The 144,179-nt window shown below is 39.3% G+C and overlaps 2 long non-coding RNA genes across 2 annotated transcripts; one reads left to right on the forward strand and one right to left on the reverse strand.

Moving 5' to 3' along the window:
* Nucleotides 1-4,716: 4,716 nt before the first annotated feature.
* LOC139046444 (uncharacterized) lies at nt 4,717-98,568 on the reverse strand. The gene is made up of 3 exons (XR_011506534.1): nt 98,473-98,568; nt 60,717-60,881; nt 4,717-4,933 (listed from the first exon to the last, which is right to left on the reverse strand). It is a non-coding gene; the product is annotated as an uncharacterized lncRNA (long non-coding RNA).
* Nucleotides 87,781-119,614, forward strand: LOC139046443 (uncharacterized). The gene is made up of 3 exons (XR_011506533.1): nt 87,781-88,057; nt 114,014-114,121; nt 114,519-119,614. It is a non-coding gene; the product is annotated as an uncharacterized lncRNA (long non-coding RNA).
* The last annotated feature ends 24,565 nt before the right edge of the window (nt 119,615-144,179 follow it).

Below are 144,179 nucleotides of genomic sequence, written 5' to 3' on the forward strand. Positions count from 1 at the left end.
AGAAATGAAAATTATGAATAAGAACCAAATGGAAATTCTAGAACAGAAAAAGTAAAATAAATAAAAATTAAAGATTTACTTGAAGGACTCAATAGCAGATGGAGACAGCAGAAGAGTCAATGAACTTGAAGATATAAATAAAAATTATAAATCTGAAGGACATAAAAGATTGAAGGAAAGGAACAGCACCTTGGGACCTGAGGGATAATATCTGTGATAGACACCAAGATGCATTGCCCAGATACCCTTCTGCAGAAGGTGTTTGAATTCAACTGTAGGTGACACAGCTGACATATAGTCTCCAGCTATCAGCGCCTTCAGGACCTGCCTTATCTACAGAAAGCTGTCTTGTCCAATATCGTTTTGGGTAGCTTATATCCGGTGACTGAGTAAAGCAGAGGCATGAAGGCCCAGTCATTTCAGCCTGGCATGACCAATATTAACTCCAGTGTTTCCTACTGTTTGGGCCAAGTTTTGTCAGCCTGCATCTTGGTTCAATTTCTTCCTCTGCCCAATGGACCTTTTTCTCCCTTCCTTCCACAAGGATCAATGCCTAATAAACATTTTGTGTCTCAAGCTCTCAGCATCTGCTTTCAGAGAACTCAACCTGGGAGAATTCATACTGACAGTGTCCTGAGAAAGCAATTGAAAAGATGAAATATTGGAGGTGAATTACTCATTGATCAGATGGCAATAAGGATCCTAAACTGGTGTTCAATGGAAGACAGACAGTCCTGGACAAAAGGGTTGAACCTTCTTCACCCGTAGTAAATTGGCATAGTCTGCTGTTGGAAGGAAATGTTTGAGAGGATGCAATGCATTCATCAGGCTTGTCAGGCTTTCCAGACTCATGGAGAAAATAGATATAAAAATATTTAGATCTGATGGCTTTTGCTAAGTGGCATTGATGCTCCTCAGAAACACAACCAACAACTGAGGGATTACAGCAGGAAATGAAGGCCTATTACAAAGAAGCTTTCATCTCCCACAGCAGCAGAGCAGAGAACATAGAGAATCCAGGCCAGGAATTAAGAGTTCAAATGGCTGAATTCCAAAAAGTTTTAAACTCCCAACTAAGTTACCTCTCATAAGCCAAGGTTGGAGCTCTGGTTGTGAAAACTTGGGATCCTGACATGTGGGATGGACACATCTGGTGGATGCTCCCAAAGATTTTGATTCTCTCAACTCCTCTGAAACTTCTGAATGTGCATAAATTATCCAGTGTTCCCTATTAAGAATTAACATCCTGTCCCATGCTGAAAGATGACGCAGAGACCTCTCCCCTTCAACAGATTTTCCACTCAGAATTTTGGCTATTAAGCCGATAGGATTAAATCACAGGAAAGCTTAGCTGTGGATGGACTGAGACTGATAAAGGAAGAAATGGACTATATTCAAAGGAACTGAAAGATTTAGCCAGTGTGTACTAGCAAGAGCTAGAGGGAGTATGTGTGGGACTGGACTCTGAAGGGCTGAATATGACTATGAGGACTAGGATATGAAACTGGATAGAAAAGAGTAGATTGACCTGGGAGTACTCTCCTAAGATGCTGTATTTTACAACCTGGCAAGGACCACAGGAGATGACGCAAACCTGCAGGAAGGATGGTTCTTAGAAACATAAAAGAAGCAAAGTTCCTCAATGAGCAAAGTTTAAATGCCAAAATTACCATGGAAGATAGTGGAAAGGGGATTAAGAGCCTCAGGAAAGTGTGTACGCTGAAATGGATAGGTATAGTGGGAAAACTTTCCAGATAACTAGACTCCACAGGAAAACCAGAGGACTCACCATTCACCAAGACCATAGGAATGTGCTGGTAAGAGTAGCATCAAGCATTGCAGCAAGTTAAGTGTCACTGTCCTTTGTTGACGATGACACAGTTACAGAAGAACTCTGCTCACTATTGTAAAGGGAATGATAAGACCTGGAAAGAACAGAGGCCAAGTGGTGGCCCTGAATGATCAGAAGTCCTGGGTCACAATTATTACAATGACAGGTAAGATCAGAGTAGCAGCCATACAGAATTATAAAGATAGATAATAGGACATGCCATACTGAGTGACAAAATCGATGGACATTTGTCCACAGCACCACTCAACTTGTGCCAGCAGAAAAATAAAGGATGGATTATTAGGACACTGAGGGTAGGGTAGTCACCCCAATAAAATATCATGAGCTCTTCCCCAGGTTTCAGGTTTAAGAAGGTTTTTAGACACAGGACCTACTGACTAAAGAGATGTCCAGGTGTCCAGAAGGAAGGACCCTGCAACACCATGGCAAATATACATGGCGACTGATTCCCCAGTCCTTCCCCAAAGGGACCTACAACCATTTTTAGGTAACTTGCCGTGGGGAAACAATTGTAAATTGACAAATACAGGAGCCTTAACCTAAGAAGATCACAGTGACCGGGGCTCAGTCACCTTGAGGATAAGGAATTGCCACAAGGCAAGAGACTGAGGCCAGCAGAGGTGGTAGCAGATTCTAATGGCATTCTAGAATGGAAAGTGGAGGAGGGAAAAGATGACTCTCAGTGGCATCCTTAAGAATAACTGCAGTAGTAGGGAACTATAGTTCTTTACACTAACTTCCTTTTAAATTCCCCCTCAGGAAGAGAGGCCCGCCAGAATACTTGAGTGGCTGTTCCCCAAATGTATATGGAGCATTGGACCCAAAGTGCACAAGGAGTGGACTGTGGTAGACATGGAGATGTGCTCCCAGATCCCTCTTCAAAAAAGAACTTACTGCCCAGCCGTGGGGAGTGTGGTCAACAGATGGACTCCAGTGGTCAGCTCCTTCAGGCTCTGTCTCAGGTGAGAGAGCTGACTTACCTAGAACCATGTCCTTCCTGGGAATGCCTGCATCAGATGGCTTGAAACTCCTAAGCCATTAAAAACCAACCAAACAGAAAAGCCTCTATAATTAATAAGTTAATTTAGCAAGTTCACAAAATACAAGGTCAAAGATCAAATATATCTCTAAGATATTAGCCAAAAACCATTTTAAAATGAAATTAAAAAGTGATACATTCCCATCTACCTCCTTGGGATCTGATGAAGAAGCACCAAGTTCTCCAGGTTTGCTTACACCTGGGAGCTTTGTTTTGTTGAAGCTCTTTGCTAGCTGCCCCACAACAGACCTTCAAAAAGAGACAGGAGAAATAAATTAAGGGAGACGTGGAGTAGGCCCAGCAACAAACAAGATTCATAAACAAGATTTTTTATAAAGTTCTGTTGAGTAAAGTACAAAATAACTTTCTTCTTGATTATTATAAGAAACCTTCAATAGAATCCACAGGAACAATAAAAAGCCTTCAAAGTAAATTAGATTAGAGCCATTTATGGCTTCCACTGCCACTAAACAATCACAGCTCATGCCCATATGTTCAGTTCCTCTGTCTCTCTGGCCATCCTTTCTGGCTCAGGATGCTCTCTCTCACTCCGACCACCTCATTCAGTGCCCTCTAGCAGAAGCATCGGAACCATCTGAGTAAGAACCTTCCATACCTAAGAACATGGGGATCCCTCTACCACTTCTTGCCATTGTTTCATCTTCCTAGTTTTATGAAGACTGTGGTAGACAGAGGTTTTTTACCTGACCAGCCATCCTTTTGAAAAATCAGTACATGATATGGACTGAACTATGTTCCATGACAACATGTTATTCAAATATTTGTAGCAATGACATGACTTTAAGTAAGAAAATTTCCTTAAAAATTCATATGTTGAAGCCTTAACCCCAAATGGAACAATATTTGGAGATGGAGTCTTTAAAGATGTAATTAAGATTAAAAAGGTCGTAAGGTTGGGAGCCTAATCCTATAGGACTGGTGTCCTTATAAGAAGAAGAAGAGACACCAGGGATGAGCACACAGAAAAAAGGCCAAGCGAGGATGCAGCAAGAAGACAGCCATCTGCAAGCATAGGAGAGACGCCGCAGGAGAAACTAAACCTGCCAACACTTTGATCTTGGACTTCCAGCCTTGAGAACTGTGCAAAAATTAATGTCTGTTTTTCAAGACTCTCAGTCTGTGGTATTTGGTTACAGCTGCCCTTGAAGACCACTACAGTACCCAACTTTGCTCCCATGGGTCAGGTAGGAATGATCCTAACCTGCGTCCTTGCAATTCCAATTGTGGGCAGGAGAAGCATAGCCACCCAATCGTAAACTCCCACCCCCAGCCTCAGAGGTTGGTTCAGGGTCAAGTATTTAACCCAAGCCAGGTCAATCAGAGTGAGTCTCAGGTTGCTGCTGAAACTCTGGGCCAAGGGACCCTCTTTTCTCCTCTGTGGTTGCTTAGCTGATGGAATATAAGCCTGCAGCTGCTGGGATTCATCCTGTTCACCACGAAGGAAAGAGCTGTCTGAGAAGGAAGCCAAGACAGAAAAAGCAGAGCTAGGAGATGCAGAGAGACAGGTTGCAGACGCCACCATGGGAGCACCTGGCTTTGCCCTTGCCTGATATTATCCGCCCTAGACTTGGTGTTGTGTGAGCCAAGAAATCCCTTCCCAGGATTAAGACACTTTGAGTTAAGTTTCTCTCACTCATAACTTAAAAAAAAACCCTGACAAAAGCAGGACCCTGAGTCTTCTCTTACTATGTAAATGTTTGAATATGATTTGATACTCTCTAGATAAGCAGGAAGATGTTATTTAAATATTTGTAGTGATTGCATGCCTCCAAGTAAAAAGATTTCTTTAAAATTTATTGTACACTTTTATTTTTAAAATCTGTCATAAAATACCAAGAGTTTTGCCTAAACCCACAGGATACAACTATCCTCTTCGCGAAAACACGTCGCATTCCAAAGGTGAGGTGGTCGATTTCCCAGAAATCTTCTGATCACATCTCAGAGTTCGTCAGGTGCCAGCACCCCCTTCTTGCAGATGCTTCCTCTGAGAGGTGTGCAAAAGGGTGCGGCCACTCGATTTTCTGAAAGGAAATGTCAAAGTTGAGCTAAGACTGCAAAATAAAACCATCATCATTTCTCTCTTACTAGTGACTTAACCAGCCAGGTGTTACTTCTTAGTAAAATGATGATGCCCTTTTTCTTATTTTTAGAAAAAGATCTCACTTTGGACTGACTTGAAACAAAGAAGGGCCCATTTTCGGTAAAATGCTTTAGGACGGCAACTAGGTTTGTCTCTCCTGCTCCTCCCCATGATGGTATGGACACATTTCTTGAACGAGGTAAATCTTGGTGGACACTTTTTACCCTCAACTCTATAGCGTTCTATGAGTATATTTGGAGTCTTCTCTGAATAGAGAGCAAACACCCCTTTGGCACATACTCACTGATTGCTCAGTCTTCTCCTAAAGGGACCTTTGACACAGGACTGCTTCATCTGCAGGAAAGTCGATAGAAGTATATAGACTTTTTCAAACAAGGAGGAGTTTGCATTATTAAAAATTTTATTTGTGCCCAAATATGTCAATCTTAAATACATAAGAATGCTGACAAGACCAGGAAATGTATTACCAATTGAAGATTGAACCCCATACAGCTTAGATCTATCCTGTCATATTTAAATTCTACTACATAATTCAAAACCAAACTCTAAACTCAACCAAGTCTTAAGCCATGCCATTAAGCAAAAGAAAGACTGGAATAAAAGAATGGGGTATATCTAATTCATCTATATCCACAAACCTATTCAAAAATGCCACATCTATGTCTAATATCCATCTCAATCTTAACATGTCAAAAATTCAACTCTGATTTTCTCTGGAAAAAAAGAGAACCTTACGTTCTTTCTCATCTCAGTAAGTGAGAAATAACATCCTTTCCTTCTTCCTTCCTTCCTTCTTTCCTTTCCTACTTCCTTCCTTCTTCCATGTTCTTTTCCTTTCCTTATAACTAATCAGTAGATATTTACTACAGAAAATATAAACAGGTATATATTTCAGACATTGACTTCTTGGGCTTGTATGCTTTTAAAATCTTGAAACTATTGTCAGATAAATTTCCGATCTAATGTGCCACTTCACTTTCTCACCAGCAATGCTTGAGAGGGTCTATTTTTCTTGAGCACCAGACACTCATTTGCTTTACCTTTATTATCTTAATGAGGAAAAATTGAAGTAACATTGCATTTAGATTTTTGTTTCCTTGATTACTAGCAAGATACAATCCTCTTGATAAAAAGGACATTACACAACCTGCTCTCTCCTCTTCGAATTCTATTTTATGGTTCACAGAATGTTAGAACTGGAAAGAGGTCAATCCTCTCATTTTACAGATGAGAAGATTGAGGCCAGCAAGGCAAAGTGTCTTTCCGTAAATCATTCTCTTAATCTGTAGCAGGACTGAGACAGAATGAGGAGTGACCTGACTCCAAGACCTGCTCTCTGTCCGTTACACTAGTTTAACAGGGGTTACTATTTTAAAGTTCTTATAATGGGAGTTTAAAAAATATTTGCAGTGCTAGTCAGGGCCCTTCCAAAGAGTGGCTCTTTGAGAAGGTGAATAAATTTGCATGGGTCCTTTGAGTAGCAGCACTGGAAACTCAAGGATGGAGAGTTTCAAGATCATGCTCAGAGTTCAGGGGTGTGGCATTTTCAGATACACCTGACAATACAAGGTTTTCCTCTCCTGAAAACATAAAGAAGAAAGTTTGCCCAGCTTTGCCACTTGGCCACACGCCCCGGGACTGTGTGACTAGCAGCACGTAAGCCACTCCAGCAATGTTACTGCCATTTTCAAGACCAGCTCCTGGGCTTTAGTAATTTCCCCTCCATTACCATTCTTTAATTCTCCCAGACTGAGGAAGGAATTCTCCACCCAGAGATATCTTCCTGGCTGACTTGGCCTCTGTGTTTTTAACACATTCTCTCACTGATTCTTCTTGGTCTTGAGCAAAGAATGATTTATCACGGCTGCCTCTACAACAGACAAAACAGACACAGCCTCTGTCTGAAAGAGATTAAGATCTAAGTAAACGTGACTGAAGAGGCCCATGTTTCCTGAGGGAGAGGATCTCTAGAATCTAGAGAGATTGTGCAACTGCACCCTGGAGTGTGGGCCTGAGCATATGGCTCCACGTAGAGGGATCCAGAGAGAGTGAAGGTTCATCTTTCCAGAGGTTTAGATTTTTCAATAACTTTTATCATTTGGTGCTCTGGAAACACACAGAGGGAGAAAAGGAGAGTAGAGGCCATTTCAAAGCCACTTAGCCCTGGTAAGACTCAATCCATGATCTGTGACACTTTTCTACAGGAGGGAGGTGAGAGATCCCACAGTCTCAGGTTCTTTGCTGCCTAAGAGATCAACCTTCTGCAGAGTCTTACCTCAATCTCCCAGGCTGCCCCTACACACAACAGGAGGCTGCGGTCATTACAGCCGAGGCCAAGATCTTCCAGGATGAATGGAGTACCTGCCTTCCTCCAGGGTCCCTGGACCAACCCTACCTGCATCTCATCAGTCAGAGAAGCCTGAGCTCTCCAGGCCCTCCTTTTTCCCTTGGGCTGTGTACTTCCCTGAACCTAACTCATCTTTCTAGCCTCTCCTACTTTTGACCCTTAAGTTGTGCCCTTTGGGTCCTTTGTCTTCCACAAATTCCTATGTATCTTCAACTTCTTTCTGAAAATTTCCTTCACCTTCTTGCCTGTCTTCTGATACTGCTTCCTTTGTCACCATCTTCAGCAGATGCCATTCCATGGCTGTTTGTGTGTTTCCGTGTGAACTGTTCAATGTGGCTGTTCATGTCTCTCAAGGCCTGGAAATGAGGTAAGTTTCCTCCATGCTGCTTCCAAATCATCTCACTTCTCCTTATTTCAAACCCTGCACTTCCTGGGAGTTCATGCCATATGATTTTACTACTCAGTACACCTTCTTCTGTCATCATCCATCAAAATCCCAATCACATCTTTCATTCTCTGACGGTCACTATAGCACCTGCATCACTGCCTTTATTTTCACTCCTACTCCTTCATCATTTTATTTGGCTAAAGCATCTGTATAAATGATCCCCCAACAATTTGCCTCTCTGCCTTTTGAGGTCCTCACCTCCAGGGATCTTATTCTCCACCTTGCACTAGCAATCTCACAGTCGTCTACTTGATCTCATCCTCTCTCATAATTGCATTATCTTGAAATCCTCAGTTTCAAGCTTGTCTCTCAGCAATAACCACATTCTATTACTCCAGCTCAGTACTTAATTCCATCATTTAATTCTTCTAAACAAAATTCAAAGCCCTTTGACCATACAACCTTTTCCCTATCCATATTCATCTGCGTGTCTTCACCTCTCCTTTTACCCAATTTAAACTCCATGGGCCATCATTATAATCTTTTTCTTGCAAACATTCTTAACTCCCTGGTCCCCTCTGCTCCATTCATACTCAACTGGAAAAACCCCAAACTCTGCTGATTCCTTCCTGAACTTAAGTAGCCAAATGGTAACTAAAGAAAACTTCAAAACCATGCCGTCTGATCTCCCTTTAAATTTATTATCACAAATCTCAAGAAGCAGTTTATGATGACTCATCATTCCTACTATATTTGCCTAATATGCTTGCTTTCTCACTTTCCAAAATGGCTATTTCTCATTTTCTTCCTCCTCTTCAAACACCTTTTGCCACTTATCCCCACCCATACCTCTCAGCTAGTGACCATATCTCATATTGTAGAGAGAAACTACAAAAAACCAGGTTGAAACTTCCTCATCTCTCCTTCCAAATGTACTAATCTTCCATGATATGTCCTTGACTTGTTGCCTTCTCTCTTGTTACAGTGGGAAGAATGTCTCCATTTCTATCCCAGGCCAACCCCTCCACCTACGCTATGGATCCTATCATCTCTCACCTTCCCAAAGATTTCAATTCTGCCCCATCAATCTTTGCCTTGCTACTGAATAACTCTCATCTCATACAATCAAGCCATAGTATATCCAATCTAAAAATCAGATTCATTCTTTGTCTTTACATGCTTTACCATTCCCTCCATTTCTATCTACCATTTATCTGCTGTCTTTTAAACAAAACTTCTCAAAAGATTTGTCTATTGTCGCTGTTTCTAATCCCTCATTTCTCATGCTCTCCTCAATCCACTGCAATATAGCTACTATCTTCCCTACTTCAGGGACCTTGCTCTTGTCACGATCATCAGTAACCTCACTGCTCCAAATCCAATGGTTGGTTCTCCACCCTCGTTTTACTTAACACCTCAGCAACATTCATCACAGTTGACCCACTCCATTCGTCATGAAATGTTTTCTTCTTTTAACTTCATGATATCATACTCCCTTAATTTTCTGATTTTCTTTCTATAAAAAACGTCTTCTTTGATGGGTTCTCCTCTGAAAGATCTAGAGATGCTGGAATGGCCCAGGACCTGGTTCTGGAAACTTTTTTATTGTCAATCTACCTTGTCCATATAGGTAACGTATTTTCCTTTCATGGCTCAAAATGCCTTCTATATGTTAGGGAGCCCTAAATTGAGCATTATATACATTTAAATTAGTCTATACACAATGGTGAATTAATGGAGAAGTAACAAATTTGTATAGGACATAAAGAAATCATCTGAGAATGTCTCTTACTCATTTCTCAAGAATACCAAATAGAATAATAGGAATAATTAACAATCAAGTGCACATATTTTCTATCAACTCTGGATTATTAATCAAGGACATCTCTAATGCTCTCTGATAATGTATATGAAGTTGTTCACTTGCGTGTGTTTGTGTGTGTGTGTGTGTGTATTTATTTCGTCAGAAAATGTTCATAGCTTTTATCGCATTCTCTTTGGCAGTTGAGATCAGCTTGTTTTCTGAAACAAATACCTTAAGAACTATTTTACTTATTAGAGCTGATGCCATTGTAAGTTTACTGATTAGAGCTGATGCCATTTTTATGGTCACTGTCTATGCCAAGTGAAATTTTCCTGAGTCAAATTTATCAATGTTAAATTTAATATGTGTAGTTTAGTATCTATATTTCATTTTGTGTGCCTATATCTACTAATTATTATTAATTACATAAATTGGATGAAAGACAAATGATTTCATTACTGCTTAGCTAATATTATTCCAATGATCGAAAACCATTGATTGCATATTAATCTTATATCCAGACATCTTAAAAATTTATTTTACTTGTTCTAATACATTTTCAATAATAGGCAATTATTCTGTTCGTAAAAAATATTTCTTGCTGATATTTTTGCCCAAACTGATTTTAAAACTTTGGATAAATGTGTTAAAGCGCTTGCAAAAGTATTTCTTAAGTAAAATCAGAAAAATAGAAATTAAAACAATGAGATCATTCTTGCTCATAAGTGGGATTTATTTTTAAACTCAATAATAGCTCATGTTGGCAATGGTGTAAAGAGCTGGTCTTATATACTTTTAGTGTGAATGTAAATTGGTCTAACCTTTTGTGAAGGTGTTATGGCAGAGAAAATCAATATTGAAATGGACAACCCCTTTGATCCAATAATCATACTTAGGGGTATCTATTATATAGAATTTCCAGCATATGTACATGAAATGATATGCATGTTTTCACGGAGGACATGACACCTGAGCAGAGACTTGAAGGACAATGAATAAAATTTTGCAGACTGAGAAGACCTAAATTAATTAATTATTTGATTAATTAATAGGTTTTTTTCTGCTTTGTTTCTCATTTGGATGAATTTAGCATGTGTGAAAGTTTGAAAAATGTAGACAGAACTAAAAAACTAAAGGAACATGACAATTTTGGCTAAAAACATCAAAAAGCAAATGTATAACTTATTACTGGTCATAAATTATATGTGTGTATATATATACACTTAAATTACTTATGTTACCCAGAGACACACACAGACACATGCACACTGCATTCTATTGTTTGAAACAGTCACAAACTGACCCAGATTCAAGGGAGTAAGAAAAAGCTACATCTCTTGACTGGATGGAATGTCAAAGAATTTGACGCCATATTTTAAAATCATCACAGTACCTGTCCTCATTCTTCTAGTGGAAGAGACTGACAATAAACAAATACAAAATATAGCTGTGATAGCTCATTTAATCCTCCCAACAATCCTAAGGGTCCCATTTTACAGATGTGGAAACAGTTCTGAGAGATTGGGTAACTTGTAAAAGGTCATAAGGTCAGTAAATAAAAGCTAGCATCATTTTATTTTTGAAAGGGAGGATGTATATCAGAACATAGTTCAAACCAACTTAGGCAAAAAGGGGAATTGGTCGGCTCACATCACGGAGAAAGACCAGGTAGAGTTGAAGATAACAGGAATCAGGGACTCAAGGCTGTGAATCACTCCTGTAGCTGGTTTCTGCTTCATACTGACTGTTAGCTTCATTATCTCCTGTAGCACACAGGCTTTCCCCCAAAGGCTGTTAGCACCTGGACATACACCTTGGTTTTGCCATCTAAAAGTAAGGGCTACTCTTCTCTAGGCCACGACTGGAAAGTCCTAAAGAAAAGACGGACTGGCCAGGTTTATGTTTGTGCCCTCCTTTTTGTCCTCACGGGGTGGGGAGGGGGGTTGGGTAGTTTGACAGACAAGGTATTATCACTGGCTAAAGAGAGAGCAGTTCCTCAAAAATAGCTGAGTTGTCCTCAAAAAGGAAGCAACACTGGCAATTCAACAATAAGTGCCCACTTCTAAAAAGCTGGGAGACGTGCTTTTGTCATATGGCACTTCCTCCATCCCACCTACAGCAAGAGTACCATAAGCTGCTTCCAGAAAATTTCCTTCTAAGTGCTTTGGGACTTTGTATTTGAAGGTTTCTCCTTTACTGCTTCTCCTAGAGTCATGCCAGAGGACTGTCAAAGGAGTATTTTTCCTACATATGGATCTTTTTACTGAAAACAAAATATTTGCATAGAGCATAGAATGTAATAATAGTGAAGCAGTGTTGGGACTTCTTTTACAGGCGGCAGAGTTTGGCAGTAGTTAGCAGTTGCTATGGCATTAATTACATATTTTCTTTTAGCTCTGGTGTTTATTGGTATGTGGAAAGTGTTTAAAACCTTATACAATCACCACTAATTTCTGCTATAATACACTCTTAATATATGAAAATTGAATCTGGTCTCTTTTGATCAGTTGTACCAGACCACGCAAATTTCATTCTAAGGTACCATGAGACTTGAAGGGTCTAGTGACCTGGAAGACCACTCTCTCCACTGCAAGGGTATCCTTTTGCTTTCCAAAATTAAAACAAGTTTTATTGATCTGATCATAAATAAGATCTTTGTGCTACAAAGTTCCATGAACATACAGCTTCCAGGAAATATATATCCTTTACAGTAAAGCCACTAGAAAAATTATCTCTCTTTCAAAGACGTCTCTTGACTCTCTGGAAATTAATTCAGAATTAGGTGCTGAAACTTCTAGTTACCCAAAATTTGAATAGCTGTTAAATCAAATTACAAATGACTGGATTCTGTCTGTGGTGCCATACAATGATTATTATCGCAAAACAAGGAACTTAAGGAATGACATGATCTTGTGGACTATCAGAAATTGAATGAATCATGTTATTTTTGTTCAATATATGAATTTTCAACACATAATCCTCAAATAACAAAAATAATTGCTTTTCCAGAAGATCCTAATTGTCATATTGTGGATGAGTGGAAGTTTTCTATATTTTTATTTAAATACAATTAATACTGTCCTTTTTGTCATGAGTATTACAATTTCAGTTAAAGAAATGTTACTACATAACAACAAGAAAATGTCTTATCAAGGACCAAAATGATGGAAACATTTTATAGAGCATAGAGCGTAATGTCTACTCAACAGTCTTTTTATTGGCCAACCTTGAGTGAGGTGTACATTTGATCCTACAGAGCAGAAAAGGTAGATTTCATAGGCACCATTGAAGCACTTGAGAACACCCAGTTAGTGGGAAGCAAGGCAGGATTGTATGTCACATGACATCATTAATTCAATTCCATGCATTTGCTATTTCTTGAGTGTCTAATGTGTGTACTTAATTCATTTCTTTTTTATTCTATCGGATCATCCACCTCTGTTGTCCTAACTTGCTCATGCCAATTCTTTTTCCGAAAAGTGCCTCTTTTTCTTAGCCAAGGGGCTGTGTCAGTGTCGACTCACAGCCAGAGCTCTGCTCTCAGTCGCCACTCTCCTATTCAGGAGCTCATATCTAAAACCAAGGAAAAGATTTCATTAAGTATCTAGAATCTATCAGATAAGAACCCCAGTGTGCTTGTTCTGAGGTATTTATAACCTTGTAGGATCACCACAAAAACATTTCCTTGGAAAAATAAAGAAAAACCGTCAGGCAAAATTGTTCTAATTGTCCCTTTTACGTTAGCTGTGGAGGTTTGGTCTTGGTGGTTATGACGCCTTCTTCTTTTGTGTCATGGGATTTGATCCCTGTCCCAACCTAACAGCCAACTTTCCATTTTTTTATTTTGGACATCTGTTTTATTTCCTGGCCAAGGTCAGTAATCCCCACTGGACTTCCTTCTCCAGCATCCTCCCCTGGGCACATGACTCCACTTCAGGCGGTATTGAGAAATCTGTGTCTTCCAACATTCAGTGTCCCCAGCACTACCTCTGATTATGTTCTCTGCCAATGTGCCTATTTGTTCCCACTCAGAATCCAAGTGGTGACACAATCCTAATTATTTTCAGATGATCTTTAATGATGTCATTTTATTTGATTACATGGCAAAGAATAAAAGTGAACCATCATATACTCACTCTTGAAATAAATACCCAATGTGAATAAACTCCCAAATCCCTTTAACAACAAATTATATGTTGTATTTACTGCTGCTTTCAATAGTACAAAGTTCCCAGTGTGCCCTTCACCCAAAGGAGACATTTTCAAAAGTAGTAGAGCTGTGTTCAGTGAGCCAAAAATTCTCTGGAAGTGAACCATTCAACTGTGTCACATATTAGATATTTCAGGTCCGAGATCTCGCCTAGTGAAGAAATTAGTGTCTTGCGGAATCCAGTCATTTCTCATTCACGATGAGTTTCCTTTCAAAAAAATGGATTTACCTTGGAATTATGGTTTGTTGAATTAACACAACTATAGCCCTTTATTCAACGAATCTAATCCAAAACAATAATTTGAAGTATTAAATCATTAACACTTTCATCAGGTACCACTTGATATAAAAGCTTGAAAATCTTTTAACTATCATTATTGTTCAATATTGTCTGTATTTCCTGCCAACACACTAAGGCAAAGGGGGAAAGAGTATTATTCTTAGAAAGTAATTATTATTTGCAAATAATACGATTTATCCATCTAGAAAACCCACAAAAATATGAAAAATGTTGGAACTCCTACATCTATTAAGAATAATGTCTAATATAAGATAACTATAACAAATTAATATTAGCAATAATCAGATACTATCATGAAAACAAATCTACTTATATTAGCAACAGTTAACATAAAAAGTATAGACATTAACTTTATGAGAAATGTGCAAGCTTGATATAAAGAAAAATTTTAAACTTTACTAAAGGCCATAAAAGAAAAATTGGAAAGAGAAAAATATATCATATTCCAACCTGGATAATCTTAATAATATAAATCTGCCAACTCATCTAAAATGTATTCTATAAATTTAATGTAATATCAATCAAAGTTCCAAAGGGTTTGTTCCATTTGCAAATTGACCTTAAATTTCATCAGACAGATTTCATGCTCAGATTCAATGGTAACTATAAGTAAATTGGTCTGGGAACATGATGACAGGTTTAGGTTTTAACTGCTCCCTGTAGTCATTTATGTGATAATTACATAAGGAAAACCAAATATTTTAATGAGGCATTCAGGAGCATATAGGGGGAACAGATGTTTGAACCTAACTATATCTTTGTCTTGTCTCAACTTCCCTCTTTTCTATTCCTCTAAGTAATCCATGAATCATCTCAGCAATGTCTTCTAGTTTTGTTACTCATGCTGTGGATTCCTAAACCAGCCTCTTCAAAAGTCTCCATGTCTCCATTTCCTCAATGCTCCAAAATATTCAAAAGGTTGCTTTCTTAACCTTGCATAAGAGTTTCAGAATTTGCAAAGACCTGCAGTCCACTTTCAAATCAAATTTAAATAACCACATACATAGCTTTTAGGTGCTATAACCGTGAAGTTGGACAGACTTCCCACTAACAATGTACTCTCAGGTGTATTTCTAAAACCTCATTAAGCCTCAATTTTCTCCTCCTTAATGGACACTACAATATTATCTCATAGTGTTGTTGTAACAGTTAAATGTGCCCAGGTAATCAATTGAGTTATCAATTTTGTGCTCTTGGATGTAGAACACTAAAATGAATAAAAATTTTCTCTCATCCCAAAAAGCTAGACTGACATTGTGTTTTGAGTTCTGAGTTTCTTGCCTCGGGATTTTGAATCATAGAGATGAAAACAGAACTTTCTAAGCACCCCTAACATCCCAGGCCCCTGGATGTTCTCATCATCTCAGTGGGCAGAGGAAGTGAGAGATTTTGAGAGCATGTCCACAAACTTGGAAGGTGGCTAACTGGGATGTTTCAGGTTCATGAATAGTAGGACCAGTGCCTGAATTCCCCAAGTGGCTTGAAGAAGCCTATGAATCTTAAATAAGAAAAGCTGCTAGGTGCTTCTAAGTCGACAAAGAGTTGCACGCCCACACTTGACACAGAGCCATTTGCCTTCAAGGAACCCATGAACTTAGAAACTAAGCATATCGAGGTGAATTAAAGGCCAGTGGCCTCATCTCTAAATGTTCTGGCCTGGGACTCAGGCATGGTCAGAGGGAGAGGAATAGTCCCCATAAACACAGTGGAGAGAGAATTTCCCATCAGCTGCGTGAGGAGGAATGGGGAACTAAATTGGGTGTTTTGGTACCAATTCCAATATGTGTGTGGCGGGGGTCCCCCACAGCACCAAGTAATTCTCTGACACCAGCTGGGTGTCCTATAATGAGCCCAGGTTATGACCACTATAGATTGAAGATTCCAACGACCCCCTCCTTGAACTTCAGACGCCAGTCACAAGTCCAGTTGTTACCTATACTTCTGATCAACTGGCTATAAATCAGATTCCCAATTCTCAAGACTGCCTCCTGGGGTTCAATTAATTTTCTAGGCTGGCTCACAGACCTCAAAGAAACATTTTACTTACTGGATTATTTGTTTATTACAAGAGAATTTAACTCAGGAGCAGCCAAATGGAACAGATGCAAGAGGGCAAGGTATAGGGAAAGAGTACAGAGCTTCCATGCCCACTCTAGGCGTACCTCTCTCCCCAGATCTCCACGTGTTCACCAAGCCAAAACTGTCTGAACCCAGTCCTTTTGGGTTTTTATGGAGGCTTAATTACATAGACTTGAATGATTAAATCAGTGGCTGTTGGCAATTGATCCACCCTCCAGCTCCACTCCCCTCCCCAGAAGTGGAGGGAGGGGTGGACTGGAAGTTCCAACCCTCTAATCTCATGGTTGGTTCTCCTGGTAAACAGCCTCCATCCTTTAGGTGCAGTCCAAAAGTCACCTCATTAACATAACAAAAGATACCTTTATCGCTCTCTGTGCCAGAAACAGTGAAGATCAAATATATGTTTCTTATTATAAATCACAATGTCACAGGAACAAATTTAAATTGATTCGGAGAAATTTTTTAAGATGGGCAATTTCCTACATCAGAATGTTATAGAATAAAGTTTCATGTACGTGACATAAAAAAGATAATGAAAATAAAGTGCTCTGTACAGCAATAGGCATATATAAATGCCTACTACAAGTCAGTAATTATTATCATATTTTATTATGTTTCATTCATGACACATCTTCAGTCAGTACCAAACAAGCCCCACTCTGTTCCCCGATATGGCACCTCTATTCCAGGCAAGCTGCTCCTTTGTAACTGTCACACATGTTTACCCACTACAATGTCTTTGTCCTTGTTGATTTCGCTACCTCCACCTAGAGTGCTGGACCCCCTTCTCTCTGACTTTCTATTTGTACCCGTCCTTTATAGCCCCAAAATAAACTTCCTCCAAGAAAACTTCCTTGAATAATGCTTAATATTCTCCCATCTCTAGGGTTTATTTATATTTATGTTTAATTATTATCTAGGGTTATTTATGTATTTTTACAGTATCAACAGACACTGGCCGTATTCCATCCATATCCTTTCATTCCTCACCATTTCCTTCCACACTTTTGGCTTTATATTACAAGAACCTGTGACTCTGCCTAAAGGCTTTCTCTGATCAGCAGAACATGTTCACCAGCACGTTAGGGGAGCAGGAGAAAGTGCCAGAATGCCCCAGAAACAAAGCAACCTTCAGTCAGTAACACACAGAAGTTGGAGGATATGTAGTCCAGGTTTCTCACCAAGTTGTGTAGGGGTCCAGCAGGATTCATCTCAGTCTCCCACAGCCATAAGCTGCTCATGAAGGCATTCAGTATTGGTATCTTTCCTTTCTCTACCTCACATCCCCACCTTCCCTAGAAGTACTTCCTGAGATCATTCCCCCATGATCTTCCTCTGCCTAAATTCTTGTCTACAGGTCTGTTCATTTGGGACACAACAGAAACAACAGCACTCACACTTTGTTCTTTGCTGTCTTAGAAATAGTGGACTCCCTTCCTTAATTATTATTTTCCCAACAAGATGATCAGTCCCCCTTGTGCAGAGCTCATCTTTTCTTTCTTTGCTGCTGATCCATGAACTATTTGTCACTGCAATGAGATACATACAGAAATCAAGGGTAAGTACTTAGAAATTTTTGTAGCAATTTTCCATTGCCAGATCACCCAAATGTGTAATCAGTGGGTTTACCTTGTGAACAGGTATGGAGCATTTCTGGGTGGTCAAATTCGTGTGATGAGTCCCATGTGGCATAAGCTGCCTACCAGTCATGCGCAATATGAGTTTGTATCAGATGTGGACAGGTTGGATATTTTATAAAAAGGACCTCTACTCCAGATAACTTCAAAATCACTGTTCTAGAGCATCTCAAACAATTTTGGATACCCAATTGATGTGCATAGTAATTTCATTTAACATTTTGTTTTCTTAGACACCGTAGGATAAATATATAGCTCAGTAGACATATACCCATTTTTATTTGGCATTGATTCTTACACAGATTAATCCCAGGATGGATCATATTCACATTTATTTTGGTTCAATCATGCACCAGGCTTTAATAGTGTAAGCTTTACATGATGGAGGCTAAAACAGAAAGGGATAGAATTCTGAGGTGCTAAAAGAACCCGGAGACACCGACGATTTCCCCCCACCCCTTCCTTTCTGATTTAAACTATCTATACCGCACAAGACTTATTCAGATTTGATTTCTGGACAGATTTTAAAACGGTACCCCTGCTTGCTTCCCTTTCCTTTACTACAAATCTCAGAAGGAAATAAATTATTCTGAAAGCCCAATCAGCTATCATACTCATGTCCGCAGGGCAGAGTTACAGGCAAATGGGAACAAAGCTAATCAGGGAATCATTAAACTCATATTTTAAGTCATCTATGTTGTCTCAGACCTAGTTATGACACAGTAGTTCCATGAAATAGAATAAGATTTATTCATCAATAGACTGAAACTTAAGCTGTCCTAAAATCCCAGAGGGTGCATAACAATAATGGGGCAAAAAATTGCTAGCTGTTACCTAATACTCAATTTTCCTTTTCTCCTCCATGATAGAACACCTATTTTGGGGAGTAAACTGCAATCACACAACTATAAAAACTATACTTCTCAATCTTCCTTGCAGATAAGTGTAGCTAACGACACATATAAGAGAACCATTGGGCGGTGCTCTTGAGAAACCTCTTTTAATAGAAGCCCACTCATGTGGAAGGCTCCTTTTGCCTTTCTCCTCTTCCTCCTGTCTTGAATGTAGATGTAACGGTTAGCACTCCAGCAGCCTTCTTGTAAATATAAGCCTATAGTTCATACCTTAGGAATTGTAGAGCAGTGAGCTGAAACAGCCTTGGCCCATGATGAACTAAAATAATGTAATCATCCCCAAAACTTAGTGGCTTAAAACAAACTCACTTATTTAGCTCCACTTCTGCACTCTGACAATTTGGGCTGGGCCAAACCAGATGATTCTTTTAGTCTGGCTAGTCTTGATTGATCTTGGTTGCATGCACTTATGTGTCTTTAGGCAGTTGGTAAGTCCACTGGGGTTAGCTGGTTTATGACAGCCTCAGCTTGGATAACTAGGATGATTGGAACCTTTCTGCTTGTGGCCTCTCCTTCGGCAAGCAGCAGAGTCCCGAGAGAGGAAGTGTACAAAGCCTCTTGAGGCTCAAGCTTGAGACTTGCAAAATTGGCCACAATTTTTTGCAGCTCCTCCCATCAAGAGGTAAAGTCTATTTCTTTACCCCACTATTCCAGGTTGGTCTTGTGACCAGGTGACTCTTTTGTTTAACTCAAGAGCCTCAAATTTTGTCTCTTTTTCCTTTGGATAAAGGAAAATATGATAAATGGAAGATGATGATAGATCTCTTATCTTAAAAGAATGGGTATAAAAGATTTTGTATCTTCCCTTGCTGATGTATGACATGGATAAAAAGCACCCTAAGGTGGAGAGAAGTATAAGAACACACCCAGTGTGGAGAGCAGCATAGGTGAACTGGAACGGTGCCCTGGGGTCATCAGAGGTGAAACCCACCATTCTGGCCCTCTTCTCTCTCCACAGAGGTGCCCCTGAAGCCCAGGAGGGTATTGCAGGTAAAGGATTTCTTTCTCTGTAGTGTCTTTTTCTCTCCTGGGAGCTCAGGTTTTTCTGAGGCATCTGCAAGTCATCTCTCTTGCTCCCCGGGCACAAGCAGAAATATGCAGATCCTTGCCAGCTTACCTGGGTCTGTCCTAATTCCAATCTTGACTCACCCAACCTAGGTTGGTTCCCAACAGGCTGCCATAAAATTTCTTATTTCTTCTGCTATTCAAAATCCTTGACTTTTGCTTTTCTTCCTAAGCAAGAGATTCCTGAGTTGAGAGCCTTAAAGACATCCATTATGAAATTATAAATTTGTCAAAACTCTTGAACAAAATATAAAGACAGCATTTCTAAAGCTTTAAATTTAATTTCCCCTTAAAGGGTCTCTCAGTCATGGAAAAAGTGATCTCGTGACATTAAACATGAAAATTCTAGGGTCAATATAGAGTCTAGAATCAGCAGAAAACTCAAATCTCAATAAAATCACTAATATTAAATATGGATACACATGATTATATTACACATACAGACACATGTATATGTTCATATATCATATATAAATATATATATGAACTGTTAAGAAAGAGCTGGAAATCATTGACCCATGTCATAACTAAATACAAGAAAATCTTTAATAAAATAAAACGTGCCAATATAAACTCTCCGAACTTCCACAAAAGTTAGATTTTTATTAACCCCATCTCCTCTTATAGTGAAAGTGTACTTATATTCATGGATCTTACAGGTAAACATTTCACTCCATAGAAAGTTGTTATTTAAACTTAGTAATTGGTATAAATATATTAAACGCATTAGCAATCAGAAGACCTGGTATTAACATGATTTTCTACTTGGAAACTGTGCCTTCCAAATGAAAAATTAAAGAACTCAATTGAAGGATAAAATATTTATTTAGAAAGTAAATATTGAAAATGCGGGAAGTCACCAGGTGCACTACCCATAGCTTGAGATCTTCAGCAAATAAAAGTTTGGAATTCTCCCCACATAAAATATTAATGGGTTGGTTGTTGAGATTTTCTATTATTACCTAGGGCCCTCCAGTGGCAGGACATTTATGTGTTGCATAATATTGGGTTACAATTATTTTAAATTATTGTCAGAATATATCAAAGACAAAATTCACTTCTCTCATTAATTCATTTATTTAAGAAATATTTATTGCATACCTACTATATAAAAGGCACTGTCCTTGGATTTCAGCACTTGAGAAAACAATGATCCTTCCCCATTTGGAGCATATAATTGAGACAAACAATTTAAAAATAAACAAAATCAATAATTAAAGGATATAGTACATTAGAAGGTAATAAGTACTATGAAGAATAGAAGGAATAGTGCAGCATAAGGAGGTAGCGGGAGTATAGATGGGGTGGAGAGAATCAGGTTGCAATTTTTGCACAGGGTAACCCTTAAAAAGGTGACACTTAAGCAGAATCTTGAAGGAGATAAGACAGTCATATAGTTGTCTGTGAGATGAGCATTTATGGAGTTTGTCAAAGAAAGTGTCACTTGAACTCGACTTCTAGGGACATTATCAAAACTCACTGATCACTAGTGCTGCCCTCAATGGCCTAGGCTTCCAGAGTGGGTCCAAGCTCTCTACTATAAGGCCACATCACCCACAGCCATTTAACAACTTCTTAGCTCTTCAATTCAGGAGCTGATAAACCACTGCTGTGCCAGTCCACGAGAATGCCTTGTTGATCAAGCCACAGAAGCCTAGCTGATGTCTTGAACTTCACCTATAATTTGTAGACAGTAAAATCTAACCCCTAGTTCAAGAGTTATCAATCAATGTCCTTGACTATCCAATGGGACTCTCACCCCCTCAAGATACAGAAAATAATCTCCAAAGAATCTCTACCTGACCTGCATCCACAAGAAAAGTTTTTATAAGTTTAGCTGCTTGTTTTCATCTAAGTTTGAATTTGCCCTATATGTTTTAGGATGATCTTTGTTAAATTATAGTAATTTTAGCATTGGCTGCCTTTAAATAAGATCAAGGGACAGCAAATTTGGAGACAGAACAAATGCATTGACACTCCGATCTCTGCAGGAACTGCTTTAATCACTTTTCTCAATGGCTGATCCATCCCTACTCTGGGCCTGTCACATCACCCATTGATAGCCATTGTCACCATGCCATTGTTAGATGTCTCTCATCCATTAAAGAAAGTCCATCACCAAGGACAATGTGTGCAGCAGTGAGCAAACATCCCACAGTCACTCATCATTCCTCTGCTCCAAATCTCTCTGATGTGGTCAAAAGTCTCAACTGTAGAGTGAAGAGGATTCATTCTCACTGGCTAATTAAAAATGGCCCCTGATGAAAATTATGGGCCTGTACTTTTCCTGCTACTACATTTTGTCTATTGGAGCACAAGGACCTGGAGACAATACAGTCGTTCATCCCTTATTTTAAGACACAAATGACATGTTGAACTTCAGTCATGTGCCACACAGTGCTGAAGGGATATCATTTCACCTGAATTGAAAAGTATAACAATTAAACATCAAGAGGTGAAACTCTCCCTGAAGGTTCTGCATGTGGCAATAACCTGACTTTAAAAACTTGGTATTTCCCCACATCCTCACAGTAGAAAAAACATAGAGACATACCTCCTTCAATTAACAACTCTAGTCCCTAGATTATTATGCTCTGCCAATAATACTGGCATCTTGAAAACTAATTGTATCTTGGACAGTGTTCAAAAAGTAACATTCCCAAGGTATAAGATAACTCTGTTTGGGGGGAAAAATGTAGCTTTACGAAAGAAGGTATGGTATGTGTGGTACCTATTCTGAAACCAAGAGATATAAGTCACTTAAGGTATTGTGATAATACTGAGAATTAAAATCTTCTTAGATGCAAGAGTAATAATAAATAATATTAAAATTGCACCCTTTAAAAATGGCAGATATCTTTCATAAGATATTAAACAAAATGTATGTATACAAATTTAGGGGGAAAACAGATTTAAAAATCTAAAAGTGGATCTTATACAGATCCAACTTTGAAATAATAGGATGCCAAAAGAGGCATCAAGAAGGATAACAACAGAAAAATATTAAACCCCCTTTTCTTTCTTAAAGACTGATTTCTAAAGTCTTTTGTTAAGTGTCAGTTTCCTTTATACCCTGTATTTCTGATTGCATTCTTACCAAATGAAATCCTGTCTATAGCCATGAATATACTGGCCTTTCTAATAAGTTATGTTTGCATAAGGAATTCTGAAAATACGGGATGGAGTGTTTAAGTAGTTACAAGAAAAAGATAGAATTACAAACAGTAAAACCACTAAGAATAAATTTATTCGATAAAGTTGAAGGCTGGGAATATTCACTATAATTAAACTCCTTTCAGGGTTTAATAACCAAGCAAGCATTCTTTTAAGCTTGTCTATAAAAATCCCCCTTGAATCCAGAGGGATTTCAAAGGTTCAATGTTATCTCCCATTGAACAAAAAAATATTACATGCTAATTGACTGTCATGGTATCTATATTGAAATTGGCACCTGTAACTCCAAAAAGCTTTGATTGGCAGAAGAGCCAAGACACATTCCATCTCTTCTCCATTTGGCCAAAGGAAAACTTAATAAATCAATGACTGAGCAAGGTAATGTGTAGAGAATTTGTATCACCACTTCCAAAGCAGAATTACCCTTCACAAAGTAACAAGAGAAGGCTAAGCTAATATTCCAGATCTATGCCACGGGTAAGGCAACAGATAGAGTTTTGTGATCTTATCTTTAAAATGGGCATCATCACTCATTACATTCCTGAAGGCAGGGGATGGGGTTGGGACTTCCCCTAACATCCTGTACAGCACTAGAACCTTTGCTTCTATACTTTAAAAACTTAAAAACTCTCCCATTGACTCCAGAAAAGTCAAAATACTGCTGATTCTGGTGACAAAGATTCTTCAATAATCTGGTTCCTTCACTGCACCTCCCTGCGATCCATTCTCTCAATACATCCTAATATGAGACTCTAAACCAGCCAGAAAGCTTCCTCATTGCCCTGAAACATACTACACTTATTCTTTTATGATTTAGAAAATGATTCTTCTCTAGCTATCCCAATTCTATCCAGTTGTGATAAGCAGAATTATGGCCCCAATTCCTGGAACCCGTGGCTATGTTACCTGACATGGCTAAAGGGCTTTTGCAGGTATGGTTAAGTTAACGATCTTGAGAGAGGACAATTATCCTGCATCATGAGGGTAGGTTCCATGTAACCACAAGGGTCCTTATTAGTGAAAGAGGGGTGTAGCAGAAGCAGAGTCAGTGAAGGAAATGTACAGACAGAAGCAGAGGTCAGAGCAACGTGATTGTTGGCTGTGAAGATGGAAGGAGGCCATGAGCCAAGAAATGTGGGCAGCCTCTAAAAGCTGGAAAAGGCAAGGAAATGGATTCTCCCCTAGAGCCTCCAGAAGTATAGCTGTTGTAATACCTTGATGTTAGCTCATTTGAGACTTCTAACCTCCAAAACTATAAGAATAAATTTGTGTTTTAAGCCACTAAGTTTGTGGTAATTTGTTACAGCAGCAATGGGAAACTGATACATAAAGCTTCAAGGTTCAACTCAAGTCCTACTTCCTTGGAAGTTCTACCCAATGCTCTAACCTATCATGCATGGTTTTCTTTAAAGTTACCTTGTGTATCTACTTGTTTTACCATTATGCCTTCAGTATAAGATGTCTGGTAGCAATAAAATTGCGTTTCCATATAGATGTGAGAAGCTTGGACTGAAGAGTCATATAATGCTCATAGAAGACAAGCCATAGAAAATGAATAAAATCTGTTAGAGTTTTTAGCATGAGATTAGAAGAAAGACATGTCCTTCACTTACTGAAATGTACTTGAATTATTTATTATATGTATTACCTTCCCCATCTGTGTTCTGTTCTCCCTTTCTAGAACTACTTTTATTCAAACGATAAACCTCATTGACTGATTCTCTAATTGTCTTACAATTTCTCTCCAATTGTCCATGCCTGTCCTTCAACCTCAATTTCTAACTCTTCCAAATCTCTTTTATTTCTGGTGTCAAGTGTCCAACTCCCAAGAGCCATTTTTGTTCTCTGATTTTTTTTCTTACTCTTTTTGTTTTTGCTTTTCAGCATCCCATTCTTGTTTTGTGGGTGCAATGTATTCTCTCATCTCTCTAAGTATATTAATGTTAAAATTGATTTGGAAGTTTTCCTTTCTATTTTCAGTTTCTCTAGGTTGCTTTTATTTTCTGTTTTCTCATTTGGATATGTATCTTCACTGGTTTTCCTTAGATGTCTGCTTACAGTTGGTTGTTTGCTTATGATTCACAGTAGGAAAATAAAAATGTACTTGGAAGTCCTGAACTTGCATATGGAGCCTGTTGACTTGGAGCATTACTGTAAATCAATCTTCGTGCGCCTTTTGTTGGGAAACTGCTGATGTCAGAAAATTTACATATTTGCTCTTCCCATTCTTTCACAACTATGTATAATGCATATGTATATGATCGTGTATTATGCATATGTATTGTGTATAACGTTATCTACAGGCATTACATGAGAGTGGTTTATTGGATTAAGATAGCTCCCTTCCATTTCTGCCTTGTCGAGTGTTTTTTTTTTTTTGTAAACATGAATGTGTGTTGAATTTCCTCATGCTTTCACTGTATATATAGATATTATTATATGTTTTCCTTTCTCAATGTTTATTAATGTGGTAAATTACATTTAATGATTTTTCCCATGTTAAACCAACCTTGCATTCCTGGGATAAACCCCATTTGGTCATGATGAATTATTTATTTGTTAAAATTGCTAGATGTGACTTGTAACTTTTTGAGAATTTTTGAGTCTAAGTTCAAGAAAGATATTGGTCTAAAATTTTGTTTCTCTGTAATATATTTGTCAGCTTTTAGTATCACGGATACACATCCTCATAAAAGGAGTTGAAGAATGTTCTTTCTCCTCTATTTTCTGAAATAATTTGTGTAAGACAAGTATTATTTCTTCCTTAAATGTTTGATAGGATTAATCAGTGCAGCTGTTTTTTCTGAGATTTTTTTAATTAAAAATTCAATTTTTTTAGTTGAGGTAACATTAGTTTATAATATTATATTTAGATGTATGTCATTATATTTTGATTTCTGTGTAGACTACATCATGTTCACTACCCAAAGACTAATTGCCACGTTTTTAATAAATATAGAGCTATAAAATGTTCTATTTCTCATTGTATTTTTTTGGAAATTTTTCCATTTCATCTAAGTTATTGAATTTATTTGCACAAAGTTATTTATAATACTCTTGTATTATCTTTGTATTTCTTGTAGGATTAGTAGTGAGGTATACTCTTTCATTCCTGATATTGGTAATTTGTGTTTTGTCTCTCTTTGTTTTGTTTGTGGGTTTTTTTTTTTTGGTGTGGAGGGGTTAATGTAGCTAGGTGATTATAATGTTTATTATTCTTTTCATGTGAAATTTATTGATATGTTTCATTGTTTTTTATTTATTTCTACACATGTCTATTATTTCTTTTCTTCTATAACTTTGGGTTTAATTTCTTATTTTTAAGAAATTTTTTCTTCTTTTTTATAGCTTCTTTTTATAGTTTCTTAAATGTAAGTATTTATAGTCATGAATTTGCCTTTCAGCAATGTTTTGGCTGCATCCCATAAGTTTTGATATGTTGTACTTAAAAATAATTTAATTCAAAATATTTTCTAGTTCATTCTGTAATTTCTTAAGCCCATCCCCCCCCCCCATTAGTTATTTGGTGATGTGTTGCTTATTTCCCAATATTTGGTGATTTTCTAGATATATTTTATTTATTTATTTATTTATTTTTAAGATTTTTTTATTTTTTCCTTTTTCTCCCCAAAGCCCCCAAGTACATAGTTGTATATTCTTCATTGTGGGTCCTTCTAGTTGTAGCATGTGGGATGCTGCCTCAGCGTGGTTTGATGAGCAGTGCCATGTGCGTGCCCAGGATTCGAACCAACGAAACACTGGGCCGCCTGCAGCGGAGCGCACAGACTTAACCACTCGGCCACAGGGCCAGCCCTGATATATTTTATTTTTAATTCCTAACTTAATTCTCTTATCTTAAGAATAGCATGCTGTGTATTTCAGTCCTTAGATATTTATTAAGATGTGCTTTCTGGACTGTCACATGATCTATCTCGATAAATGTTCCATTCATATTTGGAAAGAATGTGTACTCTACAGTTGTTGGGTATAATGTTCTAGATAATTGTGTTTCAGATGTTAGAATTTTTCAATCAATCTGAATGCTTTTTTTGTGTGTATATGTTTTATTTATTATTGAGAATGTAGTGTTAATATCTCCAATTATTATTGTGGACTTTTCTATTTCTCTCTTAGTTCTGTAATTTTTCCTTCCTATATTTTAAAGTTCTGTTATAATGTGTACACATTTAGTATTGTTCTATGTTCTTGATGAACTGACCCTTTTATCACTATGAAATCACCCTCTTTCCCTCCAGTAATACACCTTGCCATGAAGTCTACTTTGTACAATGATATATGGCACATGAACTTTCACGCTTAGAATTTGCGTAGTATATCATTTTCCATTCAATCTGTTTATATTTATTGGGACTCTCTTATAAACAGCATGTGGTTGGATATTGCTTTTTTAATCTAGTCTGACAATCTGCCTGCTACATAGAACTTTTAGCATATTTAGATTTAACACAATTATTGATAGAGTTGTATTTAATTCCATCATCTTGCTATATGTTTAGTGGTCATTCCTTCTGTTTATGTTGTTGTTTTATTATTTTGATCCTCATCTCTACTTTCTCTTGGATTTATCAAGTGCTTTTTAGTATTCTATTCTATTTCCCCTACTGGCTTTTTACTGAAACCTTCATATATATGAAGTGCTTTGACTGGTGATTGCTCCCAGGATCATATTATGCATCTTTAGCTTATCACAGTCAACTTTGAATTAATATTATATGACTTCCCACATAATTTAAGAATCTTATAACAGTATAGTCTACTTACACCCTCTTCCATCTTTTTGCTATTATTTTTATACATTTTATTTCTACATATATCACAAACCCCTCAGTACAGTGTTAATATTTTTTGCTGTATAAAGTCAATTGATTTTAAAAAAATTTAAGAGTTATTTGGTATTTAAAGTAACTGTAGTGAATATCTTAGAAGAAAACAATGTTCTTTTGATAACTTGGAATTTTAAGTCAAAAATGTTTTTTCTCTTTTAATAAGTGATGCGGGTTCAGTGAGCCCAGGAGTCGAAAGAAAGATTTCTTGGACTCTCAAGGTCTTGTAGTAGTGCTCCTTTATGCAGAGAATAGCATGCAGACAGGACCCCACAGGCAGTGAAGAGCTGCAATGGGTTGAGGGTAGGGCTAAATTTATAAGGCATAGGTATGTGAGTTATTTCTTTACTAGACAAAGGAAAGATCATGTAAAAAAGTCATTAAAATGGTATCAGTGCAAGTGGGGTCTGGTTATGGGGTGGTCGTATAACTTTGGATACAATCAGGTCGAATCAGGTCAGGATGTCCTATACTTCCCGGAGGATGATACAGATCCGTATGTAGGGCAGGACGCCTTGGCCTTCTCTCCCTGAGGCAGCCTTGATCCTCATCAGTAAGTACAGTCTTAATCAAGAATGTGATAGAAGTAAAGCAGGGAGTTATCCTGAGAATCACCTGGGTGTAGATTCACATGGCATTTTTTTCACCATTTGGTCTGTTGCACAAGTTGATGCTTAGGATCATTTTTACTGCAGAGTGTAAAGTTTACACCAATTTTAGAGAGATGTTCTATTCCTAAATATGATTTTAACGCAGTTTGTGATACGTTCCTGCCTTGTTTCCTATGAACCTTATTGGCCCCATTTCAATGCATCCTCTACACACAAGGGGGCAGAGTTAAACTAGTGGTGAGAACACAGATCCTGAGCTTTCTGGTTTGCAAATAGTTCAGATTTCATGTCTGATTTACAACAATCATTTCCTATGTAGGACATTTTTCCTTTCCACTGAAATATACTTGTCTATCAGAAATATTCTAGTTAATGAGATAACGGCTTTGCCCTAGAAATAGTCTATATTTATAGGGTCATGTTTGCTCTTGAAGGTTTCTCATTTAAATATTATCTAAATCTCAACATTCTTGATCTCTAGGAAGAATAAGCACATAAGTGAAACATAATGGCTTTTTAAATAAAATAAGCAACTAACGAGAATGCAGATCTTGGCTTTTTTTCTGTCGAAAGAAGGATGAAATTCAAAAGAGAACAAAACCTCCCATAATCTTGAAAATTGCAATCAGAACTAAATATGCTGATTTCTCAAAGATTTTCAAAAACTTCTCAAATATGCCTCTGTTTCTCAAAGGCAAAATTCTTCCCATAATTCCTCTCTTTATTCCACAGGCATTTTTGAATAAGAGTGTTTGTTCCCATCCTGGTCATCATGACCCATCTTAAACATTAAAAATGTATGATCATTGAAGGACGAAAGGAGATTTGCTTTTCTGCTTTAAAATATGCTTCTTCTGCCTGTTAAGGATATAAATGTGGGTCACCAGGAAGAAAGCGTTTTCTTCGATATTTATTGCTAAGTCTTAAAATGCAAATAACCATGGGAGAAATAATTCACAGACTTCAATTCATATAGAGAAAAATTGAATGAAATAACATCCTTTCCTTAGTCCATGTTTTGATAAAGCTGAGAAGGAGCCGAGGCAGACAGGAAAGTTCTGCCTGCCAAAGGACCCTTAAGGAAGAAACCAAGAAAATGGGAAACAACCCAGAAATAGAAATGAGCAGATGCCAAGACAACTTCCTTATATCACAATTTAACCCGGGGAAAGCCTACTAAGCAGCCTGCTTTATCTGTCATTTATTTCAGGCCTCCTTTTAGAAGATATTTCATTGAAAACTGATACAGTAATGTGATGTGTCTGATGTTTGACATGACAGAAAAAAACTAATATTTACTCCACTTAATTCAAAGTTTTAAGTGAAATTTTTTGTTAGGTACCAGTAAGCTGAGTTACAAAGCAATTAATTTTTTAAATTGTGAAGATCACATATAAAAATATAATGAACATGCCACTGAAAATAATACTGTAAATTTATAAAAGTATGTCATATTATAGCCTGCATTTGGTAATTTTAAACACGTTTTCTTTGTTCAATTAAAATAGTATTTTCACAAGGGTAATAATCTCAAAACAGTTAATATTCTGTTACTAACTCAGGGGAACTGTTAGAGAGCAAGCCTCATAATTCTTTTTTGTGGGTAGAAGAGCTGAAAATCAACAGTACCATAAAGGACAGAATAAATGGAGCCTGAATGAAGAAAGCATCTGGAGAAAATTCGAATGGAACTAAAAAGCAAGCATCACGGCATCTGATTCCCAATTATCAACTAGTTAACAAAGATCATTTCCTGTCCCATTTTTGTATTCTAAAATGTAACCATAAGGAAAAGTTTCACGATTACCAGACTCTTTCAGAATCTTTAATTTTCACAGTTTTTAAAATCCTTCCAACTATGTAAAAAAAGCAAGCTGATTAAACTTGTCAGTGTGCCAGGAAAACTACATTAATGGATACTTTTTGCTAATTGTTTTAGGAAGATCCCATTTGATATAAAATCATTTATTAGGTCACATTCTTTAGACTTCTAATATTTGCTCTTTAAGAGCATCCTTTTTCCTTTTCTTACATATCAAAATAAGCTGCTCTTTCTTAATTCTTTCCAGTAATATGGTAATAACCAGAATCTCACACTGAGATTAAACATATATTCAGATAAGGCATTTGAGGAAAGAATACAGACAGGACATGACAATAATTTGTACGAAGCGATTCTCACTCTCAGGACTCCTGCACTAACAGTTCTCATTTAGTCCTCACGCATATCATCACCGTATGGTCAGCAGACAAAATATGATGACCCCATTTTATAGTGAAGAAACTGAGGCACACAGAAGTTCAATGACTTATCTGAGTCTACAAGGCTAGTGGAAGAGCTGGGGCATGAGCCTGGATTCTCCTACTTAATTATTTAAAAAAATACTAATAATAATCATTAACATTAATTAAGCTCTAACTGTGTGCCAAGCACTATTTTAAACACTTTATATGTATTATTATGCTCAACCCTCCATCAGCCCCATTATTTTTCTCCCCATCTTACAGAAGAGGAAACAGAGGCATGGGGGGTTGAAGTAATGGGTTGAATGGTGAAGATAGCATTTGCTTCTCATGCTTTGGCTCATTGAAACATTGACTAACACATACTGCAAAAATTGGTTTTCTTCCATTTTTTCCTGATTTTCTGTTCTCCTCTAAATCTAGACTATCATGAAATGTTTGAGGTTATCAGTCATGGGCATTGACCCATCTTCCTTTTCTCTTTCCTCAGTTCTCTCACATGGGGAACAGGACCCCAGCATCAGGAAGTAGAAGGCAGGAATTCCAGTTCCAGCCCACCACAGCTGGCTGTTGCCTTGGGTAGGTCATCCAAACTCCTCTAGGATTTTGTTCTCTAGAATCTTCTAGTTAGCTCTAAAGGGAAGGAGTTAAAATCAGTGATCTATAAAGTTTCTTTCCAGTCTCACATTCTAGGAGTTATGCTTTTGGAATCCACTCTTTCTGTTGATAGAAAGGTTGTTTTATTTTGTTTTTAATTGTACTGTAGTACTGTGCAACTTTAAAAGCTGCACAATTACTGTACCAAGCAGGAGTATGAAATGTATTTGATTCAACAGATCTTCACTGAGCACCTAATTGAAAATATTTTAGAATAACAACCACATAAGACAATATACAATAAGCCAACCATAAGTTATCCATTCCCAAAATGGAAATAAGAAGAACATCAATAAGATGCCATTAGATAAGACTTTCAAAGTATAACTTCATTTTAATGAAGTCCAGAATTAGGTCTGTAACTAATGAAGTTTACTTCAATTATCTCAAGTGCAAACTTATTTCTGATGTTCAGTGTGTGGTTGAGGTGACAATGCAGGAAGGTCAAAGGAAAAAGTCATGTACCTACAAAATAATTGAAAATTAAATTTATTTTTAGTTGTTACATCTTTCAAAGGGGCATATACATACTTTCAAAGTAAGAAAGAGAACAAGTTAAAACCAATTTTTATTGATCAGACTCTTCCTATTACAGAAAATTTTACATTGAAGATACTACATATATTAGAAACAAAAAAGAACTTGGAAGTAGAAAAACTAATTTGAAATTCCGGTATTCTCATTACTTCTCCTTAGGCAAGTTCCTTAATTTTTCTGAATCTCAATTTTCTTGTTTGTAATATTTGATATCTGTCTTATTGACATCGTGAGGCTCAAGTCTGGGCTCACTTTTGTTTTCTTTATATATTTGGCATGTGAGAGATCTTGATGAGTTTCCTGCTTTTAAATGTCACCTATATGCTAACAACTCAAAACTTTATTCTCCCCTCTGGAGTTCTCTCTGTCCTCCAAACACGTACATCTGATTCTGTGTTTGGCATCTCCATTTGATGTCTACTAGACATCTCAGACTTAAAAAGCAAATCTCTGAATCAAGCCCCTCCCCACTTCCTGGAATATTCTTTATTTTAGTTAATAGTAACTCCAGTTACTCAGACCGAAAACCCAGAGTCATGCCCGAATCAGGTCTTCTCACACTCCACATTCCATTCATCAGTAAATCCTATTGGTTCTACCTTCAAAATACATACAGAATCCGACCACTTCTCACCAACTCCATTTCTAGCACTCTGATTGGAGCCACCAACCTCTCTCATGTGGTTTATTGCAGGAGTCTACAGATTGTCTGCCCTCTTTCACCCTTGTCTACTGTGTTCATTTCCTATGGCTGCCGTAACAAAGTACCACCGAGTGGCTTGAAACAATGGGAATTTATTGGTTCACAGTTCTGGAGGCCAGAAGTCCAAAATCAAGGTGCCGGCAGGGACATGCTCCCTCTGAGACTGAATAGAATCCTTCTTTGAATCTTCCTAGCTTCTGGTGGTTGTCTATAATCCTTGGCTTTCCTTGGCTTGCAGTTGCATCACTCCTGTCTCTGCTTCTGTCCTCACATGGAGTTTTCCCTGTGTGTCTGTGTCCATGTTTCCCTCTTCTTATAAAACCTCAGTCATGTTGGATCTAATCCAAGAGGGCTGATTCTACTGACATCACCTTAACTTGATTACATCTGCAAAGACACTATTTTGAAATAAGGTCACATTCACAGGTACTTGGAGTTAGGTCTTCAATGTATTTTAGGGGGGACACAATTCAACCCATAACACTCACTTTCAGAATATCCTCAATCAATCAGTCAGAGTGATCCTTACATATCTAAGTCAGACCCACCTTTCCTCTGCTCCAAATCTTTGTATGGTGTTATCACCTCACTGAGAGCAAAAATCAAGAACCTCACAATGACCCGCAAGGACAGCCCAGGCCCCATATGATCTTCCCCTCCCACACCTTTTTAAGGCCACCCCTACTCCTGTCCCCCTTGCTTATTGCATCCAGCAGTACTGGACGTTTGCTGTTTCTCAGAAATGTCAGATAGTCGTCCACCCCAGGTGGGGGCTCTTGCACTTGCAGATTTATGTCCTGGAATGCTCCTCCCCCAAGTACCTGCAGGGCTCACACTCTCACTGCCTTCAGGTCTTTGCTCAAATGTCCTGGATCAGTGAGGTCTTCTCTCCCCATTTATAAAAAATAGCAACCCCATCCTCCATCCTGGTGTGTGACCTCCCAGGTCACCTCCCTGATTAGTCTTCTTAGCTCTTATCATCACAATAGTCTCTATTTGTTTCCTGTAGCCGCCCCTGACGCAGGAAGGGTTAATAATCACTGGAAAAAGCTTGTCAACAAACTGCGACCCGGAGGTGAGAAGGCCAGTTAGCCAATAACGGGTAAGACCTCCAGGGGGAGGCAACCTAAGACAGGCATCGGTCGCCCGGGGGCACAGCTGGAGACACATATCAGGAGCAGGAGGGGCCCTTGCCTAGGAGGCCTTGCAAGGGGATAAAATATACAAGCCCAGCAATAACATGATAATATCAAAACAGAGGCCAAGGGAGGGCTCCTTGAGAAATCACTAAGAATTCTTGGCATTCGCTAATTACTTCATCCAGAACACCTGTGTATGTTTAACAGATGTAAGCTATGTATATATTGAAACGCTGGTTATAATAAACTCAGAGTGGCCACCAGCCCTCTCTGCATCTATCCTGATGTGTACATTGGATTGCGACACCGACATTTCCCTCACTTGAATATTTAGGATCAGAGACACTGTTTTATCAACTTTTATTTGCTTAAAACATAATAAATACTCAATAGATATTTGTTGGACATATAAATAAATGAATTAGAACACATATCAAGCGAGAATTTTTTAAAGGTCCCTAGCTTAGGGAAAGACTAACTTTTCTGTCATCATGATAATCAGTAGCCATCAGAATTGTTTTTAAGCTGCTCAATTGATAATGACAACTTACCTCCATAAACACACTGTTGCAAGTCAACCAATCACCATCAGCCCTTGGATTCTAAAAAAGTTTAGCCAATTAGAGATGGACTCGTTCCAATAACCACACCCCTAAGTGCCCACCAATCAACAACAGTGTCACCTGAGTGACCATGGTTCTGGGATGACATGAGCCCACTTATGCCTCTGAAAGTCATCCGTCTCTCAAAGAAAGACTGTCCCCAACCAGCATGGCTCTCTTTTCCTGCAGTCATCAATAAGTAATATGTCTTTTTATTTCAGATACATGGCAGTCTCACCGTCCTTTGACAAACATACATAAGAGAAAAATATATGAGATATATTTGGAGAAACATAAGGTGCTTTATAAAAGTCATTTCACATTTAATGTTATGTTAACATTGTGCCTTAAGAATCATTAATTATTAGAAAAACAGACACCTTGTCTGCCTATTAAATTATTCAGAAACTACACTTTCATCAATATCTTATTTTATGTTCAGTTATTATTATTAACTTGATCAAGTTAGTTATTCATTCATTTAGTCCTCCATTTCTTCAACAACTCATACATTCCAAGTCTATAGTTACTGCAGCAACAAGTTTCATAGTGTGCTGTTTCATTTTTCACAAAATGAACATCACTGAGGTGCATACATTTGAGGAGCATTTATTCTTTTTAATACTTCAGTTATTGGATGACTACTGTGTACCAGGTGCTGTGCTGGGTCCTGGGTAAACGCAGTCTCTACCTCAGGGAACTCTGAGTCTAGTGGGGAGACAGACATTAGACTGATGACATGATGCATCTATATGTTCACACTGGGTGCTAAGTGCGTGCATGTGCCTGAGAGAGGGTGTCGGGAGCCTGGACTGAATGAGAGGCAGGAAAGCCTACCTGAGGATGTGACACTAGGTGGAGAAGGACGAAGGGTGTCCCAAATGAAGGTGTTTCTTTGCGTTACCAAAGCACTTTCACGTAGAGTATCTGTTTTGATACTTATAACATCCTGGGTTTCAAGAGCAAATTGTCTCCTTTTAAAGACAGTTGACGCTAAGGAAAGGTAAGCAGGCAAAGGCAAGCAGCTAGTCAGTGACAGACTCTGAAGTAGATGCCAAGTCTTCTGATGTCACTTTCAGTGTGTTCTCCATGTGCCCAACTACCTCAGCTGGAGGTCTTTATAATTGAAAACCAGCACACATTCTTCACTACCTGGCACTGTCTCAAATTTCTGATTGTACACATGCATTCTCTGAAAACAAAAATGTTGCTCACACTTCATTTATTATGTGAATAAAACATCCAAATAAAATGTATGTGTATGGTAGCCCCCCAAAAAACATACATCCATGTCCTAATCCTTAGAACCTGTGAATGTTATTTTATTTGGAAAAAGTATCTTTGCAGACATAGCGAGGTTAATCACTTTGAGACGAGGGGTCATCCTGGATTATCTGGGTTAGCCCCAAATCCAAAGACAAGGACACACGGAGGAAAAGACAGAGATGAGAAGGAGGGATGTGACCATGGAGGCAGAGATTAGAATGGTGAGGCCACAAGCTAAGGACCACCTGAAGTCACCTGAAGCCAGCAGAGGCAAACAACGGAATCTCCCCTAGAGCCTTTAAAGGGAGTATGGCCCTGTCAACAGCTTAATTTCTGACTTCTGGACTCCAGAACTCCAGAGTAAACTTCCGTTGTCTTAGCCATCCAGTTTGTGGTAATTTGTTACAGCAGCCCTAGGAAGTGAATATGTATTTGTCTCTCCCAGTAATCCCAACAGATTTCAAATTGGCAGTAGATATCTAACCCCAATTGATGTAACTGCACTCACTTTTCCTTCTGTGTTTCTTTTCCTAAAGTCAAAATTTTACTACCACCATTAATAACTATAATAATGTTATACAACATATAACAATATTATATAATGTATTTATTAAGCAACAGCTCTTCTAAGTACTCTACATGTTTTAAATCATCTAATCTTTGAGACAAAGCTATGGATTAGATGCTGTTATCAAGCCAGTGTTTTTCAGATAATTAGACTTAGTTTTTTCAGATAATCAACTCAGTTTAATCGCCCATGATTGCACAGTTAGTACATGATGGAAATGGAATTTGGATTCAGGTTTTACTCCCAGCTACTCCTACTACACCACAGAGCTTCTGTGGAAAAGGATCACCTGTTTAGTTCCTTCAACTACTTTTCATTAATGATGCGGAGGAGGCCTCTCTTGATGTTCAGCCACCTTGTTTCTGTCTGTCCCTGTGTCTCTCTGTCCAGGTCTCCATTTCCTCTTCTTCCCTCCCTCCCTCCCTTCCTCCTTCTCTCTTTCTCTGTCTCCCTTCCTTCCTCCCTCCTTTGAATATCTTGCCAGCTGAAGGAAGCCATGTCTCCTGACACTTTGTCCAGTTAAACTATTTGGAGCTCAAATCACAAGCAACTGGTAGGTTTGATACAATCCGAAACTGCTGAGTCTTCTAAGGGTTCAAGATTGGGCGTTGTGGAGGAGAGTTCCTGGAAGAAATGTCACATCCATTATTTTCAGTTTTAGCTTTGGAAAGGTTGCCTGGAGAATGTCACTGAACACTAAATTTAACCTTTCAGTGACATTTGATATAAGGACAAATGAAACAGTCTATAAAGTTTGGACCTCCCTAAAATTAAGATGTTAAATACATCCAGCAAATGTGCTTGAGCTATTTGGGAGTTTTCATAACTAACTTAATGGGTTGGAAATGTACTGTTTAACTGTTCCAACTACACAATTCACTGCTATGATACAGTTGTTAAATTTGTGGATGGAATAAATCTGGCTAAAGAGTGGTTAGAAAGAATTTTAGGTAACTTAAAAATGACCCTTGACCTCAAGTGAGTTGAGATAAAATAGCCTGGGAAACTCTTCCTTGGGGAATCAGCTCAAGTGTGACCCCTCTTCCAGAAGACCTTACCAACCTCTCCTCATTCCCTCCCAGGGATGAGTTATTGGGTCTCTCCTTGGGGCTGCCTACCATGCTCATCTCATTGTATTGAATGTTCTGTTCTTTGGTCTGTCTTCCCTAAACGACTGCAAATTTCTCAAGGAAGGAGTGATTCCATGTCTTTGCATCCCTGATGCTTAACCCAGTACCACTGTGAATCCTTCATAAAAGTGTTTACTTTACATACCTCCAAAACCTACGCTATTGACAGGTAAGCAGGAACATGTGTTCCCTGGAATAAATACAAGCCCTGGAAGTGCTCACCTTGTGTTGTCTCAATCCTTCTCCATCTGGAGAGGGAAAAAAAGGTGAAGGTAGAGGTTGGAGAAAAAGAAAAATGAAAACAAATCTCACAGTAAATAGTCTGAGGAGCACTGACTTTTGTTAATCCTGACTGATTATCCCTTTTTGACTTGAAGATTCCACAAGCTCTTCCCCTTCCAAGACCAGAGTCTTCTGGAATATTCTACTGCTCACCACCAACAAGAGTACTAGAGTGGCTGCTTCGAAGACAGACTGAAATCTAAGAGAAAATCCCAGCAAGTGAGCTGACCCTGAGAATACCTTTATGAGGAATCTGATTTTTCCAGACAGAAAATGCTAACATATCAGGTACTAGAGATTTGGGACATCAGAGCAGAGTAGAAATTAGGATTCAATGTATGGCACAGGCTCACTGGAAATCAAGGACCACCCTATTTCCAAAGCATTTCTCTAAAGAAGTGGTCTCCACCACACAGTATTTTGGAAACTACAGAAGGAGCCTTTGGTTGTGCAGTCTTTCAGGGAGGAGATGCTACTGGCATTTAGTGGGTGGGGCAAGGATGCTAGATGGCCACAGGTCATGGACAGCCGTGCACAACAAGAATTGTTCCAAATTGCACACGTTTTTCAAAAGTCCTGCCAGACTTTTTATGAGGTGAAATTCTTCTTTATTCTGGTGACGTTTCCATTTTAACATATCATTGATTCTCGTTATTTGCAGTAGTTATATTCTATAAATTCACTGTGAACACGGAATTATTGAAACTGAACCATTGTTTCTAGGGGAAATTTTGGGTTAAGTTCTTGTGAGCCTGTGATTACAACATTTTTATCAACCCATCAGTACATAATCTTGTCTTATGTGTGTTTCTGTTTAAAGACATCTTACTTAATGTTTCTGATTCGTTAACATTAAACTCATGCCCAACGGCACTGTAACTCAAGCCAGAATGAAGCATATCGAACACACTTCTTTTCTCTGTAAGGCACATCACAGCCTTCTTGCACTTAGGGACTAGAAAGCACTTTAGCACTATGCTTGGGGGGCATTTTAAACAGCAAAGTCACCCCCAAAAGCACAAAAATGTGAAAAATGTGGCCATAAATAGACCGCAAAAAGGATGCTTGTTTACAGTATAAGAGCTGAAACAAAAAGGCAGAGTGTCGCCTTATTTGACCTCAGCTGGGAATGTGCACGTTGGCGACTCAAATTTTTCTCTGCTTTGCACATGCCAACGAACGTCTGCAAGGACACCGCAAATATCAATTTTGGGGTTACAAACAAATTTTAGCAAGTAGGAAAATTTGCAAATATGAAATCCGTGAATAATGGGATTCACTGTATATACAAAGTATTTTTGCAGAGTTTTAATTTACATTGACTTTTTCAAAAATGTAAAGAAAACCATGAAAACCAAGGGACAGTTGTGCTTTGACTTGGAATTTGACCAAAAATTAGTCAGTGTTTTGGAACTCACGTTACTGAAGGCTGAACTGCTAACGATATTTGAGTCCCCAGAACAACACACCAATCTCACTCTGCATTGGTAACTATAATTTTACCTAATTTCTGTGCAGATACAAGCAACTCTTTCTTTCCTTGTGTTGTCTAGCACAGCTATAAATGAGCCTTTATATATTGAGATACACTAAATCTAAGTATGTCAGTGTCTTCGCAAATTAATCAGTATCTCTGTTCTACTCCCCTGAAATCAAGCCAATAAAACACAATTCACTTAGTATATACATACATACCTGCCATCCTATTTTTTAATTTTGTATAGAACTTTTTTCTATCCCTTTTTGAACATAAAAATTATTAGCTGTTTCCACAGTTGAAATTTAATTTGATTTACCTAAAATTTGGGGTTCACAGGTTTTTGTTTTGTTTCCCATCACACTTCTTTTCTCTGAGTTCCTGTATGCCCTGAATTAGTTCTTTTAGTGGAGAGCTATGGCAGACACCCTCCAGAAGCTTGGGAATGTCTTAATTTAACCCTCGTACATAAACTGTGTTTTAATGGAGTGTAGTATTCCAGGTCAAAACATATTTTCCCTCAACATTCTGAGCATATTGTTCCATTATCTTTTATCACATATTTTTATAGCTGAGAAACTTCTGTAAGTCTAATTGTTGTTCATTTATAGGTAATCTGTATTTCCTGTCCGCTAAGTTTTACGATTTTAAGATTGCTTCTTTTCCTTTGGTTGTTTTTAAGATTTTCTCCTAATTTCTACAGTATGTGTCTGGTATGGACTGATTTTTATTTATCCTGCTCAGCACTCACTTTACACATTAAATCTGAGGGCTTATATAGCTTCTTAATTTCTGGAAGTTTCTTTGACCTTTTATCTTCAAATAGTGGTTCTTCACTATGTCACCTATTCTCTCTGTCTCTTTCTCTCTCTCTCTCCTTTTCCCTCTCTCATTTTGTTGTGGGTTTTTTTGGAACTCCAATTGGACCCACGTTACAGCCGTCTATCATCCATATCCATTTGTGTTAGTCAGTGTTCTCCAGAGAAACTAAACCAATAGGAGAGATGATAGATGATAGATAGAGAGATAGAGAGAGAGAGAGAAAGAGATAGGTGATTGATAGATATAGATTTATTTTAAGGAATTGTCTCACAGGATTATGGGGGCTGGCGGGTTTGCCATCTGGGCAGGCCAGTAGGCAGGAAGCTCAGGTAAGAGTTGATGCATTCTTGAGTCAGACTTGCTTTTTCTGTTCTGTTTGAGAAGGAGTTTGTGTGCTTCGTTGTTCTTCTCTCTGGCTCTGAGCTTACCCTTTCCCATCGAGCAGTTTTGCCTCCATCTAGCTACTCAAGGTTCTATCTCAAGGTTATATGAAGGACATTATTGTCCCTATCCCCAAGCCACTAGTGACTTGGCCCCATGACCTGCTAATGAGGCGGAGTGTGCCTCTCCCTTGTTCTCTAAGATGTGGGCCACAGGCAGAAACTGGTCACAGGTTTTTCCTCTTCTTTTCACTTGCTTTAAAGAGGTACACTGATGGGTCACCCACCTTGCACAGCACGCTTTTATTTTCCATTAACACACAGGAATAGAACACCCAGGCATCCCTGCCCATTTCCTCAGCTGGAGCCAACAGATCTGTCCTGTTTTAGTTCTATGAGTGCTGTGGTGTCACTGAAGTTCAGCTCAGCTTCAGTTCTTGAGACGTACAACTTGTCTTTAGACCACGGCTATGATTTTGATTTTTTTATTTTTAAATGTTCGACTCCCACTGATTCCTTGATAGATCAATTACATATATAAATATGTATGTATGTAAAATCTATCATTGCTCTTGTTTGAAGAAGAGGAAAGCATCGCAAATGACACATGACTACTGTGCCTAATTTGCTCATGACAAATTTATTAAAATGCCAATTTGGTTCTTGTCTATTTTCCATCAGAGCTGGTTTAATATCTTTCAGTTATTAAGAAACAGAAACACATTTTCTAAAGTAGTGAGAGCTTATTGAAACAATACATGAGTAATTTAAGATAACAGATGCAATAAGAAATAGCCTTCAAGGAGAGCCAGATGCTGTTCATGAGACTAGGGCAAGACCAGCATCCCACCATAACACTGTTATCCAATGACTCTCTCCTCGGCTTCCCCCTTCTCTGTGTTCTGCGGCCACTCTAAATGCCTCTCTCTACTTGCTGCTCTACCTCACGGTTTCTGCCAACTTATACCTTCTACTGTCTTATTGCTTTCCACTTATAGCCTACTCTCTCTACTTCTCTTGAGGTCTGTTTTATTATCTATGTTGGTCCTTCTTATCTTACTTTAAAGCTTTTCAAAAGAGAAGACCATATTGGATTGCTAAAGTTATCACCAAGAGCAGAATGTCCTACTGAGTAGAGCTCTCATGTGGAGCCACATTTTAAGCCACTCACTTTCTCACTTTCTCAGGCCCAGACATCATCCCTGCTCCCATCGGTAGCAGCCAAGCCAAATCTACAGGTTTTGTGATCCAAAGCATGGAAATGTAGATACAAAACAGCCTATTACTTCTTTGCTCAGAAGGGGAAAGTGGATGTGGCAGGCATTTGAAAAAGAATAAACTATGCAGCGCAGCGCTGGTCTAAGTCCTTTCTTTCCTTAGCCCAAAGCATCTACAATTATGTTCATGGTAATTGAGGGTTCTTTGCAAATGTCATTACAGGGTTCCTTTTATCTATTAGTAAATCTTAATTTTGTGGGTAGTATTTTTTCTTGTGAAATTATAGCCTTGGGAAATGTACATTTCTTAAGACTGCAAAACACAAATAAACATTCCTCAAAATCATGAATACTGACTCCAGAGTGAGATGCACAACTATGAGAAAGATGAAAAAATTAAGATAAAATTATGCCTGGATGTATCTTCAAATATTCTTTGAACACTTAGATTCTAAAGCAAATCTCATTTCCTCTACACTATTTTAAATTCTCATCTCATTTTCTTATCTGCTGGCAATTCCTTATGGGTTTAAATGTAACAGATAAAGTCCATCTAACAAGCCATCTGTACTTTTAATGGGCCCTCCTACCACAAGCGAACAGTTGCCCTAAATAGCATTTAGAAACTCTGTGCCAGCAAACAAACGGCCACAGTTGGGGACCTATTTTTTTCAATCCCTAATCCAAAACCGAAGACTATTGAAAGCCATTCACACGGCATTTAAATTCTACTTTCTGATTAAACATACCATGTGTGTAAAAGAGGGCAACATAATGTTGGTTACTCTGCTGGAAACTCCTTGCATTTCTAAAATTATTTTTGCTAATTCCATTCCATCCATGGTGGGTGGTGATAGAAGCAGATTCCATCTGTTCTCTCCAAGGGGACTGGAGAATCTTTCGTCCATATTCTATATCTTGCCTTTGGCTTAAATTCATGTTTGTAAAATCCACATGGAACAAGGCCCAAAGGACCTAAAGATGCCTGAAAGCACTTAGAAAGCCTGACTGTGCCACACAGAGAGAGAGACGTTTATGGTAACATGGTGGGCTAGGTATTAGACTACGTTTTTTCATGAAAAATAACTAAAAATCATAGTGAAAACAAAACAAAACAAATACATCTTCCCAAAAGCGTTGTTGAGCTGCAAAACAGTAAGAATGTCTGAGGTCAGTGAAAGCTGAAAGCTATAACAGGAAGCCAGTGCCTCAGCCCCTTTGGCCTAAGGGCATTTGCCAAAGCGGGAACTTGAGAGGTGATTTTCTAGTTCTCATTAGGGTACGCAGAACAGAGACAAAGTGGGTGGTCTAATAACAAACCCTCCCCTCATAAAGCCAGGACCCCAGAGGGTTTAAGGATTAACCAGAAGAAAATTGATCACCCCACACACATACACACACACTCACTGAAGACTGCAAGGAAAGTTGCTTTGTTGCTTTGGCTATAAGCAAAGCAGAGGAAAAGAAAAAGAAGGAAAGAGAACTGGTAATGACAAGCTGACTTTTGCAGAATTTTTGCCCAAATTCACGGAAGCAAACTCAAGCAGCGCATTTAGCTTAAAGAGTATCCAGATGGGGATAGCCCCCAAGCACTTGCCAGGAATTTACCTGTCTTCTAGACTTCAGAAAAGTTCCCACAACTGTTCTTCAGTGAATAGGGAACCATGAATAATAACTAACGGTTCAGAGTAAAAATTAAAAACCAGGCTTGAAAATACCTGTAACATAAAGGAAACTACAAAGAATGATAATGTATGCTTGTGCAGGAAGCAAATAAAGTTTTACAGAGAAATACAAAATATAATTGAAAATAAAAAGTCAATGGACAGGCTGAATAGCATATGAGACACAGCTAAGAAGACATGAAGATTAGAGTGAGTATATCTGGAAGAATTTCAGCCATTATCACCTGAAATATTGCCTGTGCTTCATTCTCTCCGCTTCCCTGGAACTCTAAATATTTGATTTTTATGACTAACAAATATTCACTAACATCCAAATATTCAAAGTTCCAGATGGAGAGGCCAAAGGATGGAACACAGGCAATACTTGAAGTTTTTCCAGATATGGTGAAAGATCAAAGCCAAGTTTCAAGAAGCTAAATGAATCCCAAGCTAGATAGAAATAATTGTCAATAGTATGCTACTGGAAAACACAAAAGACAAAATGTACTCTTAATAGAAGCACAAAGACAAAGTAAAAGCTTAGGAACATCATTTAGATTGGCAGATGACTTCTGAACAGCAACAGTGGAAGCTGGAATAGAGTAGTATGACATTTTGATATAATAGCATTGTCAGTTATTTAGTGCTGGAAAACAAACCACCTCCAAACTTAGTGGATTAGAACAACAATGATCATTTATTTTAACCAAGAATTTGTGATTGGGGCAGAACGTCGCAGGAATATCTCATCTCTGTCACGTGAAGCATCAGACAGGGAGCCTCAACTGGGAGCTGAAAGATGTGCTTATAGCATGACTCACTCATGTGGCAGGAAAATTCTTCTAATATAGGCCTCTCCGCAGGCTGCTTGAGCTCCCTTACAGTATGGTGGTTGTGTTCTAAGAGCTCGCATTGCACGAGAACAAAGTAGAAGTTCATGGCATTTTTATGACCTAACCTGAAAAGCCATAGAACATCACTTCCACCATACTCTATTGATCAGGAAAATCACAAACACTGTACAGATTCAAGGGAAAAGGACAGGCTTCTCCAATGCAAGAGTGGCACGTTTCCACAGGAGTATGTAGGATGAGAGGTACTTTTTCAGTCATCTTTGGAGCATGCAATTTGCCCCAGCTTTCATTTAACAGTAATTCACATCCTTCCCACATTCAAAATATATTCACTTCCTCCCCCAAGACCTCAAATCTCATCCCACAACATAAGGCTCAGGCTTGAGGTTCAGAATATTGTCTCCTAAACCATATCCAGGTATGGATGAGGTTTCTCAAGCACTGTTCCTCAGGTACAACTCTTTAGGAATCACTGTTCTCATTTTGAAAATATATGAACTAAAGAGAAAAGATACCTCAGCGCACACACAAACACCCCCAGCATACAACAGTAGGGCAAGCGTAAGATTACCACTTTAGACATTCCTGTTCAAAAAAGGTAAAATAGCTATCACTGATCCATAGCAATTCTGAAATCCAGCTAGGCTCATGTTGCCAGTGTTGCCACATGCTTGATTAGTGCTAAATCCTATCCCTTGGAGTTATCCTCCAAAATTCTTAGCTCCTCTTTCTGAGTCATCTTTCTTTTGCATTAAAAGTGGCCCATGTTTGAAGCTAGGTGGTTTTCTAACCCTAATTAATAGAAGATTGGTGGTTAAAAGCCTCCGTTTATTATATAGTATGTCTGGGGTTTTTTAGTCCACTCTGGAAGTATTTATTTTATAAAATTCTCTTATAAACATTGTGGGCTTTCTATCAGTCTTGTTGAGGTTTTCTGTATTAGACAAAAGCCACACCCACAAAATTCTTCAAGATAAGCCTTTTCTTCCTCCCTTTGAGGCTGATGCTGGACAATGCCCTTAAGATTCTTATAAACCTTACTGTTTAATAGAGCGAATTGGAGAGAGTCGCTAAGAAGCATAGAAAGATTCTAAAAGTATCACATTAGAATGTGAAGTCCACTCTGGATTTTATCTTTAGCCCAAGGCTCTTTCTTACTTTCAGAATTGTTTGAGATCTGGAAAAGCTGAGGAAGTCCTGGCTCCTTTACATTTAACAGTTCATTCTTTAGCTCATCTTTCCTCTTTTGTATTTTGTCATAGACGACAAAAGGAAAAAGTTTCAATATTCTACCTAGAAATCTCCTTATCTAAATCTTTGTGTTCATTAGGTACGTTTACTATTTTCTATACTACCACAGATGACGGTATTGCAAAACTTTTCATCACTACTTATTAAGGATTCCCTTTCCTCCAACTTCCAATAACATTTTTCTCATATTCCTTTAAGCCCTCACGGATAGCCTCACTTCAGACCTTCACTAACGTTCCCCTTGAGGTATTTTAGGCTCTCACTAACAGTCTCCTTCAAGTCCTTCCAGTTCTACTGTTGCTCAGTCCCAAAGCCAATGTCAAATGCTTTCAGTGTTTTTATGAAAGTACTCTGCTCTTAGGTACTAACTCTGTTACACTTTTCTTTTGTTATATAACCATTCCAAAACTTAGTGGCTTAAAACAAAAATCATCATTTATTTTACTCATGAATCTATTTGGTTAAGGCTTAACAGGGATGGCTTGTCTCTGTTCCACACAGAAGCAGCTAGAAAGGCTCTACTGGGGGATGTAGTATTCACTTTCAAGACGGCTTATTCAGTGACTGGCAAGTCGATGCTGGCTGTTAGTTGGCAGCTCAGGCAGGATTGTGGGCCAGAGTTTTCAGTTTTTCTCCACATGGGGCTCTCCACAGGCTGCTTGGGCTTCCTTACAGCATGATGGTTGGATTCCAAGATCTAACATTTCAAGAAAGTCCGGTAAAAGTGTGTGGCTTTTTATGATACATAGTGTCATATTTACCATACACTACTGAAAAGCAGTCATAAAGACCCACTTGCATGTCAGAGGGAGGAAACATAGACTCTACCTCTTGAGAGGGGCCACTTTGGAAAAGAAAATCAACTTCAGTGCTCAAAGAATGTATATGTATATATATAATCTTAAAAGCAGTCCAAAGGAAAATAATACATTATTTTTAAGGGACCAATAGTTAAACTGACAGATGACTTCAGAAGAGCATCAATAGAAGCTACAACAGAGTGTAGTAACACTTTCACACAATGGTCAATTATTACAATATCCCCTTCTTTTCCACCATCCACTCCCTTATCACTCTTGCACTTTTTGTAACCATTTAGCTAAACTCTAATTCTCATTGAATCTAAATCTCTGCCTGTTCCAGGTCTGCAACCATAACTGCATTCACACAACTGGAGAAAAACACAACTGTGCTGACCAGTCTCCCTTTCAACTCACGATCCATGTATCATGCTTCAAGCTAAGCTGCAATAACCAAGAAATTCAATAATTCTTGGATTAAGTGTCATAGAAATTTATTCTCTCACACATAATAGTCCAGTTTGGCAGAGTGGCACTGCCTCATATTGTCATTCAGACACTCAGCTACCTTCCATCTTGTTCTGACACCCCCTAAGGTATTCTTGTTGTCTGTGTGGACAAAGCTTGGAAGTTTTCATGTCAATAGTCCAGTCAGAAAACAAGGGAAAAGAGCATAGAAGAGTCCATGTCCATTGTTTCAAGCCCAGATTTGGCTGTGGCACACATCCACTTAGTAAAATGGACAAATAAGACTACCAAGGAAGCCATGAATGTAAAACTGGCTGGGTAGCCTAGTACCCAGTTAAAACTCTGTGACTAGGAAGTGAGAAAGGGTTTTGATTAACAATTACCAGCCATTGCCACAATCATTAACCCCAATGGGTCCTCAATACTGCCCATCAGTCCTGCTATGATACTTAGTCCATTTTCTCTCCCTCTCTTTTGGATCATTATGTCACATATTCATCCTCTCATCACAAACGGACAGCTCCTCCCTCAAACACACACTCATCTCTTGGGTTTGCTTCCTACTCTACTGTGAAGTCGGAAGTAATCAAAAGAGATCTTCCTCAGGCTCCCACCATTGCATCTGCACACCTATTTTCATGTCTGCCCTCAGTCACTAGATTCTCTCCTGAATGAATGGTCTATATTCCCAACTAATGAAGCCTCTCCATTTGTCCACCAGACCCCATGCCCTATAACCTGCTCAAGGACATCAGTCCAACAGTGGTCCCTTCTCTCCCCTACATCACCAACTTACCCCTCTTCTAGATCATTATCAAGCATACGCTATTTCTCCCGTAATATCAACCTTCTCTTGACATTCACTTTTTTCCTTCAACAACCATCAAATTTCTGTCCTTCATTTCATAGCAAAAAAAGTTAACTATGCTTATTACCATCAATTTCTCTCTTCCCATTCTCAGTTGAATCAAGTCCAATATGGCTCTCACCTACACTCCACAAAAACTTCTCTTCTCAGGATCACTGTGCAATTCTGTGCTACTAAATTCTGTAGTTCTCAATCCTCATCTTACCTGACCATTAAAATTCTGTGGTCTGCCTGTTAACTCTTTACTCTCCAAAACAGTCTTCACTAGATTTCCAGGTCTCTACACTCATCTGATTTCCCTGCTAGCTCTTGGACCACCCCTCAGTCTCCTTCACTGGTTCTTCCCTTCCACCTGACATCCAAATATCTCAATGTCCCAGAGTTGAGTCCTTCACCTTTTCTCATTTCTATCTATTCTCAATCTCTCATAATCTTGTCCAATCTTGTGGAATTAAGTATCATCTATATGCAAAATCTTTGACGTTTATATCTGTAGCCTAGACCACTCCTTTGAATCCCACATTCATCTATCTACCTGCTTACCTAGACTCCACTTAAACATCAATAAGCACCTCAGTCATTGCCTGTTCAAACCAGGCCTCTAGTATTTCCCCTAAAACTGCTCTTTCCCTACTCTCTACTGTGAAATGATTACTCAGAAATCTCAGAAAATGATTACTGTATTCTTCCATTCGTTCAGGCCAAAATACCTCAAGTTATTGCTGATTACTCAATTTCTAAGAATCCTGCAGAATCTACCTTCAAAATAAACAATGAGTCTGTTCACTTTTCATTACCTATGTTGCTACTACTCTAGTTCAGGCCACCATGATCTCTTGACTTGATTATTGTAGTATCATTGGACCCCATATTTTTACTCTTGACCCACTACAGTCTCTTTCCAACACAGCAGCCAGAGTGTTCCTATTGAAACGAAAGCCAAATCGTGTCATGTCTTTGCTCAAAGCCTGCCTATGGCTCCCTATCTCCAAATATATTTGCATGGCTGCTCCATTCCTTCCTTTAGATTTCCCTTTATCCTTATTTTCTCAGCGAGGACTTATCCTAGACTTAGTGAAGACGTTCCCTAGATACCATATCTAAAATTGGATTTTAAAAAACCATAAACTACTTGGATGTCACATCCTCTTTCCCTGATTTGGTCTTCACCTTAGCACCTAACAAGTGCACACTGTCAATCAATAACTCTCAAACACTAATATACCTGCAATTACCTGGGGATCTTGTTCAATTAAAGGCTCTGATTCAGCAGGTCTGGGTGGGACCAGAGATTCTTCATTCCTAACAAGCTTCCAGCTGATGCTAATGCTGCTAGAATGTAGGCCACACATTGAATAGCCAGGCTCCACAGAAATAAAATATGAGCTACACAGGTAAGCTTAAATTTTCTAGTAGTCACATTTAAAAAATAAAAAGGTAAAATTTATTTTAGTAACATATTTTAGTTAATCCCATATATCTTAACTATTCTCATTTCGCCATGTTATCAATAAAAAAGCATTAATGAGATCATTTTACACTATTTGTTCATAGTATATCTGCCAAGCCCAGTGTACTTAGAGCACATCTCAATTTGGATTGGCCACACTTCAAGCTCTCAATAGCCACATGTGTTTAGAACCTGCCATATTGGACAGCACAGGTCTAGACTTTACTTATTTACTCTGCTTTTGTCTTCCTCTCCTTCCAGAATGAAAGCTACATAAGGACACAGGTTTTTGTTTTGTTCACTGTTGTACCCCACCCACCCACCATGGGAAAGTGTCTGGCCTTAGCTACTCTCCAAAATATTTGTTGAATAAATGAATTGATAAGCGTGTTAGTGTGAAAACACTCGATTAGTTCTATTTTATGCCATTTCCCAGAATGTCCCAGAGAAAACAAACTCCAGTCACCCACAGTGATAGCTTGCCTTTATTGGCCACCTTCCCTTCCCTACCCACGTCTTTACTCTTGTCCCAAGTAAATTACTTGCACCAGAATCCTTATCTCAGAGTCTGCTTTGGGGAAAACCCAAACCAATACATTGGCCTCAACCTATCAGTTCATTTCTCCTGGATTTAGCTGGATGTGGGTCCCTCTTTGTCAGATTCCCTCACATTGCTGGACGAGGGCTATGATTCATTTGCAATAGAGACATGAGACCAAGTTTCATGCTCAGCATAGTTCTTCATCCAATTGACATTTCCCAATTTTCCTTTTCTACCCACCACCAGATTCAAAGAAAGCAATTTGTTAGATAGAAATTACCAAAATATTAACCAAGTCCTGTTAACATGCCTGGAAAAGTTAAATGTGAGCTACATCTCAAAAATTCCTGAGGAGTGACAAGGCTTTCTTTATATTTTGCTTTAGTGTTGACAACTGAGAGAAAATGCACACAAAACACTCCTTGTGATAATTCAGCCTAAGGACAGCTAAGGCTGGACAGTGCCATTTCATCTAAGTGACAGAAACAAAAAGGCTTTTATTTAGGATTACGTCTCCAAAATCAACGTTTTTGAAATGGTGCCCATTCTCATAGCCTCCTTCTCTGAAGCAGAAACATTTTAACCACCTCTTTGAATCTCAAGAGTTAGGCCACAGAGTCTGGGTACAAATACTTTGTTCCAGTATTAAATGCTAGATCAGATATCAGCTGTAATTCTTGGGGTCTTTTAGTACAGTATAGCCGTCTGAAGGGGAAACATTTTTTTCCAACATAGCAAATTCTGCAGCTCTGAAATTCTGAATTCTGGATCGAGTTTGTTTTGATAATGCATACCTCAGCTTCTCCAGAGAAAGTTCCTCTCAGTAATGAAATGATGGCTTCAATTAGACTTGGCTGCACCAGTCAAAGCCTGCGATTGTGATTCAATGGCCTGTCGATGTTTTATTCCGCCACCTTTGACATAAATTGTTTTCTCTCTGTGGCTCAGCTCCAACGCTGTTCCATGGAAGCCATCCATAAGAGTAAAATGTGCCTCTAGCACAATAGAACCATTGATGCTTCTGAAGGGAATGGCGCCTGCATCTTTCTTTCTACCTGCAGATTCCTCTCTTAAAGGAAAGCCCTTCATCCTACTTTTTCTCTACCAAGTTAAGTCTCCACATTGTTGCAGAGTGCTAAGATAAGCCAGGTGACACAGAAACCCTAGGAAAATCAGATGCAAGCTGACTTCTTATGAAGATGCCTAAAATATTAGGAAAGCTCAGAAACAGAGAACAAACTGAACTTTAAAAATGTAAGCCGCAGGGGGCCAGCCCCGTGGCTGAGTGCTTAAGTTCGCACGCTCCACTTGGGCGGTCCAGGGTTTCACTGGTTCAGATCCTGGACGCAGATATGGCACCGCTCGTCCAGCCATGTTGATGCAGCATCCCACATAGCAGAACCAGAGGGACCTACAACTAGAATATACGACTATGTACTGAGGGGGCTTTGGGGAGAAGAAGGAGAAGAAAGAGAAAAAAAAGATTGGCAACAGACATTAGCTCAGGTGCCAATCTTAAAAAAAAAAATGTAAGCCACAGGTATCACTTCCCTGCTACTCTTCCAGCGGCAGAAAAGCCATTATCTTCAGAAAATATCTAGATAAAAATATGTTTCGATTCACAAGAATGATTCCTCTACTCATTTTCTCATTTCAAAAATCATCTCCCTTACTTGTTTAAGTCTTTGCTCAAATATTCAAATTATCTTCCAAATGAGGTCTATGCTGACCATTTTATTTAAAATTGCAAAACCAGTTCTCCTTCCCCATGCTCTCTCTTTTGCTTTACTATTTTTCACCTTCTAATATTCTATATAATTTACTTATTATGCTTATTATCTGTTACATTCAAAGCAAGCTCTGTGAGGGAAGGCATCTCTGTCAGTTATGTTCAAGCATCTAGACTATTGTCTGCCCAAGTTGGCACTTACTAGATATCCTTGAATGAATGTATAAATGAATTCATGAATTGAGGGGTTACAGCATGGCAGCTACTAATGGAGGCCCTATAGACACAAGGATGACATCATATTAGATCATTCTGGATCAGGGATTGCAAACTCAAATCCCTTCAGGTGCCAGGGAGATGCAACCCATGAGTGAAGTGCACCAGGTAAAAAACAATAGAGGAGGTGAGGTTGGGGAGAGGTGGAGAATACGTATCCCTCCAAAGGCATCCAATTCAAACTTAGAAAAAATTCTCTGCCAAACAAAACACATCTGCAGAGTGTGTGAGCTTCTACATTATGATCTCGACAATTCTACATATTTTCCAACATCTCCATATTTTCTCCCTCTTGCTTTTAATTCCTTCTGAGCTTCCTATGTCAGAAAGTCAAAATACTATAAAATCAGACTCAACTCTAACAAAACTGATATTCCATTTTAAAGTTATCCCATTTCTGGTTCTAATTAAAAAGAGTATGATCAAGTGTTATTCAAGAGGTTTAAAATCCATTTCACGTGTAAGAAACAATAGTCACCTCCCAGGGAGATCCAGACTAGCCTAACTTATTTTTCCACTCCCCTTTAAATTGCTATGTGAACTGGGACTTTTCATTTAACCTCTCTAGATCCCCTTCACTTATCTGTAAAAGAAATACTGTGTTCTTCTAATTATATGATTCTATCTAGATGTTACTTCCCTTTCTTGCCCTAAGAATATAAAACCTAACATCTTTCAGTTTACGATGCTGAAGAATGCTATATAAGGCATTTTGTGTTAGGCCATTGTATCAGTCAGCTATTGCTGTGTGAGAAACAACCACAAAACCTCAGACATGTACACTCATGACTCTGCAGGTCGGCAGGGGTGGATCTGCTCCACACTTCTCATGCTAACTACCAAGGAGGATTGCAACAGGAGCAACATGAGACGGCAGGTCCACCAAGCAAACATTTTGCAATCCTCTGTCCACATCACATCTAATAACACGTCTCTGCCCAGGGGAAGCATGAGAATGCACCACTCAGATACCCTGTGGCGGGGAAATTAACCAACTGAAGATGCCAGTTGCTGCTGTTGTGCATCCACCTCCATATTCATGGTGGGGTCACATTTCCCTTGGGCTGCTCCCAGCCAATGACTGAGTTGAGGATAAAGGGTACCAATGCAGGCCCATTCCTGCAAGATTCAGGACTCCTTAACTGAGTGACTTTGGCTTGAAGACTTCCCATTAGTCTGGCCCAAACTTTTCTTGAACTGCCTGTAGTCCATCTCCTCTCCAGCCCTCTGCCTTCTCCCTCTCCTGCACCTGTCAGGTCTGCACCTGGTTCTGAAAACTCTTCCCACCTTCTCAGTCCCATCCCTTTTATCCTTATAAGCAACTCACCCAGTCAATCCCAAAATCAAGGGGTGGAAAATTATCCTCTCCTGACGATCATGCCATGGCAAGTATGCAGATGTGTAATGCTCCTACATGGGAGTGCATAACAAGAACCAATTATTCAATTTACCACAGTAACAAAATGTAAAATAATTTATGAAAGTGCTAGGTTAAAAAGAAAAAACAATTATAAGGAAGTGCAGTAGGCAGAATCCTAAAATAACCTGAAGATTCCCATCCCCTGATATACATGCCCTGAATCAACCTATCCCATTAAGTGTTGTCAGGACTTTTGAGTATGATGGCATCTCACTTCCATGATTAGGTTGCCAGTCAATTGACTTTGAGTCGCCAAGAGAGATTATTCTGGATGGGCCTGAACTAATCAAGTGAGGAAGTCAGAGAGATCATCCTGCTGGCCTGGAAGAAGTAAGCTGCCACTTGGGAGACCGCCATGTGGCAACGACTTGGGAGTGGTCCCCATCCAACAGCCAGCTAGAAAACCAGGACCTCAGCCCTACGACTGCAAGGAACTGAATTCTGCCAACAAATCATGAGTTTAGAAGAAGAACCTGTGCCTCACATGAGATTGTAGCCCCAGCCAGCACCTTGATTTCAGCCTGTTCAGACACTGAGCTGAAGACCCAGGCAACCAGTACACAGAGTCCTGATGCATGGAAATTGTGATATAACTAATGGGTGTTGTTTTAAATTGCTAAACTTGTAATAATTCATTATGCAGCAATAGAACATTAATACAAAAAACATTAGGAGCTCAATGTGGATGGCATGGCAATATTTTAGGTATACCAAAATTAAAGAAGCCCTTCAAAGATTAGTAAATGACTAGCGTGTTCTTAAAGTAGCTTGACACAAGAGGATGCAGTAGTTGGTAAGTCATGGCCCTGATCTTCTGCTTCCACTGGACTCTCTTATTAGCCATGGTGCTCTTTTCCCTAGTTGGCTCTCCTTCCCATCATCTTTAGCAGCCCCCTCCCTGCTCCTCCTCTTGAACATACAGTCTCCCTAAGTCCCCTTCAGTTTCAGATGACATCACCACCTAATTTCAGCCACATGGAACAAGAAATTCCATTTGTGTTTATGCCACTTTGATTTAGGTTTTCTGTTTCTTGGAATAAAAGGTTCCCAGTGAACAAGTCTCTTCCAGCAATCATCCTTTCTCTCTCTATGTCCCTTCCCAGCCCATGTCTTGAAAACTTTGCTCCATTTTGATACCCTTTCATAAGTTCTTAGCTCTCTGGGATCTGAGGCCCTCCTCACCACACCAAAGGAACTGCTGCTACCCAATCCCCTAGAGACCTTTGCTGTTAGTGCAATTGTCACTGCTCAAAGCTTATTTTGCTTGATGTTTCAGTTACCGCCAGCATTATTGATAGCTCTCTTCTTTGGAAATATGCTCCCTAGGCTTCTATTTTTTCTTATTTTTCTCCTCTGATAATTCCCTTTTAGTAAATTTTTTGGACTTCTCACTCTCTGCTCTTCCCAGAAATGATGACATTCTGCGGTAATGGCTCGGTAAAACCTGAAAGTTATGCTTGATTCCATTCTCTTCTTCATTCCTTAAAACCAATCATTTATCAAGTTCTATGAAGTTTACTTCCAAAATATCTCCTGAATCTGTCCATTTCTCTCCCTCCCAAACACCACCACAGCCATGCAGGCCATCACCTTCTTGGTGCATATTTACATAACAGTCCCCTCTCAGGCCTCACTGTCTCTGAAATCCATTATCCTCTCTGTCAATTGATCCATCTTTCTAAAAAGCAAATCTGGCTCCATCACTCCACTGCTTGAAACACTTTGCTGCCTCCCCACTGCTCGCAAAAGAAACTTAACACAGCTGTCAGGGTCCCTGATGATCTGATTTCCACCCTCAATTCTTACCTTTCCAGCTTCATCTCTTGCCTTGTCCTCCTTCTTGCATTCTAAGCACCAGCCATGCTCCAGTTTCCAGAATATTCCATTCTGTCTCCTGCTTTTGTTTCCTCTAGGGGGAATCATTTTCAATCCTTGCTCCCCATCACCTCCATCCTCCAGGAACTTCTTCCTGATCCCTACACTCTGGGTGGGTGCCCCTCTTGTGTGCCCTAACACCTGGAGGACACTGTCCTCACACTTCTCACTCTCTTTTAACTGATAATTAGTTGTCTCTGTCCTCTGCCAGACCACCACGTCTATGAAAACAGGCACCACGAATGCCTTCCCCTCATTGTACCCCCAGCATCCAACACAGTGCCCGGCACATAATCAAGGCTGAGAAATCATCGTGAACTAAACATCACATGAATGAGTGTGTGTTGTGTGAGCTGGACGCATTCAGTGGTACTGGTTTTGCTCCTTCTGAGTCCCTGAATCTCCATCTCAGAAACTGTGTGCTGCTTGTTGTGTGGTGAGGGACCATCTGTAGGCACTGGCTGGACACCCCACAGCTCCTGAGGACACCAAGACTACGCTCCGTCAGCCAAGGCAGGGCAGGTCCACATGCCGGAACCCTGAATATCAGCCTCTGTTATCTCACTCCCCCAGCACTGACTCTCCTCTCTCAGTGCAGAGGGTTCCAGCTCTTCACCAGCCTCTATTGTATATAAATTAACTTTATGTCCTGCTCCCTCAAAACTTTGCCTTTAAATCAAGGGATTCTTAACCTGGGGCCTGCAGACCTATAGAATTCAGGAATACTGTGAACTTCAATGGGAAAAAATAGATCTTTATTTTCATTAACCTCTAACTGGAATCTAACATTTCCTGCAGTATCAATGCAGGCAACAAACCACAGTAGTATTTAGAGAATTTATGACATTGTTACCAAAAATATCACACACTGTTTCATATCACGTTACAGATGTTGCAGGCATCTCAAAATATCATCTGTGCTCATCACTACTTTGAAATAACAATGTTCCTAGACCCATCCCTAGATCTTGTCATCTAATGCACTATAAAGAAGCATATACATTTTTCTATGGGACGTGTCATTCCTTATTCTTTTGGTAACTGTATTTCAAGAAAGCTGTAATTTTGTAACCAATGCATTATATTTTATGCTTTTAAAAGTATTCTTAGAAGTGGTCCGTGGGTTTCTCCAGACTGTTAAGGGGGTCCATGGCGCAAAAACAGTTAAATACTCCTACTTTGCTTTTTAAAGACTAACCAAAAAAATAAAAACAAACAAAACACTCAATATCCCTCTCAAATAGCTCTTGCAAACACAAGCGTTGCCTTTCTCTTTCACAACTGTTGTCTCTGAAATTGACTTTAAGAGCCTATTTTGGAATTTTAAGACTATTCACTCTTTCTCTTTGCATTTTTGCTTTAACAGTCATAATCTCCCCTGTGGAAGGGAGATCTCTGGCTGAATTTGGGAAGGGTCAGATCTAAGTAAATATGAAAAAGGAAAATGTGTCAGTTAGCATCACAAAATAATATTTGCTTATAAATGTTTGGTAAAGAAGGATAAGAAGTGTCCCTGGCACTTGAGATATGTCCCAAAAGACTATGGTTCTTCCTGAGACCTACCTCCCCTCCTAATCTGGGATGAAGAGCAACTGTGCGGCTGAGCAATGATGTGTAGCAGGAACAGGAAAGACTCCATGGCTTCAGCAACATTACAGTCATCAGTGACCTCGAGTGGACACCACGGGTACACGTCCTGCCACCTTCACAGCAGAACTCAATCTACAAATGATAGCACTTCTGCCATGAGCACCCTGGAAACTCTACTTCAGATGAGAGAGGTCCCCTTCCCACCCTGGCTGTCCAGCCAGCCACTTCCCAAAGCTCAATTGTCTCATTGATAGCCATGACCACAGTAGCTAAGTGGGTGACACTCCAGTATTACACTCACTATGCCATATCATCCCCTTCCGCCCCGGTCTGATTAGAGAGAAAATCAGTACTCAGTTCAGGTTTTTATAGGAAACACCTGGGGAACCAGGGCACAATGTCCTTCAAATCCATTTTCTTCTTCAATTTTCTCTTTGTGTGATTTCCCATTCAGACATCTGCAGTCATCCTAGAAACTCATGAATTTATGATGCCATTAGTGTTTTGAAAAGCAAGTACATCTCTTCCCAGATGTCATTTTGTATAAAGATTTTTCATCTTCTGTTCCAGTTTAAATAAACCAAGTCATGGATCTAATTTGAATGAAGGCACAGACCTCACTTTCTGTCACGTGCCAGCTGTTGTGAATAAATATTATGACAGCCTGGACACACAATGTGTCTTGATGCTGGTAGGGACAAGGCGAACTTCCATCCAAGAAGGCAGTGTTAAACCATAGTGTTGGCACACCGTCTTGCTCTTCTCCCCAGACCTCTGTCAAACCATTTGGAGGAGACAGCACAGTTTAATTTGCAATCTATCACAGGACCTTAGAATCAAAGAGGCAGCTGTAAATAACCGTGATTATGCATAATCACCTAATTCAAAACCCTGAGATGTACAAAAATATACACAGCACACCCTGGGAATTATCATTCTACCTAGGAAGCCCTAGTATGTTATTCTGGCCCTGAAATCACAGATAGTGTAGCTTGGCCATCAGGATTTATCTTAGAAGTAGGGAAACTTTAACATAAAGAAATGAATTGTTGGGGTAGAATTGAAAGATCACAGGGAAGGTATTTTCCCTCAGAATTTCCCTGCTATTCCTTATATTACATAATGTAATCCTAAGGTTATTCCTAATTCTTCAAAGGAGCTATTCCATCCTGTGACATAAACGTGACCCAGTTCGTGCCAATTGCTCAGCACCCATGAAGACAATTCTACCCTGCCCAGACTTGACCTCAGCGCCCTTCTCAACACCATGTTCCTGGAAACACTACTTTGATTTGGAGCTGGCATGGTACATAAAACTTACCTTACCTTCTCTGCATTAGGATTTTGTAAGTGAGAGGAAACTGAAAGTGGGAAAACGTCAAAGAAATAAGTCTTTCCCCCTTCACCAATTATCAAAACCTTGATGGTCCAAAGACCATCTCAATATTTGTTCCTTCTTTAAAGTTTTTCTTGTGGTTCTCAACTTAAGAATTCAGTCCCGGAATCTGTGTTGTTCTGCAGTGTTTGTCTCATACCTTTCAATGGCACAAACACAACCTACCAATTTATAGAATAATTATATGAGCATTTCTATTATCACTTTTACTGGTTTTATTCATTCAGCCATTGTTTTGGAGCATTTATTATGTACCAGGCTCTGGGAGTACATAGAACTTTTGAAGTATGGAATGAGCAGGATCACTTTTTATTTCCAAGACTATTTTGGTGGCATATTCTAAATTCTGACTTACTCATGTCCCATCTACCTGCCACATAGATTTGCACTTAGTAGGTGATCAATAAACACACAATAGTCACCTGAATGTTAAATGGATCCAAAGACTGAGTGGACGTGAATGAAAAGTAAGAATGTGGGTTCCAGTTGAAAAACATTAGGAGTTTTAAGGTCATAGGTATGCGAACGTTAGAATTTCATGTAAAGAAGGCTCTGTTGGATATTTTGCTTGTTCTTTCATATTGACTCTCCACCCTTCTCCGTCCTGGGGGGTAGATCCGTCAGCTTCTATGGAAGGCAGCAATATGGCCCTCTTGCCCTCTGGTTTCTGGATGGTTTGGCCAATGTGAAGCGTTAGCAGAAGATCAGAGAGCAGGGAATCAGAGATATTGGTTCATTTATTTCTCTGGCTCCCTCCCTCCTAAGCAGTGGCTTGTCCAGAGTGTGTGCTTCTACCTAAGGCCTGTCAGCTGGAGCCCTCCTACAGCCAAAGCTCTCGCCAGTCTAATAACCTACTCTTCCCCTTTCCTCTTCCTACCTGGGGAGGTAAAGCTTCCCTCTGTTGCTAAACTTAGGGTACTTCAACATTCCTTCTTCATTTACCATCTCTCTTTCCACATTTTGCAAATACCTCCTTCATTAACCTCTCCTCAGTCACCCCTTTTAAGTGGTCCATCTGTTTCCTGCCAAGACACTGACACAACTTATATCTGCAAAAGCTTCTTCCAAACTCAAGCACATTCATGGACTTTCATGGAGTTGAAGCTCAACTCAACATGAAAGCACACAATTACCTTGTGAACAGAAGTTGAGCCTGGAGCACCGCGCATGCTCTACTTCCTCCCTACTTGGACCTTAATGGTTCAGTTATATAATCACAGAAATGATTTGTTTTAATTATAGTAAACGAAAGCATGTTCTATTTCAGTGTTTGAATTTTACAGAAATTGAGGATACGCTATAATCTATCTGCTTCTGATCCAAATTTAATTGAATTCCAGAACAGATGTGCAAGTAGTGCCACAATTCAAGAATATGTTAACTGTTCCCTGATGCAGGAATTTGCCAGAATTGTATAGAGAATTGTATTGCCTATACTGCACCTTATGCCTTTCTTCTTATACTTTCCTTCTAGTTTATAATCAGATGTTTGAAAATATCATGACAAAAACCTTTTCTTTACTGCCCTATCTTCTCACCTCAAGATTGAATTGACTATTCAAATTATAATTTGAATCTTCTCATGAACAAGATAAAGTTTTAGTCCATCTTTTCAGACTTTTTGATAGTGGCTCACATCACAATCCAGGCACATAAATATATATACAGAGAAAGATATATATATGATCAACTGTAACAGAAGTTTCATTAAACAATGACTTTACTACATCCTAGTATTTTATATTCTATTCTATTTAGAAAAATACGCCAGTTACAACCTATGAAAATGACTGTATGTCTCACTAGCAACTGTTACATTTACTTTGAAATACATATCTTTAAGTCGGTTGATAGCTGAACAGAAAGATGAAACAAACATCAAATGAAGGCAAATGAAGAGATCACAAAACTCTGGAGTTAGCCAAGTTAAAATTAAAGCTAAAGTTTAATCAAACTTGCTAAAATTTGTTTAAAGCTAATTCTTAATAATTTAACATTAATATTTTAAATAAATAACTAACATTATTTGTTTAATAATTTACTTATTATTTAAATAATAATTAATATTATTAAATACATTAATAATAATTTAAATAAATTTTAAAAGAAATTTACTTAAACCAATATTTTCCATGGTAATGTCCAACCATCAATAATTTCATGGGCACTAGAGCAATACTATGTTCCTTCACTACAGTAATTGTCACCATTATTGCTTTCATTTCAACCTAATAACAAAGTACATTTCAATATGGAGGCTCTAAACTTGCCCATAGACTGTTTTTCTTCTTTGAGGAAAATGTTGGTGCATTCAGCCAAGCTCCCAGATATATGAATGAAGCAAAAGTTTTTCCAGGTATGAAAATGGCTTTCTCTGGTCAATTACTCTATTATTTGTGAAAAGCCATGATTCTCTACCTGTGATAAGAAGGAACAAGGCATGCTCTCCAAGGGTCCCGAATCTCTCCCTTCTCCTAATAACATATTCTCAAGAGACACACAAATGAATAACAACTTGAGTGAAAATTAAATAGATTTTTATGGATGACAAGCATATAAAATAGTGTGATAGCCATTGGGGCTTCTCACCATTATCCTAGCTCTCTCTTTACAGGCACATGTAGAACTACACAAGCTCCACTTGAAGTTGACCTTGTGACTTGAAATCTGAGCAGAAGATTCTGTATGTGCCAGTCCAGCTAGGTTGCAGAGCAAGGACAATGACAATGTGGGGACAGAACCCCCAAACATCCTTCAATGGGGCAGGAAATAAACCTTTGTTGTTTTAAGCCACTGAGACTCAGGGTTGCCTTTCATCTCAGCATAACCTCATTCACATAGCTATCTATGGATGGATCTAGAAACATTTGGTGTGAAAACATCTCCTGATTCTGTCCAGATCCCTAAAATAAATTTTCTCTTTTCAGAAGCGTTTGAAGCCATAAGAATTTAATAAAGGAGTGATTTCACTTAGCCCATCAAAAAATATACAAAAATCCTCTTGAAGAGAACACATCTCATCTTACAGTTTATTTTCCAATGAAAAAGAAAGTGGGTATCAGAACACCTCATTTAGGTTTCATACAGCAGGACTTTCTAACACTAAGTCATGAAGTCACTCACCTTTTAGCTGTTTACATTGAAGAGAAAAGATTGGACCATCTTGGTTCATTTGGAAAGAGTGAATGTTTCTGGGTCTGATCCACCAACTGGACAGGAGTAACCAGGCAGGGCTCACAAGTTGCTCTTCTGCTTAGAAAAGCCAGACTCCTTCATTTCCATGGTGTCCTACCAGATTAAATATGTACTATGCCATATCACATTCAAAGATTTTTTTTTAAATGCATTCTCTAAATGATCCCACCCCAAACCAAATATCAACTTGCAAGCAAAGTTTACAGAGCTAAAACAATTGCAAAGTACTACCACATTAAAAGTTTTATTTAAATAAATGATCTCATCTTAAAGCTGGGAAATGTAATTAGTATTTTTCCTTTCCTAGCAGTGAAGAAACCACCCTCCAGATCCCAAAGAATGTAAAACCTCCAATAGCTATATACATAAAAAAATTATTGACTGTCTGTGCTGGGAAATTCTTTCCATCAATTTGAAAGTATACTGAGAAGGGCTAAAAAATGTGATCAACTGTTTAAGCCACTTAGTAAAATTTGTCTCAATGTCTTATAAGTGTACTATTGAGGAGAAATCTGTCATATACACTCATAATCAAAGACTTAGATGGTGCCTGTGCTCTGGGAAAGCAGAAGACATTATACACGCTCCCTCTTCAAAAGAGGAAAGTATGGATGGCGTGACAACTCACAGAATTGTCTAAACTAGTGATACATATCACCTACATTAAATTTACTTACTAGGGGTCATAATTTTGTTGTGCTTATAACATCCAAGACTAAGCTCTTTCATCTTGGAGATAAAAGGCAATGAGTGATGTATATTGATGTCTTTACAAAAAGGAAGCAAATTGTCTTGATTACATAATGTACCATATGCCCTTGGTTTCATAAACTCTTGTACAACCTCCATGGGAACATTTCAAGCTACATACATGCCTCATCTGTAATTACAAGGAGCTCCCTCAAAATTGGAAAACCTGGTTGAATGTGAGGATATATAAAAAAGCATCTCGAGTGCCTTTCCAAAGGTCTTGGCTCCCACAAAACCTCAAGTGCAATTGGCCAACTACTTTCACCCTTAACTTTCAAGCTCATGTGTATTTTAAGGGAAATTCAATCCGTATGTTTCTGAATCATGGACACTGAACCCATTAAGATTTTTGTTTGGTAAGAGCTTTCTAAACCCCAAGATGACTTATGAGACTTTTTAAAGCCTGTTTACTTTGAAGCAAAGAAGTCACGTTTTGCTGAAAGTAAACAAGATTTGAAAGTAAGAAACTTTGAGGTTTAGAAAAAACAAGAGTTCAAGAAAGTTTATGCACAACCAACCTGTGCAAAACTCATTAGTTGATTCCTCCAATTTACTCTATCCAAAGCAGAAATAATGGCACCTTGGGCCAATAAATAGTTATTTTTATAAGCATAGTCTACAGTATTTTAGAACGGCGTAACTCTTTTACTTGAGGAAGTACTTAGTGACTCAAGAGAATCACATATTTATGCCTTTTTTAGTGGAAACATTTTCAAAAGTGAGTGTCGATAATTTGGGGTTATGATGTGTGAACCGATTTCCATTTGTGTGTGTGTGTGTAAAATCTGAAGTGCTATTGGAAAAATCTTCATTAATTCACATTCCATTAATTTGGAGTTTATAATTTGGGGTAAAGTTTACTCATAATTCAACTATGGAAAGTGTTTGGAAACAAATTTACACATGAGCAAGACTTGGGTAGAGGCTTATTGCTTGCTTATTGCTTCAATTTATGCTAACAATCTTCTGTAAAGTATTTAATCAGCACCTTTTCAAACTTTCACCTTCTACCCTACACAAACAATAGATGCTCATTACAAATAACCATCTTTGTTGAAGAAAGTTTCTAAGATATTTTAGCTGTCAAAATTTAATATAGCTAGATCTAGTAGTTGTGTGTACTTGATAGTAACAAAATGTAATTTATTTAATTAATCTATCATTTGGTTTGGCCATTCCTCTCACATTTGCCTGAATTAGTGATGTGTGTTTCTTGGTGTCAGAAATTTCTTAATTCAAACAGATTACTAGAATCAAGGCTGCACCACTTTGTGATTTGGCCATATTAATTCCAACATACGCTGGTTCAGAATCCCTTTAACAGACACCTAGAAGACTCCTCAATCATGATATTTTCTTAAATGGTTACAGATTTAAGAATACTAATAGTACAAAGTTTACTAATTTAAATGTTTTGAAATAAATCAATAAATATGTGTTTGGGCACCTGCTATGTGCAAGGCACCATGCTAGATACTAAAGAATTATCAACATCAATAAGAGAATGCAACTTTATTGTGGGAGAAACTGACTAAAAAAATATACAATTAATCCAAACACAGGCTGAATGGTAAATGCTCTAAGAATGCACTAAAGTTTGCTAGGACAGAACTGGAGAGAAGACAATGGAGAAAGCTTCTGAGAATGTGAATTGGACCCTGAGGAAAGAATCTACGTGTTGCAAGTGGAAGGGAAGGAGGTTGCCCAGAGCCATCCCCAGGAAAGGAAGGAAGTATCATGAACAAAGGCAGGGGAGATGGAGAAACCGAGCAAGTTTGGGGCACCCCAAGCAATTTGACATGACTAAAGCACAAGTGGTGAGAAAAGATTATCCTAAAGCTAAACTGGGACTGGATTAAACAGACAGTGGAATATTGCAGGAAATTCCAATGATGAATATAGAGTAGGAGAATACAAAATTTACTCAACTCTCTATCGTGAAAGGATAAGAGCAAAGGAAAGAATATGTGTTCTAACAATTGTTGAAACAGAAGTAGTGGGCCTAAGATGGAGTCATTTGTGCTAAGCTCCACATCAGCAAACCAACACTTAATATCTAACCTAATTGCAGCTTCAACTCCCCCGGGACTGTAATCTTAACCAGTATGTCTGGAAACTCCTGGTCAGCCTGGTAGATCCTTTTCATGGCGGAAGGAGAGATAAGATAATCTGTTCTTTTCCCTGCCCACTTCTCCAATTTTGTACAGCTCTTTGGAGCTCCTTTCTATTTGATAGGTGCGATGCTGCCCAATTTATGAATTATTGAACAAAGTCAATTTGATTTTTGAATTTACTCAGTTGAATTTTTTTTTAACATGAGACAAAACTTACTGGATAGGAGGCAATAAGGAGATTATTTTTCTCCCTCCAGTCAAGTGAGTTTAAGAAAGAAAAGAAGACAGAGAGAGAAACCAAAAAAGAGAGGAGGAGAGGGAGGGAGGAAGGAAAAAAAGGGGATTTCCTTATAAAGAATTCTAACTATATATACAATGTACTATTTATTTTTATTGAAATATCTTTGAAGTGGACATTAAGAGAGTAAAATACCAAATTAATGTGTCATTGATCTCAACAAAAGGGATAAATTAGATTCTTTTGCCAACATTAAACCTCTGGCAGAAACAAACTTTTGAATAATTTCAGAGTTCAATTCTCCATGGATTTAAAGAAAGCACATTCCTCCATTTAACATTTCAGACAAAAACCTAACTGAAATATACATGGAGGGTGTGAACTCCAACGATGGATGCTGTCCTATTCCATTTCTTAAAACAAAACAAAACAAAAAAGCTTAGCATCATCTAACTTATTACCCCTGACAAAAGATGATATCTCACAAATAACTGAAATAGTCTATGAAACTTTCAACATCTCACACAAAAAGCCAACACTTTGCATTTTCATTCTTTGTTCATTTCAGCTATTTTGATAGGTGTGCTGTAGTATCTCATTGTTATTTTTATTTTGCATTTCCTCAATAACTGATAAGGTTGAACACCTTCTCACATGCTTGTTGGCCATTCAGATATCCTCTTTTGTGATGTCTCCTACCCATTTTTCTACTGGTTATCTCTGTTTTTCTTTATTATTTATTGCACTTTTTATATATTCTTAATATATGTTCTGCAAATATCCTTTCACACTCTGTGGGCTGAATATTTATCCTTTCAATGATGACCTTTGTAAGCAGAAGTTTCTGATTTTAATATGGTCTAATTTATCAGTTTTTATTTGGTGGTAGATACCTTTTGGATTTTCTTCAAAGAAATGTTTACCAATGCTAAGATCATGAAAGTTTTTGTTTTTCCTAAAACCTTTATTGTTTTGCCTTTCACACTTAGATCTACAAACCACCTGGAATTTACTTTTTGTTTGGTGTGAGGTAGGGGTCGAGTTACATTGCTCTTCCATGTCAATATCCAATTGACTCATCCTTTTCTTGCTTCACTGCTGTTTTGAATTTGTCATAAATCAGATGAAAGCATACACTGCGGTCTGTTCCTGGACTCTTTTCTTGTGCAGGTCAGTTTGTCTTCTTGAATCCAACACCACAGCTTTAATTTCCATAGCTTAACCTTAAGTGCTCCAGTTTTACTCTTCTTTTTCAAGATTGCCTTGGGTGCTTTTGGCTCTTTGCATTTTCAAGTAAATTCTGTAATCAGCTAGTCAAGTTACACACACACGCACGCAAATCCCTACTTGGATTTGGAATAGTATTGCATTAACGTAAGAATCAATTTGGGGATAATTAGTGTCTTCCTAATATTGAGTCTTCCAGTCCATGCCTTTCCACTTATAAAGTTTTCTTTAGTTTCTCTTTGTTTGTTGCTGATGTACAGACATATAATTGTAATATAATCCAATTCTAAGATTAGAATAAATAAGGAATAAAGGCAACAGAAAAAATTATATAAGATAACAGACAGCAGGAAATAGAAAACATATTCAAAAGCAACATATAATTATTTTCATTTTAATGTTAGCATCCCACAGTGACAAACAGCATATTGCTTCCTGAAGGCAAAGTGTTTTCCTTGGCTGGTTATCACATGTATTAAATTCAGGAGTGTCTCTCCCATTGTCAAAGCTTCCTACGTGGTCACAGGAGTGCCATAGTAGACTTTGTCTTAGAAATTCTTGCTCTTAGAAAATCTGCTGTGAATTAATAGAAATAATCAATAGACAGAGAAGTGAGCAGAGGCTGAGCAGGACAGTGAGACTACAGGAGCACCAAGACGTGGGAGGAGAGGCACCAGGTGTGTTTGATGTCCATGGTCTCCACACCTGCGTCTTTGTCTGTGCTCCTCTTCCTTGGGGGACATCCTTCTCTACAGCAAACATCAATCCTAAGCAAGTAGGGAGCTGAGAAATGGGTAGTTTGAAGTAGGTAATATGTCTTTCTTAACAGTCTGTTGAAAAATATCTTTCTTGGAATATGCAATAGTCATTTCTATTTCATTTTGTGTTTTTATTTCCCTATAAGAGATGAATCGGATCTACAGCAAAAACCCAAGGTCATAGATTATTTTATTTCTATGCATTTTTGTGGTAATAAAACAAGAGTCGGAAGGAATAAAGAAAATTATTTCGTTTGTATTTCCTCTGTTGTACACACAAGAGTCTCCGAAGGTGGCCTTTGAGAATGTAAGCAAACATTTAAGGCTTGTTTCCATTCATCACAGCACCTTATTTATGTGTGTGCTGTGCATAGGGAAGGTGCCACATGACACCCTAGCACAATTAAGCCCACAGGATTGCAGGAACACAGGCGCAGAAGTGTATGAAGAAGGTCAGAGACATTAGCAGACAGACAGAGTGGGACTTGAACAAGCTGAGTGCAAATGCTTCGTAGGTTGGGATCCCCTCAAAGCAGTCCACAAGAAAAGGATATTTAAGCTGGTAGTTTTGGGGGAAGATGTACCAGTCAGGGTTCTTCAGAGAAACAAAACCAATAGGATATATTGAGATAGACAGAAAGAAATTTATTATATTATGGGGGATTAGCTCATCTGACTGTGGAGACTGAAAAGTCTAATGATCTGCCATCTGCAAGCTGTAGGTCCAGGAAAGCCAGCAGTGTAGTTCCAGTCCAAACCAAGGGCCTGAGAACCAGGGGCAGCTACTGGTGTAAGTTGCAAGCGGAGGCTGAAGGGCCAAAGAGGGAGCGCCGGTGCCTGAAGACAGAAGAAGATGGATGTCCAAGCTCAAGCAGCAAACAAATCCTCCTTTCCTCCACATTTTGTTCTATCCAGGCCCTCAGCAAATTGGATGATGCCCACCTGCATTTGTGAGAGCGATCTTCTTTACTCAGGCTACCAATTCAAATGCTAATGTCTTCCAGAAACATCCTCACTGACCCACCCAGAAATAATGTTTCACCAGCTCTCTGGGCATCCCTTAGCCCAGTCAAGGTGACAGACAAAACCAGCCATCACAGGAGGCAATCCCAGGAAGTATGGCTGAGTGGGGACATGAGATAGGAAAGGAGGAAAATCAGGAAGGGGCTTATCAATAAGTCAATGACCACAATGGGCAACGGATGCTCAATCCTGCCCAGGACCCCCTTAAAGACTGTGTGCCAGTACCTAACATCATAGCTAATAGCCACATGTGGCTATTTAAATTTGAAATTAAACTAATTAAAATTTAAAATTCAGTTTCTTATTCTCATTAGCCACAATTCAAGATCTCAATAGCCACATGTGGCTACTGGCTGTGAAGTTGGACAGGGCAGATGACAGAACATTTCCACCATCACAGAAACTTCTACTGGACAGTGCTGGTGTAGAACCTCGCACAGAATGGTCCCACCCAAAGGGCAAAGAAGCTGGGGTAATTATCCACCAACTCTCATCCTTTATTGGATAATGGTCATTCATGGAGCCTTATCTACCTCACCTTCTGGCTTACTCCATCCCCCCGAGACCACGTCAGGCAGAGAGATGCACAGAGACATCTAAGTGTACAGGTATTACTGGCAGGTGACCTCTGGACTGGCTAGAGGGATCTGTGTGAGGTGCCAGGTATCTGCTACCAACGTACGCACAAGAGGTGGGAGGCAGAAATTATGAGAGACACAAAGAAGAATAGAAAAGAAAGACTGTTAAACAAAACAAAAGAGAGAGAGAAGAAGAAGAAACACAGAAAGGCAGAAGGAAGGAAGGAAGGGAGGGAGGGTGGAAGAGACAGAAAGAGAAAGAAAGAGAAAGAAGGAAAGAAAGGAAGGAAGGAAGAAGGGAAGGAAGCAAGCAAGCTAGCAAGAAAGAAAGAAAGAAAGAAAACAAGCAGCTATCTCAGATAAACAGCCACATGCAAAGTAATGTCTGCATTACACAGTTGTCCTGCTGGGAAACCCAAACTAGTACCCACACACCTCAGCCTGTTCCTCTCTCACGTGGAAAGTTGACCTCACTTAGACCTAGCCATAGGCTATGGTTTACTACTTTTTTTAAAAGAGTATCACAAAGGAGGCAGGACTTACTGCCTAGAAGAGAAGGCAGAAGATTAATTAGAACTGTGTCAAAGGTTCTAGAAAGAGAACACAATCCTTCCCACTGCTCCCTCCTCCCCTGGGCCTGCTTCATGGCCCAAGAAAATGTTAAACCCTTGCCAAACTGCCTGTCACAGTTCTTAATGGCCAAAATAACTTTAACAGGAAACAAAGCTTTCTCTCTCTCATGATTCCATAATTAAAGATAAACCTGGAGATCTAAGCATCCCTGGAGAAAAACAACATTTAAATGCTTTCTTGGTTGTATATCATTCCCACAAATATTTTTCTGAGAGAACTATATTAAGTTGAGACATGGAACTGTTCTCTGCCCTGAGTAAGAAGAGGTCATGGTGTAGACAGTGGGCTATAGAGAATGAAGATTAAACACGGGAGATTGCCTGGCAGACAGGACCTGACGCAAGTGGTCAAGGTTGACTTCCCCCATGATGACGAAGCCAATATCAGGCAGCCCAATAAGATGCAATGAGAAGAACACTTCACTTTTGTAGTATTCTTCTCAAGAATTCAGTACCCGAGTCTAACCATGAGAAAAACATTAGACACACCCAAGTTGAAGGACATTCTACAAAATCCCTGAACTGACAAGTTCGTGAAAAATAAGGAAAGATCAAGAAACTGCCACAGACTAAGGAGGAAAGACAACTAAATGCAACAGGATATCCCAAATGGACCCCTGAGAGAGAGAAGAGACATTGCTGGAAAAACCAGTGAAATCCAAATAAAGTACAGACTTTAGTTAATAGCTATGTACGAATGTCAGTTTACTAGTTGCAATAAATAGACCACAGTGAGATGAAATGTTAACAATAGGAGAAACGAGGTGGAGCATATATGAGAACTTGCTGCCATTTTTCTATAAATCTAAAATTGTTCCAAAATGAAAAGAGCTTAGTTTTTTAAAAAGACTGCATTACCAAAGACCGATTGCATAATTCTGTTTCAGGTTGCCCAGAGGTGGGAGAAGTTACAGTGAGAGTAATAAGGTGAAAATGATGGTGCTTAAATGTTAGAGACATTGGCGGGGCAAGGAAGTGGGTGTATCACAGGGAAAAATAAAGAACGGAAGAAAAATATTCTTGTTTACTTATTTTAAACTTCTCCAACTATTAAAAATTCTAAGGAAAGGTAAAGGTTTTATTTGCCAAAAGAAGAAGTTAATATATCAAAGTAAGTTTAACTTGACAAAACGTAATATAAATAGTTGCGTTGAGAAGAGTGAAGGGGAAATTAACTGTGCTCCATGTGCCTGAGCCAAACAGAATGGTCTAAAATCCAGTGGTAACAGCTGGCAGACAGAAATTAAGTCCAGCCCAGAGCTTTTCAGATAAGTCAGTTAAAATTAAAGGAAACAAAAACGTTGAAATGTGTATGTTTTTAATGTGTAAGTAGTGCAGCCTGGCCTACTGACAGAACGACAAATTGCAGTTTTATTTAGCCTCAACAACAAAAATTCTAATTCAGGGAATTTCTTTGTAATTATTTTAACTGACTCTCATTAAACACACACACTCATACACCCATATTTTTATGACAAAGAACTGAATAGCTAACAGTTCCAAGATGCAATAACTTCAACAAGGGTTCTATAAATGGAAAAAATCCTCCAAACCTACTAACAATATAACTGGAAATATGGAAAAGTTTACCAAGTTTACAGAAAGAAATCCCTGAATCCTATGAACTAAACAAATAAAGAGCCCAAACTGCTGACTTAGCATTGGGGGTTTAGGAGGGTGAAGATTAAGACATGGGAGGAAAAGCGATTAAGAAAAGATGGAAAAAAACAACATGTAACCAAGACACAGCTGAAAATAAGCCTTCTACACATGCCAATGCGATGGCATCAGACACAACTCATGCCAACTCTTTTTATTCCATGTGACCCAATTCATGTTAAAAATGTGCCACCTTGTCTTTTCTTTTCATTCATTTTTCATCCATTTCCTGTCTCAAAATTTCATGATTTAGAACCTTATGGTGCATGTACGTGTACCAGAGTGCTCAATGTTACTTTTCCTGGTCTCAGCAGAGGCTCCTAAGCACATTTGTAGGCTCCATCCATTCTAAGTTCTTGGTCATTGCCTCTCAAATTTTAATATGCAGAAAAATCACCTGGGTATCTTGTTGCAATGCAGGATCTCTAAGGTTGGGAGTATGGCTCAATGTTTGCATGTCTAATAAGTTCCCAGGTGAAGCCAATGCCTGTGGTCCAAGGATTACACTTTGAACAGCACCCAGGAGCTCCCAGGATGGACAGGCCAAGAGATGATGAAGCAGCTGTGCATGCTTGGCCCCTTCACTGCTCTCCATGCTGCACAGCAGAAAACAGAACATTCCCTGGGTTTTTGAAGAATCCAGTCATGAGGACCTTCTTTACAGACAGTGCTCTGATTTGCTCCACGTGTTTTCCCTGTCATGTAAGCCAGTTGAGGAGGGTTTTAAGAGAACTATGTGGATAGCCTAACTATATCCTCTAGAGTCTGGGAAACAAGGAGATGGCTACCTGATTCCTACCTATCTAAAGGTGAGAAGGTGGGGCTATAAGGCAATGCACTGAACTTGCAGAGTTTGCAGGGACAAGGATGCGTGCAAAAAGAAAAAGAGTCAGCACTTGGAAGCTACCACACTGGATGGAACCAACACCAGATTACAATTCTACCAGGAAAGTAAAACTTTCCTTACCTTTCTTCCTAACCCCTCTTCCTTCAAGGTTCCAAACAGCAGCTAGTGAATGGGGAAGCGGGTAGAGACTGGAAAGAGAGAAACGGCCAATGGCAATGTCAGCATTCCCTTCACTACAGCCACTACAGGTATCTGAGTCGGAAGCTGCCCTGAGCCAGAAGAGAAGAGACGCTCTAAAGTGGAATTGGAAAGATGGCATCATGTGATTTTTCAACTGGAGTGGACTTTTGATTATTCTAGGAGAGACAAGATCTGCTGAGATGCCCAAGGCTTTATCCAAAGTTAAGAAAGAGCTGTTCCATAGCTGAAGTTTAATAGGAAGTGGTGAGAAAGGATAAAGTTTCTTTGCTTTTGCTCTTTAGGAGGCCGGTTGGTTCCATATTTGAGATTCTCAATTATGCTCGTTAGAGGAAAGAATTTCATTGATCTCACATAGATGTGTGTGCAGATGGTTGTGCATGTGCCATGTTAAACAAGTGGAGAGATTTCACAAGGATAGAGCATTTACATTAAATAAAAAAGAAACAGTCCTTCAGCACATATCTGAATGCTGATCTGCTTTCTAAAGACTTGGACTTTGAGAACTGAAAGAAACTATAAGGCTCATCTTGCCAAACCTTCAGGTTTTATGGTTGCGAAACTAAGACACAATCACTTATTGGTAGTGGACTCAAGCCTGAACACTCAGTCCCCTGACTCCTAATGCAGTATTGTTTCCAATAAGCCATGAGGACAAGCAAATAATTTCAAAGAAGCAACGTACCTAAAATAGCCAACAGATTTATAGTTATTTACCTCCAGAAAAGTCATTTCAATGGGAAATTGTATTTGTTGAACAGGGCAGAAAAATCACCAGATATACACATTATAAATTTGCTTTTAAAATAGTATTAAGCTGGGGGCCAGTCCCATGGTGTAGTGGTTAAGCTTGATGCACTCCACTTCAGTGGCCCGGCTTCACAGCTTCAGATCCCCAGTGTGGACCTACACCATCCGTCAGCCATGCCATGGCAGTGATCCACATATAAAGTGGAGTTGTATTGGCACAGATGTTAGCTCACGGCTAATCTTCCTCAAGTAAAAAAAGGAGATTGGCAACAGATGTTAGCTCAGGGCTAATCTTCCTCAGCAAAAAAAAAAAAAAAAAGTGTTACACCAAAACAAGCTTGAAAAAGAAAAGAATGTTGGAGGGCTCACAATTCCTGATTTCAAAACTTATCGCAAAACTAAAGCAAACAAAACAGTGTGGTACTAGCATAAAGACAGATACGTAGGGCAATGGACTAGAATAGAAAGCTCAGAAATAAACCCTTGCATATGCAGTAAATTGACTTTTCACAAGGGACCCAAGACTATTCAACGGGGAAAGGAGAGTCTTTTCAACAAATGGTGTTGGGAAAACTGGATACCCACATGCAAAAGAATGAAGTTGGATCCTTACTTTAAACCATATACAAAAATTAACTTAAAATGCATCAAAGACCTAAACATAACAGCTAATGCTATAAAACTCTTAGAGGAAAACATAGAGAGAAAGCGTCCTGAAAATGGGTTTGGCAATGGTTTCTTCCATATGACACCAAAATCACAGGCAATACAAGCAAAAACAGAACTTAAAAACTTTTGTTCATCAAAGGAAACAATCAACAGAGTGAAAAGGCAACCCACTGAATGGGAGAAAATGTTTGCAAATCATATATCTGATAAGGGGTTAATATCCAGAATATATAGAGAACTCCTACAACTCAACAACAACAGAAAACAAACAAACAAATTCAAAAATGGCAAAGGACTCAAATAGACATTTCTCCAAAGAAGATATCCAAATGGCCAATAAGCACATGAAAAAATGCTTAACAGCACTAATCATTAGGGAAGTGGAAATCAAAACCACAATGAGACACCACCTCACACTCATTAGCATGGAAACTATCAAAAAGAAAAAATAGAAAAGAACAAGTGTTGGCAAAGATATGGAGAAATTGGGACCCTTTCGCACTACTGGTGGGAATGCAAAACGGCACAGCTGCTGTGGAAAACAATATGGCAGTTCCTCAAATAATTAAAAGTAGAATGACCATATGATCTAGTGATTTCACTTCTGAGTATATACCAAAAAAAACTAAAAGGAGGATCTCTGAAAGATATTTGCACATTCATGTTCATAGCAGCATTATCCCCAATACCAAAAGTGTTCATCGGTGAAAGAATGGATAAACAAAATTTAAAAATTTAAAAATAACATTGAAAGTAATTTGAAAAACTTCAGTGAGGGTTTCTTCAACCATGTCTTCTTTCCCAAACCAGGATACTCATAGTTTAAGGGAAGCATGGCAAACAGAATTCAGTTCCTGAGCTTGTTCTGATGTCTGTTGATAATTTCCTTTTGTCATACTCTTTAATATTTTGCATGTTGCAACAAGCAGCTCTAACTTATGTAGTCAGAAAAATAGAGGCAGAGAGATACAACTCCTTTAAGTATTATCAAAAGACAGATAGTAAAATTTTCCACTAGAATAGTTCCACTCAAAGAGAGATGCTCATAGCAATAACTAAATCTCTTGCTCAGTTCAACTCAAGCTACTAAACAGTGGAGACTAAACCATGTCCAGGAAGCTACAAAGAAGAATGAGACATTGTCTCCACCCCCTGGCAAAAAATCCCTGGGTTGGTTACAATCTAGCATATCAATGACAAATTTTAAAGGCATCTTAGTTTTATCACACTCCCCCAACCATAAAAATCTAAAAAGCAAATAGGTTACAAACCAACAATTTGACTAAGGGGAAAAACCTGTTTTGCTGCAGTTTTGTGGGGTAGAGATGGGAGTTCTAATAAAAATCAGGCGCCATAACTTCCCTGACTAGATTAAGAATTGTGGAGTCTAAACATGGTGTCTAGGAAATTGATATCAAATTGTCAGTTTCAATACTGATAAAAAAAAAATGAGCATGCCCAGTGACTTACCTAAAATTCACAAGATGCCTTTATAGAAAGAGCCAAAGTATTACGCCAAGAATGCTGCTCTGATGGAGCTCCCCTCACACAGAAACAAAGGGAAAAAGAGTTTCCCCAACATGCCCACATGAGAGCACCATTTCCTAGTGCAATTTAAATTCTAAAATTGGAAGCTGTGATCGGGGGGGCATAAAATATCAGATAAAAACGAGAAAACAGGAAAAGAACAAGACTTGAAGCTGAGAGTTTTTTCCAAACTCTGCTTCAGCTCTGCAACTACTAAGTGAATGAAAGTCCAGCCTCCTAACCTTCAGGAGCCTCGTTGGCACATCTATATAAAGAAATAATAGTCTCCGCTCTACTTTGTCTCACAGAGCTGTTTTGTGGGTCCAAACATCATGTGCATGAAAGTGCTTGAGAAACAGCAATGGTGCAATGCAAATTGCATTTTTCCAGTTTTCAAACTTAGAAACTGCCAAGGTTTCCCAAATCTGCTAAGTGCATCATATGAAAAAATATGGTGACAGTTTAGTTCCCTTATTCAGACAAAGTGAGTAAGCCACTAATTTGCTCTTAAATCTTTGTGCTGGAAACTGCTTATATTACAAAATCTTCCTTTACAAGGACATTTCCTTCTGGAATGGCAGCCAGGAAACTTCCAAGCAAATTGGATGGTCCCCATCCAGGTGACCTGAAAACCAGGATACAAAGAAACATGGGCAAGTCTGAGTCACCATCCACAGGCTGCATGTGTCTTATGGGGAGTGCTACTGTAGCTTAAGTGATAAATCATCAACTAGAGAAATATAAACACTGGTTACACAAACAAATTCCAGTTAAGAGTCTCTTAATGAACCTTTAATGAGTTACATGTGGGCTGCGAATGCCCCATGGGCTGCCTCAATGTGTTTGCTTTTGAAAAAAAAATTAAAAACACATCAGTTCCCCTCATCCTATGACTCATCTCATTAACAAAACGCAATTGAAACAACTGACTTTTGAATTAAAATGCTATTTCCAAAGAAAGAGGGAAAAATGCATCTGCCTTTGATAAAGAAAGAAGCAAGCTGAGAAAGTATAATTCCCTAGATTAGGGCAGAAAGGAACAAAAGAACAGTAATGTTTCTTATGATGAGTGATGATTTATGAAAAATTCAGACCTTTCCATTTGCCACACATGATGTCATAATCAAAGTGACCTTTTTCCTTTTCTCACAGTTGGGACTTTAAAATTATAGGGTTTTCCTCCTCAAACTTTGTCTTTATTGGCTGAGGCTTAAAACAAATATACACGCATAAGTGGAGCGTTTTACTTGGGAGGAAAAAAGATAAGAGTTTAGATTTTTATAATAAAGACTAGATAACAGAAGGCAGTGACAGCTATGATTTTTTCCCATGATGACCCAAATCTACCCACAGCATTTCCATTTACTGATAATGAGAAGCACAGAGTCAAAATACATAGGTCGTGGGAGCAATATAGAATGAGCTTTATTAAAAGACAACGCTTATTTCTATAACGTCAAGGTTCTTCACAGTTCACACTGTCAGTACATGACATAGGTATTCATTTACTCTGTGAGGGTCCTTACACAGAACTCTTTCGCTCTTCACAAAACGAAGATTCTGACCTCGCAGAGGTGTAGCTAAAGGCCAGGTCCACCTGGATGAGACCAAGCAGCCAGCAAACAGCCTATCGCCACAATATGACTAAAGGAGCTGCCAGGATGGAGACAACTGGTCAATAGAAGTATGTTGACCTGGGAAAAACTTAACAGCCTCCATGTCAGGACATGCCAAGCGCTGCAAATAGTTCTTCTGTTATTTGCTGACTTGACTTCAATTTGTGGAAAGCCTTAAATATTTGTGTGAGGAAGAAAATAAAAAACCCCTCAGTAGATGGTCTAGACCTTGCAGGACCTTTGGTCTCATCCAAAATACCCATCAGATATCTGGTCCTGTACAAAAAGTCCATGAGCATATTTGGCCCTTGCCAAAAGGTTTTGGACAGCACCAAATTTCAGGGACCTTTTTGGCATGGACCAAATGTCTCCACAGATGTTTTGGACAAGACCAAATATCAAGGACCTTTTGGCATGGACCTAATGTCTTATGGATGTTTGGGACAGGACCAAATGTCTACTAATTGGTCTAAAATATTCTTAGAACAAAGTCTCCCAGACAAGCATTTCAAGCCCCTATCTATGACTTTGTGGCCTTGAGCAAAACTTGTCACCCAGCCTGCTGCCTCTTTGCTCTATTCCTTAGTTTCAATCTCCCCCGTGAAATTCTCCCACTATGTTAGGTCAATATGAGTTTGTTGTCTCCAGAAGATAAGTATTAAAATATACCTGGTATATGTAGACACAACAGCAGAGATCCTTCCTTGGACAATTCTATTTGAGTCTTTGTTGTCCCTGGGTCCTTAGCTATAAAATTCTTTAATCATGTCACCTATGTCATAGAGTTATTAAGAAGATCAAATCAATTAACATAAGTTGAGGAATTAGAATAGGGTCTAGCAAAGAGTAAGCACCATAGAATTAGATGTTATAGTACAGACATTTATTCATTTATGGAAAGAAATTTTCAGCATATCTATATTAGGCAATGCTTTTGATGACAAAACACAATAATAGCTGACATTTATTGAGCACCTACTATGGCTGGGTCCTCTGCTAAACACTTTACATTTGTCTCATTTAATGGTAGAGGGAAGAAAGAAATAGCCTGTGTTGATTGACTACCATGTGCCAGAAAGGTCTTCTTTATCTGCATCTTAGAGGTAAGAGAATCAATAACTTGGCCACAGTTACAGCTGGTATGTGGCCCAGTCAGAAATGAAATCAAGTATTCATCATGTTTGTGTTCTCTCCACTAGGGTCCTCCAAATACTCATCTTATACACATGAAGAATCGCTTTTCTGCAGCAAAAAAAGCCTACGAAGACCAACACTTTTCTGGAAAAAAAATGTCTAATATAGAATAAAATTTTTTTGGAAAGACAAAATGTGCCTATGCATCTAATGGAGAGAAATCCAACTGGCCACTTGCTGGCATTTGTGCCTGAAGAGGGGTTTTCTTCAGCTGTTTTTAAATACACCTACACAGTATTTTAAACAGCAAAGTACCTAGGTTGCCATCGTTGGTCATGGCTCTAGAAGCTTAGCATCTTCCAACAGGCCCACTCCTAACATTTATATTAATTTCAGACCTGCCACAGACATTTGAATTCAGTCCCCTGAGAATCTGAGAAAACCAGTGAGAAAAGTTTCCAATTATGTTTGGAAATTTTTTCCTTTTTCTTTTTCAGCTACAACCTAAATGCTCCATAAGTTTCCAGAATAGTTGATGTAATCCTATGGTTTCTTTTTTCTTTGTTTTTGGCATCACCTGAGCTAGAAAGATGGGTTGAAGTTTTAAACCACAGAAATACACAGCCTCACCTCCAGTCAACTTGATCTTTCTCATCTTAGGACCAGCATCCCTTCTGCCACTAGACCTTGGATGGAAGTTAGATCATTAAAGCTGCCTTGGATTATCAGGAAGAACTTCGTTAGTTGTTCTCTGCCCTCACGCATCTTTGGGGCACAAGTTTCAGAAATGATTGCACCTGTAGGAAAGAAGGTAGGGGGTCTGAAATATAGTTTCCTTTCTCTATCCATTTCTCATTGAAAGGATTAATGGATTTCTCATTCACTCCCAAGCAATCTTTCCCCCTTCTCCAGGCACTATCAGCCAGGAACTGGCACCTTTTCTAGGAAATCTCCGTTCTCCTTGTCCTTTAGAGCCTTTCCTCTTTGCCCCTACCAAGCAGAGGTCACGCAGATTTCTAAGAGAAAGAAGAACCAGTAAATGTACCTGGTCAACTTCCACCAGCTCCTCATAAGATACCTTACAACCCCAGCTGCACGTTAGAATCACCTGGACAATTTTGTAAAAATAGAAACGTCCAACTCATCTCAGAGATTCTGATTTCCTGGGTCTGAGAAGATTCCTGGGCATTAACACTTTTTAAAGCTTCCCAGGAGGTTCTAATGCACAGCTGGTGGAGAGCCACTGAGCAAAGTTCCCCATTTCTTGGGGTGAAAGCCTTGGCCAATCTCTCCCTTTCACCTTGAAGTTAAACTCCATTTGGAGTTTCCTTCTACTGCTTCTTCTCAGGAGTCACCCCTGGCTTTGCTTCCCTGCAGAGCCACACAGGTTATTGGGAGTGTGTGTTTATTTCTCAACATTGACTTTGCCCATAGCTGTTTACGAGTTACATCCTCCAATATGGTAGCTGTACAGAGGAGGAAACGGGCTGACGGGCCACTTGCCTCAAGTCCCACATAGACGGAGGGCCTCAAACATCGACTCTTGACCTTATCAACGAATGACTGGATGCATGCAGCCAAAAAAGATACACTGGCAGGTTTGAAAGAACACTTCCATCTGACAGCCCTACGTGTGAATCCCGTTAATAAACTGTACCAGTCAGAGTGTACAAAATATTCATATTTTTAAAAATGCTAAAATTAATTTTGAATAACACCATTACAATACATTATATTTTGGGGTAGATTTGAAGCACCAATGAGTTAAATTGTAAGCATTTTAAACTCACCACAAATTTTACAACTCTGCTTTAGCTACTTTCATTTAAGAAATCTTGGGAGAGGTGAGAGCCCTGCCACATCGAGACCAGCTCACAGACCTTACCCTGGTGTGGTGTCACAGGCCTCACTGTTCACAAGGGGACAGGAAACTAAGGCAGCAATTCCTCCACCCTCACCCTTTCTCCTTGAGGCAGCTCTCTGAAGAGAGAACGATTTCTTTTGCAGAAAAAGGATGCTGTTCCTTAAAAGGACATCAGAGGATGCTGTCTCTCTATCGAATCCCGTACACAAATCTCTTCTAGAAGGCTTCCTCCTTATCCACCAGTTCTTGATTCTGCCTCTTCATTGAATGAGACTTGTCCAATAAACAGCTTAAAGATAAGGTAGTGCAAAATAGGGAGTGGGACACAAGTGAGAGCAGATCTTTTCCTATGAGTTAACCAATATCACCTCCAGTCCTACAACTATTTTATTGAGAATTGATACCATTGAAGTTACTATAAAAACAAATGTTCTAGAGTTCACTCCTGTGACCTCGAAATGAAGCAGCAGCCAAAAAAAAAATAATAATAATCAGACTCTTATTTACTTTAGAATTGAGACAGTGAGAAAAAATGTAGATTGTGGGAAACTTTTGCTTACCAATGGAATTTCTTACTCTCTAGTTCTTTAACTATCATTTTTTTTTAATTTGAGTCTTATGAATGAATAACCAGTGGGATCAAGATTGGCAAGTAGTACAGCTTAGCAGCTAATGATGACTACCACCAATAGTGTTAGATTCCCTGAGTTCAGATCACAGCTCTGCCACTATACTGCCTACATGTCCTTGGGGGAGCTATTTAGACTCTCTGCTACTCAAGTTCTTCAACTGCAAAATGCAATAATAAAAACACCTACCTGCAACTACTGTAGCAACTAAGTCAACTTCAGTGTTTTAATGCTTGCCAAGAGCTTTTCGCAGTGCCTACCTTAAAGCAAGGGCTCAGAATTCAGCTATAATTACAGTTAATCTTATTAAGTTCTCAGGATGCAAGATCTTTTAAGAAGTCTTTTCAGAAGATCTTTTCACAACTATCACCCTATGTTGAAAAGCTAAGAGTGTCCCTTTGGAAAGAAGTTGAGAAAATCCAACTCATTAATACAGAATTTGCCAGCAGAATTATTGTTCATGCATATCATAGGTTCCAATTACACTAAAAGCTTGTCTGTTTTAACTGAGAGACTTCAGTTGGTGTTAACTGTGAAGTTATGTGTTCCCCTAGCAACTGACCTGTGTTGTTACAAGCAGAACAGCATGGACTCATCCTTCAGGGCTTGGAGACAAAAGTCACTGTTTTCAAAGAGAAGCTAGACTCAAAAGTAAGAGGAAAAACAAACTCTAAGGAACAAAGATGTTTTCATGTAAATATTCTTAAGGAGAGAAAGAAAATGGGCATCAAAGCTGAAAGGGAGATGTCATGGAACAAATTTATTCTGCATAATTAGTTCATTGTGTAAACATAGTCGTCATGGTGGAATTAGCTGGATATCATCATTGAGTTCTTGGCTGGACCATAGTTTTGTGTGATGCTCCTAAATGAGCAATTTCTTTCTCTTTTTCTTCCTCAGTAAAGCCACAAACATTATCAACATTAACTTAACCTTCATCCTGTCCCTGAAGTAATAAGAAACTTTGGGTGAGGAGAATAAAAGGCACTGCGAGGGTAAACAATCAAGAAATATTGAAAATTGCTTGCCTTTTGCTCATAGGAATTTTTCCCCTCTGTGGCCAACCTCTCTCTTTGTTGAGAAAGCAAAATTAACTTTTTTAACTGACTAGATGAGAAAGCACTGCCATGAGGAGTGGATATTACTCAAAGAGATGTGGTATGGTAATACGTTACATGATACTCATGAGCTAGTACATTAGCCATTCCAGGTAATTGGCTAACTGGCAAGGATCTGAAATCTCTGATTCCATGTCCTGTTTGTACCATCTCTGAATTTTCCTGCCCCTATGGAGTTATTTTTACATTGTTAACCCAAGAAAAGTGTTAAATATGTTGACATCACATTTCTGTAAAGTATGGATTAGATGACTTCCCTTTTGAGTTAGTGGGTGAAAGTACATAAGTCCAAGGAGTATCAGTTCATTGTTTTCATGATTATTACATTTTTAATGATTACCATGGATCATAATTACCATTCATCTCTAGGTTCCACCAGCACCATTTCAGGATTCAGGGAGAATTCAAGCCAAACACAGACACTCCTGTAACTCTGACTGTTAGTTTCCCCTGCCCTTCTGGATGACTGCTGAGTTTGTATCTGTGTCACTGACAAGCAACGATGTTGAAATGATTGATAATTCTCTTCCACAGCTAAAGACCCTGTTGTACTACTAAAGGTGACTGCTACCTTTAATCACTTGAGACAAAAGGCTTGATTAGAGAAACAGGCAGCCCTGGATGAAAAGCTTCACTTCATCACTCACTGGTTGTGTGAGGCTGTGGAAAATTGCTCTGTCTGAGGTGAAAAATACAGAGCTCCTACAGTGTGGTTACACTTAACACCATTGGAATAAGCATGGCTGTCATTAGACACTCAATAAATATAGCTTCTTCCTACTAGAATCAGCCTCATGGAGGCCCCTCTAGTGCCACGTGCCACAAAACCCAATTCACGGTTTCTTCTCAACTTTCCAAGACAGGTACCCATCCAGATATTCTTTAAACCATTCTTAGACTGTGGCTTCTACAAGCTTGGTAAATTACAGCTCTTTTTCATCTCATTGTGCAATAACTACATTAATATCATGGCACTATCTATTGTTTTTTACATGGCTGACTTAAGAAAGGAATAGAAATTATTAGAGTCAAATTTATTTAAATTATTGAGTTTCCTGTCTTACCTTGATGGTTCCCAAAGAGTTAATAGGTAAAAAAATCCTTTATAAATCCAAGATATGCCATCATCAATATTGTTATGATGAGATCAATTCCCTTACTAAGGTAAATTTAATAAATTGAGACACCAACTAACACCATGATTCAATGTTCTTAGCAAGAATCTCTGTCATAAAAATTTCTAGCTTGAGAGAGGCCTTTTTCTAGCCAAGGTGTCTTATGAAAGCAAGACTTGGTGAGGAAACAAGTAGGATTGTTCTGAATAATTGATAAACCACATATTGCAAATTGATGGTACAAAGTTTAAAATTGAAAGTTCCCAAACTGGATGAGATGACATTTTCATTCTATTCTGGTCTTCAGGTCTTTTCTGAAAACCTTAAAGTTCTGGGATAAATATAAGGTCTTTTCTTTGAATTAAAAAATGACCAGACCATCTCTCTAGATATGTCACAGTTATCATGGGAAGTAGTTTTAATTAACAAGGTGAGGTACTTCCAGAAAAATGAAACATGGACACAAATATCACATGTTTAGAATGAGGTAAGTAGTGTCCTTCCTTGATTCTGGCCAGGTGAGACCTTACCTGAAATATGGAATCAAGTAGGTAAACACAAGGCGAGTAGTCTGGGGGAAGGGTTAAGAAAATGGGAGAGGGATTTGAAACCATGACGTGCACAATTGACCCTCATTTCTCTATCAAGATCAATATTATTGTTTCCTCTGCAGGGTCTTTTGCATCTGCTCTTTTTGTCATCTCCACTTCTGCCCCTTACACTCCCCTAGGCTAGGTTGAGCCCCTCTTGTCTCCTTCTGTTATTGAAACACCTTCTCCTTCCCTCTGGACTGTCTCCATGCCAATCCGGCTCCCAAATATTTTAATAGTTTTGAGCCTGGGCTAGAAGCCAGGCTGCTCGGGTGTGAGTTCTGGCTCTGCCACTTCTAGCTATGTGACCTTGAGTAAATTGCCCAAATTCTCTGTGTTGCCATCTAAGTGGGGGTAATTGATTATATTTATTCCACAGGATTATTTAAAAAATGCAATGTCTTCATATATGAGAAGCACTAGAATAGTCCTGCACACAGTAAGTGTCTTATTATTGGCCATTCAAGTAGGTTTTATGTGGCTCCTTTTTTCAAATATTGCCAATGACTCATATTGCTTAAAGGCTAAAAATCAAAGCCATTAGCATAGCGTCTGGGCCATCCTTGCTCTGACTGCAACCTAACTTTCCAGATTTTCCTTATATTCTCTGTTTCAGACACACGCACCCTCTAATCCCCATGCATCAAGCTACCTGGCATTAATCAAAACCTGCCATCCATTTTCCCATCTCCCCACTGCCACTCCTGACTAAAGGCCCACTTTCCCCAAAATGCCTTTTAAAATACTGCATACCCTTTGAGGCCTGGATTGAATGACCTGTCATCTAGAAATATAGTCCTGGTAACCCCATTTCGAAAAATTATCTCATCCACTATGTTTTTCTGGCCCCCTGTCGCTCTATTATAGACATCGTCACATTTACCCTTGTATTTCCAGAGTCAGAGGGGAGAGGGGGCATAGATGTACAGGGAGGAGTCACCAAAAATTGTCCCAGGTCGTGCTCTGTGGTGTTTTCACTCTTAAAGGTGGGTACGCCAAGGATTTACCTCTTTAGATATCAGGAGTAAAAGAAGGGGACAGAAGATGACCCGTGGAGCTGTTCTGTGTACTAAAATCTTAGCTAACATCCTAAGAAGAAAAGGAGATGGTGACATATCTGACAGCAGTGGGGACCCCGGCTTAGAGGAGGTAGCAATCAGGGCGTAATCATTCAAATCTCCAACACTGAACTCATCTCCGTTGATGGATTTAGTGTTGAAATTTCCACTCAAATGAAGGCAAATCTGATCCATTCAACATTTACACCATCAGATATTTTACATCCTTTGCCAATAAGAGTATGTCTTGGGGTCGTCCGGCGGCGCAGTGGTTAAGTTAGCACCTTCCACTTTGGGCGGCTCAGGGTTCGCCGGTTCGGATCCCGGGTTCAGATCCCGGGTGCAGACATGGCACCGCTTGGCAAGTCATGCTGTATTAGGCATCCCACATATAAAGTAGAGGAAGATGGGCACGGATGTTAGCTCAGAGCCAGTCTTCCTCAGCAAAAAGAGGAGGATTGGCAACAGATGTTAGCTCAGGGCTAATCTTCCTTTAAAAAAAAAATTAAAAGAGTATGTCTTATTACTTAAGCTGATGTCTTGGAATCTTTCTTTCTGAAAGCGTAGTTATCATCAGGTATTGTTAAATGTTATAATCCTTCAGTCTTGCCCACTTTAAAGGGAAAATGGGATGCCCTGGCCGGCTTCTACCCTAACAATTTACGATGGTGCGATCTGCTAACATATTGAAAGGAACAGATGTTAGAAGCTGTGGTAACTTCATGCAACCAGTCAAGAAATAGCATTTATAAATTATCGCCATCCTTTCCTGATTTTAAAGTTTACTAACCATTGGAAAAGATAGGATCTGTTGTAAAAATTTTAGTTCTAGTCATTACTTTACAGGGTAATAAAGTGTGTTCCAGTTTAGGGGGAAAAAACTAATCTACAATCAATGCAAATCTTGAGAATCAAATCTTAATAACAATAATTTGTCTTGATGTTGGAGACAAAGTACTGAATTTGGAAGTTTATAGGCAAAATAATAGGCTCCACAATAATCCATCCATAGTCCACAATTAATCCCTGGGGATTTTAGGAAACCAGAAAGAAAAGGTAATCCATAATTTTGAAACAGCAAAACATACTCTACCCTCTAAGACAGATCATGATTGTTTGGGTTCATAGATACCAGTCTAAGTATGAGCTTTTCCATGCACAACCCTGTGTCCTTACACAGTAGGAAGCCATTTTGTCAGTTGACTTGATAAATTAGCTGGGGTTTAAATTCAGTTTATAAGTTCACCAAGTGAAAGACAAATGTTTGCACTTCATTTGACTTTGGATAATCCAAAGGTTATACTCTTCTAAAAAGATAATCCATTAAGAATAGTTGCTCAAGCATCTGTCCATTTGGGGGAAGAATTTATCAGGAGGCCGTCAGAGGAAAAGAAACCAAATGATGCTTCTCCAGACATTGAGCTCATTGAGCAGATTTGAGAAGCGCCCCTGCCAAAGAACCCACACTGGAGACAAGCCTACAAGCAGATTTATGGAGCAAGGAGACCACACTTGCTGAGAGGGTCCCATGGCAGCCTCCTCACCTCTTCACAAGCTTTGGGTTTGGCTTCACCAACACTGAACTCTCCTAGACATTTACAATGATCTATAGGCTCAGTTTGAAGCTCATCCAAAGATAACAGCAGAGCCATCAAGTTTTATTTCTACTGGGCTTCTCTAGAATTTACTGAGTCTGCACTGGACTTTGGTCAAAAATGACCTCGGTTTGCTTTGTCACAGGAACGTAAGAATCATCCGTTTCAATCATTAGATCCTCATAGACTATGAAATCCCAATATTAAAGATTGAACCCACTAAAGATTAGATCCTATATAAAGGTTCTAAATGAGAAACATTTCCTTCTTTGACTTTGAAGTTTAATGGAAGTGTAATGGAAACACTCACACATCCATAATTCTATGGATAAGCATAGGAGGCCAGAATATTCATTGGTAGTTGTGTCTAGAGTTTACACCCCAAATGGAGAGCTGAATGTGGTTTACATTTCTTAAGTAGAAAATGTAGCGGGTCATGGGCTAACAGAGAGAAATGCTAGATGAAGTCCTGGAATTAATACATGACAACTTAAACAGCTAGAGGAAAATGACAAATTTAGTGTTGGGGCACACAAGAAAATACTTCATGGAGTTCAACAGGGTCATTGCTATATAAACTGATTGAGTTCTAAGCAAGGGATATAACAAGGACAATTCATATTGTCTTTTTCCCAATACGTCTTCCAATTCTTTGTTTCAAACCTTTTGGATGATGAACACAGCATCAAATCTGCCAACCTGCTGCCATTGATGCCCTCTTCAGCCCTTCAGCCACACTCACGTCTTCCTTCCAAGTAGAACAATGTTCTGAAACACTGCCATCTTGCGGCCACTCCCGGAGAAGGCATGAGCGTTATGGACCTCAACCACGAATCACCCAAGAGAAAAACTTGGAGATCAAGTTTTCACAAGTGGGTGTTTCAGGGATGGGGAAACTAACACCCTCCAAAATGTAAGGTAACGTGCTCAAGATGATTCATCTAACAAGCGACATTAATTTAAAGTGGAATTCACTTCAAAAAGTTATAACAGTATTTCCAGCGCTGAGTGTGTACACAGCCAAGGCACCATTCTGGGGAAAACAAAACAGAATTAAAGAAACAGTAAAACATGTCTCAAGAAGACATCTGTCCATGGAGGACACTCAAGCGGTGATTGCTGATCTGTGAGACGAGTTCTGCATGTGGCATTCCAGAAAAGAGGCATAGTATTAGGGATCACATTCCCCCAACTTTTATTTGGAAAATTTTCAAACCTTCAAAAAAGCTGAATAAATAGTACCATGAAACACCTGTATTCCTCTTCCTTAGCTTCACCAACTGTTAACATTTTGCTATGTTTTCTTTATGTCTCTATTTCAATTTACTTTATTTTTCTTCTGAATGATTTGACAGCAAATTGCAGTCATCATTAGATCTTATCCTGAAACACTTTAGCATTTATGTTCCAAGAACAAGAGCCTTCTTCTCTATAATCACAAGAGCAATGTCACGCTTAAGAAAATTAACATCAAGTCCCTATTTCAATTATTTTCAATTGTTCCCCAAAATATCCTTTACATCTTTTCTTTTCCCTGACCTGACCCAAGATCCACTCCAGGTTCACACATCGCATTTGATTATGTCTCTTCAGTCTCTTTAAATCTAGGACAGCCCTTCTCGATCATCATTTTTGTCTTTCATGACATTGATGTGTCTAGAGAGCCCAGACAGTTGTCTATACCATTTCCAACATTCTGAATTTGTCCACACATCTTGACATCAGATGACAATGTTAGCTGATGCCAGCCTCTCTTATATTTACTCTCATTTTACTAAACATGAAACTATTTTTTCTGTTGGTTTCCAGGATGAGCAGTGGTGTCCTGTAAGGAACTGAGAAATATCTCATTAATCAACTTGCCTGTCTATGTAAAATCTCCAGAAAGAGACACAGAGGTTCTGGGATTTGGGGGAGTTGGGGGGGAGGTTGGAGAGCAGTTCTGCTCATGACTGGCTGTTATCTCAGAGACTCCATTCTCTTCTGACCCACATCCACACAAGCAGAAATTAAAAGTTTATCCTCCCATTTTCAGTCCCACGTTCACAGATATTTTGATCAAAATTAGTCTTTATGGAAAAGAACAATATGGGCAAAGCCTGAGAAAATATTCTGAAATATTTTAAACTGTGCATCTGCCATCAGCCTGGTATCCAGTGCATCCCTACTGAGCTCTTTCAGGTTTTGCTCTGTGCTCATTTGCATAATTGTTTAAGGACTTAAATAAAATGAGAACCTGGTAGACTTCTTCAGGTATTTTATTAACACACTAATCTGGAACATAGAATCTACCAGCGTCAAGAGATCATATACCTCTCAATCCTATCTCGGTTCCTCCTTCCCCCAGATGCTGTTCCACTTCCAACACCCCATCACCCAGTCCTCCATAATTGCTCCAGCCAAAATCTGATACCCAGATCTTGGAGGAAGGCTGTGCTGGCCCAAGGGGCAGCCTGCTTATCCCAGCAGTAGTAGCACCTACTTGTCCAGTTGTATGACCCGGGTCTCCTCTAGCCTTGGTAATCAGTCAATTCCTTCATAATGTTTGATTACCAGATAATTATAACCTATCCATTCTGATTGCTGATTCCCTCTCTTTTCCATGGAACTAAACTTCACAAGGGGACTGAGCCATTCTCCCACATCAAGAGAAAGAGAGCCTACAAACTAGTCAGAAAGAAAAAATGGTGATCCTGGAGTCAGGTATACCTGAAAACGCAACTCAAATGATCTCAAGGTGGTTAATCTAGGAAAAGTTACTTATCTTTCTAAGTTTCAGTTTTCTCACCTGGTAAAATAGGAATGCTGTACCCTATAGGATGTTTAAAATCTCAGTGAAATAATGTATATAAAATGCTTTGTATTTCAGGCTCCTTCAAATATCCCAATATGCTTGATATGCTGATTTCAATGTGTAGCAGCCGTTGCTGAGATGATTCATAAGACTCGCAGATTTCACTGATCAGTGAGTTAGTATTAGGGAAAACAAATAGTAGGATTAGACAAGACCCTTTGGGAATTTGAAGGTAGTGGTGCAGAAATTCTTTATGGATGAGAAAAATTGTTACTTCGCGATAAAAATTAAAAGCCCATAGAAAAAGGCATTGCACACACATTGTCCAGGAGCATTTAAAAGAAGCCTTTGCCAAGGAAGAGGAAATTTTAGTAAACTGGTTCCACCTCACAGGATGAAGGACATTCGGCCAGCAGCTGCAGGATTTCCTGACTGTACTTGGCTGAACATTTGGCTTCAGCTGATAGAAGCAAGTAGACCTATGTTCTGGCCAAAATGACAGAGATAAACTGTCCCTCTCTCTCTCTCTTTCTGAATTCTTCCAGAAGAAGTGAATTTGGCTCAACCAGCAGGTCTGGGTGCATGAACTTGCAATAGGCGGGGGAAGGCAGACATGTGTTGCATATGGGGTGCTCACAGCTCCTGAGCACTTGGCAACCCCGCTGGGGCCACCTCGCTCCTCCCCTCTGTTCACACTGACCTCACCAACTTCTCAACTCATCGTTTCAAGTCGTCGCTGTCAACCGATCAGAGCGGACACACAAGCTGATGTTTCGTTTTCTGCTGGTAGGTCACTCTCGTCCTGGGTATGGGAGATTTTTATAATTCATTGGGATTGGACCCCTTTCAGAAGTTTAACCTTTTATGCTTGAGTGTTTTCCATCATGTCAATATAGATGCATCCTATTATTATTAACTTCACCTTTACTTTATTTCTACCAGAAGAATGAGAATGTAGAACAATCATGTAACAGGAGCTAACACATATAAGCTTACCATGTGCCTGTAAGGGACTGTGCAATGATTTATACATCAAGTCATTACATAACAACGCTATGAGGTAGAGACCTCTATCATACATATTATACATGTAAGAAAAAGCTCAGAGAAGTTAAACAGTTTGCTCAAGTTCACAAGCTGGGGAGTAGTAAAGCTAGGATTTGAATCCAAGTAATGGAGTCTGTGCCATTAAACACTATTCTGTACTGTCTTTAAGATTCATTAAATTCACTCCATATGCACTTATCACTTAAGACTGAATACACAGGTACATAAATTCTACTCATAGAATTTTATGGGTTTGATTTATAATGCTTGCCACAGCACTTTATTATAGGAAGGTACATGAGCATATTTCACACTGATCATATTTTAATATTATGAAAATTCCACTACTGTCTTTTGTCTTTTTTATTTTAATTACCTACACTGAGCTGTAATAGACAGTTCATTCTTCATCCATTTCCAGAACTATTAGACAGATGCCTCTCTTACTTCTTTGCTATAAATTTACCTAAATTACTAAATGTAGGAAATGTTTTATGGTTTTCTTTCGATGAAAGCTGAGAAAGCTGTTACCCAAAATATTTAAATATCCATTTTGAATATCCTCAAAAATATCCAAATGACACACCCTTTATTTTCTCAATGAGAATAGTTATTGATGTGTTTGTCGTCTTATTTAGAAATAATAAACATTAACACACTGGTAATAGACAGGAGAGAAAAAAACAAATTATGCCTTTTTGCTTTAAAAAAAGGTAGATCAAGATTTTAGGATGACATAATTGTTCACATATGTCCTGGGAGCAGAAGCTCCAGACACTGAAATAAACAAAGTGTGTTTCTACCAGTGATGACAGAATCAAATGATGAAAATGGAGTATTTATTTAAAAGTGCTCCATATTTATGATCATTTACAAATAAGGTATAGAATGTGCTGGTTGCAATGGGTGTACATTTTTAAAAAGAAAACATGGAGAACATCTTTCATGAGCTGCTAGTGGAATATAAATTAACCCAAATTAACAGTAAATTCAGAGAGTCAGTTTCCATAACCACCAAGAGAGAGGAACAGCTCACAGATTTTATTTTCTAATTGGCTTCTTAAAATATAACTTTATCTGTTCCTCTATTACATGTATGTACCCAGAAATGCACTTGCAAGCGCTCTCGTCTCAGTTAAACATTGATTTGTCTGACATTTTAAACATTTAAATTGATTCATCAGTAATTTTTAAAAGTCAGTTTCCTGTGTACCCCTTACAGGCCCATCACTTTAGAAATGTATGCTCTTATAAATTAATGAGCTAGGTAACGATTCTCTAACAGCAGCACAGTTACCAAAATAATGTTCCAGAAGCTAAAAATTCAACCTAAGAGTTCAGCTCTGAAGTGGAGTTCAAAACTCAGGTCCATCAGCCTGAGGCGGGTGTGACCTTGGGAAGGTTTCTAGCTTTCCTGAGAGTCTCAGTGGCCTCCTCAATATAATAGTCACAGAAACAGAACGCGCTACATAGTATCAAGGTGAGGATGAAATAAGATAATTCATGCAAAGTACTTAGCACAGTGCCTGCCACATGGACTGCATTTAATATTGCTAGCCATGATCATCATCAGCATCACCATGGTCTACATCATCATCATCACGATCCAAAGAAAAAATATATTCTTCTGCTGTTGTGTCTTAAAATGACTCGTCTATATCACTCCTGAGACATACAAATAAAAAAGGTAAAAAAAAAAATTGTAAAAACTTGAAAATCCAAAAATGTTGCCATTGGCCATAGTCTCCAGTCAAAAGAGGGTGGAGCAGGAAAAGCCCCATTGCTTTGCTAAGCTCCCACCTTGCTGAGCACTTGGCATTCTCTTTCCATCCTTACAGCCACCTTGTGAGGCAGGGTTATCATCTCCTACATGGGGCTGGATTCAGTTCCATTCTTCAGAAATACTCAAACCTCTCCCCAGAGAAATCTGCTCTCAAAGCAGGGGGCAAATTCCTTGCACAAAAGTGACTTTGTGCTGGACCACATGACCCCGCCACTATGAATCCATCTAGGTTAGACCAGAGATGGAGGTCTCATCCAATGGCAAATATTCTTACAAGTCTATCCAACAGGGATGCAGCATAGACTAGGTGGTGGCTGACCAATGGGATCAGATCTTTCCTGAGGAATCTGAACTCAAGACACTCAGAGAGAAAGTTGGTCAGCAGTTGGCAGTAGGAGCAGAGGAAACTGTGACCTACTTACCAAAATGGCAGAGCACTAGGAAAATGATCAAATGTCTCCACTGCTGAGGAAGAAACAGATAACCTATCCTTTCCCAGATGGCGCTCAAGACACACCTAATCCTGGGAGGGAGAACCGAGTGGTCACTGAGCACAACTGGAGCCCTTTTGAACTGGACACCATAAGACTGTTATGATGACCAAGACGAGACATGAGAATGAAGAAGTAAATGTCATGGTTAGAAGTTAGCAGTAAATACAGACTTCAGGAATGTTAACCTCCCTCCAAAGAGAAGCAAATTTTTTTTTAAATGAAAGAAAAAGATACACTAGGTGTAATTTTGTTATCCTGTTGAGCTATTTTCTCAGGACTGAAAGCAGCTATAAGGCTTTATCTTCACAGATGAAGCCAAGTTGACATTCTTCTGCGTCTGCTATGCACCCACATATTCCTCAGTGCCAACGAGAGTTCAATGTGCAGAGAGACAACTGTGAAATATCAGCAAATTGATTCGGCAACCACCACAGTACAATGTTTTTTTTCTTTTTCAGTTGGCTTTACAATGAACAATGTTTCTTTCCAATGTAACTGCTGAGTGGACAATGTTTTCAGAAGCGATCTGTGTCTCTTCCCGGTCTCTCCTGGCTTGTACAGAGTTTAACTCTGAACCTTGAAAGCTGGCTGAAAAGCATGTGTATTTACCTCACTCCAGTGACATCAAGATTGTTTCCTCCCTAAAAAAGAATGCACATAAGAAGGAAAAAACTATACATGTATGTCTGCAGATATATGCAGAAGGAAAGAGATAAAGGATGTAGATATAAAAGGTATATATATGTATATAAGGATCGTTTTTATATCTATATCTTTTATGTACACGTATGTGTATGTATATAGATGGATACACACACATAGTTTATTGTACACGGGTCACTGGAACTTAGACTAAAATTTAAATGAAACTGCATACAATTTTTGAAACAGAGATCAAGATAATAGCATGTTTATGGCCCAGATTCTAACCCAGAAGTTTTGACTTTTAAATAACACCAACCCACGCATTTCTACCCTGTCTTTTCACCATGTCAAATTTTTACTTATATAAGCATTTGATAAGCGCTCATTAACTCTCTGACTCTCAAAAAAGAGGTAGCTATTTCAGCTCATTTCTTTTGAATTTCTGATCCGGATAGCACAGGAAATTGTAGAGTTGTAGGACTGCTAATCAGATAGGTTTCTTTTCAAAGATCGCCAGCAGGGCTTCAGAAGAACAAGCTACATGAGTGTGTGTTACATGAGGGTGAGGCCAGGCTGGTAGATTTCCTCTAACTCCTGAAAGTGCTCTGGCATGTTGCACAGTCCTTGAGTCAGCAAATAAGGGGGCCGAGGCTAATAAACTGGTCCCTTTGTACCTCTCAAAGCGTACAATGTTGGCATTTTAAATACACCCCGAAACCATTTCAACTGAGACAACACCTGGGAGAAGCAGTCTTCAACCAGGAATGTGTCCTCTTTCCTAATTACTGTCCTAGGAATTCAAATCAGGCACCCACCACAGAGAATCATATTAAAATTCCTGCATTATACCCGACCTCAAGGAGACAGGGAGGTTCACATTACTCAAAGCCAACAATCGTCAAGGTTTAATGCAACTTAATAAAATCATGACCTGCTTTGATACTTGGCACAGCCTTTTATTAAATCTAACAATCAGGGTTTTTAATGCTTCCAAGGGATGTAAAATTTTTAGGATAGAAGGTAAAGGCAGCCGAAATATGATGAGTGAGGAAGCATTGGAATACTAAGCAATCAAGGTAACAATTGTATTCTATCCATTCGTGCAAAGTTAAATATGTCACATACGCTATACACAAAGCCACCCACCTCCCAATCAAACTGCTTCTTTCAAGAGGTGAAAGCCAAGTAAATACCACTGCTACTCACAAGGCCTAAATTTCTTAATTCCAGAGTAAATGCAGCTTTCCTTAGTGGCTCAGCATCTCATCAATTTTGCAACCAATGCAACCTGCTAATATACTATTCAGAGTTTTCTGTTTGGTTCCTAATTGCTACATAGATTGTTCATTGGCCTCATTTCTTATCATCTAGGCTAATTTGTCACTATTATCACTACAGCCAGTGTTGTTTTTCCTTTATGGATAAATATATTGGATTTATATGATAAACAAATAGGATGCCATGGTTGAGGATACTGGAGGGAACCTACTTTAGATGGGGCACTCATGAGAGGTATCCCTCACATTTAAGCTGAAAACGTGAAGAGCAGATGGGAGCAGTCCAGGCAAAGGACAATCATTGCCAAGGCCCCTAGGACAGAAAGGGCTTCTGTGCTGGAAGAACTGAGCAAGACGAGAGGGACATGACATGAGGTTGTGGAAAACCAGGTAGGACCACACAAGTCACCTTCTGTGATTTGGATTATACTTAAACGTCATAGCAAGCCATTTGAGTGTTTACACAGAAGCATGAGAAGGTCCAAGTAACATTTTTTAAACATCACTGTAGCTGGTGAGAGAAGAACGGGGAGGAGGGTGGCAGGACCGGAGGCAGGAGGCTGATAAAGAGGCTATTGAAAGAGATGACGATGCAGGTAGTGGAGAGGGAGAAAATCAGAAAAAATTCAAGGTACATTTTGGTGGATGCAGAATCACTAGTATTTGTGGAGGGATTGTTGTGGAGTTTGAAGGAAGGAGAGATGAGGGCTGGCTCTTAGATTTTTGGCTACAGTACTAAGGTGGACGTAGGAACCAATTCCCAAGATGAAAAATTGGAGGATGGAGAGATTTGGGGGCATTAGAAATCAGGTGTTCAGTCTCAAACATTACCAATGTGATGCTTGTGGGATGTGACTTTCGAGCAGAGATGAGAAGTAGACCTGTGGGTACTGGGCGTAATCGAAGAGACCATCTTCTTAGAAGGATAGCAGAAAAGGCAACGCTGAAATCATGAGACAATGACTAGGAAAAGGAAAAGTCATGGTTCAAAACATCCATGTTATCTACCACTAAACACAAGAAATCTAATATGGACATGGTTCCTCCAAAATGGTTTCACAAATACAACACTTTTTAGCCATGTTTTCTCCCTCTCTTTTATCCAATGTCTCATTTCTGAAAGTTGCGTTCTCACTTCCCCTCTTCATATGCTTGTTCTTCTCCGATCACGTCTTCAAAAACAAGACAGCAAATCCATACAGTATTTTCCCTCTGAGTTTTTTTTAAATCTCTATTTAATTAATTTCCAGATCGAGATATCCCACCAGTTTGTCTAGACAGCCACTGAAATTTGATTAAAATAGTTGTGCACATAATTATATCAGGAACATGTTAGAGTTATTGAGAAAGCAGTAATTTAATTAAGTAAATTTTTTTATAATTAACATTTTTTTCATAGTGAACTTCTGCCCCTGATCCTAATGATGCCTTGAGAAATGTGTCTCACTACCTCTATATTAATTTTTCTTCCAAGGAATCTTTTTAATAACTGCATTGACTGGAGTTACATCATTTTTTTTCTTTTCAAATAGCATCAAAGTACCAAATGCCATGAGGTTAAATATTGGGTGGAAAGATTGCATTTCAAGGACCAGTAGGCAGCACAGAGTATGAACAACAAGGATTAATTTGGGATGACTTGCTCTGTATAGCTTCTGGTCCTCCTCCAGGGCAAGCAGCTTGGTGTCATGAATAAATAACAAATGAAACACATCCCTGAGAAAGAGTTAAGTGCTAGAAGCTGTAACTAGGGAGCTGTCAAGACATATTGCCATTTTTCAAAACAGGAAGAATTGTTTTTAGTTCAAAAACAATTTTGTCATTCTTTCAGTTTGGAAGAGAAATATTTGAAATCATCTGAACTATTGGAATGTCAGTTTCACCAGCATCCATATTGTTGAAAATTAGACCTACTCTGGATGCTTATTGAGTCTTCTAGAGTTCTATACAGATTGATAACACATGTCGAAAAGACTTCCATACTAAATTATCATGGCCGTACTCTTTGGCAGAAATCACAAACTGGATGTCCATAGGCCAAATGCAGCCCTCAAATGTGTTTTATTTGACCCACACTATGTTAAAAATAATTGAGAGATTTTATCCAAAAGTATTCATTCTTGTGTTCAGCAAATATTTACCGAGTACCCTCATACATGCCAAGCTCAGGACAAGATGTTAGAAATCCTACAAGGAAAAAAGATGTGATCCCTAATCTTATGAGGCTTATAGTCAAGAAAGGAAGACAGATACTTAAACAAGCAATTAGAAAAACTATGGTAAATGTTATAATAAAGTAAAAGACCCTGGTGTGTGCATAATAACTAGTATTTATTGAGCATTTACTGTGCACTGGGAATTGTATCATGCACTTTACCACATTCAGTCATCACAATAAACCCAGGAAGTGAGTACTGTTATTATCATCCCCATATTTCTGATGTGCATTTCAAAGCACAGAAAGCTTCAGTAATTTGTCCAATATCACACAAACAGTTACCCTTTTGAACACAATATTTTGATTTATCTATTCTGGATTATATTCTCAAATCATTTATTTCAGGAAGGGAACATGGGTAGTTTCATAGCATCAGCAATTATTCAGATCTTATTGGGGATGCCAAACTATTTTCTAATACATTTTTCTTATTTAAACCCATGAATGGAGCATTTGTGGTATAATGAATGAGTATAAACTTTGAAGCTAGTTAGACCTCAATTAGTACCTGAATCTGCCACTTTCTAGTTTTATAGCTGTGGTAGACAGAATTTTGGCCCACATGACCTTCCCTCTGTGGTGTTACACCAATAGTTATGTTATGCTACACGGCAAAAAGGACTCCGCAGGGGCCAGGTCCGTGGCTGAGTGGTTAAGTTCACGTGCTCTGCTTCGGCAGCGCAGGGTTTCACTGGTTCGAATCCTGGGTGCGGACATGGCACCGCTCATCAGGTCATGTTGAGGCAGCATCCCACCTGCCACAACTAGAAGGACCCACAACTAAAAAGATATACAACTATATACTGGGGGGATTTGGGGAGAAAAAGCAGAAAAAATATATAAATAAATAAACCTTTAAAAAAAGAAAAAAGGACTTTGCAGATGTAATTAAAGCTCCAAGCCAGTTGACCTTAAGATACAGAGATTGTTCAGATGAGTTTGCCCCAATCAGATAAGATCCCTTGAAAGCGGACAGCTTTCTCTGGCTGGGGGAAACGCCGAAGAAGTCGGAGAGATTAGAAGCATGACTCAGTGTGCTGTTGCTGGCTTATTGGGTGCCTGACACATGTCACACAGTGTCCTAGGAATTTAGTAAATAGTGAATTTTCATGTCAATTCATTTTTTTTTTAAGATTTTATTTTTTCCTTTTTCTTGGATCCCAGGCGCAGGACATGGCACAGCTCACGAGGCCATGCTGAGGTGGCATCCCACATAGCACAACCAGAATGACCTACAACTAGAATATACAACTATGTACTGGGGGAATTTGGGGAGAAGAAGCAGAAAAAATAAAGAAGAAAATTGGCAACAGTTGTTAGCCCAGGTGCCAATTTTGAAAAAAAAAAAAAAACTTAATGAGAAAGTCACTTTTATAATGTAAAATTACTTGCAAATATTACTATCAAAATCTGAGTCTCATAGCCATAATTCTCCATTCCTTGGCCAGCACCTAGATGGACTCAGCCAAAGTCTAACTCTCCATTCTCTATGCAACCACTGGGTATCAGTGTTCACCATTCCACCCCAAATTCATCTTATTTCTTTCGTTATAGAACACTTTCCTTTACTGCTTGTTCTTACTCTAATGCCATTCATATACATATCTCTAATTTGATGCATTATAACTGGGTCTATAGTCTTGGAGAGCAACCTTATAAGCACTCAAAAAGCACCTCATGGGTATAAGCCATGTATACTTTTATTTTGCATTATGATTTAGCAGTAAACAGCTCCTAATCCTTTTGGGAAAAGGCAGACTATAAATCAATGATCAGTTAACTTCCCATTCCCAGCCAAAAAACTGATTTCTGCATGTGGTAATAGACAAAATACAATAGATTCGTTAAAATAGGACATCTACCAAGCTAGAAAGAGTCTCTACTTTAAGTTATATGTTATTTTGAGTAAACCAATATGTCATTGTTTACTGTAAAACTTCATCACTAGATCAATTACTGAAAAGTTGATTATAAAGTGATTTTTGAAACTGAACTTTATTCTTAAGGCAATTTTTATTTAAAGTAAAACACTGGTTTGAACTTACCTGTTTTGCAAATTCAAAATACACAACATTTTGTTTTACTATTTCAACACACATCTAACAAGGCAACTTTGGCATGAAAATTCAATGTGCTTTATATTTCCATCCATCCATCAATCCTCCCATCCATCCATCCATCCATTCTTTCTCTTTAACTTATCAGTAGCATTAGTATATACTGAGCTATGCTCTAGACAAGGCATTATTCCCTTTTTCTGCCCCCAAGAGTTTCCAATCCATTAGGGAGACAAGAGAGACCTAAATAATCATAGTATAAGGAATACAAGATAGATGTTGTATTGGTCACCTCCCAAGGCTGAGTAAGAATCACCCCACCCTCAAGTAAGACTTGGAAACAAATTCTCAACACAGCAGTGGAAAGATAACCAGACTGCGAAGCCCTAGCACTCATTCTTTGAGTGACTTTAGGCAGCAACCTCTTATCTCTGGGCTCTGGTTCTTTAGAGGATGGAGGGAACTCTCCATATGAATCATTTCTTGCCCCAGGACCTCACAGCCAGTCGAGATGGCCCTCATCCAACTGAGGAGTCAGAAACAAGAGAGTGAGGAGGACTGAGAGGCTGAGGAGGAACCCAGTTTTGGGCCTCTTTCTCCAGCTGAGAAGTAGGAACCAGAGATTTGCAAAGGAGAAAGGAAAATGCAATGTGAGAACTTCACCAGAATACCTCAGCAATGACACTAACATTAAAATCCTAGGCTTTCTTTGGTCTGGTCCCATGGCCTAGTGGTTAAGTGCGGCACACTCCACTTCAGCACCCTGGGCCTGGTTCCAGGGCATGGACCTACACCACTTTTCAGCAGCCATGCTGTGGCAATGACCCACATACAAAATAGAGGAAGACTGTCACAGAAGTTAGCTCAGAGCAAATCTTCCTCAGCAAAAAAAATAATAAAATAAAAAAATAAACCTAGGCTTTCTTGACTTTCAGATCCATGATCACATGAATTCAGAACAAAAGTAACCTCATCAAGCTTTATCTTAACATCTAAAGGAATCACTCCACACCTGGCATAGCTAGAATTATGCTTACTAGAATTTATAAAACTGTAAACTTCTAATGTGTTGTTCTGTCTCATTGCCATACCTTTAATGAATAGATGCTGTGTATCTACACAGAATTTGAATTCAAATCTCTTCCTTTATGTGGAAGGTCAGTAACTTCCTTACTCCTTTCTTAAAGCTATAACCTGCATCTCACATCTATACTCTGTGATGTAAGATTCTAAGACATACAAGTGCTAGAGGTTTCCAAGATACGTAAATATTATTTTTAACTACAAATATTTTTTTAAGATGCCTTTAATTACTTTCTGTTAATTACTCATCTTAATCCTCTGAAATTATCTTCCAATCCTGAAATTTTGGGCAACTTGAAAGGAAAGACCAAGGATTTCAAGGAAACTAGACAGTGTACAGGTATCCATTACACCACAATTCTGCACAACAGCGGCTGAGAATGTGGATTGGGAAGTCAGGCTGTGTGGTTCTGCAGTCCATATTCAAGAGGAGGGAAATTAAACCTCACCTCTTGAAGGGAGGCATCTCATAGAATTTGTAGACATATTTTTAAAAGTACCACACTCCCTGATGGGATTATTGTCAAGAGTAAATGAATCAATCCATGTAAAACGCTTAGAACATGTAATGAGAGCTTGATAAATGCCAGCACTTACCACTATCTTTATTATTCATGGTGTGTTCACTGTGTTCCAGGCACTGTGATCTGTCAAGGAGAGGCAGAGTCAGAATAGAACTTATGACAGTCTGACTCTGGAGCCAGTGTCCAAATCAAGGACAGAGCAACACGTAGGGGAGGAGGAGAAATACCAGGAAGCAAAGGTGGAGGTCTGGGTTATGTCGAGCCCAAATCCCACCCTCCTTCTTGCCTCATTGTTTAAGTCAGTTCAAGGTTTTGTTGTTGATGTTTACATCCAAAACCATCCTCACTGATAAATCCTTAACATCCATTGCCATATTTTACATATTTAATCATTGAGCTAAACAACTGTGACTACGGGGTCACTTTTGGTTATGTAAATGGCCTCAGGAAAAATCTGTTTAGTTTGTCCAAGTTTCATAGCATCTGCATTGAAGGTACACATTCCAAGAGTCTGATAGTTCACTTTCTTCTTGGAGATTAAATAGAAAGTACAAACAGTGGATTAGCATGTGGGGCGTGTTATTATCACTTTGTAATTTTAGTTCCATCATTTAAAGAGTTAGACCATATTAGCAGGAAAATATGATATAGCTGCTCCCAGCTAAGTATGCTTCTTAAGCATATTTTCATTTCTTTGAGAATATTTAGTTTGGAAAAGAAAAGGAACCACAGAATTTTTTAATAAATTAAGAAAGATTCCTGTATGGAGTTTTAGTTAATTATGGGAACTCACACACAACTAATTCCTAGCCATCTATCTTTGGGCAGACTCTTTAAATTTCTTATTGGAGTCAGGATATTTTCTTTGGTTTGACATTAGTGATAGCTAAAAATTAATTTTTCACCCACAGGAAATATTAGTCTCTCATTTGAGAGTCAATAATATTATTTTTCTGAGATAAATCATCGGTGAGTCAGCCAGCTCTGAAACCCAAGATTCATAAATCATAAAATCCTGAAGCTGAAGGCATCTTAGGGTCTATAAGCCCTGTCCTTGTATGGGTAAGGCAACTGATTCCTAGAGAGAGGAGAACTGCCTGCAGTCACAGAAGCTGAACACAGGCAGCGCCAAACCCAGCTCTTCGAACTCCCAGTGCCCTTATTTTTCAAAGACATTATTGCTAGAATTAGAAATTAATTCTAACTGTCATTTTAAATAAATAAAATTATGAATTGAATTTTAATTATTAATCACTATTCAGAATGGAAAGACAGCATAAGCTGCTCCATTCTTTCGCTGTCTTTCTAATTTTTGACCTCTCCATCTGACCTGGCTCCAGTTCGACTTACCCCACGTCTCTAGCAATTAGGGAGGATTTCTTCCATTTCACCTTTCCAAGAGTTGCAAGTTAGAAGTTAGAAAAGTTCCATATTCTCAAGGAAAGATCTTTCACTTACAAGTCAGCCATTGAATTAACCAGCAGGTTTGCCTAAAAATCATTTGTGTCTTATAACTTGGCCCACCACAGTTTGCTTCCTCCACACAAAAAGATGATCAGACTTCCTCCTACGGTTGGCTGCAACTCAAATACATTTGAAGACAACAGAGGATTCTGTTGCCTTATACCGTACTCTTCACACAGTTAATCTGCCCAGGGAATGCCATGAATAGCACTTATTAATCTTGTTGAAAGAATTTTGGCTTTGGATTTGTATTGTGCACTTCAGGGAAAATCAGCTTTCACCTCTGTCCCTCCTTCTCAGCATTTCATTGCAGTATCTTAAAAAGGGGAGGGTTTCTCTTACAAAGGAGAGCAATTTTCTTGTTTTACATCAGCTTATTGAGTTTCTCCCTGGAAGGTGTTGTCCAAATGTTTCACATTAGTCGATTCTTATTTCTCAGTTAGCCATCCAGTCAACAGAGCCTTAGCAATAATTCTTCATAGTTTAGTGTATCTTAGACTTTCTAGAGCACAGACTTTTTTATATACCTTGGAGATAATTCTTATAATTGAAAAATATTGCATTTCTACAAAGCCATGGCCAAATAATATTTATTCAGACATGAGGCTATGTCTCTGCCCTATGGCTATTTAAACGTTAAATTGATCCAGACCTATTTCAGAATGTCATCATGGAGTTAATAGGAAGCATGCAATAGATAGATTCTTCAAGAAGGAAATGAAAGGAAGTTCACAGAAATCACATATTGGTTTGGAAAATGTAATAAATAAGGTTATGGGTAAAACAAAAGAAATGCCATCTAGTTGCAAAACCCATAGGTATGGAAGCATCATTCAAAATGCAGCTGTTAGAGTTGTCCTTTTCCTCAGGCACCATCTACCCCATTGCACCCCAAACATGAGAAGTGGGGGGGGGATCGAGATATCCCATTCTTAAACAGGGGTGGTAGGAATGCATTTTATTCAATCAGGGGAAAGAAAACAAGTTAAATGTGACTCTTTAAGTCCAAATTTACTGGAGTGACTGCAAATCCAGCCTCATTCATGTTTGAGGTTGAATGATTGACATTCTTTCGTGTCATCTGAGAATCTAAGGAAATAGAGGTACAAGAAAACACAGGGAAGAAGCTCCAGTCTTTGGCCTGCATGGCTCACTCCAATGCTGGTGGTCCCATTCCCCCATGCCTAGCCTGGGATGGAAACCCCTCAGCCTGGTTTCTAAGATTGTGACTTTTACCCTTTGTGAAACCATCTTACCTAAGACCCACATGTCATCTAGCAAATGCATCTCCTCTCTGGGAAGCCCTGGTCCCTACCATGCTTTTATTAAATTAACTTCATTGAGATATAATTCACATATCATACAATCACTTATTTAAAGTGTAAAATTCAATGGTTTTTATTATATTTACACATATGTGCAAACATTACCACAGCCAATTTTGGAACATTTTCATCACCCCAGAAGAAACTCCATATCCATTAGCAGTCACTGTTGTTCCTCATCCCCAATCACCAATCTACTTTCAGTCTCTATAGATTTGCCTATTCTGGACATTTCACATAAATGGGATCATACAATACGTGTTTTTTTCTGACTGGCTTCTTTCACTTAGCATATTGTTTCCAAGGTTCATGCATGCTGTAGCATATATCAGAACTTTATTCCTTTTCATTGCAGAATAATATTCTATTTTGTAGACATACCACATATCATTTATCCATTCATCAGTTGATAGGCATTTGGGTCGTTTCTACTTTTTGACTATTGTAAATAATGTTGCTATGAACATCTATGTACAAGTTTTTGTGTAAACATACATTTTCATTTTTCTTGAGTATATACCCAGGAGTGGAATTTCTGAGTCAAATGGTAATCTATGTTTAATGTTTTGAGGAAGTGCCAGACTGTTTTCCAAAGCAGATGCATCACTTTACTTTTCCACCCTCAGGGCATGAAGGACCTGCTTTCTCCACATTCTCGTCAACACTTTTTATTATCTGTCTTTTTTTATTTTAGCCATCCTAGTGCATGTGAAGTGGTATCTCGTGAGTTTTGGTTTGCATTTATTTTTTTTTGGCTTTATCGTTGTATAATGGACATACAAATTTGTAAGATATTTAAAGTGTATATCATGATGATTTGATATAAGTATACATTGTGGAAGAATTTCTCCCATCTAGTTAATTAACATATTCGTCATCTCACACATTTATCTTTTTATTGTCTGGTGGAAACATTTAAGTTCTAGTCTCTTAGCAAATTTCAATTATACAATATAGTGTTATCAACTGTAGTCACTATGTTTCACGTTAGATCCTCAGACCTTATCCATCTTATAGTTCATTTCCTAATGACTAAAGCTAAGCATCTTTTCCTGAGCCTACCACTTTTAACAAGTCTCAGAAACTTCCATCGCCTTCTTTCTACGGGAAGCTCTTCTCAGCACCAGCTTCACAACCCCAGGGCCCTCCCTGCTTTTCAGACACCAAAGCCTCTTACCTCTGGTGTGAAAATATTCGAAGTCTTCGTCTCAAAGCACAGCCCGTTGAAGAGAGGAGCATGAGAGAAGACCACCTGCAGGGTGAGGAGACCCCGGGAACGGTCACCTGTGTGAAGTGGACCTTCAGGGGAGACACTGAGGGGACCATCTTATCTGGTCAGCCGGAAATAGCATTACCCATATCTGGGGGGGGGGGATGCGGTAGGAGGGCCCCCGGTGGCAACTACAGATCTCTGCCAGGACTCTCATGATTCAGTTTCCCCAAGGCCTGGCCTCTTGCTAAGGAAGTCACGATGACTGTTGCTGACTGTTGCTACTCAGCATCTCATTTCACTCTGTGTTTACGCTTGCATGTGTGTAAAAAAAAAAAAAATCTCCCGGTAGCTAGCCTTCAAATAGCATCCAAAAATACTTATGCAAACCAACAATAAAAAGATACTCAAAAAGAGGATAAAAATGTGCTTGGGGACACAATAATTTGATTAAGACCTCGTCAGAAAATCTTGAGAGTCTGAGAGTGAGTGAAGAGGGAAAGTGCTGGATATTTGTTTTCTTTGCTGTTTTGTATTTGTAAAGAGAACTCCTTCCTAGAATGGGCTCTTGTGGAGGGAAAACCTGATAATGCCTTTACCCAGAATATCTTTATAATAGTCCTGATGCTCTAAAGTTTTTTGTCTTTAGCCAAATGTTTTCTGGGGTGTAATAATTAAGAGGGTTGTCCTAGTCTGCTCAGGCTGCCGTAACAAAGTGCCACCAATGGCGTGGCTTCAACAACACACACTTATTTTCTCACAGCTCTTAAGGCTGTAAGTCTGAGATCAAGGAGTTGGCAGGGTCGTTTTCTTCTGAGGCCTCTCTCCTTGGGTTGTAGATGATGATCTTCCTCTGGTGACTTCGCATGGTCTGTCCCCCGTGCATGTCTGTGTCCTAATCTCTTCTTTCTATTAGGACAGTTGCTCTGGTCTGAATACGTCCGCCCTCAATTCACGTGTTGATTAGTCATGAGAGTGGAGCCCTTGTGAGTGGGATTAGTGCCCTGATAAAAGAGGTTCCAAAGAGCTCCCTATCCCCTCCCATCACGTGAGAGCACAGCAAGACCGTCTATGAACCAAGAAGAAGGCTCTCACCAGACTCTGAATCTGCCAGCATCTTGATCTTGGACTTCCCATCCTCCACAGCTGTGAGAAATAAATTTCTCCTGTTTATAAGACAGCCAGTCTATCATGTTTTGTTAAGGCAGCTGTAATGGGCTAAGCCATCAGTCGTATTGGATTAGGGCCCACCCATTTAACTTCTTTTTACCTTAATTATCTCTTTAAAGGCCCTGCCTCCAATACTGCCACATTCTGAGGTACTGAGGGTTAGGATTTCAACATAGGAATTTCAGAGAGACACAATTCATCCCATAAGAGAGTCATGCATTGAATTAATGAGTTTGCATAATACTATTGTATTATACAAAGTGTGTTGACATTTGTCATCTCATTCAACTCCCACAAAAAAACTCTATCATTTTGACATTTTTTTTTTTAATGGAAAAAGCAATAGATGCTCAGAGGGGCTGAGAAAGTTTTTCAATTTTATTGAACAAGCCAGATACTTGTCAACTACATAAATACAGTTTACATATAAAGTAAAATATAGTTTACATATAAAGTGTACACCCCTCAATAAAAAGTAAACAACGCCAGAAAATAGAATTTTAACTGCTGAAAAAATAAATACACACTGCTAAGTCTCCATGACCTTCACAAACTCAATCAGAATTTATGGCAGGCGTCCCATCTGCTTAGTGCCAAGCCCTCCTCTAAGGGGCAAGAACTAAAAATTATTTTCCGGGGCCGGCCCTGTGGTGCAGTGGTTAGTTCGCACACTCTGCTTTGGTGGCCCAGGGTTCCCCAGTTTGGATCCTGCGCACAGACCTGCGCTCTGCTTATCAAGCCACACTATGGCAGGCGTCCCACATATGCAGTAGAGGAAGATGGGCACAGATGTTATCTCAGGGCCGATTTTCCTCAGTGAAAGGAGGAGGATTGGCAGTGGATGTTGGCTCAGGGCTAACATTCCTAAAAAAAGATTTTAAAAAACAATTATCTTCCAACATGATTGCATTTGAGAGGAAGTCAGGAAAGCCACAGAGACCATTATGCTGTAAACCCCACAATAGTTTACACTTGTAAAACTTGTACAAAGTGCTAATGCTCTTTGAAGAATACCTTTTGTATCACTTAGGGGGGTTCTGTTGAGAGTTTCTGAAAATATCATATGAATCAGTTAGGAAGCTTTCAGTGGAAGGTAGGAGAAAATACAACTTAAAGTAGCTTTAAAAAAATCAAAGTATTTATCAGACGATGTAAGTCAAAGTCCAGAGGCAGTATGAGAGTCAGGTACAGTTTGATCAAGGCTCTCTCTTTCTCTGTGATTACTTCAGTCCTCTCCCTGCCTTAAGGCCTTCTGCTTGTTGGCACTCTGCCTAGACTCTGTTCCCTGAGATCTCTGCATATCTGCCCCTCTCTCATTAGTCAGGTTTTAGTTCAAATGATACTACCTCATAGAATTCTTCCATGAACCTTAATCTAAAGAAGTTTCTCCCTTCTCAGCACTATCTAATTAAACTATGTTATTTTCAACAAAGGATTTATCATTATCTGAATTTGTTATCTACTTATTTGTTTTTGAATGTCATCACCACTAGAATATAAGGTCAACCAGAGCAAAGTTGCTCTGTCTTGTTCACCCCTTCTCTCCAGAACCTACAACAGTGCCTGACAATCAGTAAATGCTCACTAAGTATTTGTTGAGAGCATTTGTCAAGTATTGTTGAGAGAGTGAGTGAAAGAACTATTATTCATCTTTCACAAGTCAGTTCAGGCATCTTCTCCTGCAGAATCCCAAGGCGAAGTTTACTAGATTTGGGGAAGTAAAAAAGTATATCTTCCTTCATACATGATTGTGAAACATCTCTGTACTGGACACAATGGCACCCACTGTGAGAAAAAAAGAACTCCTTGTGGTACATTTATGGTTTTTGTCTTGGCATGCCGCTTTAAACAACAGTAGCTACAACAGATGAAAAGTCAATTGGTATTACTATCATTTTTTGACAGAATGTTGAACTTTTTCAAGGCATTCAGTAGAAGAATTTTATTAACTCTGTGGTTGTCACTTTTTTCCTCTTAAATCTCCCACCATATCGATTTCACCTGTTGTAGCTTTGACAACTGGGAGTGGCTATGGACTGTCATGGGAAGGCAAGTTTTCATTCACAGCAAAGAGAACACAGTCCAAAGACCTTTTCTTTTTTTCTTCTTTTTCTTCTTCTCCCCAAAGCCCCCTAGTACATAACTGTATATTCTAACTGTAGGTCCTTCTGGTTGTGCTGTGTGGGACACCACCTCAGCACGGCTTGATGAGCGGTGTTAGGTCCGTGCCCAGGACCTGAACCAGTGTAATCCCGGGCGGCCGACGCAGATTGAATGAACTTAACCACTGAGCCGGACCCTCAAAAGACCTTTTCCTAAAGATCTTTCCCTTCAGTTCGATGCTGAGGTCCATATTGTCGAATAAAAAGGCTAGATTAACTTCATTCAGCAACAGAAGGTAGCTAGACTTATTGAGAGGATCATTTCATAATATGTATAAATATCAAATCACTACAATGTACAACTGAAACTAATAGTATATTATATGTCAATTATACCTCAATTTTAAAAAATTAGATAATCTAAAGCAAAAAAAAAAAAAAAAAAGGCTACCTTCTCCTGAATTCCCATTTTCAAGCTCTGTGATATTGAATAGCTATTAAAATCCAAATTTTGTTCTTCACCTTTGGGTGTCTGTGGGTTTTAAGATGTTTTTTTCCCTGAGATCAAGTACCAGTGGAAAAATCATTGCTGAGGTCTTTCATGAGTACCATGGTGACATGTCTCGTTCATTTATACTGTTTATATTGAGCAAGGAAATAACCACATAATAAGCAGATACATTTTCTACCATTAGTCAGTAAAAATTAATCTTGTGTCCTTACGTCTCTCAAAAGCCTCGTTTTTGTTTACCAGCAGCTTCATTCATTTCATTCTCTTTCACTATGAACTCACAGGAGGGAACGCCATTTAACAGAACCTGGTGTGTGATGCAACTACACGACCAGCATCTAGGAGGAATTGGACTGAGATCAATTCTCTAATCTCCTCCAATTCCTGTTGCTTAATTCATTATTTGCTATTCTTAACATGGTTCTTCATCCTGCTTTTTTCATTGTTATCCAAATCCATTGGCCACAAGGAATAGTTCCTCTCCTTTAACTCACATTTTCAGGTACCTCAACCCATGTTTTGTTCTCACCACCCCCCTGCATAACTCTTTGCTGGTTTCCCCTTTTCTATTTGTGGAATCCCTGATCCAGCAATGACAAACTCTTTAAGCCCCTTTCCCGCAAGCCTGCCCTTCCTGCTCCCATATTCTCACTCTCAATATGTGGCCTCACCTCTTCCTTGACTGAGAACGATCAAGACTGTCCGAATCACAGCATCATCTCCCTCTACTGAAATCCTTCTTCCCTATTCTCACTTCTCATATACTGTCTTGTACCATCATGTGTCTTTCACATATCTTTTGTCTCCATCTGAAACGTATGTGTATTAAATCAGATTGTATCTTCAACAAATAGATAGCAGAAAATAGAACTGAAAATTATTACCGACAAACTAAAAACTATTACCGAAGTAGAAATATTATAGGTTAGATAGAGACCCACCTGGACTGGAGTGAAGCCCCAGCCACTTACTAGCTGTGAGAATGAAGATGTGGATGGATCCCTCTCAGCATCAAAGTATTACTTTTCTCATCTCTCTCCATATTTTTTAAGTGACTGCCTCACAAGCAAAGAATAAGTTTTTAAAATAAAATCAACTAGTAATGTGTTTCGGCTCCTCAAGTAGTCACTTAATTTGATAATATGCTAAGGGTTCCTTTGATAAGAGAGATAGGACTTCCAATCTCTCTTGGCGTGTCAATATACTTCTTTTATAAAAATTTCAGCAGGTTCCCCTGATTTGCAGTGAACATTTACAACTAACCTGAGTCTGCATTCCAGTAACACTGTGCCACTCACAGGGAGTGCAAGGACCTTCTAACAGAGTATCCAAGCCCTCCCTCTCATTCCTGATAACATTGCTGTTGCTCATTTCATTCATTCACAAGATATAATCAACTAATACATTGCCGCTATTATTATTTTGAACAAATAGTTATCTATTAGATCAATTGAGAATAAGAAAAAGAAAATATTGTGTTTTACCTTCAATTTCTTCCTTCTCTAACACTGTCCTTTTCTTTATGTCCAAATTTCTGACCAACATCGTTTTCCTTCTCTCTGAAAAACACCAAATGCTGGCAAAGGTGTGGAGCAACAGCAATTCTCACTCACTGCTGGTGGGAATGCAAAATGGGACAGCCAGGTACAGTTCTGGCAGTTTCTTACAGAACTAAACCAAAGCTCACCATACAACGCAGCAATCACACTCCTTGGTATTTACCCAAATGAGCTGAAAACTTATGTCCACACAAAAACCTGCATACAAATATTTAAAGCAGCCTTATTCATAACTGCTCCAAACTGGAAGCAATCAAGAGGTCCTTCAAGAGGTAAATGAATAACAAATGAACTTAATTTTAATATCTCATACAGGAAATCTGTTAGCAGTAAATATGCGAAAGATCACTTTTGCAGCAATATTTAAATCAATAACGAAAAGCTGTTAGTGCGTAATCACAAACACAAAGCACAATTAAACAAATGTTTCACACCACCTTTAAGTAGCGTCGGCAATGCATTAAAAGGTAAAACTCAGGTAATAGGAGAGATTTGATAAAGCCCTTTGATGTAGATATTTTCAGATGTTTTAGGTGAAAAAGAGAGAACGAATGTAAAACATGTACTTATCAAAGTAAACCTCCGAAGGCATAATTTAATATGCTCAAAAGACATTGAAAAACTGATCGAGAAACTTAGCTTCTCTATTGACAGCTGGCTGAAAGAAAAATGCTCAATATTTAGTCATTTCAGTGGTGGTGTTCTGTGAAAATATGTCGATTTGCAGAATACTTGATAGAAAATAGCTGGTGAGGAAAAAGGGAAAAAAAAGATCAGTGAGTGTTTTAGCAACTATAGAGTCAACCAGGAAAATTGAATGGAAAAGCGAGTGTGGAGCCAAATCAATGAAGACAAAACTGCTGGCATGGTCGTTGTCAGACTCCAGGCCATTAAGAACAACAAATGCGTCAGTGTTCATTTCATCATTCATGAAGAATAAAGTGCTTGCCTCTTGATTTTCTCATTGTGTTCAATGGGATGGTAAAAACAGGCAATTTGGTAGAACAAACAAGATGACAAAAAAATGAGTGCTTAGAGACATCTTCGGTGAAATGGAAAGTAACTTTGAAAACTGACTCTGGAAGACAGAAAATGGATTGGGAAATGTCAACGGGTTCGTAGGAGCTGAAGAACTCGAAGCCAAGAATACATATAAAAGAGGCTGTAGGAAAGAGAGAAGGAGGTGATTTAAGAGTTCGGTCTTAGAGGGGCAAGAATGATGGAGGGCAGGAGTGGAAAGAGGGACCAAGGAGGTGCACCGATACCGTTAAAAGGGGCACTCATTTCCGCTCTTCCCTTCCTACCTCCAGCCTAGACAGGAGCCAAAGGATGAAGAGTTCCAGAAGACAGCATCCAGGGAAAGGGGATATTCTGGACATATTTGGAAATACTCGATAGTGTCAGTAACAGTTGTCATTCTTTACAGTTGCCATATGTGAGTCATTTTACCAACTGGGAGCCCTTATATGAAAGAGTTTGAGAAATCTTTGAGAGATTTTTAAGGAAGACTATTATAACACCCTCCTCCCAGCCCACCGCCAACACACCCACCATCACTGACCAGGATGAACTGCTCTGTGAATGTTAGTCACCCCCCTCCCTCGTTCAGCTTGTTCCTGTCCGATGAACTCAGGAACAAAGCAGCTGTGACGGCCAAGTGGACTTTGCATGGCCTAGATAATAACAGGAGTTTCCTCTCAAAGGCCAACCTGACTATGACCACGGCAGGTTCCTGAGTGTCCAGCAACAGTGACCTACCCAGGCCCAAGATATGAGACCACACTTCAAAGGGACAAGTCCTCGTAGAATGTCAAACAAATAGCATTGTTTCTGCCATGGAAAGGAAAACCATTTGACTGACTGCACAACTCCTGTACTCTGAAATTCATCCCCACATTCACGTCAAGTCCCATTTCCCATGGGCTGCTCCCAGCCAACGACTGAGCAGGGCAGAGATGTTTTAACCATATGGTTGTGTTCTCCTGATAAATGATATAACGTTTAATATGAAAAAATTTTAAAGTAAAAAAAAATTAAATGTGAGAGTTAAATAAGAAAGTATACCATAGGAACTAAGAGTTAAGACTGTTGCTTCATTTTAATCTGATTAAAATTATCAGTGATAAAATAAAAAATCAAAAACATCAACTTCCTTCTGAAAAAACTCCTCTGAGCAGTGCTTTCTCGAGGCGATAGAGGAGATCTGACTCATGAATCAGAAACCTTCCAGTCTGCGTGTTACTCAACCCTGGTTTCCCTCAGGGAGGGGCTCCGCAAAGTGTCCCCCAAGAGCTGTCTGAAATCGTGACTCTTCTTGACCTCTCTGGCAACACTTGCTGACAAAATTCCTATGAGAGGGAAGAAAAAAAACACTATATTTACATATATCTTTAAGTCTGAGTTGTTGAAATATTGTCACACCAAGATGCAGCAGAGAAATAAATAGCCTGTATGGAAAATCTAATGCATTATTTCATCGCTCTTCAATTCAGCCCAATTTTCTGCAACTGAGAGATTCAATACAATAATATTTTACACATCAACCAACCACCCAGTGAGACAGGGTTTTAAGCAGTTAAACTTTTGGTCCATGTTTGTCTTTTTTCCTGTGAGTAAGTTTGTTAAAATATTACTTTTACAATCAATCAGAGGAATACAGAACTATGTGAATGAGAGAACAACACATGAATTTTTAAGATTAAACACAAAACTTTTAAAGAGTGTCCATCTTGCAGTCAGCTTCAAGCCACTCCCCAGATTTCCCAGAGTTCAAGTACATATACTTGCCATTAGCATACTTCCATGAAAGATTGTGAGAAGCAGATATTTATGGAATGTGTCTTGATTTTGTAAGCAATGAGGAGCCATTTAAAGTTCCAAGTGGAAGAATTACATCGCCTATGAGGCGAATCCACTGGAGGAGACAAGTACTATAAATGCAACGATTTGGGTTTAAGAAGATTCCTTTCGTAATGGCATGTTCAGTGGACATAAAGGGAGAAATTAATCCTTCAATAAAATTTCTAATCATCTTATTTCTACTCTGCACCCACTAAGCTAATACCATAGTCTCCTATGTACTCTTATCAAACTCCGCCTTTTCTGCTATCCTCTCTTTAAAACCTCTCTTTCTTCAAAGTCATTACAAAAAAGCATCAGAGTTATGAGAAGTGAATGCAGAACTCAATTGTTCCAAACACTTTTTTTCTTCCCTTTGTCTAAATACTGCAGAGCACAAAGTGTTAGCAAAAATCAAAGAACCTAGAAATTATTGCTTTGAAATCTTGAATTGTTTCTAGGGAGTATATGATTTCAATCTTTCAAATGAATTTCCAAGCACCATGAAGCTGATCTCCCCCAATGAGGTGTCAAGGACTAAATAAGTAGGTTGTTTATACCTCTCAATGCCCGTTTTCTTCTATTTCTCTTTTTGAAAAAAAAGCATGATAATTTTATCTTTGGCATGCACACAAAGAACCTTCATTATATTCTTTCTGTCCTCCAGTCCCTCATATTTCCCATCATATGTTGCAAAATGTGCTATTGAAAACATTAGCGAGATGATAGATAGATAGACAATGACGATGATGAAGACAGATAGATAGATAGATGAGAGATAGATGAGAGAGACAGATAATGTGTATGGACATGCATGCACATATACATCCCAGAACTGGAGATAAAATGTGGGTAAATAACCATGATTACTTGACTTAGGGTAAAATGAGAATGTTTGAATTTTCAATCCCTCTGTGTTATTTAGTAGTGAACAATTCTTCAGGTTGTCTTGGAACTGTGCTGTCCAATAGATTAGCCATCAGCCACATGTGGCTATGTAAATTTAAATTAATTAAATTATATAAAAATTAAAATTCAGTCCCTCAGTTGCACAGCTACATTCCAAATGCTCGATATTCCCGTGTGTCTAGTGGCAACTGAACGTGACAGCAGACAGAGAATATTTTTATCATTGCAGTTCTTTATGCAGCTGCTGTCTTGAACCTTTTTCACCCATATTTTTCTATCATTAAAAAAAGGTTTAATTGGATGTTCAAGGGCTGAAACACCATTTTCTCATAAGGAATATTGCTTTTCTCAAACTCATGTAGAAACTTGAAAGATGTTCTACAGATCAATTTTGAATCACCAAGAGATTATATTATAGGAAGTAGAGTGCAAATTCAAGTGTCTGTCTTATAATCTTTGAATCTTGGGGTTGAAGTAGACCTTAGAGGTCATCTGATTCGATCATCCTTTCCATGTTTACCATTATCCCTTCAAGAACTCTACCAAAATGCATTCTAGCCTATGTTTGAAAACCTTCAGTAAAACTTAGCCATGCCTCCAGGTTAAACCAAACTCAAAGGAAATGCCCAGCCTAATGAGCTGCTAAATCAACAACTAATTATAGAATCATAAGTCTTAGTTTTTCACGGCTTTGCTGCTTGTGATTTTGTTAAATTGCCTCTCTGCTGAGAATAAGCTCTTCCTTTAGTGACTTAAAAGAAAATTAATAGCTTCTGCCCAAAATGTCTTTTGACAGCCCTTTTAAAAAATATAGCTCCTTTTCATCAAGCACTTTTGTTTTGACAAAGCTCTTGCTTATTCAATAAAATGTTCTTATCATTTTGCTAATTCTTCACCTAGCACATGGTCAAGACCCACTCTAGACTCTCTACTCAATCCCCAGACACTTTTTAAGTCGAACTAGAACATACACTGTTTGGGCAGATGCAGCAGAAGTTTTCCTTTCTCCTGGGTCCATCCTTTCATTTTTTCACGACCTGCTGGATGGAATGTGGCTATGATGAATAATGAAGACTGAACTTGACTTGCTTGTGATACCCTCATAAGCAAGAGAACCAATAAAGCGTTCACGGATGTGAGCCGAACGGAGTGTGAGATATTATAAAAACAGGTAATATCATTTTGTTCTTTTATGTTTAGAAAGTCCCAGGCATTATAAAGATCCTATCAGGTCTTCCTAATGGAATTGTCATGGTTTAGTTATTTCACACCAATAAATCTGCCTTCACCTTGGCATAACAATCTAGAAAATTTCTGGTTAAAGGAAAAGTGGATCTAAACCTATTCTGCAGTTCATAGATCATAATTAGTGTTTGCAAGCCTAAAAATAAAATCCATATAATTTCTTCAAACACACAGCGGTAGATTGGTTCAACGATATAATGTGTTCTCCACCAGGTAGCCATAGTGATCCTTTTAAAACATACATCAGATCACGTCACTCCCCAGCTCAAAGCCGTCTCACTAGAATCACATCCGGAGTCCTTCCCATGGCTTAGGAGGCCCTGCATGACCTGGTCCCACCCTATGTCTCCAATTGCACGTGTTGCCCCTCCTCCTCTTCCCTTCTGCCCCGACTCCTTGCTGGCCCCCTTGCTGCTCCTCACATGTGCCAAGCACACTGCTGACTCAGGATTTTCTACTTGCTGATTCCTCTGTCTATTTTTTTTTCTTCCTTCCTTCCTTCCTTCCTTTCTTTCTTTATTTTTTTGAGGAAGATTAGCCCTGAGCTAACATCCGCCACCAATCTTCCTCTTTTTGCTGAGGAAGACTGGCCCTGAGCTGACATCCATGCCCATCTTCCTCTACTTTATATGTGGGACGCCTGCCACAGCGTGGCTTGTCAAGCGGTGTGTAGGTCCGCACCCGGGATCCGAACCGGCGAACCCCAGGCTGCTGAAGCGAAATGTGCAAACTTAACCACTGTGCCACTGGGCCAGCCCCTGGTCCCTCTGTCTAAAGTGCTTCCCCCCAGATATTCACAGGGCTTCCTCCCTGTCTTCAACCAGGGTTCAGATCAATTGTCACCTCTTCAGAGAAGCTTGCAGCGACCACACTACAAAAAATACCACCTCACTTCCACTTTACTGTCTGTTACCTGGCTTTCCTCATAGGACTTATCTAGTTAATGAATCCAATAACAATTCAATATCCACTTATTGAAATGTTATTGTTTTTCGTGTTTTAATATAAATCCCATGGGGTAGAAATTTTGTCTTGTTCATGGCTATGTGCTAGTAGCCAGGTTAGTGCCTAGCACATAGTAGGTGTTCAATGAATATGTTCTCATAAACACATGAATGAGTGAAGGAAAGAGCACCAGCTGTCAAATGCCTCTCTCTGATGACAGTACCCACTAGTTCCTCTTTATAACACTCATAACCCTTTTAATTACTTGACATTTTTATTCTCTGCTAGATTATGGCTGGTTTCATTCACTGCTGTAACCCTAAATTTCTTTCAAAGTGTTCTTTTAATAGGTGCTGAGTGAAAACGAATGAATGAACTGTCTACTTCGATTACCCACAGGATCCATCCTGATGACAAATTTGACTTCAGCCTCAGGCAACAAAGGTAGACAAGAAAAATCTCGTAGATTCATTAGTATTGTCATGATCACTAGCAGAGAGGATTGAGGGCACTAGAATCAGGGGCCAAGTCAAGTCAGAAAAAGCAGTGCTATATGAGAAGGGACAGCCTTGTAGTGACCAGGAAAAGTGGTCAGCGTGCCCTGCATGCCTGAAGACCAATGACCAGACTGACCACCAGCCAGTGAAGCAGGGAGCCACTCACACCAGTGGAGAGGCTCAGAGGAACAGTTCATGTCATGCACCGATGTAGAAAATATTCTTCATTTGTATTCTTCATTTAGGGAATATAAGTGACCCTGGGAACATGTTGGGAAAAAGATTACTAGACATGTCCCTTGTGATGCCCACCATGCCCCCTCACTCCCCCTTTCTCATTCTAGGTTAAACTGGCCCCTGTTAGGGAGGCTGTTCCTGTTCAGTGGACTCATGAAAAAAGCAGCTATGATGGCCCAGTGGACTTTGTTTGGCCTTTATAATGATGAGAGTCTCAGAGGCCAACTTGGCTACACTGACTGCAAGTTCCTGATTTTCCAGCAACAGTGACCTAACCAGGCCTGGGATAAGACACCACACTTCAAAAGGACAAGTCATCATGGCAGATCAAACAAATAGAGGTTTTTAGGCCATGGAGGGGTGAACCATTTGGCTTTGCCTTTCTTATCTCCTGTGCCATGGTATCCCCATCTGAAAGCTTACTGAGACTTTGTATGTCACGTGGTATCCCACACAATGTTGCCTCTGGCCCAGGAATTCATCTCAAAGCTACAGAAACAGAGCTACAGATTGATACACATGGAGTTCACTGGCCTCACTCTCTACCTTCAGAAATAGGTATTGTCATTAAAAGCAACAACAAAGCAACCAATAAGACTAAGATGTGGTTCAAGTCATTACACGTTAGGTCATTTGGACTAATTCCCTTAATGAAAACAAAAACAAAAGCAAAATCTGGCCAAAACCTAAAAACACCAGTCTGCTATTGTTCCAGGTGTTTACAGTCCTCTTGGGAACATGTGGGCATGGAGGATCCCAAGAAGGACAGAATCAACATTCTAGGTCCATGGTCACGACATGGTGTAATTGCACCAAAACCCTCCCTTTAAATACTAACACTCTTGTAAGAAAGGACTGGTATTATCCACATCTTACAGGTGAAGAAACTGAGGATTAAATAAAGTATTTGAGAGTCATAGTTTATTCTCTCAAGTTCAGCTCTGTCTTACTCCAAAGTCTTTGCTCTTAACCACTAGAAAATTTAATCATAAGTCCCAGTTTCTGTGACCTCAAGGGGGTGAAATATTACCCTTTTGAAAATCTGAGTAAATAACCTGCTTCAATGGCTTGTTCCATACTGATGTGTAAGAAATTGTAAATCATTTCTACTATCCATGTGAAAATCTGAACACAGTTCATAAAATACAGTCAGATCAATTTCCCGCTGTTCTCAACTCAATGCATCTTCATTTTATAACTGTTTATTTACAACCTGCTTATTGCAGACCTACTTGATAAGCTTTCTTTTTGATTTAAGCAGAAAATAAAGAGGCTTCTGCTAATACAGGGTAAAATGTGTTATGGATGGATTGTCAACTCTAAATACTGGAGGCTGAAGAAAGGAGAAGAAAATTTTCCCAAGTATGACCTTTTGCAAAGATTTGTCATAAACTCAATTAAAACACAGAAATAGTACACAAGGTGTTCGGGTTCAACTAAAATATAGAAGCATCATAAGAGAGGGATGATCAGCAGGCTTGTATCAGAACTGGAGGCCCCGTTCTACCTTTATTATTGCCCTGGGCAGACCTTCACCTCTCTGAAGTTCAGATTTTCCATCTGGAAAATGCCATGAAATCCTCAATCTTACCAACGGCAAAGTAAAGCTGTTATGAGACTCAAAGAGAATAATACAAATGAAAAAGTTTTAACCAACACACACAATCAAAATAGATTATGAAAATGGATTACCTGATGGGAGCCTCTGAGAGAACGAGATGCTGGGGGCAGCAACTAATTGGAGGCAGAGTTTGGGAATCTCTCCCACCAGAGAAAGCCCCTCCTGCCTGCATAGCTCACACTCCAGGTTCTCCTGTTCCTGCAGAAGCAAGGGGAGAAAAGGGAGCCAATGGCGGGTTGCTTTTGAACTGTGTTAGTTTTTCTGGAGACCCTCAGAGTCAGAGTTTATAGCTGCTTTAAAAAAAGGGGATTTTATTTCTTCCTGATCATTCTTTAAAACTATTCCTGCCCCCCCACCCCTGCCCCCGGAGAACTAATATATCCAGCCCTGCTGGGTTTTGGACTTCCAGCCTCCAGAACAAGAAAGAACAATTTCTGTGGTTTTAAATCATCAAGTTTGTGGTATTTTGCTACAGCAGTCCAAGGATGTTAGTACAATATCATTTAAACATTGAGACTGGATGAAATCACCAAGGGAGTGAATATTGATAGAGAAGAGGATGCAGGACTGAGCAGGACTGAACTCCAGAGCCCTGTAACTTCGAAAGTCTAGGAGGAAAGAAGGACCCAGAAAAGGACAGTGAGGTAGGAAGAAAGCAGGCAGAGCAGTTCTGGAAGCGTGGGAAGGAGGAGGGCTGGCCAACAGTCCAATGCTGCTGATCGGTCAAGTAGGAGGAGGAAGAACTGACCAGTGGATTTATCAACCCGGGGGTCATTGGAGACCTTGACAAGAGAGGTTTCAGTGAAGCAACTTGATTTGGGTTGATTTAGGCAGAATTGGAGAAAGAAATTAGAGACTGCAATACCTGGACAACTCTCTCAAGGTTTAGCTGCAAAAGGAAACAGAGAAATGGGGTGACAGTGAGGTAGGAAATAAGGTCAAAAGAAGGTCTTTCAGATGGGAAGAGTTCAAACAGCATGCTTATATGCTGATGGGGATGATCAAGGCAGCAAAAAAAGGTGTCACTTAAGAGAGAGTGAGTGGCTGGCCCAATGACCAAGTGGTTAATTCACGTGCTCCGCTTCAGTGGCCCAGGGTTCACTGGTTCAGATCCTGGGCGCAGACCCATGCACTGCTCATCATTCCATGCTGTAGTGGCATCCCACATGCGACTAGAATGACCTACAACTAGGATATACAACTAGGATATGTACTGGGGCTTTGGAGAGGGGAAAAAAAAAGAGAGAGAGAGGAAGATTAGCAACAGATGTTAGCTCAGGGCCAATCTTCCTCACCAAAAAAAGCATACTTAAAAAAAAAGAGAGAGACAGAGAGAGAAAAAATTGCTGGAATGATGTACAAAAATGTTTTTTATATCTCCATCCTGCCAAGATAACAACTGTTTAGTGAATTTTGTTGAAGTGTTTTTTTTCTATGCCTTTTTTACACGGTTGAGATTATAGCTGAAAGAATACGTATATAGACAGTCAAGGATAGTTAACTCAGTGATACACACAGATCCAGAATGGAGTATTATTTGAACAAGAGTTTGATGACTAAAAATATCTGCTATTGGATGGTTAAAAAATGATTCAGTCCATTTAATATAAGACGCCAAAAATTGTTAAATTCCTTGGCAACTCAATGGCGATTGTGGAGCTCTGTGCAATTCTGCTTTTGTGAGAGCAAAAAGGCTTTTTGTCCAACAATTCTCCTTGCACCGTGTCCTGCTGTATCATTGGTTGGTGCATGCTTAGCAGCGCTGGAAGCTGAAAAGTGCAGTAATTTTTTACGTAGTTATCAAATACGTCAAGAAGTCAATCTGAACAGTGGGTTAAAAGATGTGCATTGGTGAAGATTCCTGATGTAGAAAAAGAAGCAAAAGAGAACTAAGGAGAAAGCATGGAAAGCTCAGGTTTCACCAGTGACCTCCTGGATCGAGCAGACAACAAAGAATGCCGAGGGTTCTTGGTTAACTTTCCAATTTTCGACTCAGGAGTAGATGACATCCAAATCACATGACACCCACATTCTTGAGTTCTTCACTTATATTTTGAAACTTTCGTACCTAATAGTATGTCTGTGTGTGTGTTTTCCTTGTAATTACCATCTCTGTTACATAACAATGAATTCCTCTAGTGTCCTTTTGGAGAAAGGATGTTAAACGATTTTCTAGTGTCTTTTTTTTCTGATTCTTAAAATAAGTGATTTTGAAATGTTTCTTTGTCTTTGGGGATCTATTATTTTAAATATATGCTTTTTTTCCCTCTATCTCTCAATCCATTTTTTTAGATGGTAGGTTAGACTTCATTGAAATTTAAAACCTGCTCATCATTCTTCCAACTATAACGTATCCATATAGTGGAACAGTATGTAGTTTTTAGTAAATATGAAGAACATATATATTTAACTTGGAAAAAATTATTCAGTAATTGCTAGATGAGAAAAAGAAATTACTGAAGAGAGAGTATAGCGTGAGCCTATTTTGCTTTAAATATAAATATATTTCAATCACTTATTGAAGAAATATTTATTTAGCACCTAGTAGCTGCCAGAGTCAGCTATAAATAAGACAAAATGCCACTCTTGTGATGAGTACATTCTACTGGGGAGAATGGTAAAAGGAAACAAATAATGTAACCATTTTAAATAATTAAAAACTGAGATGAGGGTCTGGCCCCGTGGCCGAGTGGTTGAAGTTCCGCACATGCTGCTTAGGTGGCCTGGGATCCCAGGTTCGTGTCCCAGATGCCAACCTACTCCGCTCACCAACAGCATTGTGGCAGCGTCCCACATACAAAACCACAGAGGAAGATTGGTACAGACGTTAGCTCTGGGCTAATCTTCCCCAGCAAAAAAAAAATTGAAATGATTTATCTGAAAGAAAGAAATAGGGTGATCAGATCCAGAGCACAGAGGCTGGCTCACATAGGGTAGACAGGATGACCTTGCCATGACCTCACTTTGGAAAGACTGCTTAGTTGACCTTGGAAGGATGGCAATGACTGTGTTCTAGGGAAAGCTCTCCACACAGAGGGAAGAGCAAGTGCAAAGGCCAGAAGGTGGAAAGGATTTGGTGTGTTTGAAAAGTAAGTAAATAAATGGGGCCGTGTGCCTGGCACGTTTATGGTTTATGTGGAGAATCAGGAACATGAGATGAAGATGGACGTCCAAGCCCAACCCACACGGTGCAGGGCCTTGGAGGCATTGCTGGAGAATGTAGGGTTTATTCCAAGAGCTCAGAAACGAGAGGGTTTTGGTGAACAAAAATTCAATTCCTGAGTTTACTTCCTTTTTAAATGAATATTGTATTTATTAAAGTTATAAGTCATAAACTTGGTTCCCCTTTAAGCTTTTAAGGAATTTTATTGTTCAGTTTCAAAGACTAACAAATTTTAATAATCATTCAAGGGGTCTGATCGATGTTTGACCCCCCGGACGAACTCAATTAATTTATTGTCTTCAAACATTTTACACTGTATTTATAAATTTATCGTCTGATTTTTTTTCTAATTTTGCAGTTGTCTGACAAATTTTCCTAAGTACTTAAGAAATTGCTATAAATACATTGCAACTACAATGATTCTTAAAGTCTCTTAAATCTCCCAAGAACATGTATAAGTTTAATATGATTTCAAATAAATCACAAGTTTAAAATAATTACACATTTTCATATTTTTAAACTGAAATCACAAGGTTAAGCTATTGACGCCCTAACACATCAGATAGTCTTAAACAGCACAGATACTTAGCTTAACAAACGTATACAGCTTATATCAAAACCACTATGACTTTTTATTTTCATTATATCTATACTTAATTCTAAACCTTCCTGGAGTTGGGCTTATCCACTAAGGGGAAAATTGTGTTGCCTCAAACAATTTTTTTGCCAGGTTTATTGAAATATAATTGACAAATAAAATTGTATATATTTTAAGTATATAATGTGATGATTTGATATATATATACATTGTGAAATAATCACCACACCAAGTTAGTTAACACATCCATCACCTCACATAGGTACCTTTGTTATTGGTGGTGAGAACACGTAAGATCTACTTTCTTAGCAAGTTTCAAGTATCCAATACAGAGTTAATAACTGTAATCACCCTGCTGTGCGTTACATTCCCTGAACTTATTCATCTTATACTGGGAAGTTCTACCCTTTCACCGACATCTCCCCATTTCCCATACCTCCCACACCTCCCTTTCGTAACCACCATTCTGCTCTCTGCTTCAAGTTCAGTGCTTTTTTTTTAGATTCCATGTATGAGTGAGATTATACAGTATTTGTCTTTCTGTCTGACTTATTTCACTTAGCCTCACGTCCTCCAGGTTCATCCATATTGTCAAAAACAGCATTCATCCATAAAAAAGAAGGAAATCCTGCCCCCTCCCACAATTCTGAGCTTTCTTTCCCAGGGGAGTATTTTGGACTTCTTGGCGTACTGAGACTGCTTATTAACCAGACCAAATCTCTGCGTGTTATAGTACCCAGAGCTACAGCCATCCAGGGCCACTCTTCTCTCGCTCTGCCTGCCAAGCCAAGTCCCATTATGTAGTCCTTTTTAGAGCTAGGAACTGAGTCACAGCATTACCTAATTTGCATAACAGTTTAGTCTATAACCCCCATCCAGGTGATTTCTCCATTTGATTAGATTTAACAAATCTGTATACTGCTTCAGTCTGTCCTCAGTTCTTGTCATATTCTTTCTATCTTTTAAAACCACCATTTTTAAATATTAAATATTAAAATAACCTCAGATCGAAATTTGGAATGCCCTCGTGACTTTGTCTGACAAGAGCAGCAAGAAGTCATCAAATGATTTTGAGCAGGGGTGTGAGATAAAATATAACTGGGAAAAATGAGTTAGAAAGCTGCCGAGTGGATTCAGAGAGACCAGTTCAAGGTTCTTACAGGACTTCAGGCAAGAGATTGCTTTGTGATTCAAGCTGGGGATCGCATCTACCTCTCCACCTTTGACTGAGAATGGCCCTCCTCCTTGGGAAACTGTCTTCTTCCACCCAGGGCCAAGGTGCGGAGGGAGAAACAGGAATTAGAGGCAAAGCAGACCCCAAAACCAACCACCCCAGTCCAATGACACTGCCTCAATCATATCACCCTCCTCTCCAGGGGACAGTGAACCTAAGAACGGTAGGAATTCAGCAAAGAAAAAGGCTAAGGTGAGAAACCATCATGGAGAGGAGAGACCTGAACTGGACCAGAAATAGGATCATAGGGCTGCCAATGTCAGCCACTAGAATCTATGGAGAATTGGCCACTCTGGAAGTATTTGTGTGTGTACACCGTTCTCCATGCTGTCCGGTTGGTGATGGGAGGGAGGGAAATAACAGTATCTGCAAATTCTTTTGCACATCTATACTTATTTTACTATTTTATTCAAATCTACGAGAGAATGGAGACCTATTATTAATCACATTTTTATATAAAGACATTGAAGCATGCAGATATTAAATATTTAGCCCAAGGCAATATCCAAATGTGTGGTTACACACACAGAGGACCGAGCAAGGACTAGAATTTCTGAAAGTCTTGCTTCCTCTGGACATCTACTCATACGTTTAGGATTTTTAGTCAGGAAATGTCCCCTCAAAGCCACACAAGGAGGCAAATTTCTATCTATCTGATGTTTTTACATTATAAAAATAGTATCAAATAGTTACCAGAGCTAGACAGTGTATGTGGAGAAAATAAAGCCTGTGAGATTTCTATTTTGTTCATTATTTTTTCCCCTCTGCCTAGCACTGAGCCTGGCATATATTCAGGGTTCCATAAATGTGTCATCAGATGTTTGTCACTATGTATGTCCCACCTTTTTCCAGATGGAAGTGTTCTTGGGCACAGTAAATTCAAAATAAGAGTAAATTCCTGGGCTCATTTCCTGCATCATAATTGCTAGACTAACAGCCTCAAAGCCCTCTGCTCCAGTTCAAGGGCCTTTCCCACGTGGTGCCCAGGAGCCCTTCCTCCGAGCCCTGACTCTTCCAGGTAGAAGCTGGCCTCGCTGCTTCTCAGGCTTCTTACTTAGGCTTCTTGTAAGGCTATTTATTTAGAGCTTGCTATAGCAAGGGACCGTCGCTTCTGTTCTGGTGGAGACTCAAAGGCAGGCAGAGGAGTGGGAAAGCTTCATCGTGGAAAATAAGGAAGGCTCGGGTGAACCCTGATTGGAGGCTGTTGGCCTGGGGAAGCTGGAGGCAGGCTTACGAGAAGCGGGGCATCCTCTGTAATTGGTTCAGGGTGCATATTTGGCTCTCTCCAGTAGGTCCTATGTTGGAAGCAGGACAAAAATTAAGAAAGCTGTCAGTTACTAAGCAAGTCCTAGCCATTCGGGGTCAATTTTTACAGGAGTTATTGTCTGGCTTCCTGAATTGTGCTAGAGATAGTGGTCCAACTTTCTACAAGTCTGACATAGATGGCAGGCTGGTTTCCTGGGCTGGTTACTATAGATAATGGCTGAGCTTCCTGGGCTGGTTGGGCAGATTATGGGTCAGAGTTTTATTTTTTTATATGATATGGCCATGGTCTGTTCATATATTCAATCTCTTACTATTCTTCTGAATTCTGCTCTTAGGCCAAAATCCGAGCTGCCTTATCTCCATTTTTTATAAGGCTTAGGACATTGCAACTCTTGCACGTGGCTTACTTTCTAGTACAAGCTCTTTCTCTAACACAAATGCATAAAGATATATACACTCTTATGTTCATTGCAGCCTTATTCACAATAGCCAAGACTTGGAAGCAACCTGGATGCCCATCAAGGGACGAATGGATAAAGAAGATGTGGCATATATACTCAGTGGAATACTACTCAGCCATAAGAAATGATGAAATCAGGCCATTTGTGACAACATGGATGGACTTGAGGGTATTATGCTAAGTGAGATAAGTCAGAGGGAGAAAGTCAAGTACCATATGATTTCACTCAAGAGTGGAAGATAAAAACAATGACAAACAAACACATAGAGATTGGATTAGTGGTTACCAGAGGGGAAGGGGGAGAGAGAAGGGTGAAAGGAGTGATTAGGCACATGTGTGGTGATGGATTATAATTAGTCTTTGGGTGGTGAACATGATGTAATCTACACAGAATTCGAAATATCTTATGATGTACATCTGAAAGTTATATAATGTTATGATCCAATGTTAGTGCTATAAAAACAAAAATTTAAATTAAAAAAATAATAATAGATAAATAAAATGGAATCAAATTTTGAAAAATAAAAATTTAAAATTTAAAAACCTCTTTGTTTCTGGGAACCTGATCAGAAGAGAAGACTGAGTTGAGAAATAATTTAAATATCAAGAACTGACAATTGCCCCCCTCTTGGGACCCCTTATTACTGTCCTCAGAAAAACCTTGGGTAGGGTCCAGCCCCGTGGCCGAGTGATTAAGTTCGCATGCTCGCCTCCAGCGGCCCAGGATTTCACTGCTTTGGATCCTGGGCACGGACATGGCACAGCTCATCAAGCCATGCTGAGGCGGCGTCCCACATGCCACAACTAGAAGGCCCACAACTGAAAATATACAACTATGTACCAGGGGACTTGGGGGAGAAAAAGGAAAAATAAAATCTTAAAAAGAAAGAAAGAAAGAAAAGGCTTGGGCACCTATACTCTCTCTTTTTCCAGGGTAAATGTTCTTCCCATCAGCTATTCCACCTGAGGCAAATGCAAGGATGGGCTGGCCAGATGGCCCTTCAAGGAGGGGGAAGAACTTGCTCTCACCTACAGGAGGTCGAATCAGCAGACAGCCTCCACTGTCAGCTCCTTCAGGTTCTGCCTCAGCTGCTGAGAGCCTGCTCCCCTAAGTCATGACCTTTCGGGGACAGCCCACGCCCAGCAACTATACAAGACAGGGATATAAAGATGCCAGCATTTTGGGCTAATGAGCACAACTTCGATGAGAGTGCTCCCTCCAGAGGTCCCACCGAGTTGTCCAAGACTTCTCAGGCCTACAGCACCATTTTTCTGCTTCCTCCATACAGTACCCCCTCCCTTTCTTTCCTAGCTACTGATTTCTAATAAAATCTTGTACCCCAAACTCCATATTAGCTACTCGAGAACCCAATCTGCAACTCTACCTCAGAGTTTGTTTGCCATCGACTCCGGGGTCTTGGCCCTACTGATGAAGAATCCGATCAACATGAATACACTCTACGTTCACAGCTTCATCCCTCACTTCCTTAACTTAAGTCTGGGAGTAAACCCATAAACACACACACACACTCACGCATACACACGCACTCACACACCAGTCTAACCATTGTGACCAACCTGTTCTTTGACTGTGTATGTAGGCAAGAACCAAAACAGAGATGAGCAAGTGGCAACTCATAGTCTACCACTGGCTCCCTGATATGCAAGGATTGAATTTAAAACCAGAGAAGAGTCCATCCATTTCTTCTCTAGGGAAATGATGGGGCGCCTGGGTGCTCTCATCTCTCCCCTGTACTCCTTAATCTGAGATATGAGTGTAATATTGAACTGAAAATGGTCTGGTCAGTAATAGAAGAAGAGAAAAATAAAAGAGTGGAAAAGTCAATAGAAAGAAGAAAAAGACTAGATTTAGCAAAGTTGTTACTTCCAGTCATTCCTGATTTTCAGTTCAACCCCCAGGCTTAGAGTCTCAGCCTAGAGCCGGAACTTAGCACCAATCCTTTGAGCCCCGAGCTGATTTGGGAGCCAGCTGTCTGGGCTTCAGATGGTGCATGCACAAAACCACTGGCGATCACAGGCAGTGGCTCCAGACAGCTACTGGATTAAGGAGAAAACTTTTTCATTGGTGCTAAATTAAACATGATCCAAATCCTCACATGACTAATATTTTGTACTTTCTTCTCATCAGAAGGTGATTTATTGAGTAGAGGAAATGGACATTGGGAGCAAATAGCAAAGTGAATGAGCGTGAGTTTGGAGAAAGAGGAGAATGCGCTGCTTCAGCCTCTGTTTGCTGGTGAATCACCCCCTATAGAATTATCACCAGCAATGAGAAAATACATCCATCAAGCAGACGTGTGCTAGAGTCTGTGAACAAAATCCAAGGAACCAGCCACTGCCTCCTGTTTTCCCAATGTGAAAGCATTCCAAAATTCAGAGAACAAAGACAAAGGTCCCCAGTTGTTCATATTACCCTCAAATGAAATCTCATTACTATGAGTCATCATGTTCTACTAGTTTTATCTCTAGTGCCTTTAAGCTGTAAGACTGTGAATATTTCAACTGACATGAACAGACGTGGGATAACTTGTGGTTTGAGGCATTATAGAATCACAAAAGGCAACCTCAATCACTTGAAGAACATCAGATCAAATTAGACCAAGATAGCAGACTGAGAATGTAGACTGCTTCCTCTCCTGTCCCAACTCCCCAGAAATACAGGAAAGTGTGTGTGTGTGTGTGTGTGTGTGTGTACAAGAGAATAATTGCTTGCCAGCATTAGAAAAAGAAAGATCTTTCAGTACAACAGGAATTTGGCTAATTCCCAAAAAATGGAAGGCAAATGAGGTTGGTTTGACGGAGTAAACAAGAGCAGGAGTGAAACTCAGCCCAGGATAAGGAAAATATGAAAAACCAGAGCAGAGCTGGGTGTATTCTAAGCCCGGATGTGACTGTTACGGGGAGCCGGGGAAACCAGCAGAGCTATGGAACCACATTCGAAGCATTTAGAGCAGCCTGGTGGGTCCTGCCTGCCTTCACAGTCTCTTCACTCCACACCTCCACTTCAACCAGAAGAAACATTTTCCCCTAGACTGTAGCACTTCATTTGAATGCCTGGGTTGGAAAGGCTGGTTGGTGCCCACAGTAACTTCTGACACACAGGAGCAACAGAAAGCCCCCATGCCCAAAAGACAGGGTAATCAAATGCTCCACCAGGGAGCCCATCCTGCCCCATCTCCAAAACCACTGGGAGCAAACTGCAGCAAAGAGAATCAGAATCATACCTGTGTAAGTAGAGACCTCAAATTTTTTAAATGAGTACATGGGCAAGAAACAGAAAGCATTTAAGGAAAACTGGCACTTTGACAGAAAAGCACAAAAGACAGCAAAGAGAAAAACGTGCACTGTAGAGCAAACAAGAGGGGATTTGAAATGAAGGGTAATTAATAACCTCAGAGTTATGAGAGGCTCTCTCATCTACAAAATAAAAATGAATTATTTTTATGAAGAATCAGAGATCTCCAAAATAAAAGGATATGGTTATCAAAATAAAAATCTCAAATAGACCAAATGTCAAAATAGGCACTTAAAAGGAATAAATCACTGAGTTGGAGAAGGGAGCTGAAAAATTCTGTCAAAATTCTGTACAGGAACAAAGAATGATATGAAATTAAAGTCTACAATATGAAGGATGCTTGCAAGAGTTTGAAAATCCAGCAAATCAGAGAAATTCAATGCAATCTAAATCAAAAGTCTAATGGAAACTTTATTGAATTTGACAAGTTAATTATAAAATAGAAGAGAAAATGTAAGATTAAAAAAGTGAGAGGGACTTGACCTACCAAATATCAAAACAAGTTCTAAAGTTCCATCAGCTAACACAATATGGTGATTGCGTATTGGGTCTTGGTACACGAACAAACATAGGTAAGTATAAAAAAAGAGAAAACGGGGCCAGCCTGGTGGCGCATTGGTTAAGTTTGCACGTTCCACTTTGGCCGCCCGGGGTTTGCAAGTTCAGATCCCGGGTGCAGACCTACGCACCACTTGCCAAACCATGCTGTGGTGGGCGTCCCACGTATAAAATAGAGGAAGATGGCCATGGATGTTAGCTCAGGACCTGTCCTCCTCAGCAAAACAGAGCAGTATTGGCAGAAGATGTTAGTTTAGGACTAATCTTCCCCCTCAAAAAATAATAATAAATTTTTAAAAAAAAAAAGAGAAAGCTCATATTGAGATACATTTCATATGGAGAGTTAATGTGATAAATCAGAAATATGAACTATTCTCTTTTGAGAAACAGCTTCTCTGGTTTGTTGCTGGGCCTTGGTAGAGACTGAAAACCTAGCCACAGAACATCGGGTGACCTGCAGCCTGAGTCCCCATCAGGAACCAAGTGTTGCCTGATCCATCTAACCATACGATTGGGTCTACGCAGCAGTAATCTGTCATCAAATGGAAATGATATTATGATGGCTTTGTAATGTGTCAGCTGGGCTTGGCTGAACTACGCTTCCCAGAATTCCCTTTCTTGTATGTTCTGGTTATAGTGGGTCATTAGGGAGAGTCTTAAGACATTTGGAAGGCAGAAAAGAAACAGCAGCTATTCGTAGAGCGCATATAGTTGTTGCTGATCTGTTGACTCACCTCATTAGCATGAAACAGCATCTGGGCCTGCAAATACTCTATCTTATCCTACATCCTCCTTTAGCCTTTCTAAATTCTGGGTCAGTGTATGTGTGTGCTTTACCTCTGTGATGAAGGGTCATCAAAGTCAGAGGTTTTATTTGGTCCTCATGGGGTTCCAGCTCATGCTCAACAGGTTTCAGTCTACTTGTAATCTTCTTTCCTGGACTGCCTACTCTGTGGATTTGCAAGGACAACAAATCCCACATTTGTTGGACAGAGCCTTACAGAGACTGCTTAACCAGCTCCTATGTTGCATAAGGATAGTAAACTCTTACTGGTTCTCCTGTTGTTGGGTCCTGATTGATACAGGTATGTAAGAGATCAAGCTCAAGAAAATCCAGAAGGTACAAATCAGTTACCTCTGGATTATGAGCTGGATTATGAGGTGGCTCAGACTTCTTCAATGCCAACTCATCAAAATTGCTCCCTGTCCCTCAGTCCATGCCAGTTGCCTCCTAGGGTGTTCCTTATGACCAATAGACTAAAGGAAGAAAACCTTCAGCATGATATGCTGGCACCACCAGAAAGTGGAAAGCTGCAGCACCACCAGCCCACTCAGGGATGACACTGAAGGACAAGGTGAAGGAAATCCTCCACCGGGCAGCCATTTGAGCAGCACATGTCCACTGTGACTAAAGTAAGAGATGGCCAAAGGTATGGCTCTACACTGATGCAGGAGCGATGACTGACAATTTGGCTAGATGGTCAGGGACTTGGAAGTTGGAAGTTCCAGGAAGTCCCAGTTTGATGGCAAGGAAATCTGGGGAAAAGGTATGTGTATGAACCTCTCGGACTGTGAGATATTTGTGTCTCGTGTAAATACCAACCAAAGGGCATCTACTGATCCCTCATGCTTATTTATATCCTTTCCTTCTTAACATTTATCACACTCAAAACATACCTTCTTTACTTCTCTCCATCCACACTCTCCTCGCTGCAATCAAAATGACCTTCCTTGAATAAAAGTTGAATTTGTCAGTTCTCTTTAAAGACTCCCCTACCTCCATTTACCCTTCATGTAAAAGGCTTCAAATGCGCTTTGTGATACATCCCCTCACCAACTCCCTACCCCACCTCAACTTAGGGCACCTCCAGACTCCAGACATACTAAATGTTTTTCTGTTCCTCAAACCACACCACACTCCATCCTAGAGGCCTTGCCCCGCACTTGCCCTTCCGTCTGGAACACTCTCGCCACCTAACCCACTCCTTTGGCTAGCTTGTCTTTGTCCTCCAGTCTCGGAATAAATGTCACTCTTTCCGGGAGGACTTTGCTAAACCTTCCACCTTCGTAATGGCCCCGTGGCAGTCTCTATTTTTCATATTATAACTATCACCACCCTTTCTTGCAATTACCCATTTAATTATTTATTGGGAAGTAGTGAAATATAGAGTTTTAGGAGCAAGGACTCTGAGTCTGCCTGCCTGGATTTGGATCCCAGCTCTGCCTCTTACCAGCTCTGTGACCTCAGGTAAATTATACCAATAGTGGTGTGTGTTGGTGTGAGAATTAAATACACATAAACCCCTTATAACAAGGGCTTGTGCCTATGCAAGGCACAGTAAATGCTCAGTAAGAGCTCTTTTTTGGGATGGGGGAGGGGAGATTCACCCTGAGCTAACATTTGTTGCCAATCTTCCTCTCTTTTTTTTTTCCCCCCTTCCAAAGCCCCCGTACATAGTTGTATATTTTAATTGTAAGTCCTTCTAGTTATTCTGTGTAAGCTGCCACTCCAGCATGGCTACTGACAGACAAGTGGTGTGGTTCTGCACTCTGGAACCAAACCCAAGGTGCTGAATTGGAGCGCACTGAACTTTAACCAGTTCTCTCAATAAGGCTGGCTCTCAATAAGAGATCTTTGTCATCGGTGTTTTCCTTGTTGTTGCTGTTTTGTCTTCCCTGAGAGATTGCCACAAAAAGCGGGGACCTTGTTCACCTCTGATTTACAATACCTTGTGCCTAGTAGAAAAACAAGAAGCATTCGTTGAATCAATAATTCGAATTCTAATTCAACGAATTGGATTCGTTGACTCCAATAGGTAAACTAATGGATAAAATCTTCCTTATAGTCATAGAGTGAGTAAGTGTGGAAGTTGGGACTGGAAGCCAAGCCTTCTGTCTTCTCTTATATTGTTTTTCCCCCTTATAATCGCTCTTCTCAAACTGAGATGAGTTTCCCCCCAAGAGTGCACGTTAATACGCTCAGCGACTCCAAGCTCCAACACAGAGTTCACCTTCCTTGAGCATCAGGTTTTTTCAATGATAAGCAATTTAAAATGTTACCCTTACATTGGGGAGTAAAATGCAATATTCATCTGAATTTTTTTTAAATAACTTGAGACTACAAATAAAATTTTCTACTTGCGGCTATGCCTCACCCTTACCCATGTCCCCACTCCAGCACTGCTCTTCACCAACAAGGCAGCTGTACACAACCAGAGATGGCACTCGCCACCAGATTATTCTTAGTTCCATTATATGCAACAGTGAGCAACACAACATAATTAAATCTAATGCCTTCTGAAATACTGGATAACATCTTAGATGTTATTTTAATTGGAATTTGGTCCATATGGACATGAGGATCCTTTAGACTTTTAAACAAAATTTGAAATTATGTTTTCTTCCTCATTATTTCTGATTATAAGATTTTTTAAAGACTATTTAAGAAGAAAGGATAAGCTGTTACACAAATATATGTTATTGCCTAACATTAATTTTAGGCAAACTGATAATACATAGTAATCCCATTAAGGATGGCAAAACGCAGTTGGCATCACCCATTTCATTATGTGGTCACTGAGTCAGCTAGGAAGAGGTGTATAGGGGATGAAGAAAAAGTGTCCTAACGGAGGGGGGCTTCTCAATAGCAGCACTATTGACATTGGGGTGGATACTTTGCCGTGGGGGGCTGTCCTGTGCATTGTACAATGTTTAGCAGCATCCCTGGCCTCTACCAACTAAATGCCAGCAGTACCTCCCCCCTCAGTTTGACAACCAAAAATGTCCACAGGCATGGCCAAATGTCCCCTGGGGGCCAAAATCACCCCTCCACACACCCCCCCCCCCCAAATTGAGAACCACTGTAGTAGAGAGAGCAGAACAGATGCTCAGAACAGGTGACAGGAGATGCTGAAGCTAATGTCTTTTTAAAATAGACACAAGTTCTGTTTTGACCCTCCTGTGGCTTCAAAAAGAAAATAAATTCTGCTATAGAACAATTGCCAACAATAAAATGCAACCTATCTTCAATGTTATGAGAGTCCTTTTTAACTGAAACAAAGAAAAGGGTGGGAAAATCTGCTTTTTTGGGAGCCTCTCACTGTTCTTGGATATGGATCTAAATTCCATTCCTTTGAAAGAAGTCACTTGGAAGGACAGCTTACATTTTTTTTTCCATATGCCTGAAATTGTGGTCGATAAGGCTCTTTTCACACTTTCAAAATGCCTCACACAGCAACCTGATCTGCAGTCATCCCGGAGCTGAGAATCAGTTTCTTGTCTTTGACAGCTTTGGCGAGAAGTGCTGACAGGCTGGGTGTCTTGGTGGCATTTAAAACCTCTCATCAGAGACCAGGGCTGACCTAAAGGGGTCCTAGTTGCTCACCTGAACTTCAGGGGCAGACCTCATTTCATAAGGAGCCAGTGAACTCCTATCAGTAGTATACTAATTCAACTCCAACTGAATGCATTGTTGAAAATGTCTGTGACCCAAAAGTCCAAAAGTAAAACTAAAATCCAATTGTGAGAGCAGCTGCCAATGAACCACTGCGTGCTCCACCAAAATTGCTTCCACCTAGACGATCTGCACTTTTTCTCATTGCCAAGAATTTGTGCAGTTCTGGTGTGGTCCACTTGGTCCGCGGGTTCATTTACATACTATTTCTGTTTTTAGGTTTTGCTTCAACCTGAAGAACCCAACCTTCCCTCAGGGAAGGGAAGGAATCTGTCTTATGGATATAAAGGGGAAACAGAGGGACAATTTATGGCAGAAGAATTGTCAGAGCCTGGCTCCACTAAACAGACTCTCCTCTGCCTCTCCACCTCATTCACCTTGCCTTTTCCCATGAATATGTTTTGTATCTTGCAACCTGGAAAATAAACACACAATGCATCTATTAGATATATTTTTCAAGAAGATCCTTTTTTGAAAAAAACTATTGAGCTTGTTCCATTAAATTCATCTGAAGACGACTCTGATGCTGTGCCTTTTCTCAGAAAATTCATTTCATGTTTACCTTTTATTTCATATGTCCTTTCTGTATCACAGTCAGATGTTGAGAAGCTGACCTTGCTGTTAATTTTCCTATTTTGCAGAAGGGGAAACTATTAAAGGCCTCAATCAATGGCATCATTCTAACTAGATCTCTGTTCTCCAAAGTTTTTCTCCCAGGGTTCTCATCACTTGATTTACACAACCTCCCTATCACTCCCAGTGTTGTTAGAACACCACTGTGAAACACGACATGTGTTTTCTAATTGGCTCTATTTTCAAAACAAAGAGCATACATTTGACACAAGAATTCAAGGATTATTCTTTGACAAAGCTAACAAAAGGTCATCATTGTAAATCTTTATCTAAAATAAATATATAATGTTTAACAGATAAAGACTCAAAGTACAAATTACCTTGTCTACCATCCAACAAGTTGAATAAATACATTACTGTTCAGTTAAAATATGTGATTATAAAGGGGGAAAGAGGTGAAATCTAAATGCAATTTTTCTGTGAAAGCCTTGTAAAATCTGTTTAAGGAAAATTGGCCTTCAGTGGAAGATTATTTGAGAGCCCAGGACAAAAGTAGGTTAAAACTGTCCTAATTTATAGCTCATCAGATGAGTCTGTGAGGGAGTTTATTGATCTGTCAGCAAACTATAAAGATATAAATGTGTGCATGCAATCAGCAGTGAACCAAATAGTAGAAAACTAAGCAAAGGTTCAAAGAAGGTTGGAATTCTTTCTAGGTAAGAATATTGGCTGTTGGAGTCATTCTGACCCCAGGCAAATAGTAGATAGAGACCTAACTAGATTTGTCCCTCCAACTCAACCATACAGGTACAGTGTTTCCACCCAGGAAAAAAAATGCTCAAATTATCACATTGTCTTTCCAGTAAGTGGAAGAAAAGATACTTTTATGTTTTTATTGTTATTATTGTTCTCTTCAGAGGCTGAAAACTCACAACAGAGCCACAAAAATCAACATGCTTGAAATCTCAAAAGTTAGACTGGTAAGACATTAAAAACAAGGAACTGGCCTTGAAAATGGAAAAGTTACTGGGTCACCACATCATTTGTCTCAAACTCAATGTTGCTAAGAGATGGCAACATTGGCACAAAATACAGAAATCATTTCCCTTTCATGCACTTCACTCCCAGAGTCCTAACTCAAGAATGATGTGTAAGAAAATGGTGAACTAAACACTGAAAAAAATGCCTCTCAAAAGGCCACATCAAATAAAGTCAAGGGAGAAGCTAGGGAAACAATATGTGACATTTTTGAAAACCTACAGGAGTGACTTAGAAAATATAAACCAGCAACACAGTTTAGAAAACATACCCAAAACCCCTGATAAAAAACAAAATGGAATGCCAATAAAAAGGGAGTGTCAAAATGACTGATCGATATATTTTATTTCCCATTTGTCTTAAAGAATGAGTTAGAGGTGCCAATCGCTGTGAAGGTCTAGTAGTCTCTCCTGGCCAGCATCCCCATGCCCAAAGGAGCACGACATTAAATAGAAAATAAAAAACAATCATAGAAAGTAGAAAGAGAGACCACAGAAGAAAGGAAAATGTTTATGTTTGAGTACTTTTAATGGCACTTGTTTCCTGCTTTTTGAAAAAGGAATCTTGCATTTTTATTTTGCTCTGATCCCCGCAAACTATGTAGCCAGACTTCTCGGAACAGTCAAAAGCTAAAGATCCCCCACAGACAGTGAAGAGTGTTCAAGGAATTTCTAGGAGATGAACTGTCCATTCACGAAGCTGGAAAGCACCAAATAGCAGGTTCATTGCTCTCCCGGAGACTGAATCTTGAAACGTTATCAACAAGTACAAAATTCTGACTGTGTAATCCTTACGTTGGACATAAAATAAACAGCCAAGCCCCAGATAAAATTCTGGTAGTATTATTGCGGTATTCCCAAAGGGATATCTGCTCTAGACTCTTAAGTCTCTCAAACCAATAAATTCTCTTTGCTGCTTAGACAAATTTGAGTTGGGCTCCTGTCACGTTCTATTAAGAGTCCTGAGTTGCACAGAGTTCTGAGATTGGTGGTTGCTGTGAGGCGTGACTTCCAATCTCATTCCTCACCATGCTGGAATTCTTATAAACTCCCAAGAATGGGGCTTTGTAGGGGAGACGCCCATTACATCAGATCAGACTGGAAACCACCTCCTGGAGCCCCATCCCATGTTGATTGAAGACCATACCCAGAGGAAAATCTAAGTTAGAGGAAAATTTGTTCCAAAGTCCATAGAGAATTTAAAAGTAGGCAAGAGATGAGGCCAACTTCCATGGGAAGATAATCCTAAACAATTAATCAACTGGAAATTAAGCAAAAGGAAATTCTAAAGAGTCAAGAAAAGTCATAATGTTCATGAGGAAGGAGAGACTGCTTATGGAAGTGTTCACTCTGAATTTTATAAAAGATTCACAACTTTTGGAAGCAGTTTCAAGCCAATTTTGGAAGGCACAGAAAAGTACAAGTTGTTCAGTCCAGAGAACAAAAATTATGACTGCTGAGCCTGCAAGAGATGGAGAGAAGGCTTTACAGTTTGGGTTGTAGAATTTGCTTTGGGATCTAGACTGTCTATTGATACCATTGCTTAAAATAATTTCAAAGGCAAAAATCTCTTTGATCCTGAAGTACCTTTTTACTTGACGGCAACACTCAGTATTGCAAAGAATCTGGGATGTGTTTTCTATGTCATGCTCTCCCTTGTTAACGGCTAACATATATGGTGTTAGCCACTGTGCTAAATGCCTTTATGTACTTTATCCCATTTAATTCTTATGTCTCTAGGAGATAAATTAGATCACTCCTCAATTTACAGAAATTGAGACTCAGAGAGGCTTGGTATTTTGCCCAATATCTCAGGGAAAACTGGTAACTCCAGGACTCACGCAGGTGTGTCTGATGGCAATGGTGTGAATTTTGTGTTACACAATTTCTCTTAAGCCAGAGAGGCCCGAGATAGTCGCAGCTTCTACAGAAAATTTTTAAAAGAGAGGAGAGGAGCTACATACTGCAGACCAACTCTGCCTGTATGCTGCCAATTTTTGCATTCACTTGCCCTTTTCCTCAATTTAGAAATGGAGAATACTATCCTTCCTTCATTCTCTTGACTGTGACTTCCCAAAAGACAACATTCCTGTGAGCTCAAAATAAAATTTTATTTGATCATCTTGGAAGCAAGATGAGGAAGAAAAAGGTAAAAACTATTTTACATCAAGAAATTTGTTTTGGAAGAATAGTTTTAATAAAACTCCAACTATACATATTGAGTATAAAATTTTGCCATGTGTATCTTATACCTAGCATATCACATTAAGGGAAACCCCGAACATTTCACAAATTCCTGAAAACAATGTAAACTGGTTGGCTGTCACTGGATTTAAGATTGACTATGACTCCATATCAAGGATCTGCTATGTACATAAACTGGACGCCATTGTTCAAAATGGTCTTCTCCTGGTTTCCTTCAATTAATGAACTATTTCTAGTAAGCAAAAGAAAGCACTAGTACTATTTTCAGCTTTGTTCAAATTGAAAACCTTAATTAAAAATGCCACGAGATCTGAAATCACGAGACAAATTTGTCTTTGCAGTCACACATGGACCCTTCGCCACCCTTCCCAGCATGAAATAAAAGAAACAAACTTGAACGCTAGAGGGCAACATTGTTCCTCAAATATATACTCAAAAGAAAAACTAGGGATGTATAAAATTCCTCAATGCTTTTTCTTCCCTTTAAGAATTTTCCTTTTTGATGTACACAGTTTGATGAATTTGGAGGTATGCATATACCCACGAAACCATCCCCACAATCAAGGTAATAGACACATCTATCATCTCCAAAAGTTCCCTCCTGCCCCCACCCCCGTTTGTAGTAAGAACACTTAACATGAGGTCTACCCTCTGAGCAAATTTTCAACTGTACAATACAGTATGGTTAACTATAAGTTCTATGTTGCACAGCAGATCTCAAGAACTTTTTCATCTTGTAAAACTGAAACTTCAGACCTGATGAACAACTCATGAGCCCTACCCAACAGCCCCTGGCAACCATGAGTTGACTATTTTAGATTCCTCATATAAGTGGAATTATGCAGTATTTTTCCTTCTATGATTGGCTTATTTCACTTAGCATGATGTCCTCCAGGTACATCCATGTTGTCCCAAATGTCAAGGTTTCCTTCTTTTTTAAGGTTGAATACTATTTCTCTTTTTCGTTTTTTTTTTAATAAAGACTGGCACCTGAGCTAATAACTACTTGCCAATCTTTTTTTTTTAATTGCTTTTTCTACCCAAATCTCCCCAGTACATAGCTGTAATATTTTAGTTGTGGGTCCTTCTAGTTGTGGCATGTGGCATGTGGCATGTGGCAGACCTCAACAAGGTCTGATGAGCGGTGCCATGTCTGCGCCCAGGATCCAAACCAGTGAAACCCTGGGCCACCGAAGTGGAGTGGGAGAACTTAACCACTCAGCCACAGGGCCAGCCCCCGGATAATATTTCCTTGTATGTATATACCACACCTTCTTTATCCGTTCATCCATCCATGGACATTTAGGTTGTTGCCACATCTTTGCTATTGAGAATAATGCTACAATGGACATGGGAGTGCAGCTATCTCTTTGAGATCCTGATTTTAGCTCTTTTGGGTACATACCCAGAAGCGGGATTGCTGAATCAAATAGCAGTTCTATTTTTAAATTTGGGGGGAAACTCCGTACTGTTTTCCATAGCCACTTTTTCCAAACACTATGGATGATGTGCCCATGTTCCTAGCAATAGCCAAACCCTCTGCCTGTCTAGTACTTCCAACATCGTTTCGTGTATTCAAGAACATTGCTCAAGTAATGTTTTCCTCTCACCTACAGTATCAATCTTCCCATCTACTGTGTCTCCACCACGTCTACTGATGTTGGCATCAGTAGCTGAAGGGAGAGATGGGGTCAGTAAAGACAGTTTAAGTAAGCAGCTTATTGAAATACAACATGGGTACAGAAAGGTACACATATCATAAGTGTGTACAGTTTGACGGTTTTCCGCAATGTGAACACAATGGTGTAACCAGCGCTGAGTTCAAGAGAAAGAATATCTCAGAAGTCTCCCTCGTGCCCCCTTCAACTCACTACCCACCGTTGTTAACCACCATTTTGACTTCTCACACTTTTTCCCCATTCTATATAAATGGAAAAGCACAGCATATACTTTTTGTGTCTGGCTTCTTTCAGTCAATATTAAGTGTGAGAGATTCATCCACATTACTGTGGGTAGTTATAGCTCATTTATTCTCATTGCGTTACAGCATTCCACTGTAAAGATTTACCAGAATCTATTTACCCTTTCCACCTGGGATGGACATGTGAGTTGTTTCCAGTCTGGGGTATTACAAGTAGTGCTGTTACGTAAAGTCTTGCATGTGCCTTTTGTGAAGAGATGTATGCATTTCAACTGGTATATAACTAGGAATGGAATGGTATATATATGTATTTGTATATTTTAATATATAATATATAATATATATATATAAGATAGATGATGTATCAGCATGCTTGTCTGTAAAAACAAAAGTCTCAGTTGTATAAGAGATTATGGAACATAATGTATAAGACTAATGGACTTAACTACAATCGATATGTTTCAGTCTCCCACGTGTATGTATGTATTTATCTACAGCCTGGACCTTCTCCAAAACTCCAGACTCCCACCTCCAGTGACCAACTCAAATTTCCACCTCACCATCTAATGACTATCTCAGGTTAACCCATCCAGAACAAAACTTTAGTCCTTTGCCCAAACTTTTCCCTTCAGTCTATCTCATCTCATATGATATCAATTCCATTATTTCAAATTATGCTAGAGAGAAATCTTTGAATCATCTTCAAATCTCCTTTCTCTCAGACTCTGATTCCAACCTTTTGGTAAATCTCATCAGCTTTTCCTTTAAATATCTAGGATTTGACTAGTTCTCAATAGCCTCACTACTGATTAGATGAACTAACTAAAATCTGTCAACCATTCTGGTCCAAGCCCTTCCACCATCCTCCTTGAGTCTGCGCTTGCTCCTCTTCATTCTAGTCTTACCACAGGAGTCAGAGTGAACTCATGAACCTAGAAACATAACGGGTTCTGTGATATTGTGATTTATAGCAAGAAATATAAATTTTGTCTTTGTCTGGTCCCTGGCACAAAGCTCCCAAAATTCATGATACTTCCTAAGTGGTAAGAGCCAGCAAGGTGTCTTTCGTTATGTTAATGAGGTGGCTTTTGGATTGCACCTAAAGATGCAGGCGGTTTGCCAAAAAAGTGACAGGAAGTGATGGAGAGAACCCAGGGAAACCAATGTTGTGATTAGAGGTTAGAACTTTCCGTCCCACCCCACCCTTCCTATCCCCACCTCTGGGGAGATTTGAGGGGCTGAGCGGGGGATGGAGTTCAGTCACCAGGGGCCAATGACTTAATCAATCATGCCTGTAATGAAGCCTCCACCAAAAAACAAAGGAACAGTATTCGCAGTTTCTGGATTGGTGAACACGTGGAGATTTGGGGAGAGTAGTGGACCCAGAGAGCGTGGAAGCTCCGCACCCCATCCCACATACCTTGTCCTATGTACCTCTTCATCTGGCTATTCATCTATATCCTTTATAATATCCTTCGTAATAAACTGATAAACGTAAGTAAATGTTTCTCTGAGTTCTACGAGCCACTCTAGCAAATTAATCAAACCCAAGGAGGGCGTCATGGGAACCCCCAATTTATAGCCAATGGGTCAGAAGCACGGGTGATGACCTGGACTTCTGACTGGCATCTGAAGTAGTGGGCGGGTGAAGGGAGTCTTGTGGGACTGAGTCACTAACCTGTGGGATCTGACACTGTCTTCTGGTAGATAGGCTGAGAAATGAGTTAACTGCTTGGTGGTGTGGAATAAAAATATACATTAAACATTCACTCTGATAAAAACCATCCATTGTCTTCCATTCTCGCCCCAAGTAAAAGCAAATCTTGATAATGACCTGCAGGGCACATCATGATTTTCTCCCCACCACTTCCTGTCCCTTTTTTGTCCTTGCTTCTGACCATTCTCCCTTCGGCCACTCTGCTTCCTTGCTCGCTCACTGGCCTCCTCGCTGTTCTTATAACACAGTCCCATGTGAACATAAACTTTTGCATTTGACCTTTGAACTGCTTGAAATGTTCTTACCCCCAAATATTTGCATGACTTTCTCCCTCACTTCCTTCTGGTCTTTATTAAAATGGCTTCTTTTTTGAAAGGCTTTCCCTGGCCACCCTTTTAAAAATTGCATCCATAATCCATGTTCTCCCTCGATACTTTGTTTTTTTTACCTATTTGTTGGTTTTTCATTAAATTTTTTTTTTCAGTAGAAAGTATGCTCCACACTTCCCAGTAATTTTTTCTGCTTCATTTACTTCATACTGGACTAGGAAAGTTCACTCTTGCAGTAAACTAGGGATTAGGAAAGTGGCTACCGTATAATATTCCCCTAACATATATATATGGTCAGAAAAAGAAGGCTACCTTTTGGAAAGACAATCCTATTTTCCAGCGGCAGTAGGGAATTATGTATTATATTCTGTAAAGTCTACCAGAAACTCAACATGTCCAAAACCATACTCGTTTTCTGTTCTGTCTTCTGGACTTTCTGGTTTAGTTGGTAGTAAGTACTGGCAGATACCAAGAAAGAAATCTAGAAGGCATTCCACCACCATCGTGCTCATCTCATTTCATTTTAAAAGCGTGTTTAGTTGTTTTCGATCCTCACTGACTTTAGTTCAGCGAGAGCAAGAACCTGATTCATCTTACCCGCCGTGTACTCACCATCTGGCACCGTATCTGTCACGTGGTAGGAGTTTAATACGTCCTGGTTAGATAAATGTCACTGCATATATTCTAGACTCCTCCCTTTCTCTTATTGCCCTCTTTCCGAGACATCAAGCCCTTAATTCTCTTCCTAAATGTCTCTAATTCGCCCCTTCTTTCCATCTCCAACAACTTTGTCCAGATCTTTCTCATTCTTCGTGTTAATTCTTGCAATAACCTACTAAACAGACTCTGCACCCACACTTACCCCACTCCTGTGCATGCTTCTGCACACCACCATGACTTTCTAACTATCTGCTTTCAACTCTTTAAAAGATTCCCTTTGCCTACAGCATGAAGTCTACCCTCCTTTGCAAGTTCTGAAGCTCACCTCTCCTCCATCAACTCCCACTTTCCCAATTAGGCCAAAAGCATTCATGGTTCCTAGACCTTGGCAGGCCCTGTCCTGCCTCCACACCCATACCTGTGCTGTGGGCTCCACCTGAAGCGCTCCGACCCACCTGTCCATGTCTGCATAATTAACTCCTGCTCATTTTCCCAGTGTTCTGGGACATATCTCTGTGACAGCCCACATCCCATGGGCTCGAGCTCTCTGTTCATCTTCTTTCCCCATCTGTGCCTTGAGGGCAAGGATTCTGCATGTTTCCTCTTTATATCCCAAAAGCTTCACCTGGTGCTCCTGTGATGGCAGACCCTTGAAGAGTATTAGCTGAGCTATAGCTCATGAACACATCTTCATTTATGAATCTATGTCTTTACTCCACCTTGTTTTCAGTTTCCTTTGTTACTCTGCTTTAAATGCTTATGAAGGGTTGAATTTTTATTTTCATGATGACTTTTAAGAAGTCTTTCTTTTCAAAAGTACACGTCAAAATTTTATTGTGGTAACGGAGTTAGGAAAACTGAAATCCAAGAGTGGACTGAATTTTCAATCAGTTTATCAAGACATGACGTCTTCCAGCTTCTTTGACTGGAGCAGAGGTTGGACTCGGTGAGTTCTCCTTGCCCAGAACCGCACTGCCCCACAGACAGCACTGCTCACCATTCCCGAAAAGGGAGCCCTGGTGCTCATGCTTCTCACCCAGGAGGCTTGCTGGGGGCTGAATTTTGGATCCCCAAAAATTCATATGTCGAAATCCTAACCCCAGTACCTCGGAAGGTGACTGTATTTGGAAATAGGGTCTTTACAGAGAGTTACAAAGGTTGATGTTTCTTGGGTCTGAAGCCCTAGGAACTGAATCACCACAGATAAAGTTGGGCAGACTTCAGCCATCCATGGTTGTTATGGGGTCGATTCTTTTGTGTAGAGTGGGCATTTCCATCATGGTTCTGTAAAGTCACCTATTTCTGTGTAATTTGGGGGAGCAACAGTTTTAAATAAAGGCACTCTCCTCTCACAAAAGTTTACCTTAATATTTTAAGAATGGGAATAATTTGTTTTTGTTTTTGTTTCTGTTTTTTTTTGAGGAAGATTAGCCCTGAGCTACATCCGCCACCAATCCTCCTCCTTTTGCTGAGGAAGACTGGCCCTGAACTAACATGTGTGCCCACCTTCCTCTACTTTACATGTGGGACGCCTGCCCCAGCATAGTGCGTATGTCCATGCTCAGAACCCGAACTGGCAAACCCCGGGCCACTGAAGCAGTGCACATAAACTTAACCTCTACAACACCAGGCCGACCCCAAGAATTGGAATAATTTTAATGCAACATTGTAATATAAACCAGGCATATTTTCCAGCTAATTTAAGCTTTCCTTGGGAAAAAAAGACACATCACCCTTCCTTTGCTCAAGAGACCAAATCTTTTTTGTTGCTTTTTTATCTTAAATTAGATCTCCTTTCTCAAGTTCCTTCCACGGCTTTTTAAGATCCCGCCTCTTTCTTCTGTCCCTCATCAGGCCACCTTGGATTATCACATCTGGTGCCTGCCTCTTACCCAGAATCTCCGAACCCACCTGCTGGTATGCCTGATGGGTCTAAACATTCCACCACAACAATGAGACTTCTAAAAAACATCTTCCACAGAAAACCAAAGGCCACCTGGACCTTGAGCCAAGACAGGTTTCCCCTAGAATCACGCTGAACCAGAATAATTCTTGACCATCTCTGTTAAGTGATTTTCTATGTTTCTCTCCCCTTAGAAGGTGATTAAGGGAATGATGTGTTAAGGTAGTGTTTTCTTTTAAAGGTAAGGAAAGAGAAGCCTTGAAGAAGACAGGCTTTGATTGTTGAGAAATTACTTTGGGCTTCACTCCATCCCTCCCTCCCTGCCTACCCACATCACTGCAGCAGGCAACTACAAGAATTCTGAAGGGCCAAAGTACACTGACTAAATGGAACCACAGGGCTTCCTGACATGCTGAACACTCAGCCTTTGGATGACGCAAGATAGTGGTACAAGTTAGTCATGCGCAAACAAGAGAGTCCCTTGATTTGTTTTATTTGCTTGGGTTCCAAGTATCACCACCTACACTGCACCAAGCCTATAATGGTAATGACACTACTTGTTCCTTTATTCATGGGTACAGCAATCATTTATTGAACAACACTATGCTAGATACGACAAGAGCAAAGATGAATGAAGCAGCATCCATGGTCATCAACAACCCAATCTATTAGAGAAGAGGACAATTCCAAAGCAACATGGAAACCCTGTGATAGACTTGCAGCATAAAAGGGGAGCCTCTAACCCAGAGGCCTGGGGGAGGAGGTATTAGTGAAGACTTCCTGGAAAAGGTAATGCCTGAACTGAATCTTATGCTTGAAATCTCAGAGATCTACAGAGATCAAAATATTTTTACATGCTCAGGAAAGTCCCTGTGTTTCAAGAAGATTATCTCTTAAGCCAACTTGTTCCACAAACATCCTCAATTCCCATTGGAAAACAGCCTCCAGAGCTCTGATTTCTTTATAGAATTAAATTTTGCCCATTTGCTTTTACGTCTTCTTCTCATAGGAGTGAAACCATAAATCCTGTTCACAAAATAGGTATTTTTCGACTTTCAAAACTTTGGTTCGGAAAACATCCATTTCCTGTTCAGTTAAATAAGGCCCTCGCAGATGCTGATTCTCACCCTTCTGCCAAAGCCATTATACATGTGGGCTGTGGTGTTTGGACAGACTTTAAATAGGAGCATTGAATCCCAATGGGTGTGCCCTGATGTGATAATTGCTTTTGGGACAGGTTATTGTGTATGGCTTCCAGTCCGAGACATTCAGCTTAAAATACATCTTGCATATCGTGCAAATCACTTGGAAAAAAATCCTTGGTGAACTGCCTATAAAATTCCTAGTACAGGCTAAGTCATATCCTCAAATATTTTATTTTTCCATTGGACCCAACTTCCCAAGATTTTTTTTAAAAATTAGAGACTTTAACTAAAGGCAAATTTTATTACTCTCGTTCTAAGGGTGGAGAAACTGAGACGCTAGCATAAAATGAATCACCCACAGTTGCAGAAAGGGTTAGATGCAAAATCTATTGGTAAATGCTAGTTCAGATGTCTATTCATTAGATGTTACTACTTCTTACATTCCCTTTCAATGAGATACTTTTCCATGTTTGGGATATAACGCAACAAATCTGCAGAAGTAAATGCAGAAAAGAAAATACAAACTATTGAGATGATGTCAGGATTGTTCTGTCAAGATGCTTTAATTATACAGTGCATTATCATGAAAACGTGTCTTTAATTTTTTATCCTTCTGAACACAAATGTATGTATTCCTCAAGAGAGCATGTTAGGGGTCATAAACTAAGCCTATTTCTGGTCCCTAAAGTACATTCTGGGGTTATACTGATATTCTATTGACACATGAGGCTGCTGTCACGTAAATATGTTGCTCTATTGACTTATTTTTAATTTATTATCCATTCCAGTGAATATTCACCAAAAAATACTCTGTCAATTTGAGTAACAGTCAAATGGAAATATCCTTTGGCTGTTGAGCCTTGAGAATGTTTTTCTTGATAAATATTCACTACTGAAGACAATTAATTAAAAATAAGTTAATAGGCCAATACCTTTGTGGGAGGGCTGCCCAATGATCAAATGTAATCCTTGATAATTCTGGTCCTTGCCATGGCCCAGCAATAGAGGCACTCCCAAAGGCAAGGAAACATTCTCCCCAGGTGATGGGATTGTGGTTCACCTCCCAGCAGGATGCCCTCCTCTTCTTAGCAGCTGCTTCATTGACTCAGCAGGTAGGTACATGTGCCTGAGCCATATCAAGATGCAGCTTCCCACCCTTTTGAGATTGTCAGCGCCTGGTCGTGGGGAAACTTATAAATCCACATCCCAGCTTTCATTCTTTCCATGGTTTTATTAGGCACCTCCTAAGTCCAGGCTCTGTACTACACCCTGGGAATAGAGAAGTGAACACAACCTCATGGAGCTAACAGTCTAGTGGGAGAGAGAATCGACACATGCAGAAACGTACAGAGTATTATGAGAACACGTAATGAAGGAATCCAAACCAGACTGAGAAATTAAGAAAATCAGGCATCTCTATGAAGAAAACGTTTAATCTAAGAACCGGTTCTCAAATTTGGCTACACATTGAGATCTACTTGGGGAGATTTAAAAAATACTTTTCCCTAGGTCTCACCTCCAGAGATTCTGATGAGTGTGTGGGGTAAAGCCTGGGCATCGGATTTTTTAAAGCTCCCTAGGAAATTCTAATGTGCTACAAAGTTTGGGA

Source organism: Equus asinus, chromosome 10 (assembly GCF_041296235.1).
Source record: "Equus asinus isolate D_3611 breed Donkey chromosome 10, EquAss-T2T_v2, whole genome shotgun sequence".
NCBI lineage: Eukaryota > Metazoa > Chordata > Mammalia > Perissodactyla > Equidae > Equus > Equus asinus.